General features: G+C 43.2%; 6 protein-coding genes across 12 annotated transcripts in view; 2 read left to right on the top strand and 4 right to left on the bottom strand.

The window, feature by feature from the left end:
* HOMER2 (homer scaffold protein 2) overlaps positions 1–9326 on the bottom strand; it is a 47750-nt gene extending 38424 nt beyond the window's left edge. For both annotated transcript variants that reach the window (XM_015872917.2, XM_015872916.2), the window contains exon 1: positions 9061–9326. In XM_015872917.2, coding sequence (XP_015728403.1) covers positions 9061–9152 — 92 coding nt within the window. In that variant the 5' untranslated portion in view covers positions 9153–9326. The remainder of the gene's footprint in view (positions 1–9060) is intronic.
* An 11944-nt stretch (positions 9327–21270) lies between these two features.
* Positions 21271–23566, top strand: RAMAC (RNA guanine-7 methyltransferase activating subunit). Of its 2 annotated transcripts, none has more exons than XM_032446920.1 (3): positions 21271–21327; positions 21445–21612; positions 22354–23566. In XM_032446920.1, exons 2-3 carry the CDS (start codon positions 21446–21448, stop codon positions 22532–22534), a joined length of 348 nt encoding a protein of 115 aa, XP_032302811.1. In that variant the 5' UTR covers positions 21271–21327; position 21445; the 3' UTR covers positions 22535–23566. The 2 variants fall into 2 exon arrangements, with proteins under 2 accessions (XP_032302811.1, XP_015728511.1); XM_015873025.2 differs by having other exon boundaries at positions 21273–21334.
* Positions 23567–38342: 14776 nt separating this feature from the next.
* Positions 38343–41716, bottom strand: C10H15orf40 (chromosome 10 C15orf40 homolog). Its single transcript, XM_015873000.2, has 4 exons — positions 41549–41716; positions 41348–41474; positions 40819–40946; positions 38343–39148 (listed from the first exon to the last, which is right to left on the bottom strand). The coding sequence occupies exons 1-4, from the start codon at positions 41639–41641 to the stop codon at positions 39056–39058; spliced, it is 441 nt and encodes a 146-aa protein (XP_015728486.1). The 5' UTR covers positions 41642–41716; the 3' UTR covers positions 38343–39055.
* A 193-nt stretch (positions 41717–41909) lies between these two features.
* Positions 41910–52965, bottom strand: BTBD1 (BTB domain containing 1). Its single transcript, XM_015872999.2, has 8 exons — positions 52470–52965; positions 48888–49044; positions 48209–48314; positions 47024–47221; positions 46562–46754; positions 46015–46102; positions 43664–43810; positions 41910–42820 (listed from the first exon to the last, which is right to left on the bottom strand). Exons 1-8 carry the CDS (start codon positions 52883–52885, stop codon positions 42662–42664), a joined length of 1464 nt encoding a protein of 487 aa, XP_015728485.1. The 5' UTR covers positions 52886–52965; the 3' UTR covers positions 41910–42661.
* A 7163-nt stretch (positions 52966–60128) lies between these two features.
* Positions 60129–86746, top strand: TM6SF1 (transmembrane 6 superfamily member 1). Of its 5 annotated transcripts, none has more exons than XM_032446764.1 (10): positions 60131–60314; positions 61987–62090; positions 62977–63074; positions 64025–64128; positions 65008–65090; positions 66043–66164; positions 70076–70180; positions 72284–72376; positions 73328–73447; positions 86678–86746. In XM_032446764.1, exons 1-10 carry the CDS (start codon positions 60223–60225, stop codon positions 86729–86731), a joined length of 975 nt encoding a protein of 324 aa, XP_032302655.1. In that variant the 5' UTR covers positions 60131–60222; the 3' UTR covers positions 86732–86746. The 5 variants fall into 5 exon arrangements, with proteins under 5 accessions (XP_032302656.1, XP_032302655.1, XP_015728461.1 ...); XM_015872975.2 differs by lacking the exon at positions 86678–86746 and adding an exon at positions 74545–74836; XM_015872973.2 differs by lacking the exon at positions 86678–86746 and adding an exon at positions 77374–77753 and having other exon boundaries at positions 60132–60314.
* Positions 78902–111434, bottom strand: HDGFL3 (HDGF like 3). Its single transcript, XM_015872976.2, has 6 exons — positions 111305–111434; positions 91991–92067; positions 89140–89278; positions 87699–87857; positions 85819–85965; positions 78902–80283 (listed from the first exon to the last, which is right to left on the bottom strand). Exons 1-6 carry the CDS (start codon positions 111386–111388, stop codon positions 80278–80280), a joined length of 612 nt encoding a protein of 203 aa, XP_015728462.1. The 5' UTR covers positions 111389–111434; the 3' UTR covers positions 78902–80277.
* Positions 111435–121896: the final 10462 nt, after the last annotated feature.

Genomic DNA, 121896 nt, shown 5'->3' on the forward strand with positions numbered 1-121896 from the left:
TTGCCATGAGTAAATTATAGCGGGTCGAGAGCTGGGAACTGAGCTTGAGACCCTGTGGACTAAAATTAGTCCCTAGTGTTAACATGCAGGATGGATCAACTGCTCACCCAGCTGCTGCAGACAAGGTGCCAACTGGTAAGAAGTTCTTACTACGCTTTTTGCAGGTTTGCACTTTAGCACCCTAGGAGTTAAATCGATTGGACTCGACAGGCCTCTATTACAGAAACCAACGTTCAGAGAGATCTTTTAAGATTTACTACTCTTAAACAGCAGGGTAAAAAACAAAAGCATTTCAATGGCCCACTTCTCCATAGACAAGCAGACTGACCCACTGTAATACCACAAAGCCACCAGTGAAACACAGGAGCCAGTTCCAGGGGAGAGGATGGGTGGCAGAAGACTGAGAAGACAAAAGGCAGGACAAGAAGCTGAGATCTGAGATGTTAGATGTGGACAGTCCTACCAGCCTTAGAGAAACCAGCCACTGTTGTAAGGAATAAGAAGTAACACTTTACTGTCCAAACCACCCAGGAGCCACGTGCCTGGCCTCTCCTCTGGCCAATAATTCAGAGGACATCCAATAATGGAGCTGACGAGCATAAACGCTTTCCAGTACAGCCCTGTGTCACTTGTGTGATGTAACAGTTACCTCAAAGTGCACTGTAAATCAGTGCAACGTTACATTTCCACATTTCATGGGAGAGGCCTCCCAGAGTTTGCTGCACCTCCTCACGAGGATGATGCCAATTCATAAGGTAAGAACGAAAGATTAAACTGGGATTGGATATTTTGATTCCACTCCAAATGCGAAGACTTAATTTAAAGCTTAAAATATAAGGACTTTGGCAATTCCTCCTGCACAGAATTTGGAACGCTAATTCCTAAGTCAATGGAGAGATGTTCCTGTAAATGGATCTAAACAAGTGGCACACAGGGTTACTGCTTCGAAAGCACAAAACTCAGAGCAGACTATGCAGAGGGAAAAGAGGTGGTTGTGACCAAAGGGAAGGCTCTTGCCCCAGGCACTGTGAGCTGGAGGCAGCAGCGCTCTGCAAACCCAGCCTGCTCTCTGCAGGCCAAGCCAGGTGAAACCAGTGGGAGCACTGGACTGGATATTGCAAATTAAGTCCTTCAGAGCTAAAGCATCTCCCATGGTATGCAGTTCTGGAGGCCTCAAAAGCAGATGCTCAGAACTACCTGTGCCTTGAGAATGGCTTTGAGAAGAGCAACACCAAGGGGGCTGTGAGGAAACTTTAAAGACATTATTTGTCCTTATGATCTCTCCAAAGAGAAAGCAGAGTTTAATATAATGCAGAAAGCCCATTCTCCTGCTCTGAAGCACAGAGGAAGGTAAAAGAAGCATGGAGAGTGCTCACGGAAGAAGCACAAATCCATGAAGACCTATGGAGCTCTGCAGGAAGTTGGCCTTGGGGTGGGTGGGGAGGCCACTTCCCCAGAGCAGCAGCTGGCTCCCCTACCTGAAGCCTACCCTGGCTCAAAAGCTTTAGGTTTCCCCCAGGATAAGAAAAGAGGTACAAGCTTTTAACTGAATTGCCTTGGATCTGGGTGTAGCAAAGCATCAAGTCTTTGTTCTCAGCCAAGTGAGTTTCCATTCATGTTGAAAAAGACCACAAACCAAATCAGGGTCTTTCTATGCATTTGGGTTTGTTTGTTTGTTTTTTGCATGATCACTAAAATAAAACCTTGTAAGACAGCTTCTGTAAACAAGTAACAAAAAACAGGCTCTCTCTGCAGTGGAGCACATATAAGTGACAGACAGCTGTCATACAGAAAAGATAACATCATCAGGAAGAGAGCTCTCATTCACCTCTGTGAATATAAGTCAGCTAAATCTCCTACATTGTCTCATGAAAGAACAAACTCCTCCCTCTTCCAGATGGAGGAGTGGAGATTACTGTGACAATCAATGGATCACACACATACATAGTGTCCAAAGAGGCATTGTCTCCTCCCATACACCCAGGGGCAGTCACTGCTTTACCTGTGAGCACCTGGGGCTGCCCCTCCTACACAGAAGCTTCCTGGCAGATGTGGCAGCCAGTAAGTGGCTGTTACCACCCACAGGTCCTGCAAGCAGCGCACTGACCCATGTGGCCCCAGGCTCTGGCCACTGAGATGTGCTCCAACTCGGAGCATCACTCCCCTTTACTGAAATGCTCTCATTGACAGTTTTCAATATCACAAACCAGGTCACACGCTTCCACTTAAACTACTGCAGGGAGACATTTTAGATGTGTGCAACAGCCTCATAGTGGGAAGCCTGAATACAAAAGCCCAATAAAATCAGGGAATGAAACAAAGGCAACAAGAGAGTGTTGCTGCTGCAGATCGTTGGACAACTCACCAAAGCACAGAACCTGAGTCAGTCCCTGCAATGCAATTAATATGAAGTAGAGAAAGCGAACATCTCTGTTGAAGCACTATGTCTGCAGAAGGGAGAGCCTTGCTGACTGCTCCCAGCACTGGCTCCACTACTGCCCATACTCCAAGGAAGGAACAAGCAGTGATAAATACTGAAAATAAGATGCTCAGACCTCCATGTGATAAAATTGTTTCCTTCCCAAGTTTTTCAAGATTGAAGGTTTATATTTTTTTCCTCAAAACACAGTGTTCCCTCTCTATTGAGAATCTACTGCAAAGGATTAAGCAGGGGCAAACAAGAAGTAATTACACGGGGCGCTTGTACACACCACTTCACAGTCCATAAGGAATGATCTTCAGCACAACTAGGAATAGCTCTAGGGAAAAAAATTATATTGAACAAGCTGGCTATGTAGTCCTGAATGTATTCCAGAGAGGTCTCTGCTGCCTTGCTGCATCAACGTACTAAACTGGGCTGGCAGGAATGCAGTGGCAGGGCTTCTCTTATTGTTACAAAGCAAACACCAGTAGGGAACAGTACCTTGCAGCTCCAGGGGGCTCATTCCTTGTCCCAAGGTACAGGCAAAGGAGAGCAACTCCTACAGAAAATGTTGAGTTTCTAAATCCTGTAGGCTGCAGTGAGAATTCCAGACAGAAATAAAGCAGTTCATCATTTCAGCAATCCCTACCATCTCGCATTTTGATTATCCCCATTGGATAAATAAGATCAGGCTGGCGTGTGGGGGGGGAGGATGAGCTGCCACAGAAAGGAACCAGCTCCACACAACCAGCAGCCACTTCTGCTCACACCTCCACTGCCAGGCCCTCCCTTCCCCTGTGTCAAATCTGCTCCCTCTTCCCCACCATAAAGCCACAGTTGTTTTGCAGCTAACGCTCCCAGCCTTGCCAGCCTTCAACATGAAGCCCACAAATCCTACAACACCTACACAGCAGAGCCTACTGCTCCCATATGAGTCATTAAGCAGGCTGTCCCGCTTAGTGATGTCATCCAGCAGCACCGCTTTTTTTTTTCTGTTTAAACAAATCCAAAAATGCCCAGAGCATCAATTATTTAAAATATTTCCTTCATTTGAATTCTGACCCCAGTGGCAAAATTATCATTATGAAGCATTTCCAAGCAATGCAGGAGGGCCCCATCGCCTCTAATGGTCGCTGCATCGACGGGGAGTGAGCAGCCAACCCCCCGTGCCATGCAGGAGCTAAGCTCTGAGCATCCAAGCCAGCAGCGCCGGGCAGATTTCTCCCCTACGAGCAGACAGAGAGCAGCTAGCATGTGTCATCAAAAATATAATCAAAGATCAACTGCAACACCCCATCTCATCTCCTACATTCTGCAGGAGCAGCTATTACACAAGCCCTCCTCACCGTCCCCAACCCGTGCGGAGTGATGTGTGGTTGCGGTGCAGCAGTAACCTTCCTTGATGTTAATGGTCTATTCCCTGCCTAATTGCTCTTGCCATTAAAAGTGCTCCTTTATAGCTCAAGCTTAAATGCTTCCTGTCTTTGTTTGAAGGCAGTGCCCTTGCCTTGCCACATTCTGAGATTTAATAACAGGATTGTCAGCTATTTACAGTGCAGAGCTGAATTATTGGGAGAAACTTTGCTGAAATATGTTCCCCTAAGCACATTTACATCCTAAAGAGCCACCGCCAGAGCACAGCATCAATAAGCCACACGCTGTACTTGCAGCACGCAAGGTGCACAGAGGTGATGGACGGTGCTCAAGGTGAAAGCGGGCACAGAGCTCACCGTGGGACACCCTGCAGGCCTCCCCACTCAGCAGCTGCCCTATCAAAAAGTCAACATGAAAACCAATGGCTGACTCAAAACACTTATGCTTCCTTAAATATATTTTCATGGGTGAGGCTATTTATTGTAGGCACTGCATTAATGCAGCCAAATGAGTGAATAAAAAGCAATGCAGAAAATCAAGCTGTGAAACCAGGCTTGCACCCAAGCTTTGGGTTCCCAGCAAGCTGACTGCTCCTCTCTGCCCCTTCCAGCCATACAGGAAACCCACTCGTACAGTTGCAGACACTTTGTCACATCCCAAACCAGTTAAAACTATTTTCAGTTAAAGGAGCTGAACATCAAATAACTCTTCTTAACATTTCAAATGATGCTTTTGTTACCAGGAGACCTACTAGCCCTCCTCTTTTCAGACAGAAGAGGGACATCCCAACTTCAGGGAGGATATTTTATTTATGAGCTTATCCTCAAGTGGCAATCAAATTAAGTGATTAATTAGGCAAGCAGCTGAAAGAAACTTGGCTGCAATCACTTTCTCAGCATTAAAGTTTCCTTTTTGCTCGCTGCCTTCAGCGCTGCCTGCATGAGTAACTTGGGCTTTGAGTGTGCCAGGGCACTCCCGCCAGTTGTGGATCGGTGCTGGTGTCTTTTGCTGACATTCTCTCTAGCAGACTTTATGTTGGATTTGCTCCTGAACCCCCAGACTGTCTCTCATGTCAGTCATTCATTCACTCTGTCTTCCCTCTCCTCTTCTCATAGTCTGTTCCATAATTCCTCCCAATCTCTTATTTCCCTGTGGGTTTACTTACACTGGGAATTTTTGCACTAATTTGGTTGCACACATTTAACTACAGCGTTACAAACCTCTCAAACTGCTGTGTCAGAAGGGACCAGAGCTCCCATCCAGCAGCAGTTGTGAGGGATTGCCCCAACACTGGGACAGCAGTTCACTGGCTCACCCCATCACACAGCAGTCCTGAGCACACACACATCCTTATGGCAGCCGAATGCCTCTGCCCCCACCTCCCTGAGCTCCACGCCTCTCTACCCTGATTAAAGTTGTATTAGACATGTGAAAGGAGCTACAAAGAACAGGTTTTATACATTCTGTTGAGGTCAACTGAGTTCTCCCATCCATTTCAGTGAACTCAAGATGCTGCTGCGGAACTTGAAGCTCTCTGGACCTGACTTTTCCACTGGATTGTGTGCAGACACCTCTATCTGCACACAGAGACACTGAATTCTGCAAAGTGGAACAGCAGCCATTCATCCCCACTCTGCAGAAATAGGAACAACTACATAAGGAAGCAAGGCGGTGACAAACCGAGCATCCCCCAGCCAGCTGCCTCAAGAATCACAAGAAGAGCTGCAACGTCTGTCAGATCTCAGCCTCTTGAGCTCCGACACGACCACCAGTTGGAAGCTGAGCAGTAGAACTCCCCAGCCCCAGCTGAAGGACACCAGCCCTGCAGCAGCACCACGTGAGGTGGCATGAGGCTCTGCTGATCCCAGCAGGTGCTGGGTGGAGGCCACAGGGAACATCCCCTGCACCAGGATGCTACTCCATGCTACAGAGCTTCTTCAGCAGCTTATCACTGTGGTATCTGAAGTACTGAGGGTACTGGGGAAGGACAGCTTGGACAGCATCCAAAATTAATTTTCTCCCATAACACTATTTTCATCACTTTTTGTATCCTTCACCTTTTGCTTCCCTTCTCCTCCCTTTAGTCTTTTACCTCCCAAATTGTTACAGCCATCCATCCGATGGACATTGCTACCAGCAGAAGGGAAAGTGCAAGGCAGACTTCCCTGACACTCTTAAATGTCACTGCATAATAAAAGCACTGCTCTCAGAAACACTGGCCCCCAACTGCTCATAATAAACACCACAGGAAGGGCACAGATGTGCTCAGGACCCATGTTCTGTGCAATGAGATTGCTCCAACCAGTGTCCAGCCCAAGTCTGGGGCCTCACCTTCTCTATCTCCCTGCAGAGAAGGCAGGGACTCCCACTGGGTGCCCATGGCAGCAGCACAGAGCAGCACCCCACACCAGCCAGCAGAAACATCTGCTAATTCATCATTAACCTATAAAGCACACACACATCCACGCTTGCATCGCTCTCACATTGGTAGGCAGCTTCCTGCAGTCATCTCTAACACTCAGAGGCCCAATTTTCACTTGATATGGTTTTATAAAAACAGATTTGAAACTTGAATTTATTGCCAGAGGATATTTAAATTAGTTGAATTTTAATCCAACAGATAACATAAATACCAGCTTCAGCAGCAGTGAAGTGATTTCCACATCTAATCCAAACTTGTGACATGCCTCATAACAAGAAGTATTTTGTAACTGACAGATAAGGAAATGCAAAGATACTAAAGAAATGAAAATAGGAAAAGAGCATAAGCACAAAGGATGCAGCTGGCCAATACCTCCTTAAATCACCTTGTAAGTGAAGCAGCTTCATAACTGGAAAGTTAACTTATACTGCTCAGATTGAGGTCAACTAACTTGGACGACGGCTGTTCGATCAGAGGGCAAAGCCCACAGACACTGAATCCACAGAGAAGCTGCCCATCTTCTGCACTTTGGTTGCACTTGGCTTGCAACACCAACACACAAATAAAGAGATTTGCAGGCACAAGCCTCTACAACTGGAAATTTGGTACAGTGTGTTACATTTGAGCTTAGTCCCTCGCGCTGTTGAGCTGGTGACAGCTGTCAGATAAGTTGGGTAGAAGAAAGCGATAAATTACAAGAGGGTTTTTCCCTACAAAGTAAACACGTGCATAGTGAGACCTCAAACAACAGCTTGACCCAAGGACATGGTTTGCATGGACACAACAAGCACTGTACCAGACTGCTTTTGCTCATACGCTTTGTTTCAACATCCCCTGGCTTCCACGCTTCATTGGTTTCCAGCATGTGAATGACTTCTGTAAAACCTGACACTACCTTGCTGCCTACTAAGCTGAACTAAAACAACAGTTTAAATAGCTCAGCTCACAGCTAATAAGCAATTTAAATAGCTTTGCTGAGCTCGAGTGGCTCTATCGGGTTTCATAGCGCCATCCATCACTGCCAAATCCATAGGAAGCACTTAAATGAATCATTAGCAACAGTCACCCCCAAAGGAAGAAAACAGAAATAGAAAATAAATAATAATAACATATTTTAAGTGCTAGGAGTCAAGTTATTGCCACAGTTCCCATGGGAATCTGCCCCACGTGTGACACCAAATGGAGCCCAGTAAGTAAATCCTGTGGAATCACTGGGACAAAATCTGCTCCTTTAAATAAGGCTGAGCTCTGCGCTGCCCCATGCAGCACAGCACGGGGCTGGGTGAGCACAGAGATGCCCATTTCAATGAAGGAAAGGTTGTGGCACACACAGGCAGACATGGAGCGGGGGTGGCTCCTGGCCAGGTGTGCCAAGCCCTCCCACCATGACTTGAAGTTCTCTGTGCCGGAAAGGTGCATGGCAAGGTAATGACATGAGACACCTCCAACACATTCATGCAAAAAGCACCTTGTCTGCACTCAGCACAGAGCGTACCCATGTGTGCAGCCCATGCTGCAGTCCTGAAAATGGATGGTGTCAGGAGAGCGAGCTCCCTATCAGACCAACAGAAGCTGACTGAAGCCACACACACTGAATCAGGTACCAAACCAGAGTGGCGAGTGCAGCCCAACCTGCACTCAGGGCACCACAGAGCCCTTCTTGGGGTAGCACAGCACCAAGCAGGGCTGGGAGTGCTGCCTCCACCCCCTGGCTGCACTTCCCAGCTGAGCTCACCAAGCAGCACAGAGGGCAGTTAAAAACGGCAACAGCAAACACCTGCCCTTAGAGACACACAGGTGCAGAGGCACAGGTGGGCTTCCCTGGGCCAGGTGTTGCTGCCCAGCCTGAATTCAGCAGGGCTGCAGTGCCCCAGCAGAAAGCACATTGTGATGCTGCTTTACAGGACCCCGAGGGTACTTTATTTAATTCTAGTGGTTCTTTACATTCTGAAGAAGCAGATGAGCCCCTCGTCACCCTGCACTGAAACATCAGGAGGCACCAGCTTGGATCTTATTTCTCCCCTCTGCCTCTGGATTTTTATTCAGTGTTGCCAGGTATCAAATTCAGGCACATGCACGGCATTTTAATTCATTATTTATCCATACTGTCTCAAATTATAGCACTCTGACAGCAATACACCGATACAGAGGGGGAGTTTGAACAGTTGGAAGCAGCACGAGGATGCCCGGAGCCTAGAGAGCAGCACCTGGACACGGGCGTTGAGAAGAAGGTATAAAAGAGCATAACGGCACCAAACTAAAGCAAACTGAGCGTGTGGGCTTGGAATCCCCCAAGGCGTTTTGGTCGCGAGATTCTCCAACATTTAGGCTGAAGCCTAAGGAACCACATTCACGTCCACTCCAATGTTCAGCTCGCACACCGCTCAAACGCCAGCACTCGGCTTTTGTCCTCGAGTTAAAGTTAGAGAATAGGAGAAAAGCACGAACGCTTTGGGGGAAACTCAAGATGAATTCTGCGAGAAATCGCCGTATACGAGCAGAGATTAAAAATAAAAGGACGAAGGATATCTGCAGATTCCCGAACGCCTGACACAGTTCGGGCAAGTTTCGGCCGCCGGAGCAGAGCACGAGCAGCTGCCGGCGGCTCCGGGCACACGGCGCTGCCCGGGGCTGAGCGCTGCCCGCCCGCTCCCCGCCCGTCCCGGTGGGTCCGCACCGCCGACCCCGTGGGTTTCGCTCCAGCAGCGCGGCTCGGGTGGGAGCTCCCGCCGCGGGTAAATGATTAATTGCGCTACAAAACGGCGGCTCCGGGAGCGACCGCAAAGCACCCCCTGCACTCCGGCACCTGCGGCGGGGCCGGGCCGGGGCTCGGCGGACTCACCCCATGTCTCGGCACCTCTCGGAGGCGGCGGCCCCCCCGGGCGGCTCCCCGCGTTCGGCGGCCAGCGGCGGCCGGGTTCCCACTTCGCACATGCGGCCGCCCCGCTCCCGGCCCCGGCTGGCTGCTGCTACCCGGCGGCACGGCGAGGCGTCCTGCTCCTCCTCCCGCCGCCTCCCTTCCCCCTTACATAACCTCCCTCCCGGGCGGCGGCGGCACCGAGCAGCCTCCCGCGGCACCCGCCGCCCCGCCAGGCGGCAGAGCGGGGGCGGTGGGGCGGAGCGGGGCGGAGCGGCGGGCGCGCCCCCGGGGTCCCTCCGCTCCCCGCCCCCGGCTCGGGCAGGAGCCGAGCTGCAGGGATGGGGCTGCCCGGCAGAGGTGGAAACCCCGGAGGGGGGCAGCAACCCCCAACCTCCCGGCTCCTGCCGCCCGCCTCGAGGATGCCGGGGCCAAAACTTTGGGGAAAGTTGTGCGCACCGGGAGCGCTGCCTCGACGCCGTGAGACTGAGAACGGCGTGGGGCCGCGAGCCGACCGGATCCGGCTGCGGTCCGAGAGCTCGGAGAGCCCTCCGGCCCCGACAGCAGGGATGTCCCGTGAAACAGAAGCCGGAGATTTCCTGGCTCAGAAGGGAGCCGGTTTTGTCCGTGTCTTTTCACGCTTTTAATCTGTTTTCCCAGGGAAACGACCAAATCCCCGCATCCTGCAATGGATCCCAAGGAGCTCTGGGACCACCGGGCAGCTTCAGCCCCTGGCAGGCCGAGCCCCCCTGCCCGGCCAGCCCCCCACCATCCAGCCCCAGGCACAGTCTGCATCAGAGGGACGAGCGGCACCGACTGGCTTTGAGCCCTCGCAGCAGCCCTGCAGAGCAGTGCCACACACGGTCGCCACGCGTTACTTCCCTCTAGGTTCCGTGAAAATAAAGAGGGATGTTCCCTTACTACTGAAGGCAAAATCTCTCTAACGTGGAAGGGCCGCGTTGCGCTGCCCGTGGCAGTGCCGGTGCCCTCCGATATTCACAAGACGCAGATCCATACAGAGCCATGGCCCTGCTGTCCTGCTGCTGGCTCAGCAGGCGTTCCCTGGGAGAAGGCACCCAGTCCACAGAGAGGATTTTAGCATCTCCCACACAAAGTTATAATTAATACCTTGCCAGCAAGAGTGATTATTTTCATCTTTTCTTATTATCTCGCGTCAGTTCATCTGTCCTTTCATGGAAAGTTTTGAAGTTGTTTGAGAGGCTTTATGGCTGCTTGTTTAACCCCGTGTGCAGTGACACCAGCACAGCCCCCCACTTTAGCAGACAGCTTATTCTCAACGTCTGGAGAACCAAAACGGAATTTCAATCTCATATACTAAAGAAACACAACCCCATGTTTCTTCAGAAATTCCCTCCATTGCTCCATGAGGATGAGATATTCTCCTTTATGAAGTGTGGCACACTGTGTTCTCCTGGCCAGCACCAAACAAGGTGAAGTTCTGTTCCAAGCTGAAGTCAGTGGCAAAGCTCCAGGGGTGGGGATGAGGCTGAGGTTTGTGCAAATCACTCGGTTCCCATCAGCACTGCATGAAGCCATCGCCCTATGGATGACTCCATTCCTCTGCTGCTACAAGGAGTCCTAAGTTGTGCATCACTCCCATTGATTCACACTGTTTGATACAATATGGTTTGCCGTTTCCTTGAGGTATTCTGAGATCTCTGTAAATGAGAACTATAAATACTCTTTCAAAATGAATCAGTACTTAAGCTTCTGTGTGTGACATGATAGGTCACTTCTGACCTGGCTCCAGCACAGGATGGTGGTGATTCCCTCCTCCTTTGGTATTCATGTGTGTGAATATTACAGGACTGTGATATGGAGAGACCCAAAGTACAGAGGGCACAGATGCCCTGCACAGCTCAAGCTGAGCTCTAAGCACAGCCCCCTTCTGCAAGCGGATGTAACTCCTTCAAATGAGACATTCCCCCTCTTCCCACGGGCTTCCTAAAGGCACCTTGTCTGACTGCAGGATGCAGAGAGAACAGCCCTTTCAGGAAGCTGGTCCGTGTGTGTGCAGTACAGCCTTTCTGCTCTCCCCTTCAGTCTCACTCTCACTACTGTCATCTTTTGCTGCCCTCCTTTATTTCATACATCATTGTATTTCAGAGCAGCTGCTGCTTCGTCATTTTGAACGATTACACTCCAAGGCAGTCTCCTTATTTCCCATGGCAGACAGTATTAAATAAAATACTTGATATTGTGATTCCCCCCCTTTTTTTCCCAACGAGATCAGTGAAATCTGTATTTTTCTTTACCAAAACAGAGCCGTGCCATTTTCCTTTCCTTTTTTCCTTCCTCCCCTTTGACAAATAACCATCTCAAAACGTTATCCAGAAGTTTAACCAAAAAAAAAGCTGCCAGGAATTCTTGATTTTTACATTTGAAGCAGAGAATCAGCTTTGAAAATCCCCTGACAGCTGGAAAATTCATGTAATTATAATATCACTGGATAGAAAATTTCCAAGACAAGCAGCTGTGAAGGGAAGCATTTCAAGCCAGACTGCTGACAACGCTCAGATTTATGATTTTTGTTGTTAAACTCCACCTCATCGAATATCTAACAATTTGGATAAATAATCCATTGGGTTAAAAATGAACCCTACCCAATGATCATGTCCTTCTAATTACAATGAACATGAGACCTTCAACCAGCCCTTAGCAGGGCAGAAAAGCCCCACAGCTGACACCCATCTGATTCCTAAGGCAAAAGCTGCTCTTCTCTCTGCTCTCCAGAAACGAACCAAAATGATCCCAGAGCAGTCACTGAGGGCTCTTTTCCGTGTCTTTAAACGTGACAAGGATGAGGCCACTTTTAAAACCATTTTGTCAATCATCTATACAAGAGTAGGCTGAATGTTCTCATACTATTCTTTGCAGTTGATTCTTATATGTATAATAAGCTGGTGCCAGGAAGCTTGTGTCTAAGCATAGTAATAGAGAGAGTAAAGTGGTTTATATCTAACTTTCAAAAGGTTGTGCTGTAAAATATGCAAATATCAGCTCCTGACGGTAACACAAAGCTCTCCCAGCCAATGTGTTGGATCCTGAATCACTCCCCAACACTTCCCAAATGTGTTCAGTTTTTCCCTTCCAGCACACAGCTCTTTGCACTTCATAGGTTGCATTAGAAGTTATTAGCTTTTTCCCTTGATATTTATTTGGGTTGTTTTCTTTTCAAAACCAGAAAAGAAGGGGGGAAAAAAAATCAATTTCAATTGCAAGTACAGATGAGGACTTTGGTTTCCTTTTAGACCAACCTTACAAAAGTCCATTTATTTTTAATTTATAAAATGGAAGTGAGAGAAATCAGGAACCAAATATACAGATGGGGTAAATTAATTCTCTTCTTAAACGAATTCAGATCCATATTTTTGGTCCTGGCAGGCCAATCTGTGCCAGAGATAAGAGAAGGAAAAACCTGAATGTCTTGCCTCTTAGAAAGAGGACCTTCCCAGTCATCTTGGTTGAGGGATGACCGCGACAGCCAAGGCTGCCAGTAGAGGAGCAGACAATGCAGAAAGGAAAATATATTCCTATTTTTGGTGAAATAAGCTTACGTTTCAAACATGCAGACTTGCGGGAGCATTCATCTCAGCAAGTCATTTTGCTCACATGTAAATTTCCTTGTAGCTCAGGAGTTTTTAATTCTCGGGCCCTTTTTACCATCTGTAACTCAATCTCTATTTTTTTAAAGCAATCGCAGACATCTGTTTAGATACCCATCTTTTCCATCACACGGAATTTTTGATTCAAAAACCCGAGCTCAAAAATAATACCATCGTTAGATTCCATTTCCAAGCAACCAGGGGCTGGCATTCTAAAGGCTGCCTTTTTAATTAGCCCATTCCACCACCTTGGCTGTGCTGGGCTGTGCAGAGCACGGAGCTGTGACTGCTCTTGAGGTGTGGGTGTAGGTTGGTGGGTGGGGTGAGGAGGGGGACAAGAGGCTGGGGGATGTGCTGACCAGTGTGGTTTCCCGCAGCCTGTCCTCCCCAAGGGAGCCTCCCTCTGCCCTTCATTCAAAAGGATTCACCATCTTCACTCTCTCAAAAAAACCACCATTCTCATCTCCTGTTCTGTTTCAGAAAGGACAGAGGAAGAGAGGCTGGGGCTGGACCTGACCTTTCAGAGCATTTTAATTCTTCAGAACCATTGGAGAAGTCTTAGCTGCTTGCAGGAGTTCATAGTTTGGTGCAAAATACCTCACTCTTCGTATTTTTTTAGAACTCATTCATTAAAGGATTTTGCCCCTTAATTAGCTCCTTGCTTGTCTTACCAGGAAAGCTAGACTTTTTCCATGGGAACACTGAGCATCTGATCCATTTCCACGAATGCCCCTTGATAAAGGCTGATACATTCCCTGGGGGGCAGGAGTAGATGGATCCCTCTCCTGTATGAGTTACCCAAAGGACTGAGCAGCACAAGGGCTGTGTAGAATGAAGCCACATAGGATTTCAATCTTATTTACCAAGACAGATGGTTGAGGACTGTTGGTGCACCCCTGCCTCTCCCAGAAGCTCATAAGGACACACAGTACGTTGGCACAAGAATTTCTTCCTCCAGCTGGGGAAACCATCTTGACTTCAGGGAATCCAAACCTGGTTCAGAGAGATGAAAGACATGAGATATTTGGGCATACAGCTCCCACAGACAAAGACGCCAGGCACATTTTGATGAGGAAATACCATTTAAAATAGTCCATTAGGTGGTAACCTGGGCTGCATGTACCCATTGGATAACACTAGCTCAAGGGAGATTCTGCATTCCTATTCCCAGCAGCATAATTTCATTCTGCAAAAATACCTGGATAAATACACAAACTCTACCAATTAGTTAAGCAAACACAATCCTATTTTTTCAGCTTCTTATTTGGCTTCTCAGAAAATATTTACTGTCAACATGCTTACACCCAATGTTTTGTAATGCTGGTTAACAGAAGCTGGAAAAGTGCTCACCTCTAATACACAGATTTCACTTTTCTGGTGAAATTTCACAGTGTTGGAGGTTGTGTAAAATCCCAATTTGGGGAAAAATAGCAAAAATTTTGCTCAAATGTATATATATATAAATATATGTATATAAAAGGGCATTTCAGAGAGATATTCACAGCTGGAGCACTTGAGGAAGTACTGCTCTAGATCCAGAGCACTTATCCATGTTTTGAAGAAGTACTGAAAGGATGAGGAGCAGCAGCAGTGCCTATCAGTATCACACAAAGCTTTTCAGCCGTAGTTCTGTTTGGGTTTTGGAGCCAAGGAGATGACAGCAGGCACACGGTTATGGAATTCAGCCTCACTCTACAGGGTTGGCAGAAGGTGGATCAGAAGAGCTCCAGAAAAGCTTGGAGCTGGGCACTTCAGATGTGGTGTTTTAAATTCATCCATAGCCAGTGGAGAAGTATTAATATACACACATCAGAACCTTTTCTGCATACTTGAGAAAATGAAATCTAGTCAACACCGTGAGGTCTGGATGACACACATCCTCTATTTTTTAATTTACTGTTCATTTGCAGAAGAGCATAAGAATAATGTTATGTGTGGACCAACATTTTTCTGGGTTTAATTTGATAGTTCCCCTACAGGGCAAGGCTAATTTCATCCACACCTGCTTTTAATAATATTTATTACTGTTGTTCTGCTCCTCAGTGGCTGCCTGAATATTCTCAGTGTGTCCATCCGGAGCGTATACCTCCCAAAATAGCCCATGACCACTCTTTCCTATTATCCCGTTTGCATGGAAGAGGTTAGGTGATCCTGCACCAACATTCTCGGTGATATCATTCGTCCACACTGTAAGCTGACTTATAATCTGAAATGTGACATCTGGAGTGGTATGCAATGAGAGACTGAAGCAGAAAATTCCTTGCAGTCTCTCAAAGTCTAGATGTTATTTACGTGCTCTGTTTCCTTGCCCAGAAGAATTAACATTTGGTCAGAGAGAATAAGCAGCAGCCATTGTTACTTAGTGTCAGTTTTCTTCCCATATTTGAAGTTGAATTCTTCGTGGTTTTTCAGAAAGTGGTTTCTCTGATAGGATTCCATAACATCAGCTGAACTGGGAATAGAGCAGAGCCAGCTCTGAAAGCGTAACAAAGCGTATTTTGAATGTATGGGACATGCAAAGCCACAAATGCTGGCCAAGCAACACTGTGCTTAAAGCCATACTCAACAAACTGGAATTTCCTCCTGCACAACAACGTCTGCTGCAACAAGTAACTATGCTCTTGAGGAAACAGCCTTTACAGTGCTTGCAGTCACAAGCTAAGGCAATTCTCACTGCACAGGCACTTTCAACAAGGCAATGCTTTGCATTTCTATTTGCTTTTAGGTGCAGGAATCTCAAAATCAAAACAGGCACACCTGACGCCAAAGGAGAAATACCTTTTGACTTCATGGGCATTACGAACTGGACATAATTGATTAATCCTCACTCCTTTGCTATGAGGCAAGTGAGGGATATGAAGAGAGCACTTCACACACTGCTGTAGTGAGGCTGTCTCTGGAAAATATCAGCTGTTCCAAAATAGAGGAGCCCAGTTTGGAACAGGATGCAAAGGCCAAGAGCAGATCCAACTGGAACAATACGGGAAATGCTGATAGACAGAGTGGAATCCCCCAAAATAGATTTTGGCCCAGCACACCAGGATTAAGAGCCCTGCTTTTAAAAAGGTGTGCTGGGACTTTTAATAACCATACATAGTCAGGACTTTGTTTTTTTGTCTCACTGGAAAGATGGCCCTGTTTGTGATACGGCATCCCCTCACACCATGCTTTCCCAATGCTTCGCTGTCGGATCAGCTGTGGCTTTCAACAGGACTGATGTGACTTCAAAGTTGAGCAGAGGGCTGCAGTGATGTCCCTGCCCTGCTGAGTGCAGCATGAGAGTGCTCAGAACTGGTGGGACGAGGGTTTCTGACCCAGCAAATAGCCCCTGAGATCTGGGAGCAGCATTTCCCATCAGATAGCAACCACGAGATCTCGGGTATCTTATGTAACTGCTATCCTTAAATAAAACATATATCTAGTTCATCTTTTTTTTTTTCCCCCTCTGATTTAATTAGAATCTTGCTTAGATTTTCAGGTTGGCAAAGCCTTATCTGGCAATTTGCTGCAGATGCTACTGCTTGGAGATTAACGCTTGCTTTTTAATTAAAGTTTTTACTCAGGAAGTTTGTGATATCCCCATAGCATCATTTGAGACCAAGAAAATAACAGTGTATTATTCTTAAATTGAGCAGCCATAGCACATCATGAAACAATCACATTCCAAGCATCACCAAAAAATTACTGTGTGGTTCCACATAAGTGTGAGCTCTTCTGGGCTTTTCTTTTAAATGAGCCTCTATTAGGAGCTCCATCAGAATTTTGCATTTCCCAAGATATCATCTCTATATTTTTTTAAGTTTACACTGATCAGTAGTAAGCACAGCCTTGTGCATTAGGTCCCAGCCAACACTAGAAAGCAGTGTTCAGCTGAGCACTAGCTGGGTTGCCACCACCCTATAGTACAGGGATGGGAAAGAAGTGGCAATAACACATGGGGGTGGTGAAGAGAGAGACCTGAAATTGGAAGGAGAAGAAAAGAGCTGTACTGTGGAAAGGCTCCAGGAAAGAAAACTGCCACAGGAATCCAGGGTCAAAGATGGAGAAGGAATTAATGCTACGCTGGGTGAGGTGAGGATGATGTGCTTTGCCATCTGAGGTCTTAGGGGGGCAGAGGGGAACAGGGGGTGGCAAACATGGTAGAGGCTTCTAAAAGATTAGGAACCCTTGTCTGCTGGAAAGAATGATCACCAGCACTAATTTAGAAACAGAAGGGAGTTACTGCTGCTGGTAATGCTGCTGAATGGACCCTCTGCCAGGGCTCAGCACCAGCACTGCACAGACATAAAATGAAACAATGCTCTGTGCCCAGCGAGTTTCCAGATGATGGGTGGGATGAGGGATGCAGCAGGGAGCCCACACCAGCAAGGAGCCCACGCTGTAGATCCTGCAGGTTTCTTTCTCTTCATCTCAGCCCATTCACACACACTGTGCCTTGCTCCAGCGTGGTGTGGTCTCGCAACAAATCAGTGTCACAGAGAAGCACTGCTCCACAAGGCTTTTTAATTTATTTCAGACTGAGAAGACACTCCAAACTTGAAGCAGCCTTGGCTTTCTCTAATGGCCCTTAATTCTATGAGGAACTGCAGTAAACATGCAAGAAGCCTCTTTATGTATAAAGAGAAGATGAGAAAGAAGAGAGACAAGTTTTTGCATTAACTAACAGCTTCCTGGTAACTTTGGGGGACACTGAGGGACCTGGGTATCCCCTTTGTAGGTTGAATACATGGCTTTGTATGTGAGGCAATTGATTGCCGTGCAATATGCAAACTGCACAAAGCATCCAACCCAGGAGAAACGTTAGACGTTTCCTAAAGAGGCATAACCATTTCCTTCTGCCAGGCCCTAGGTTACGCAGGGATCTGAGTCCCTGCTTTAAACACAAAGTGTTCCCAGATGTGCATGCTCAGGTTCTGACCACACCATCAGGTCTTACCCACACTGGGCAGCCCCTGGGTCTCCCCACAGCCCTGACTTGGGCCCAGCCTGGGCTCTGCTCCCTGCATGGCATCAGGTCCCATAATCTGCCCATCCCTCTGGGCTGCTGGGGTTTGTGGGATGGGCCGCTGCCCTGCCAGCTGTGCTGTCACACCTTACTCCCACTCCCAGCCCTCCTTGCTCCTGACAGCAAAAAAGGAATTCTCTGCACTCCCCTTCAGGACTCAGCGAGGTGCTGCTAATTTGTGTCAGACTTGCACATTGATGTTTCCAATGTTTCCACACTGCAGTAGATTTGAATGTATTAGACTGGAGAGGAATGCTAGAAATGAGCCCAAACTAAAATTAAATACCAAAATACATCAGAAAATTGAGCATGAATAAAGCTACATCTAGAAACTTCTGCAAGCACCTCTTTTATATCCTGCATGTATCTTCACAATAGGCAAATCCATGGCAGCACTGATTCATACATCCCCACTCACAGGATTTCTTGACATCTAAAAAGCAGCTGGGTTGGAGTTTAGACAGCTTGACGATTAGGATGAGTTTGATATCTTAACATTTGGCTACTCCATTTTCTGACTTTCAAACAGTTCCACGGAAGTATGCGTGAAATATGTGAACATTCCTCCCACTGTTTTTCAGCCATGGAAGGAACATAACCTGCGCACCAGATGTGCTGTGCAAAGCCCCTGCCTGCCCCTCAGCCGCAGCACGCGTGCCTCTGCGGGGCCTGACCCACCTCCAGCCCAAATGAGGAACAGATGGAGCACCACGAACGGCAGGAACAAGACTTTGCTTTGAACCACATTCCTCCTATCAAAGGGCCCTCTGTCTTGCCTTCCCCTCCGTTCCTCTGGGTAATCATAAGGAAAGAACCGAGCGTTTCAAAAAGCCTCCTGGGGACAAATTCACTTCTAGTGTAACTCTGCTGAAGTTAATGGTGTTGCGCCATGAATTAAAACAGCACCATAATATTAAAAAACAGACAGCACACTACTCTGTAATTACTGTCTAAGAGAGCAACAATAATAAAAATGATTCATTCTTACAGACCCCAAAGGGCACAGCTGGCTCAGGCAGTTTAAAAGGTGAAGATAAAAGGAGGCAGCTAGAATGCAGTGATTTTTAATTTGTATATACATATGGGTAAATGACAGATAACACCAGCTCTGCACTCATTTTAAGAACAATATGCCAGAAATAAAATTTAATGTGACTGTGAGTTTTAAAAGACTGATATAACAGAAATAGCTCTTAGGAAAATTAAAGGCCTTCTTTCATACTGCCTTAAATTAGAAACAAATTCATTCTAATCAAGAGTTACTCCGTTGTAAGCTTAGTGCAAAGGAATTTGCCCCCATAGCACCCAAATGGGTGTCCTTAACACAATCAAGCACCAGGAATTGTATTTTACCCCCCTCAAAAAAAAGGACACAGTTATTTTTTAGGCAGATAACATTTAAAGGTCATTGTAATGGGAAGGAAGCATCTCTTGCATTAAGTTCTGTGTAGTTGGTACAAATGGTGCAGTCTGTTCCTTTATGGACTTCCCCTTACAATAGCATATGGAGGTGCGTGGAAGGCGCGCTGAAGCTCAGTGACGTTACACAATGCAATGGCAAAGGCAGAGATCTGATGGAATTACTGCATTCAGCAGCAACTGCTGTATCTCACTCTTTCTTGTTACTTAAGTGAGATTCATCTAAGCAATAATCCTTTCCAGCCAAAGTAATAACACCCCCATGATGAGAATTGATCTTCCAAGCACAGGAGGTTCCAGTGAAAGAGCCCAGTTCCAAGTATTCCCACAGACTGGCTGAGGAGAACCTCTGCTTTCCCACCAGCGCAATGAACGATCCAGCCAATACTTCATGGTCATTAGTTACTCAGATGTCCCTGGTGGCCTTATGGCCTCTTATACACACGGCAACACAGCTTTCCTTTTGTGTGCAATCAATAACAAGGCTGCCACACGTGCCCTTTGTACCTGCCCTCAGCCAGAACACAAAGTCTCACTCTCTAGCAGTGCCAGCCATCACCATTTCCCAGAATAAATTATCTAGGGAAGCAGTGTTTTATTGCAAAAACAGTCCGGGCTTTCAGTTACACTGTAACTGGGAAAATAAACAGAGAGAAGGAAATATATAAATATATATTCTACTGCTAAAGAACAACAGCAAACAAAACAGCAGGCTCCATAACGATGTATGGAAGTTTATCTTCTTGATCAGACAGGCCTTGATTACAAGGGATGTTAGCTTCTCTGTGGATAACATCCTGGTAGATATTAACACTGAACTAAAAGGATTCCCCCTGCTTAAAGACGTACCCAGGTTCTCCTTTCTTTCCTGCTACCAAGGTACATGCTGACTTTCCATTAGAAATGCCACAGCTGTCACCCAGTACTGAGATACAGCAACAAACCCAGGCAAAAAGGGATGACAAAACGTAAAACATGTAAGACTTTGAACAAATACAACTTTAATAATGCTTTCCTATTTCCACTTAGCATGAGCTGCTTATTCTGTGCAGAAGACATATTGCTTTTCCCCAAAAGTCACCGTAATAACAAGGGCTAGAAATGCATTTGTTAAATGAAAGCTGAGTACAATGAAAACACACAGGGTCAGAAGCTGAGAGTCCATGGAAAGCATCAAACATGGAATTCCGTGATGGAACAATATGAGTTATTAAGACTAATAATCGTTAAAAGAACCCTGTGATTTTCCATCTGTTTAAGGCAGACAATACTTTGTTAGTTTTAGTGCACATTCCTTTGTTCAGGCAGAAAGATCCACACTACAAAAGCTCCTTTAATGGGCTCAAAGGAACAGCTCTCAGTCTGAAACTGACAAGGTTAAGCTTCACCTAACAGTGCGACATTTAACAGAACAAAATCCACAGAAAAATAGGAAAAAAAAATGAAACCTTTGAGGCTTTGTCACACTGCAGAGCACTTCAGAGACGCTGATTATGAGATTGTGTTTGTACTAAAACAACACATTAATCACCTGGAGAGGCTGGAAGTGAGGAGGAAGATTGCAAGAGTGGATTATCAAACCCTCAGACTTAACAACACTTGGAAAGAGACCTCTTAAGTGCTTGGCCACCTATGTAGGTGTGTGCTGTGTGAAGCTCTTAGTGGGTGTCGAGAGCCCTTCTTGGTGCCAATATCTATTTCTGAGTGTCTTATTCCTTTAAAAATCATTTTGGCTTTTTCACACGGGGCTTAAACCTCAGTAAGACATCTATAAGAGAGCTGAAGAACTGCCACACAGACTGACACTTCTTGATGTTACAGGTATGAAGACGTCATGGAAATAAAACCTAAAGCACAAAGATCTAAAGTCCATATATATATATATATATATATATATATATATATATATATATATATATGTCCATGTATATATATATGTATATATATACATATAATGTAACATATAATAAGGGCACTTCGGCTGGCTGTTGTATTAGCGATGTACGTGGTTCTGAACCTCTGTTTGCTGGTGCCTGAGAGGAAACGACTCTAGTAAAGCGCAGTTCAATCTCTATATACGCCGACCAGCATCTATATGCGGTCAGGCGGAACCGAACCCGGTACCAGCGGCTCAGCCGGCAGCGGAAGCGGCGGGGCGAGCAGCGGAAGAGGCGGGGGCTGTGCGAGCAGCGGCGGCTGGAAGTGCTGGGTGAGGGGCGGCGGGGGTGGCTGTGATGGAGGGGGAAAAGGAGGGGGTATAGGAGTCTTTATAGGTTGTTAATGCATCTTTATTGTGTTTCAAATATGTAACGCTTTCAGAATGACGTCCTTGGTTGACGTACCCCTGGATTATGAGAAGATGTTTGCTCATCGGTTCACGTCAGATGATAAAGAGTACCAGGAGTACCTGAAACGCCCTGCAGATCCCCCTCCCATAGTTGAAGAATGGAGAAACAGATCTGGTGGCAATCAGAGAAACAGAGATCGGTACTGGTGTCTTTTTTTGTATATATATATATTGTATGTATATATACATACATACATATGACAAATGTATACAAATACCTGGTCATACTATCACTTATTTATTTCAGAGTAAAGATAGGAATCTGTAACGATAGCAGAACTATCCCTGTAGTTATCTACGCTTAAGGAACAGTCTAATCACATCATTACCTGTTGCTAGCTGTCCAAAACCACTTTCCATTTGTAAGCTGAACATTTGCTGCTCTGTGTTAGACTAGTCTGCATTTCTTCTATTAGAAGCACCTGTAAAATCGATCATCTCTGCCTAGCAAAGGCAATATTACCTGCCTACAGCTAAATACTTTAAACTATATTATTAGTCTTTTCAGAATGTAATTGTAGCTTTTTACTTAATCCTGGACAGTAACATCTCATTTCCGTGAGACTGAAAAAGGGCTGTTCCAGCATATGGTATGTTTCATGCTAACATTGTCCATAACAATAGTGCTACAGCTGAAAAGCAACAGTTGAGCCTGAACAGTGACAAACTGACACTGATAATTAGCTCATTGAGCATCATCAATTTATGCTATATACTCGTACTCTTGAGTATGGGAATCCACAAAGGACTGAAGCAGTAAGTAGTATATTAGGGTACAGACTCCAAGACCATGCTGTTAGCCATGTGAAAGGAGTTCATTATTGTCAACCTTTTAAAAACTCACAGTTTATTTGAATATTTGATAATTCTTTTCTTTGCAGGTTTCAAGATGGCAGGTACTTCAGAGGGGACAGATACAACTGGCAAGGTGACCACAGATCTAATCAGAGGCCAGACAGAGGTTGGGGTAACAACTACCAGCAGCACAGACAAGGACAATCCTACTATGGACAGTATGGCTACAACTCCTACAACCCAGGGCCTCGTTACCATCCTTACTGATGGTACTGTGGTTACAAAGCCCAGTAATGCTATGTAATAAGTTAGACTTTGGATTTCATTTGTCATCAGTTTCCTTTTTTTTTGGTGGTTTAGAGATACCTAAAGAATCTATGTTGAAGTCCATTGTTGTTTATTTGTAGTGTGAATTAAACAAGAGAATACCTTTTATGAATAATAAAAGTCCATTGTATGGTTTGTTTAGTCTGTAGAAATGTAATGTAAGATCCATCTCATATTCTTTTATCTCCATCACTGAGATCTTCTCTGGTACATTCTGTAAAACATAACAGGTCTGGGGAAGGTTGCTGTGGCTTGTTTGCAGCCTGTTAACATTGGTTTAAGATAAATGTTTGTAAAAGTGACAGACTGTGGCTTTCTCCAGAGAGCATTTCTTAGTTTGGTTTTTGATAGTGAGATAAGCTTAGTTTGAATTTCTGATGCCTTAAAGAGAAGAAATGTGATATTACAGAAGCATTTTATGGGGTTGGAATTTATGGAAACTCAAAATAGGAACTTCTTTGGTGTTTGATAGAGGTATGATATCTCCATATTTGGTTTGTTGTCAATTGCAGGAGAAATAAGAACTCCCATATTATATAAACTCCTGTCCGTTGAGCCAATGGCTTAAATCTTTGTGCAGCATTCCTTCTGAAACATGGTCTAAAAATTAGTGTAAGAAATAAGTAGTTTAAATATTTAATCTTCTTACTCTAGAGCTCAGTGGTATGCTACTTTAACCTTAGATGTGGAACCAGACTTAGATTAATTTGTATCATCTTAAATTTGCTATATGCATAACATATTCTGGATTTCCATTTCAGTGAAGCTGTAAAACTGTGATGTCTACTGTAATCAGTTTGTATGAAATACTGTGTGGCTGTTATACAAGAAAGGAACGATAATCAATACTGTTCTTTGTTTCATGAGAAAATAGCATAAGCAGTGAAGAGTGGGGTATTTTGGGTTTTTTTTTTGGTTTGTGGAATTTCAATACTGTTAATTATTCACACAATAAAGGTATTTCAAGTTTAAGGATGTTTCTGAATATTTATGAAATCTACTTCTGAAACATGCAGAGTTGCACCGCTCATCTGGGCTGGCTGCTGCTCAAGAAGCAGTACTAACAGATAAGTATTAATACTGGACAGCTGCTGGTTTGAATTAGAAGAGTAGCCTACTCAGCTAAAATAAAGAGGATGAGACATTGTAATTAATTAGAAGTCTGGAGTGTTAATCCTCTACCTTATGCCTGACTGTAATAGGGTCAAAGTCCCTTATTTCACCGTTTGCATGATAAGCTAATTTGTATCGAGGGAGCTGTGCATTTCTTTGTACTTGACATTTACTTCAGCTATTGTACAAAAACAGAATAATCTCTGTTGACTGTTGTAAAAGTCATGACATTAAGGGGTAAGTAGTTCAAATTATCTTGTTTTTAAAAGTATAAATACAGAAGTCAAAAGCACAGTCTCAGCTCATAGGATGTTGCTAAAAAACTAAAGAGCCTGGTTACTGTTGATCTTACAAACATGCTGTGTGTAGCTTTTAAATAGAATCATTTAGGTTGGAAATGACCTTTAGGGTCATCAAGCCCAACCATCGCTTAGCCCCAAACCTCATCTATGTGTCTTTTGAATACCTCCAGGGATGGGGATTCCACCACCATTGTGGGCAGCCTATTCCAGTACCTAACAACCAGTTCTGTGAATAAATATTTCCTGGTATGCAATCTAAACCTTCCTCAGAGTATCTTGAAGTCATTTCCTTACTTCCCATCTCTTGACATGTGAGAAAAGAGACCAACACCCTCCTTTCTGCAACCTTATAGTTGCAGTAGTAGTTATAGAGTCGTGAGGTCTTCCTTCAGCCTCCTTTTTTTCTAGACTATACAGCCCCAGTTCCTTCACCTGCTCCTCACAAGTCTTGTGTCCTAGTCCCCTTCACCTGCCTTATTACTCTTCTATAAATGCATTCTAGCAGCTCATTATATTGTACCAAAAAGGAACTCGGTGCTCAAGGTGCGGTCTCACCACTGTCAAGTACAGAGCATGCAGTCTGTGATGCTGAAGGTCCTCACAAGTGTTTTCACCTGCCTGCTAAAAGTTCTCTTCTTTTTCCCTTTCCATATATTATTAAGAGCTTTGATGCAATATTTAATATCATACTCCCCAGAGTACTTGTCTTGAATTCAGCTATTTAACCTCGGAAAAGTAGTGAAAGATTTGTTCTTCCTTGAGGAGTTCTCCTGGATAAAATGCACCCTTTTTAATCCTTGATACTTAACCACCATTAACATGGAAGAGCTGTTACACCAGAGGATTTAAGAGATCATCCAAAATTCCTCTCTGTGCACTGAAAAAAGCCTGCAAGGTGGTTTGGTGGAATTCCTTTTTAATGCAGAATCACATGCAAGATGCCAGATAACCCAGACTCCTACCTCCTAGAAAGGAGAGCATCTCTTTCTGCAAAGAGCCCGATGCTGCCTGCTGTGCCAGGGACGCCAGGCTGTGCCAGGATATTCTTCCTCCTTACCATCTGGAGTACCATCTCAGGTTGAAATAAAACCTGGCAAAAATCATGGGTTCTGTCTTATCTATTACTTGTCCTCAAAAGCCCAATGACTGTTTTAATTTTAGTATCTTTCAGTGAGTGAATAAATAATCCACACAATTGTGAACAAGCTGTAGAAGCAGATACATATGGATGGCCTAAGTGGAAGTTAGCAGAGTCACATGCTCAGTGGTCTCTGGTGTCACATTTTGAGTGATCAGGAAAGACATCAAGACCAAGTGCAGTTTCCTGGTTTCTGTCTTTACACCCTTGAATTGTGCTATTGACCAGCCATGTCACCATTAAAACTCAGTTCAACTTTAAGAACTTGTATGATACACAAAACTTCCTTGGAATAATTACAGCAAGAATCCATTCTATTAATGTATGCAGTTCTAAATAAATGCATGCCTCGCGCTGGACAAAAAAACCATCAGAATTCAATATATATTAGCTCCAGAAGTTTCCATTTAGATGAATAATTATCTGTGATGAGGCCCAGTTTATTGCTTCTGTCAAGCTAAATAAAACCATTAAGTACTGTTGTTGTAGATGATAAAATTGAAGCAAGACAAGGTTAACACCTGCAGCTTCGAACACTACAGAAATGGTTTGCTTTAAATATGACGGAGCTCTCAAGGTAAACACTGAAGTTACACATTCAGTGCCTGGAATCTGACTTAAAAAGAATTCTTCCACCTGACATTTGCTCAGATGTCATTATTAATATGGATAAAACAAAAGAAAGATAAATGTTATGTTTTAAGAAATGACTGCCATGTTACCAGGAGTCTGAAAAGGGCCAAAGTTTGTGGACGGCTCTTGCAGCCATTTGAAATCCCCTCCTGAACACATACAGCAGTTCTGTGTAGATGGTAAATCCATACCAAGGAACTACCGTACTAGATTATAGATGCAACTATTTGCAAGAAAACTATTTGCAAGAAAACTCAGTAGCTTTCATACAGTTCCCAACTAGTACTTTAAAAAACACCAACAACTAATTCACTATGTAGCTGAAGGCAAAAGAAAGTGCATGAAAACATTCTTAGCATGATTTGTGAGAGACAATTTTACAAGCATTCACTGCAGTTCAACCTCTATTTTACCCTAACTCTGCAGCTGGGAATAGGAACGCGCAGACGTGCCTTGAAAGGTTAGCTTGAAGCTGAAACACCTTCAAGAGGCACTTTAAAAGAGATTTCAGACATTGAAGAGAATGTCTTATTTCTGGTATAGGTATCATCAACTCAGCTTCTAGAAAATGTGTACTGCATCGTCTGCACTTTCAATTTACTTGAATGTACCTAAGCTCCTACTCATCATTTGCAAGTAAATATTCTGCTTAGCCAAGAAACACCTCGTTTGCTCCTTACACTGAGGTGTTGGAAGGAAAGTTCTCTTTATATCAAATTTAAGCTAACGTTTCCCCTTTACTACCACTTCTATGGCCTATATTCTTACTCAGTACATCATGGGCTGCACTTAGTGGTTGTCAATCCTCACCTGTTTATGTGAACAGCGATGCTGAAGTGTTATCACAACTCCACTCCGCCCTTGACTTCTTAAGTGCCCTATCCTATTAAAATGCAAATTTATTACAGGAGATGGTAAAAGTTGATAACGGCTACATTTTTCTGCAAGTCTAATAAGCACAAGGCATCATTTCTATTGGTTACCTCCTTTGTTACTGGTAACAAGCAGGAATAAGAATGAAAGCTGATTTTTCTTAAAACATAAAAGCTTCTTTTTCAAATAATATTTCATACATACCCACAACATGTAAAAATCTAAGGCTAAAATTAGTACTGTTTGTATGAAGGTATGTATCAGCAGATATACAAATGTATATCAGCACACTGTAACATTTCATACAGTTTCTGGCCACCGTGTTCCAAGCACTTCTTGTGACCAGAAGGCAGATGCTCCTTGTCCAAACTCACATCTGAAGCCTGTTTCTGAAGAAATATTTGGAAGGACCTATTTTCTATTGACCCATGTACATAATAAAAATAAATTAACAGTAATAATCGCCAAACTCAACCAGCCCCGAACTATTGTTCTTTTTAAGTAATAGAATTAGATATTCCACAGCAAAGCCTTGCTTCAATGGTTTTAATTGCATGAGCACTTGAATACAAATGAAACCTCTGGAGTTCAGGTTTAGTGCAAGAGCTGCATGTGGATACATATTCTTCTCTGATCCAGCTCGTGTTACTCATCTTTATGCCACATGCTCAAAACACCCACTCTGAAATGAACTGATGCAGCACCAAGCTCGGGGTCCACATGCACTCTCATCTAAACCACAACCGCAGCTGAACTGCTGCAAGAACATAAAGAAGCTTAACCTCAAACTGCCACAGGGGCAAATCCTATTTCTGCAGCCCTGCAGCTCAGGGAACATTTCCATCAGCACAATTACGTTTTTTGTTGTTCTAAGGAAAGATAGGAGTGGGAAGGGCACATTGCACTGCCCGGGGAAAGATTAGAAGGTGTACGGATGGGCTAAAGGAGCAATTGTTTCACAGCTGCTCATACCCTTTAGGGGAAAATATGTTTTGAGATTTGATTATTGGTTCTCAGATGACTTCACTGCCACTCCACTACCTGGGGGAAAAAAAAAGAAATTCCTTCCTCCCCTGGACTGCAGGGACCTCCACAGACCACAAGAAGCACAACAGGAACCCAGGAATCTGGAAGCAGTTCAGTACACTGTCAGGATTTTCATGCCCCTAAATAAGGTGGATAGATCCAGGGAATGATAAACAAACTGCTATCGATTACATGCCCTGCAGCCTGTGCAAATCCAATTGAAGAAGGTCTCCAGACCTCACCAGCACAATTTTAGTCTTTAAGAAACAAAATGGATTTAGTGCCAGCTAATAAAAGATCAGCCTACTTCTACATCCCTTCATACTTGCATTAGACAAACTCTTAATATCGGTCTAATGGTGCTTTTTTCAGTCTCATGCTCTTTTTACTCTCTCCCTCCTATCATTACACAGGCATTATGCTATTCTATGTCAGATATTCATTTTAACAAATTCCCATATTCTTGAAGGCTCTTGAAGACTTTTTCAGAGCTACTGCATAATTCTGAAAAGACAACTTTGCTGCAGTGCCACTCATTCTGCGTGAACAAAACAGAAAGTTAAAAGGCAAGGATGTTTTCAAAGACAGAACCAGACACACGTGTTAATTCTCAGCTCAGCTACAAACCACTTTCAATGCCTTTGTGTCTCAGTTTCCCATCTGTAAAACAGTGTTAGGTCTGCCCTGCTTCCCTTCTCTGTGCTGTGCACTCCAGATCTTCCAGACAGGTTGCCTAATTTAAATGTACAGGTATGGAACATAACAACCTCAGCTGGATCGCTATGACCCAGTATGAGGTGTTAGAAACATTCTGGTGAATGAATTGATTTACTTTCCTGATGAATTTTTTCCCTTTTAAACAAAGCCAAACACATTCTAGACACTATGCAGGCTGTGATGATTTAAACACTGCCTTTATTTCACTGTGTAGTTACACAGCACAGTATTTACAAGTGCACAGCTGGGATTATGTGGCCTAGAAAGCTCTCAAAGCTAGACCTATGCTAAATAAATGATTCTAACTCCTATGGGTGCAATAGAATAAACCCTCTAAAATATAAGCTGCATAAAACCAGCCTCATCATAACAGTACAGCTTGTCCAATTCGACAGTTAATACAGAATTAAATACCAAATTAAAAAGAGGTGAACTAAAAACAAAGGGACAACACACATAAACTTGATTCCAGATCAATAAAACTGATGATGGTACTACTGAATGTGCTATTCATCTACATTTAATTAATTTCTTAAGAAGCAAGTCGGGTTTTTTTTGTATCTAAAGCAAAGGAAGAGGAAACAAAATTCAGTGGGATAAGAGGAGGAGTGGAAGAGTCAGCTGAGATGAAAGAGGGAATACACTGACGCAGGCAAAAGAAAGAAGTGACAGATTATCACTACCAATGTGTCTTATCAGAAATAAAAAGTCTTCTACAAAAGTCTACTGAAAGGTCAAAGAGAGTTTTCTTAGAAGCTGAGAAGACGAAATCATTTGACGGAAGGTAAAATACAAATCTGTTTAAAAGCCATTTGTGATTGAGGAGAACTGGAAGACAAAGATGGCATCACAATATCTTGGCAAGAAAATTCTTCCAGATGGCATTTCTTTCTCATTAATGCTCTGGGGGAGGATCCTAGACATCCCAGCAGGTCCCGTCGTGACTTTGGATTCAAATCCATCCACAAACTCAGCTGCTCTTTGGCTCAACTCCACTTTTGCTGCATACGCAAATGGCACACTGCAGGACACGAGCTGATGAATGAGTTTATCTGCTTAGTTTTTTTCTCTTTGGATCACACTTTCTAAATATGCTTTGGAAGGCACAAACCTGCCCATGAACATGTCCACCAGTACATGGCTCAGTAAACCTCAAGATATGCAGGTTTTCCATTACTAGCATTTGTAACACGCACAAAGAAACTTTAACAGCTGAATGTCAGCTTATTTTTTTTAATCCATTCCTCCCTAAGCAGACATCAAGATGGCTACAACGACCCTGAATTAAGACCAGATTTAATGTCTACATCTTGGCTTCCTTCGTCAAAATTAGAGCGAGGCCTTAAAACAGTTTCTTTATGGAAAAGCAGCTGCACAAAGAGAAACCAAACGTCAGCACTGTTTTGTTCCTTAAAGACTGGCCAAAGGCACATTGTTCAGCATAAGCTGACATAGTTGAGGTACCCATGGTATGCTTGTACACAAGGGTATGGATGTGCTGCTTTGGTTTAAATTAGACTCAGGAACTTAGGAGAGCCAAGGAACCTATTAAAATCTCTCCTAAGCTCCCATAGTGTCACTCAGCCACACACAGTTTACTGTGGCTACCTCATAGTTAACTGCACAAGAATGCTTCAGTTTCAACAGCTGACAGGAGGTTATTAACAACAGAAAATGACAGAAGGTACCAAAAAGTCATGGACGTCTCACTAAGATTTGCCTTAGAGCACAGAGGGATGGACAGTGCTACAGATCTGAAAAACAAGCAGAGGTCAAAAAGCAGAATTTATTTGAATTCCTACAGATTAAGCTGCTAAGTAAAGCACATTCCTTCCTGTGAGCATAACAGACATAAATACATAGGAGCCGACAGCACACTGCTGCATGCTGGGAAGCTAAACAAATGTTATAACACATGAAGGATCTCATGCATGTAACATCTGCATTGCAACTGCGGTGGATAACACCATGCAGGGTCTGTGCAGCTCTTGAGCCTGATGCTGCCCTGCTTGCCCCTGTGCCATGCTGGCCTGCAGGCAGAACTGCAGAGCGCACCATGTGGAACAAGGCTGATGGTCTGCAGGCAGATGATAAATAGCAGACACCCATGCAGTAATAGCAAGGACTTCTATTTTAATTGGCAAAGCAGTACAGCAGAACCACTGGTGGGTAGTTATGACTTCATTTAATTCAATAAATTATTTTGTGTCCACACCTTGCTCAGTTTCCAAGTCAACACATCATATCAGATGAAGATAAGCACGACATCCTGAATACTGATGTAGGCCAGAACGCTATTTAAATTAAAATAGTTTGTAAGTCCAGTCCACTGGCCCTTAGTCAGCAAAATTTATGATACACAAGGCAAAGGAGGTAGAGGAATAAAGCAAAAAATCAAACATAGTATGTTTTGGGAACAGTTAAAATAGATACTTTAATTAACATTTGTAACCTTGTAGGAGCTTTCAAATTCATATGGCTTTAAATGATGATTTTGACAAAAAAAAAAAAACACATTTTTTTTTACATCTGTAAAAGGCATTAGTAGGAAATTAAAAAGCTGAAGGAAAATTGGGTTTTTCACATTTGTTATGAGCCTACTCTAATAGTGCCAAATGAGAAGTATTTATCATGCACTGCTCCTTCCCTTTGGATGCTCTCTTCCTATCTGGTCTATCTCACATGGGGACCTTGGGCACCTTAAGTCCCAGCACAACTAATTCCATTACCTGGTTTCTAGATGCCTTTATCCCATTTGTGTTTACACAAAGTCAAGCATGTGAAAGGAGCTTTGCACTGTGAACACATTATGATAGAGGACAGGAGACAGATACCACACTGCACTGGCTTAAACAAATCACGATGCTGGTACTGAATAAAGCTGTGTGGGGCAAAGGGCTGGGTCACAGAACCATGTCATATAATGCTTTCACATCAGTACACTCCACAAGTCTTCAAAACGAAGTCATAACCCCGGCTGTACAATTCATAAAGCCATCAGATATCATGGTGAGAGGAATGCTGAGGCATACAGAAGACTTGCTTGCTTCATAGTTCTATTCCTACCTCTGAGCACTCAATGCAGTTTCTCTGATGCTTACACAGAGGGAGATGCAGTGCTCCAAAATCACAGAAAACTAATTTTTGTGACTGAGTTGACTCCTGCCTCGTTTCTCCCACATAAACCTGTCTTCTATATGGCATGCTTTGCCCTTAGCACAGAGGAGCTGATCTATGCTACAGCAGTTTGGAAATTATTTTAAGTTGGTATTTTGCTATAAGAGAGAAGAATGCAGTGCCTGGGGTACTGAAAAAGACAGCAACATTTTCAGCTCCTTCCACGAGTCTCATGATCTACTCTTCAATCTTTTGCCATTAGTATTTAATGATATTATAATTACTGTGAGCCTCTAGAGTTCAGAATAACTGCAAAACAAATACAACCTTGATTACGCTCTTATTATTATTTGTCTTACAGAGACAACTAGAGACTTGGAGCTTTACCCATGGAAAAGAGAAGTATGCATCTCCAAGAACCTGCAACTCATCTACAGTGAGAATACATAGATTATTACAGATAGAAAGGAATGGGGGAAAAGGACAAAACACAGATTGCTATACCCAGTTCAGATGCTCTTGTTATTTTAAGTCTGACATTCTTCTTTGGAAAACATCCTCACAAAACTGGACACAAAGATAACTGGCAGTCCTAGTCAGTGAAATTGGCTCACATCTTAATGTTTAGGACATGTTCTTCTTTAAAATACTTCAATACAGCTCGCTCTCCTCTGCTGCCAATTCTAATCTCCCAACAGTCTTGATAGTGTATTCTCCTCTGACAAATCTGGTGGCAGTCACGCTTGTTTGTTACAATTAAGAAGCCACTGATATATTTACCCTCTAAAGTCATAGGCTGTATTTATCCCCTAAAACTGAACAGGAACATAGCAGTAGAACAAAGGCTCCTTTGTGGAGAAAAGCACTTCATTTTGGAAGAGACAAAGGATGGGTGACATTTTTACTTGACACTGTTCACAGGCAGCAAGGCAAAAGAATACAAGTGTTTGATTTACCCTCTCATGTACAACACTGTTGAAAGAGTCACTTAATCAGAAGACCTAATTTTACCATTCCTAAGTGATTCCACTTAAATTTTGACATGTCATCCCCCTTTGGTATTTGCCCTCTTTCAACACTGGAAATTAATATAGCAGAGGAGCAATGATCGGTATGAATTTCTCTGAGTTCAAATTTCTCTTTTAATTAAGTCTTAATGCTTTCCTGACAAAGAAAAAGAAAGGAATGTCTCATTTGGAAACAATTTTTAATACAGTCCACGGTTATCTTCCCCCTGCAGAGCAAACCCATGTGGAGTGCACTAACCTGAATGAGTGCTTCTGGCAGCAGCCCGTCCCGCTGCGAGGGGACCACAGGGCTGCCAGGTCAGCATCATGGAAACCTGTGGGAGACCTCACAGTGCTTTGGAGGGAGCTCTGCAGATGAGGCAGGACCGTGGGAGTTGCAGCTGGATGACAGTGGTGTCAGGGGGATGTGCCGACCTCAGAGCAATTACAAAGTATTAGTCCTGACTTGCTGTGAAGGACAGAAGTTCGGTTAACAGGGAGAAAAAAAAGAATACCATCAACCTGTAGCTGCCTTAGTAGAATCAGTTCACTTGCATGAGATGAGAGGGCAGGACAGATGAGCTGAGAGTGGCACACAGATTTTTCCATCTATATTTGTATTTGAACCCACACGTCTCTAAATAACAACAGCACCAGTAGATGCTCTTTCCTTATGACACATGGGCAGCCTTTGCACGGATCTATGATTTCAGAAGATGAATCTCTTCTTCCTAAAAAAAAGAAGTCTGGCATTTAAGGACTCACAATTCACACTAAATAGGGCCATAGGCAATATAATATCCTCTTTCCACCTGGATTCACAGATTGTAAGCAAACAAATAACTGTGAAAGATGGGGGAAATTATGTTGTGGATTATTAGATTTACGGTCCTTGAAAATATACCTAAAAAATATTACTCTTGTGACAGTTTCTCCCTATTTCGACTTGAGTGCTAAACAGCAGAATAAGTGCTACAAAACATCCAGAGTTTCTTCTCTATTCTGTGCATGATTTTCTCCAGCAGAACTTAGCATATACTGTAAATACTTCCAACAAACAAAGAAAAACTGCTACTAGCCCAATAAATGACCTTTATAAAACACAAATTATTCTCTTTTTCCCCCCCTCTAAGTTTTGTCTTCATTTTCAGATATGAGAAGTTTACCTATTATGCAAACTCATGACAAGCAAATGACAACCAATGGATACTGGTGGGTCAAAGACAAGAACCCAGGACAAGGAGAAATGGTTTTAATGGCAGAACAAGGGGAAATGGTTTTAAGTTGAAGGAGGGAAGATTTAGGTTGGATGTCAGGGGGAAGTTCTTTATTGTGAGAGTGGTGAGGTGTTGGAACAGGCTGCCCAGATGTGGATGCCCCGTCCCTGGAAGTGGTGAAGACCAGGTTGGATGGGGCCCTGAGCAAACTGGTTTAGTAAATGGGGATCTTGGTGGCCCTCCTGGTAGGGGGGTTGGAGATTCATGATCCTTGAGGTCCTTTCCAACCCAGGCCACTCTGTGATTCAGTGAAGAACCCAGTCTGGAAATAGTTAAGATCTTAAAATGAACTAACAAGAAGTGTTTGTTTAAATTTATAAGCCCAGGCACGTACAACTTGGAGCACTTCACCAGATTATTCTCAGGTAAAGACTGAATTGGTCCACTGGGCTGAGCAGGAATTGCAAGCAGCTGAGAAACGGAAGCTTTTCTAAATAAAAGACTGTTAAACAACTTTCATAAAACACAGATATAAGCCAAAAAAACCCCCTCTTTCTTGTGGAGATCTATTTTACAGGAAGATAAAATAAGAACCCTTTCAAATTCCCATACAATGCCAACCTCAATGAAGCTGGCACAACACCTTTTTTCATCTTACTTCCCCGAGTGCAGCTTAATGACAGCTCTCGTCAAATCATTGTTTTCAGATGCTCTCAATTCACATTCACACCTTGCCAGAAATATCACCTGGCACTTCATTAAAAAAAGATTATTATTATTATTATTATTTTAATTCTAGCTGATAAATGACAGAAATCACAGCAAAAAGAGGGCTGAAGAACATCAGTAGAAGCCGATCATCTTTTAAAAAGACTTTACCAGAAAGCTCAGGGTCTGCTTTAATAGTTGAACCTGAACTCTGCAAGGAAGTGACTGAGCAGAATCAGACATCCTTATTAAGTGAAATTAGTCAAGTACAATTTGCCTGGCTGGTCCCCTCTCCATATGTATCAGGACTGATATTCAGACAGCAATGAGCTTTATCATGGTTTCCAAACAAAAAAAGAAATAAACAAACCCCATGAATCTATCACGTATATTAGGAAAGGGCTGCATTTTCACTGCCAAAAGGCAGCAAAGAAGCAGCTGAAATAATGAAGAAAATTCCTGTTCAGAAGTGCATCCTAGTAGCAAATAGCAATCTTCCCTCGTAGCAGGAACACGACCTCAAATATGTGCTAGCTGATTGCTGTCACATTTACTGAAGACAAAAGGAGACATTTTATTAAAGGGCAAATGCCAGGAGGCAACAAAGCTGCTGCAGGGCCCCACTAGAGGGACGGCTTGGCTCTCTGATTGCAAAGATTATCTCGCAAGGACTTTTTTCCCCTTCCAAAATGAACATGCATTCAGATTCACTCAAAGTACTGTCAAGCCCCAAGGAATCAGAAAGATAAAGTGGTATCATCTAAGGAGATAAGCACCAGCAAGAATGCTGAGGGAAGAAATACAGAGCAGAAACAGCCCCGAGCCTGGTCCTGCTAGAGGGCACTCACCTGAAACACCAGCAGCAAAGGTGAGAGGGCAGCAAGAGAGCCCAGGGACTCATGCTGGGGAGGCAGCTGCTGGAGCTGAGCACCTGCAGGGATACTGCTGCCATGGCTACTCCTCACAACTGAACATCAGAAAAGAAGAAAACTCTGCAGCACAATGTGCCCTTCCCAAGTGCACTCCACACCTACCATGTAACAGAAAAAAAAAAAAGCAGCTTCACGGCAATTACCCCAGGATGATCATTTGCGACCCCAGTTATTCTCATATGACAGACTGCTTCATCTGAGCAGCACAAAAGAGGCTTTGAACGTCTGTTGTTCATTTCAACATTCTTTTCTCCTTAAGGCCATGGTCAATTGTTACCTTTACAGCGTGTTTCTATAGTGACCGACAGCTATAGCAGTACTCGATAAGTTTCTTTTTCCACATGAACTTATAAACTCAAAATGGGATTCAAACAACTTTCTAAAAACTGAGTTGCATGCAGTAAGATGGTACGGTAGAGTACTTCACTTCAGCCTCCCCAGCTCTTGAGACAACACAAAAGCAAACAAATGAAGTATTTATAGAGGAAAACAAAGTTCTACATGGCTTACCAACAATTACTTGAAAAGTTACATGTAAAGGATCAGGAAGAATTGAATTCCCATTACCTTAGAGCAGTATCAGACTCTTCCATTTAGGCAAAGTATTTCATTTCTTCAGCAGCTTTCCGGCTGTTTATTGCGTGTTGGCTACATCATGAGGACCCAAGAAAGGCTGCTGCACTTAGGGGAGAGAGTAGTATGCAAGAGAGGGTTTACATGCAGGTAAAGCACTGCATTCCCATGAGGAGATGGCAGCACATTTTCACACTAATGTGGCAGTGAATCACCCCCCTGGGATAAAGGTGAAAAACATTAGGAGGGGAATATACTGGGCTGGAATAATAATAAAAGATGGATTCAGCTGGTCCAGCTTTTACATGTACAAATCAACAGTAGGAGAGAGGAAACAGAGAGAGAGACCTGAGGTAATGAGGAAAAGGAGCAGGTGTATCTATCTTCCTGGAGGCTGAAGGAAGGAAGATATTAAACTGCATTTTCTGGTAAATTGCCACTGCCAGTTATTGACAAAGTTGTCAATTACATGGGATTATTTAGACTGATGATACAGGAAGAAATGGGGATTTAAAACCACGTGGGACTAAAAGCAGAGATGGGGATGTGCTGCAGGTGATAAATGGAGTAGATTGAAACTGAAAGAGCAAGGAGGGCAGCCTCAGAGGATTTAGTTAAATATCCTTAATTAGCATATTAGAGTAGCGCTCCAATGAAACCATATACCTACTTTCAAAGTTTGATTTTAGAAAATAAACGTTAATTGGGTGGAAGAAAGAGCAAGAATGTTCTACGCCATAGGACTGCATAGACACTGAATGTATTCAGATAACTTCCAATTTCCATGTTCAGATAGCTCAGTTACATACAAAAATACACAGACTGCCCACAACTCGGATATGAAATCACATTAGAACTTACTGAAGTCATTCAGACAAAACATTAGGAAATAGGGGCAGAGCTTCAGTAAATAGCAGGATTTCAAACAGTCAAACAATCATGTTGCTTAAAGAAAAGGATGCTTTTAGACACATGGATAAACAGGAGACCAACAAGTAAAAGGAAGCACTGTTCTACTAAAAATACACTCTGCTGAGAAGTGATAGAATATTTGCTACCACTATTTTTTAAATAGCATTAAAGTGTTCCATTGTGCTCATGAGGAGAGTTGATGGGCTTGGACTTCAAAATATGATGTAAAGAAGCCAGGCCTAAATCACAGTTATGGCACTGACATCTTGTTGGGCGCACAAACCACTTACCTCCACTGTGCCTCTTTGCTGTGTCATGGATCAGCAATATCTTCCTGCCTCCCAGGCATGTCATCAGGACAAACACATCAATGACTCAGATATTATAGTTATAACAGGGAGACTACACGAAAACTTTGATATAAGAGGTTCTCAGACACAGCAACTCCGGGGTTATTTATATTATCCTTCAGAAGTAATTTAGATTGGTGATATTCCTCCATCTCCGCATTGTTTTTTTCCACTCACAGTAAACAAAAGCTTGAGAAATAAATAAAAACAAAACGAGCCAATCAATCAACCCCAAACATTTACTTTTTGCTTGCTTTGACTTTTCTGCAAGACATGGCACCCCTCTGCTGGGCAAGAACAGACAAAATGGTTGCAAACCAAAGCTGACAGAACCGTACAGAGAAATAGGCCCATATGGTCTGGAAAGCAAATATGAGTGAGGCAATGTATAGCTGGCCATAAGGCAGAGAAATTAAGCAGCCCAGGTGCAAAACATTAAGCAAACACCAGTCACAATTTAGACTGCGTTCCCCAAACACAGTCCAAACAAGATTTTTCATAAAATCTCCTAAAATAAGACACCTACATGAAGGTGACAAATGTTAGTTCTCAGACTCTAAAAATGATCATTGCAATATTTAGGATAATAGGAAGCAGAACATTTGAGAAAACAAATGAAAGATGGAATCTGTGAGCTAAAGTTTGCAGCAGATGAAGCTGCCTAGAGGAATTTAGCTGCAGCTTTTGCATCTGTAACATTATTGCTATTTTTTTTAACCTTAGGTATAAAATACAGATATGCGTGTGTACTTCTAGATGTATGAAGTATGACAATCATAGTAAAGATAAAACAGTTTCAGTCATCAATGGTGACTCAGATGAAAAAGCAAATTCAAAAACCAGATGCATGCGTTATCTCTCACATGTAACCCTTACTCTGACCCCTGAACCACGTTAAGAAGTAAAGTTCACTTTTCTCATTACCCTTCAGACTGGGCCACAGTTGCCCATTTTGTTTCAGATTTCTTGTTCTGTTCTACCTATGATTCCACTAGTTTTTCTACAGGGTAAGACAGCATTCATTTTTAAACCAAAGAAAAACTGCATAGTAGTTCTGTTTAGAATTAACATCTCAGTACGTGACATCTGGGAAGTAATGTATTTGTTAAGGACGTAAACACAAACAAAAGTCGGTGATATTTTTTGCCCTTTTTATTAAAAAGTCATAACACTTGAGATACATTTTGTAGAGCTGCCACAATTATAGTTCTGCGTCTCAGGTCACTCATTACAGACTACTACAAAGTGCCACTATGTATGCAGTCATTAGGTGCTGGGTCACCCTTTTTATACTGTGCAACCCTGATTTTGATTCAGTTATGCAAGTAATTCTGGTTTTAGCTTGACTGTGTGATGACCAACCACAGTATACATATTAGCTTTAAATACATTAATATGGGATTCACATATATGACAGTGTGGAACTGCACCCAACACCAGCCACCAGACATTAAAGAGAACACTCCTAGGGTCTGTAACACCCAGACTGATTGTTTTGTGTTTCACATTGTACTGATGCCTTTGAAGCCCATCACTCCAATTCTTCTGCTTTATGAACCAAATCTTGCTGCATTCAGCAACTTTGAGAGAGCAGGGAAGAGGACAAGTCTTACTGACAGAAGCAGGCACAGAACCTCGGTAAACACAATTTTCCATACCAAACCTACAGGAACAGTTCAGCTTTACAGCAGTGACATTATCAAAGGAAGGGGGAGGCAGAGGAGCACATCTTTTCCCAGTCAGTATCCAAATTCCAAGAAGAACCTATTTACATAAGAAAAAAACCCATCAGTCTGTTCACCAAGATGCAGTATATTGCTCCATTTTCCACTCCTGTTTTAGCTCAAGTAGAAGCTTCTTTTTTCAGTTTTTCTAATACTTCATCTGGTGTCACTGATGCCAAAATCTTCACCACTTTGTCCCGTGATTTACCACCCTGTGTTAGACACACAAAAAAGTCACCTTGCAGAGAATTACCACCAAACACACATTTCCAAGAAGCTCACTATGATGCCAACACATCACGTAGAAACTTAAAATAATTCCCAGTGAGTAGCTATGCACAATTAGCGGGAGTCAGAAATGGTTCATCAACATCCTTTGTTGTTATTCTAAAGGTCAAAACCAGCCTTATCTGTTCTCCTTTTAAAACCAGCTGCAGCTCCCAGAGCAAGCCCTGAACTTATGCCTTTCTTATAGACTAGAACAAAAAGCAAGGAATGGTAAGTTTCCATTATTCAACTGTATTTAATTTAGCTAGAAGCAAAATTCCAGCTGTATCTTGTTTGAGGTTTTAAAAAGCTACTGCAACCATTAGGTAGATGTGGACTTTCAGATCTTTCTTCAACACTGCCTCCCACAGAGTATTAGTTACTCTTAAGCTGAACTCTCCAGGTGATAACATCAACTAAATGATAACAAATTGCACTGTATGCAGCATATAAAACACTTGGATTCAAATAGCTGTTATTTTAAATATTATTGGCTTGTTTTTGAAGCAGCCTAGGCAGTTGATAATGAAAATCAAGCCCTTTGGATAGAAACAAGGTAAGCCTGGTATTATACCAAATCACGCCACATTGGATTGTTTTGTCAGTGTTATCACTTATCATAAAGCAAGTAGCACACAAGAGAGAGCAACCAGTACAAAACGCACTCGGTGTGTGCACTAAGCATAGCAGAATGGAAAAACACAAATAAAGCACAAACTTTAACACAGTGCTCCACCAAGAACAAACAGCGGTTTGAGGAAGACAAACACTAGCTTGTAATTATTTGGACAATGGAGGTCAGAATGACTGAGTTAAGAAGGTCAGAAAACGTTGGTCTCTTTTATGTTTAGCTCTGCTTAGCACTTGTATTAATCTAGTTAAATTTGAACAACTACTTAAGGCAGGAAAACTGTAATTTGTGAAATACTGACAGAAAAAAAGAATCTGCCCAGGAGTCAGGAAAAAGGCCAGGCTGGATGCTTCAAGGCCAGGCTGGAGGTGGCTCTGGGCAGCCTGGTCTGGTGGTTGGTGACCCTGCACATAGCTGGGGGGTTGACAATGGATGATCATTGTGGTACTTTTCAACCCAGACCACACTATGATTCTATGAAAAAAATAAGGAAAGCAGCATCTCTACCTTTCCCCAAAGCAGAGCTCAGTTCTTTGATCATATTGCCACTGACCAGCCTTTAAAAGACTTCTCCGACTAGTGCATTAAATATAGAAAAATAAGAGGTACCATTTTCCATTGAGTCCTCACCTTCACAAAGGTTACATTAGAACGGTTGGAACAACTGACATTTAAGTCCAACGAATGGATACAATTAATTATTTATTCGGTGTGATGAATAAAACAGTTTCCACCTAACACAGTCAACAAGTGTCAACACACAGCACAGCTCGTATCAAGAAACACCTTTTTACCCCAGTCTGTTTTTTTTCCTTCCTTAGTGAATCATCCCATTAAGTCAATTAAAAGCTTTTCAAATGCCTTCTGGAGTGAACTTGGGAGAGCAGCTTGTTATACTCAGTGAATAACATTCCAGAGCCTTGAATTTACAGTGCAGCTGAATAAGACTGAAAGGGGGTGGGGGGTGGGGGAGGAAAGCAGTACCTTCTCTAAAATAACGTCACTCTTCTTCACTTCCAGCACCTTAGAGAGGTACCGGCACAGCTCTGCGTTCGCCTCCCCTTCCGATGGTGGTGCAGCAATAGCCACACCGACTGCCTCGGCTGTCACATCTACAATAAAGAACGGAAGGGTTTTATGCTCCAAATATTCAGAATATTCACTGTCAGTCCCTAGAAATAAGCGTTTATGTTTTCAAAAGCATTTTAATTTTAAACCCAAGGAACTCCCGGATCAGCGGGCAACTGAGCGTCTTCCAAACCCTTCAAGCTGTTAGTGAGCACCGATACGAGGCTTCCATCAGCCCAGTGTCAGAGCGCAGCCGTGGGGCCCAGCAGTAACGCTGCAGGCACAGCGCCGCCTTACGCTGCCGCCCTGTCAGTTGTCGGCCCAACAAACGGCAGCTGAGCGGCCTAAAGCTGCAGTTTCCGACCGTGCACACAGCGTTACGTGCAGGCGGACAACAAGGAGCCGGCCTACAACACGCTGCGCTGTCCCGGCCCGGCGGCCCCACCTGTCACAGCGCTGCAGCGGGAGCCGGGCTTGGCGCGCACCGACACCCTCACCCCGCCGTCTCCCGCTGCCACCACAGGCCCCGCGGCGGCGCCGGGTTCATCGCGCTCCTTCCCGGCCGCTTTTCCCTACAAGACAGAAACGTGCGTCTAGGCCGCAGGCACGGAGCGCTGGGTGCTGTTCCCAGCCGTCCCCATCGCACCTTCCGGGGCATGGCCCCGCCGCGGTTCCGTAGCGGTACCGCCAGCCGCTGACGGAAGCCGGCCAGGCCCAGCATGGCTTCCGGGAACGGCATAGCCCCGCCTCCCGACTGCGCTAAACACCACAGAGTTGTAGGGGTTGGAAGGGAACTCTAGAGATCATCGAGTCCAACCCCCTGCCAAAGCAGGTTCCCTACACCACAGCTCCGCGTCCAGGCGGGTCTTGAGTATCTCCAGAGAAGGAGACTCCGCCACCTCCCTGGGCAGCCTGCTCCAGTGCTCCGTCACACTCACTGTAAAGAAGTTCTTGCATCCCTGGCCTGCAGCAGGGGACCACAAAGCAAGTTACACACAAATAGCCCATAGTTTATAATAATTCTTTAGTATTAGATTACCCAGACAAAATAATATCATTACAAGGCTTGTATTCCCATTTTCACATTGTATGTTTTCCTATAGGCACATTATGTATATACAGTGGCTATTTCCATAACCAAGCTCCATATTCCCAAAAACAGCCCTTCTTAATTAAAAGAGATTCTGGAAAGATCCATTCATGGAAGAATTTGTTATAGCACTTCCTCAGTGCAGCTGCAGACACTGCCTGGAGTGCTAAGTCCATCATAGCAATAGGAATCCAGCTTTGCTGATGTACTCAGGGAAAAAAAACAAATAATTAGTAGTAATTCCTGTCCACGGGGTCATTCCAAGGTTATTTGACAGAGAAGTGCAGGCTGGGAGCACAGCAGCAGAGGTATCGTCTTTGTGAGAGAAGTTGAGGAACATGTACAGATGACATTCATAACCAATACATATTTTCCAGTTCAAGAAATGAATTCAACTATATGAAAAATGAAGGGTTCAAAATACAAAGCCATTAGATCACAACATAGCATTCGAAACGATCTTCTGTATACAGAACACTTAACCCACACTTTGTTAAAAGTTAAATTAGGTTCCACCAACCACAATGCAGGTAAAAATCGCTCTCCTGGTACTTCGCAAACAAGTCAGTTCTGTTTTGACACGTTCGGGTCATTTCACAGCACTGCCAACTCACTGTGGGTGACAGTGGGAGTCCACTGATATGCTGACATGTAGATGATTGTGTGAAATTATGTATAAAATATTATTTCTGGTATCTGTCCATCTTCTATCGATGTACCATTATTGTTACCTGGCGAGCTATAAAAGACAAAGCATGTTTTGCTAGCAGTAGGAGATTCATGAATAACTTTCTTCAATCCCTTTGTTCCATAGTGGGAATCAGGACCCTGGAAAACAGCAGAGGAGATTAGCAACAGAATGGAAATGACCCAGGCAATGCTGAAGTTCAAATACTACTGACTTAGATCACTTGAACAGTAAAAAATGTCTGTATCCACATAACAGAAGTTACATACTAACTTTCAGATTAACAGAAACAGATCCTGTAAGTCTAAACTGAACAGGTTTCTCTGACAGTAGACTTAAACTGCCTGGTTTTATCCCACCAATAATGAATATTTTCTGATATTTCTCCTTGTCATACAAGTTGTCTGTATTTCCCCTTAATCACCCACCTCAGATGCTTTAATGGGCAGCATTTTTTTCCAATCCATTCAACTCTGTATTGCGTACAGGGAATTATCTTTAAAATAACATTATTCTTACAAGATTTCACAGAAAATATTGAATGAGTCAATTTCCCTAGAACAAATCGTTCTTTTCCTCTATTTTAGCACAAGTATATAAGAGTGAGAAAAGAAAGCTGCCAGTGTTCTTGACTATAGCTAGTCCTTAACAAAAGAAATCAAACAAGTTTTGATAAAGACAGCTGCCAGATTAAATATTCCAAATAGTGCTTTTGCCCACACAGAACCACACTGACTTCCATTAGGACTCGTTTTAACTCCTGTAAGTGGGAAGCCACAAAGAATCCAGTTATAAATTCTGTGCTGTGGCACAGAACAGAGAGAAAGCAGCTTTAAAAGCTTCCATATAGTTTAGCTACCTCCTCCTTTCTCACAAAGCCTAGAATAAGACCAACATGACACATTCCAATCACAGAACGGATAAAAGATAAACCTTTGCAGCATACTAATATTTTATACCTTAACGGTATTAAGCATTCTTACTTTTAATGTTGCACAGGCCGTGTAGCAAACTGTTGGCAGAATCTCTATAGGCTCTTTGAACATAACTCTGAATGTACTGGCAGTTCCATCACAGCTAAATCCAGTGTCATTTTGTCCTAGGGTTTGATTCTTCTCATAGTCAATTATCTGCAGAAAAACATGAAAATTGTGTTTTTAGATTTACAAACTTTTAAAAGGTTCTCACTGTATGCACACTGGAACATTACAACAGAACACCTGCCTGTTCCACCCAGTTTAATTGCAACAATAGTGCACTCTCAGATTAAAAGGTAGCTTTAATTTCCTAACAATAATACCACAAGAGCTGACCCGGCCTTGTGCTGAACCACAGATTCTGAGTTTCACATAGGCTGTCCCTTCTGTATGTTCAATCCAGCCCACAATGCCGCAGCAACCAGGTTAAAGCCTTTGTCTGAGAGGAGATAAATAGCTCTTAAACCTTTAGCTTTTGACCTTAATAAACTACACATGATCCTGTAACTTAGATTTGCTGATCTTTGCACACCTACACAGCCCGCATGAGGGAATCACATGAAGCTGGACCTAAATGTTTCACTGGCTGTGGCTCATTCAGTAAACAAGATTTTACAGATGAACAGTACAATGATGTATTCTTAGAAGAAAACAGAGGGAAGACAACATAATCGTTTTGTAAAAGACAGACACAGAATTCCTGTCCTTAAGTACAAAACAGAGCAGTAAGCATCAAACAGGAAACAAAAGACAAGCTGCCCTTTAAATACAATGTGAAGAAACAACCTGAAACAAAATTGCCAACAAATGCTAGAAGTCTATCAAATAAGGTGGGGATAAATAAGGAGGGGAGTGCTTGGCCCCAGCTGAAGTCACAGGCTCTCTCACAAGTTTTTCCACACACACAGTCAATCAATGTAATGCTATAGTGCCAGGCTTTGACACGCACAGCACAGAGTAACCGTGCAGCTGCAGAATGTTAAGACTTTGTTAGAGAGCTTAAAATCAAATCAAAGCTAAACTCAGTAAGAGAAATCAAATGGAATGGAAATTCCACGCTTCAAAGGGGAGGATACAGTGCTGGATTAATATTACTAGAAGGCAGTTATCAGCACAACATGCTGAGAGAGATCAGACAGGCTACAGGAGCAGGAAATACAATTTCAGTGGTATCTTCAACTAGCCTCTCAGACTGGGCAAGTGTCAAACCAGGACACGAAGCAGAGGAGACATTTTTAGATACTATCACCAATCATTTCGTGAGCTTGCCCACCACTTGCTCAGTAGGAAGAAACACAACCCCTCATTTGGTACTGAGTGATTACCAGGATCAGATTTAAAATTTCATAATGGAAACACTATGTAACAGTGTCCGTAATATACTTAGAATCAACATTCCTACACGAACAACAAAATCAAATCTACCACAGCTGTGCTGAACTTCAAAAAGGAAAATAAGGAAGCTGGCTCAAAAGAAGCTAAAATAAGAGTCTGAGCTGCATTCCCCCAACATCCAGAACTATTCCATTAGGGAAGAATTAGCGTACATCTCTCTTCTACAATCTTCTGAGGAGTTTGCTACTAATGAATGAACACGTTCAAATATGAACAGATCCAAAAGAAGGATACATTACCCACTGCTCTCCTAAGTGTGGCTCCCATCTCCCCATTACTTGCTCCCCTATGAATGCAAGGGTCATAGCTTTTCTGGTCTCTTTCATAAAGCAGTAGCTTATGAATAATTTTCATTATTCTTTTTACTACCTTCCACACTTTACAGTAAGAGACCAATACAGTACTCAAGATGTGAGCACACTCTGCTTTCATGAAATAACACAGTGTCATCTTATCTTTTTTCCAGTACCTTCACGATGACATGGTGGGCTTTTTTAGCAGACTTTTTTTTGGCACTCATTGCATATGTCAATGATTTCTGACAGCTGCTATTGACAAATACAAAATTCTTTCCTGAATTACTAGAAATCTTATTAAGAGGACAGACTTAATGCACAACTGAACAGATTATAAAGATGTGAAATTCCTTTATAGAAAACTTAGAGGAATCTGAGGTTAGACCATACAAGTATTCCGCAGCATGATTCGTTGGGAGTTACCAAACAGAAAGGCCAAACCAGCCTCAAGAAATACCTACTCTGGAAATGACTGAAGAATAGACCGAAAAGGAAGGAAAGTTTTATATTGTTCTTACATTTCCCTAGTCATCCAGTTGACTGCTGGGGATAAAACAGGTTAGATTCTGATGTATCAAGCTGCTTCTACTCTGTTCAAATATACTCCAAACCTTTTGTATTAAGCATAGTTTCTGTTTAAATAAGTGTATATAGAACATACTGTACCTGTATATTAACTTGATAGTCTGTGGGTCCATGAATAGATCCATATAATCCAAATCCCACTATGGAAATTCTTCTATTTACTGTGAACCTAGTAAAACAGAAGAAACCATGATGGGTGTATTAATTTCTTCCGAAACAAGCAAGAAAAACTTGTATTGTAGAAAGCTAAACCAGAAATAGCATTGCATTCATGTTTTCAATAGTGTTTCGCACTTAGATGTGAATAGTAAGGAAAAAAAAACACATTAAAGATACTATCAGCTTCATAGTGTCACATTTTGCTAATCCACTGAGCTTTTTAATTTTTTTAATTTTTTATTTTTTAAAAGAACCTGATTTTTTTGAGTATTGCTGAAATAAAAACAGACCAAGACTTAGTATTTTAAAACTGGATGTGCAGCCAACACCCCAGGACTCCAAACTTTCAAAGTTAGTTCTCTGATACATGTTTGTTACTGTATCTTATATCAAAAAGCAGAAGTTGAGTAATACCCTGCCTTTCTTCCCACACTTGTGTCTCTCCTTCAAATAGTTTCCAAAGCCATACCTAATGCGATCACTTGTTCCACTGTAGCCCCAGCGACTCTCCACTTGTTGGAACCTGTTAATGCTGCATTCTTTTCCTCTGAGGCAACATCTTGGTCGGTCGATATAATCTACTTTTGGCTTAGGATTGACAGTAAAATGTAGAAAAAGATTTACTACTTCCCGATCTGACAAGATTCCTGACTGAGCAGGGCCTGCAAAAAGAAAAAAACTTCTAAGGTAATTCTAAGAACTACTCCAACTGTTGTATTTAAACCACATTTATTTGCAAACCAAGGATGACGTTAATATTTTCCAGTAGTCAGGGTATATTATACAGGATGTTTTCCTCTCCTTAAGATTGCATCATGATGCTTATTAGTAAGGTATTAACAACGTAATAGAGCGTTAAGCATCTCAGCGCTCACAGGTGAGCAGTGCAGAGCTGTGGTCTAACAGTAAGAGAAAGAATCCCTAAACTCACCTGCTGCAAACTCTTCAATAGTCATTAATGGAAACCGGATTAAGGAAAGAGCTCTTCCAAGGACCTTCTGTTTGTTTCCAAATGTCACAGGCAGTTGTTGTCTTTGACATTCAGCCTCTGCCCAACGAACGACAGCTCCAAAGAGTCTGCTTTCTCGAATACTAAGGGTATCTCTTTCTAGAACTGCACACAATGTGTCTATAAAGAAAAATGTTAACAGATGTAGATCATAAGTTCTACATATTTTAAGTAATCTTAATATATAAACAAACACATATCCAAGGCTACGGCAAGATGATTACTGGCAGTAATCATGTAAAGTGGTTAACATCCACTACGAAGAAAAACAATTCATGACAGCACTGCCACACTCTCATCCAGGTACCTGCCTGCCAGTCTGAATCAACTACAAACACAAAGCAGTAGTGCACACAAAACCAGTTTAAACATAAAGGATTTTAAACATTGACACATCTGCCTCCCACAAAGCCTCAAAGTGGAACACGGTGTGAGGAAAGGTGCATGGATTTTACGGGAGCAGCTTCTCCTGTACTTCTTATTCACTGTTGCATTTTATAAACAACTTAAGCAAAACAAAAAAAACCCAAAAATCTATAGGGTATTTAACATTTAGTCTGTTCAGGTTTTCCTCTCACTTATCATTGAAGATGAATCTAAAAAGCCGTTTTCACATTCTGAACCTGTTGTCTTCTTAAGAAGTTTTAATATGCCCTGAATTTGAGCAAGACATGTTTGCAATTATAAAATACATAACAAAAATGCAGGCTGAATTAGAGATTTATCAAAAGTTGAGATCAACATTCACAGTCTGGGTGTAAGTCCACTGAACACAAGTTAACAAGATGTTGAAGCAGCTGGAATATCTTCTTTCAGCCTGAGTTTGAGACTGAATCTAGATGAACTGGAGTGAAATCTTATACGGACATACATAGAAACAATCAAATCTAAGCAAACTGATTTATAAATGTTGGCTTTTTGTAAAAGAAAAAACACAGAAACCAGAAGAATTACAAGCAGAATTTCAAACTGTTTTAGATTTTTATTTTTTTTTAAACACATTCCATACATTGTATCTGATTTGTGCAACCCTGAAAAGAGAAGTAGCAACAAAACAGTATGATTCCCTTTGGAAGTTTAATATTTAAGACATAAGAAGGAACTTACCTATATCAATATCAGTAAATCCTTCTGCACTTATTGCATCCATAGTGCTTTTGTCTATCGTATCAAGACAAAGACTAGCAAGCTGAGGTTCATCAAACAAACGAGCCTAAGAAAGTAAAATAGATCTATAGTTAATTTGCTGTTGCGAGCACCCTGTTGATAAGCTACTGATTCTAAGCAGCAAGTATTTTTTAAATCTAGTACAGGTCAAGAATATAATAGGTTGATTTCTCTAGATCTTGTGGTTTTATCTTCCAGGGCACTTAAATTCCAAAAGGAGTAAGTAATTGAAAATACACTGCAGCCAGATTTTCCTTCATGTTTGTATTTTTAGTTTGGGAAATATAATTTTAAGAACCAAATCCGTTACAGCAAACTGTCTTAACAAAAAAGCAAACAACCAATTGAGATATTCACATAAACATAATAAACTGACCCCATGTGAAGTGTCCCAGTACATCATACAATAACAACAGAGAAGTTTTTTCTCTTCTTCCTCTACATTAATATCATTAAGAGCCAAGAAAGTCTCTAAAAATGCCAACAAAGCAACAAAACTATTTTCATACAGAAATTAGATTGTATGATGGCAAATCAACCATGAAGTAAAACTATATGCTCATTTCCCCCAAAAGACTGATTTTCATAGAAAATCAAAACTAAGCTTAAATGTACCCACCTGAGTGAGGAGCATGAAGGCATTATCTGCTCGGAGGTGCTTCGTTAGAAAATCTACACAGTGTGCTTCCAGGGCTGGAACTGCATATTTCTTTGCAGTGTAAAGAGTAGTCATGACTGTTTCTGGACCAATTTGAACTTCATCTGAATAAAGAAACCTAGAAATCAATATACAAATATATATAATAAACACACATCTCAGGGCGCAGTCAAGAATGACAGTCTGTTTGTATTTAGAAAATAGGTCAGAGATTTCAACTGCCAACATGCAATAGTTCACTGTGTCGCATTTTTTGTGGATAAGTTAGTGGATTGAAGAAAAAAAATACAAAATTAACCTAAAGGCATAAATTTGTTTTAAGTATGTGTTACTCTAAGATTGATCTGGCTGTACTAGTTATACATCGCCATCCAACTGTAAACAGCTGAGCTTCCAAATTACTTACGTATTAATGCACGCTCTTTTGATTAACTACTAAGATCTGTATTCACACATATCAACACGTAACTCTCTACAGCTGTATTATGTATCTCAATCTACTGAAAATGCACATCAGCTTCCTTGCAGCTCTTGAGAAGAATGTCAACAACGTCTGATGTGATAATGTCTTATGTCATGTTCACCATTCTCTAGTGCTCAAAGAGGAAATGGGAGTAAAATTCTAAGAGATGACCTTGACTCTTCTATTCTTGCTGCAGACTGCCACAAGAAGAGCCTTGGCTTCTCTGCACTGTTTGAGGTTACGTGATTTGTTGAAATTTTAGCATAAAGCAGCAAACCAAAAGATAGAAGTTTCCATAAAAAACAGGAGCAAGCCCCTGTATCTATACTGAGCAGCTGCTACTTGAGACAAGTTTAAGGTACAGTTTTCAACATGCTTCTCTTTACTTCAAGTTTTTGACAAGACCAAAACTTCTCTGGAATTTTCACAGCCAAAAATCTTTTGCAATTACTATGAAGTATGAATTTGCTAAGTCAAAAGGTAGCTGTAAGAACTATTATATATGGCAATAAAGTGCATTATGTTGCATAATGCTGATTCCTTTTAGTACATGGATGGATAATCACAATGCATTCATCTGCTCATAAAAAAGAACTCTAGGTGTGTCTTCTCTGTAAAATCCTCTCTGCCCATGAGCAGAGAGCTCTGCCTCTGTGTTGATGCTCCTCTTCATGGCATGCCTGAACTGGCACAGCTGTGTTTATGCTGCAGTTCTTCCTCCACTCAGCTCAGTGGGGCTGAACACCACTTCTCCTGTCAGAAAAGGGAGCAACTGCTGCAGCCAACTTAAAATAGTGAATAAATATGTCCACAAGAAAAACTGAAACACTGTCAAAATAGCTTGGCAAAGGTGTTCAAATTGTTCAGTTTTTAACTACTAGTAAATTATCTCCAACAGTTTTTGCATTACTTCATTACTTTAATGTTTCTTTTATCTTGATGTTCCCTGCCATGAATATACAAAGATCCAACTCAGTCCCAAGCAATTATACTTCAAAACGGTCTCTGCAAAGATTAAAGGAGTGCCCTACAAAAAGCACTCATCACTATTTGAGCAACTTCTTTATGACAGATACAAGGTCAGCAGTGGCCAACACCAAGGAAATAACAAACAGCTTGTCTTACAGTTGTTATACACTAAGAACAGTGTATAGGGGCACAGAAGTCCCGTACTAGTTTGTGTTAAAGAAGATCTCAAGTATGTTTCTAACAAGGTGTTACAATTTATATTTACTCCAATATTAGCTTGTTGCACATGTATCAAGGCCTGAGTCTAGAGAGGGAGCACTATAAAATACTTAAGTTCATTCAAAAAAGCTGCTAAGCATTCCATAGCAAAGACAACATCAAACCGGAGCCACCCCAGCAGTTGATCAGTCTGGTGATGTTTAGACACGATACAAGTATAATCAACGTACTTACAAAAGTCCCCTGGCCATTACCAGCCCTACAAACACAAGGTGGCTTTTGTTTGCTTCTAACAGCAACTCTACGCTCACTTCTACTTCTTAGCCTTACTCATAACTCTCCTGCTTCTGTGCTTCTGTATGCAGTCAAAACAAGCACCTCTCATTATAACTTCTCACTGTCTGGTGGCTTTTACACATACACACACATACATGTCACAGTGACTTACTTTTAACTACTGAAATCATTTCTGCTTGGAAGACAACTTCCCACTACTCAGCACCAGCCCCTCACCTTAAAGTCTGCCATTCCCTCTTTGCTAAGATAGCAGAAAATACAGTTTGTTTGCTAATAAGCAACGAACTCACCACACTGTGGCTTTCCTTAAAGCAAAACCAGTTGCTGCAAACCTTGTTTCCACAATTACTAAAGCACCGTGTTATTCTTCTCACAGTTCTCACCTCAAACCAAAAAGAAAGCTACTTTTTTTCTGCAGTACTAGAAGTTTAGAGACATTACACATTTCTTTCCAGGCAATAATAGTGCTTGATTTCTAAATGTTCATTACAGAAATCTGTTTAATGCATTTTATACAAGTTTTGCCTAGCAAAAAGATATCATTGAGCAGACGAGTTGTCTGACCACAGGTCAGCAATAAACCTGACGCACAGAGAAAGTATCAGGAATTGTCTCTGTGACCATTTACCACCACACTGGGTAAAACTAAAGTGCAGACAGGTTTGTAACAAACCCTTCTGTGGTCAAATCAGAAACCAGTACCCACTTTGCACACTTCCCCATCACCGCACTCCTGCTCTCACTTATGTGACTTGTGCATCACATCAGATAACTGTGTTCTGCTGCATGTTCTCTCCAGCCAAAGCTATCTGAAACGTGTGACTGCAAAAGGGATGGTAACTATTTGGTTATGATGGTAAACACAATTTGCTCTGCCTCTGAAAGATAAAAAGCTCATTGTAAGAGGAGTGATGGTCCTGCATGGAGCCAAGAGTGGGATGTGGTGATTGTCATTTGCGTTCCTTCCAACTTGGGATATTCTATGATTCTACGAGTAAACCTTCAAAGTAAACTATCAAATGAAACGAAAAGCTCAGTACAACAGCTTCAGTTCCTTCCTGGCGCCGTTGGGTGGACGGGCAGTGCCAACAGAGATTGCCGAGCCACTAAATCCCATCGTCTTGCAGAAAACACACAACCAAACAGCCCGACAGGGCAACACAGTATCACAGAATGACCCGGGTTGGAAGGGACCTCAAGGATCATGGAGTTCCAACCCCCCTGCCTGGCAGGGCCACCAAACATACACCTTTACTAGATCAGGTTGCCCAGGGCCCNGGACGGGGCATCCACAACCTCCCTGGGCAGCCTGTTCCAGGGCCTGACCACTCTCCTAGTGAAGAACTTCCCCCTAACATCCAACCTAAATCTTCCCTCTTTTAACTTAAAACCATTTCCCCGTGTCCTGCTATTGTCAGCCCTTTCCAAGACTTTACTCCCCGAGCGGCCGTCCCGGAACGAGGCCGCTGCAGTCGCGGCAGGGCGCGCAGGCCGTAGCAGCAGCAGGACGCAGCAGGACGCCGTGCCCTTGCCCCGGCCGAGCAGCGCACACTGCCGTCCCCACCCCCGCACCGCCCCCTCGCCCCGGGCCTGACCTGAGCAGCGCCAGGAAGGCGGCGGGCTCCACGTCGGGCAGCTCGATCTCGGCCGAAGTGGTGGCCATGCCGCCGTTAAACATCGCGTCGAACACGGCGCTGCCGGCCGCCAGCACGAAGCGGTGCGCGGGGATGCGCTGCTGGCCGGGTCCCGGAGGCGCCGCCCCGGCTCCGCCGCCTCGCGGGCCGCCCTTGCCCACCACGAAGTGCACGTCGCTCAGCAGCTCGTTGGAGAACAGGAAGGCGAAGCGCTCCCGCAGCGAGCCCTTGGTGGCCTGCCAGTTGTACAGCGGCTCCCGCTGCAGCACCGCGCCGCTCTCCGCGCCGGTGGGAGCGGTCGTGGTGGCTGAAGCGGCGGCGGCACCGGCAGCAGCGGGAGGCGCCTCCACGGGCGAACCGCCACCGGCCGCCGCCATCACCGCCCTGAGGGGCCGGGCCGGGCCTCACTCAACCGGCGGCACAGGCATCTCCGCCGCGCGAAGGGACGTCAGCAGCTCAATGCGCAGGCGCGCAATGACGCCATTCCGGCCCGATGGGCGCGGCCATGTTCGGCGCGGGGGAGGCCGGGAGTAGCGGGGGGTGTAATGGGACTAGAGAATGGGGCTGGGGATGGGATGTGGAGATGGGACTTGGTGCGTTGACAGGCTGAGGGAGTTGGGTTTGTTCAGCCTGGAGAAGAGAAGGTTGCGGGGTGACCTCACTGCAGCCTTTCAATACCTGAAGGGAACTTACTCCCAGGAGGGGAGTAAACTCTTAGAAAGGGCTGACAATAGCAGGACATGGGGAAATGGTTTTAAGTTAAAAGAGGGAAGATTTAGGTTGGATGTTAGGGGGAAGTTCTTCACTAGGAGAGTGGTTAGGCCCTGGAACAGGCTGCCCAGGGAGGTTGTGGATGCCCCGTCCTTGGAGGTGTTCAAGGCCAGGTTGGACGGGGCCCTGAGCAACCTGATCTAGTAAAGGTGTATGTTTGGTGGCCCTGCCAGGAAGGGGGTTGGAACTCCATGATCCTTGAGGTCCCTTCCAACCCGGGTCACTCTGTGATTCTGTGATTCTGCGTTAGTGACCGAATAACGCTGTGCTGTGAAGGCACGTGGGACGCAAATTGGTTATAATAATACCTAATGAACCGGCAAAACGAGCATGGACGCCTGTTCTACTTATTTCTGGAATAACATCAAAATATTGTTGCCGTTTGAGTATGTGTGCTGTGCCATTTATGTACAAAAGCAATCGGCTCGAAGGGATGTGTTTATTTCCATCACAGACTTATCACCCTCGGTCCAGCAGTGCTGTCCTTTGAGACATAAGCTGGATCCTTTCGCCATCTGCTGGAGCTTTGCTGTACATACAGCAGCAATGTACAGAGCTGGAGGTATCCGGCACAGCTCCTGACTTGTCAGCGTGTGGCTAAAAGAGGAATATAGTATGTCACCTCTCCGCGTTTAGGTTTATTATTAGGACAAAACTGAGACCAGGAAAATGCGGTGTGCTTCTCAGAACGAGTTTTAGGGAACCTTAGGCGAGATGGAAGCGATTGAAATGGGATAAAGGGCACGAGAAGACATAGTATACCGACCGTACAGCAGCGAGTAGCACAGGGGCTATATTTAAAAGTAAGGTCATACTGCTGACTTGGAAGAACGAAAGCAGCACCTTTGTGTTTTCCTTGCCCCAAGGTGGACAAGGAGCAGAAAGGAGGCAAAGCCCAGTTACCCTCCAATAGCTGAGGCTCTGAGAACCCTGGAAGCTGAGATGTTCTGCAGCTTGCTGCTTCGGTGCCATATAACATTCAGAGGAACCTGAAGCGACCAGCTTGAGAGCTCTTTGTAGGGGAGGAAAGTGCCAGCTTTTATGAAATTCAATGAATCAGTTGTCATGGGAACTGGGGAAAAAAAGCACGAGGGAAATGGTGACAATGTGGATGGGTGCATTACTGTCTGGGAGTCGTTTTGTTTCAGTCAAGGGATGACCTGGGCATTAATGAGTTCTCTTCGTTGTTATCTTTCTCCTGTCTTTCAATGATCGTTCACAGGTTGGTTTGTCAAATGGGAGCCAACATTTGTGACTGCCCTGCTTACAGAGAACTTTGTGAACATACTGTCAGTAACACACTGCATGCTGCAGGAAGCTAATTGATATGGGCTGAGGAGAAAAGAGGGAAAGGTGGGCTAATGAACAAACAGGGTAGTGAACAGGATAGTGAGTGGCTGGGGCAGCCTCCTTCAGAAAAAGAGACAGCCATGCAAGAGAGAAGAACTAGGAAAGACCTGTGAGACAGCCTAAGAAAGAAAGAAAAAGGGGTGTCAGTGAAAAATGAGGGAAAAGAAACAGGAAATGAAAATAGCACAAAAGAAATCTAGAGTCTTAAAATACAAAAACAAGGGGGAAATAAACACAGGGCTTACGTATGATTGTCACTAAAATGCTGTCCTGTTCTTTTGCCTTCTTTATATGCTCAGTATTTTATCTAAGAAATATAGTAGGAATTAATACCGAGGGAAAAAACAAACATATAACAGTTCAAATTGGCCCTAGCAGAAGCTTTTGTTTGATCTCATGTAACAGAATGGCTACAAGTCAACGGCTGCAGACAAAAGTTCAACCGTATTGTATTATATAGCTATGAAGGTTGTCCTGATTGCCAGCCAGCAGAACAGAAGGTCAGGGAGTGTTCGTGCTTTTGAGCAACATAATTTCAAGGCCTGTGTAATGGCCTGAGCTAATTCATGCTGTGACTTTTTGCTATGGAAATTCATAAAAGAACTTTGTACGTTTTGAGATTCCTTTCCCCATCAGTAAGAGGACAGAGAAGCTGAATTTACTTGTTTTGAAGAAGAACTGAAGAATTTGGTGATCAAACTGCAGGGATTTCTGAGGTTCTTGTGATGCCATGGAAGTCCCAGGGACAGGAGTGCCTGCGCAGAGGCCCCGTTCTTCCCTCCCATTGAAACCCAGCCAGTTCTGTGAGATCTGTCAGCAGGGTTTGGGTTACAAATCATATTGTTTTCAATCGTTTGTTCCTGAAATCATTCAAATTCTCCTCCCTTTCCTTCTTTTCCTCTCACGAACTTAGCTTTGTGTATGTTCTAAGCAGCTGTTTGTTGTTATGATCCGAGTTTTTGAGCTGGCACGGATTTTTACAGGGACTAGCAATTGTTCTCATAAGTAGGTAGTACCTCTGCTCTGCTTCAGGAGGAAAAAGAATGCGGAGTAAATCATGGATTTGTTTCTGATTCAACTTCCTTGTTAGGAGAATTTAACAGCTTTTCATTTCCACGCTCAATTACATTCTTAAAATCTCTTACATAAGATTCACACTATTGCTGTGAATTCCCCTAACAATTGCTATTAGCATTAAAATTATCCTTGTATGTAAATTCATAGCAAAAATGCTTTCAAAATAATAACAATAAAGTTATCTCCTTCATCTTTTTACTGTTGTTATTACTGTTTTCTTTCAGGTTTCCATTAACCTGTACTGCTTCAATTGGAGAGTGCAGGTAATGTGACCTTGCAGTTTTGGAGCACTGGATCCATGCAAGCACAGAAAACAAATTCACTCTTACATTGCTGCCCTACTAAAGGGCAGGGAGTTTTTAATGCCTTTTATAATGCCTATATAATATTGATTAAAAAAATCCTAAATAAGAGCAGCTGATATCTTTTCCTCTATTAGAAAATATATTGTAAACTAAAGCTGACAATAATATGCAACTGTTGCAGATTGTTTTCAAGTGTATAATTCCTTGCCATATCATTTCTACGAGCAATTCTTGCTAATAAATACATTCCTGAGGATATTTCCAGTATCCGAAGTTAGAATACTATGTGTACGACTGGCACAAACATCATGGAAACTTTGAGTCACTCCAGCTGCAGAGGTAGCTCTTTCAGTTTTCATTGTGCACGCTTTATATGTTCCAAAGATAAACAAGAAATAACATTCTTCACATTGTTTATCTGAAAACATTTTATGAAACCAGTTAATTAGGGCTTAGAAGATTCTCTCACCATATACCTATTTTAAATAGCATTTCCAACACTGACACAGCTGGCTCTATAAAATATTACACATTGGCATGTTTTTAAACAACCACATACATTCTGTTACTGCACAGTTGGAGAAGCAACTTACTACTACTTACTACTTCCAACCAAGACATCTTTACGATTGAACAGTGAATATTTTTGCTTTTCAGTTGGTGCTGAATGTCTGCGATCTGTCAAGGCACGATATTACTTCAGACAGAGGACACATCTCCTCCACTTCTAACAAGGTGTTTAGCTGGCATTTTGATTTCCACACGATTAACAAGATTCTTACTGAGAAGCCACACTCTTGCCACTTGCAGTTTATGTCAAATAGTACAGCTGACATACGTACTCTCATTTGCTGCCTATTAATTTTGTTCTAAAATGCCTCTTTCCCTGAGATTATTCATTGCTGAGTAGAAAGTCTGTAACACAAAAAGAAGCTCCATGATTTGGGTCCCGATACTCAGTTTTGTAAGTGAAATGGACACTAATGACTACCTTCTCTTGGCTTGTTTCTTTGGTAGTGCGATTGCTGCTGGAGAATTCCCCCAGATCCTCAGCAGATCATTAGCATGTGCCCTCTTGACTCCGAGTGCATACCAGATGAACTACGCTGTGTTGCCTCTGGTAAACTGTGCAGTCTGTGAGCTACAAAACATTATTTATTAGGTCTTATACCTTCAACTAGCAAGAAATTCACAAATAGAATAGGTTGGATTTAAAGCTATCAGGGGGTCGCAGTTATAGGTGGTCTAAGCTGCCCCCCAGCAAATGAATAAATAGAACAAAAGCCCCAACCATGAAGCTTTTAATTCATTTTTTAACTCATTTTTACCTGCTCAGTTGGTTACTGACTTCTACTACCTTCAAAACTTATTTGCAAATAAAGGGAATATACTCTGAAGAGTCTACCATCTCATTTCAGTGAAACTGAGTGACACAAGTTGTTTTGTAGCTGGGATGGTATTTTGTAGCTGGCATCATAATGCAATGAAACTTTGCTGCTTGGCAGTGTTGTATGTGAACACATGAGCAATGCTTCCATGAGCTATAAATAGGGTCTCTTAATCCCTGAATTGATCTTCATGTGCTTGCTTAAGGTTCACCCTACTTGTATTTGTATAGATTCATGTCATTACTTTGATTCAAGATACAATTCGCTGTGTCTCAATATAATGTTAAGCCCTCCAGTTTGTTGCGATGTTAAAGGCAGTTATGAAATGTAAGAGCTGTTTCCCAGACTAAAAGTAGACACGAAGTCCTAGTGGTCTGTTAGTCTCCTATTTTGAAGAAGAACATTAATGAGCAGGCATATTTAAGTCCACAATATTCTTTTGCTGGCATGCTTACAAATGCCTTCTAAGTGCTGACAACAAGACTGATCTGCTGCCATTTAGTAGACAGAATGAAGAAAACCATCTTCCGTGTTATAAATGATTCTTGAGCCAGTAATGGTCTCATCAAGAAGCTGGCATTATCCTCAGCACATCACTTGTGAGTAAAGATCTGCTGGTCTGATGGCCAGACATCTGGATCTGGTTTGTTGCTGAGGACAGAGATTCCCAGTGAGGAATCCTTCCTGTAGAATGAGGTATTAGAGAAAGAGTTGAGCTACCTATCTAATAATGATCATTTAGACAAAAATCTTCTGATTTCTGACATGGGAACATTACAGTGTGGTGAGGGATCATCGTTTTTGACACTATGCAGCTTTAGAACTTGCCTTTCAAATGAAACACAAAACCAGAACCTTAGGAATTATGTTATCAAAAAATATGATTCTGGGACAATTTCTTCATGTCTCCAAATGTTCATGGTTTTGTTAATCCATTTTGCTTTCCTGTCCTTCACTGCTCTTCATGTTGCATATACTTGTTTTTCAATCTTCAACTGACATCTGATATTGCTGGATAGCTGAAAAGTTGCATGATGGCACCCATATGCCTCATGAAGACGGCACCATTTATAACATTCAAGAAAAACTAAGAAAAAAATTGCTTTCGCGACATCAATATGTGAATATAATTGATTTTAGACTCTGCTGTTGGAGGACAAGTTCAGTTTGGTGGCTTTGCTTTGCTACAGCTACAGAAACAAAAATGCTTGGGTTGTTATTTTCTTTATGAAGACTGAAATAGAAGCCAGGATATTTTGGCATAGAGAAGCAAAACTGGAATTAGAAAGATCTGTAGCTACTAGAAATTAAGATATATGTAGTGGAAAGGTTTGAATACTGGAATCCACATGTTCAGTGCAGTTAGAGATGGGTGTAGGGGTTCCTCTGTCCAAGCTGGAAAGGAATAGCAAAGCAGGAAGACTCAGTGCCTCTTTCTCCACATGGTGAGAGATGAGAATGTAAGGAAAAAAACATGTCCCTTCAAACAAGCATTTCAAACATTCCCTTTCAGTGGTCTTTTCTGCTTGCAGACGCTCATAATCTATTTTTTTTCTTCTAAAAAGTTGGTAGATCTTAACACAATAGATTCAAGCAGTGAACCCCTCTACAGGCAATTTGTTGCTAGTCTACCATGCCCAATTTGCTCTGATAGTCCTTACTCAAGCTGAAATAGGACCCGATAAGCAATCACAGGGTAAAATCAGTGCTGGAAAATGCTGGCAGAGTGCTAAGGAAGAAGTTTCCCACATAGCATTTGAGTGTACGGACACAGGAACTGAGCAAAGTTTGAGACATGAATCTTGAGACTGCACAGTGGCAGCTGCACAGGACTGGGCAGCCTATACATTTGAGAGCTTGAGAAGTAAACCGGCTGTGCATTGAAAGGTAGGCATTTGGAGGTGATAAATTTAGCCCTGACTCATCCAATGGCAATTTTGACACTGGGGTGGACTAAATTACTTTTAGGAGTTGCATCATGTTTTTACCAGATCGTTTGTTTGGTTTAACCCATTCCTATTCCTTTGGCTTGACATTAGACCTTTCTCACTTGACATAACTACACAACAGTTTGTGTTTAACGCACAGAGCACAGACACACTGTGGGCCACCAAGTTCCTTTCTCTAAGAGATGGACACGTAAAATAGTCTACTGAATGTAATCGTACTAAATGATATCTTGACTGGACTCCTGTTTCTCCTTAACTTAGTCTAGAAGAATCAGCCCCTTCACTTCTCAGAGCCAAAAAATCTCCTCCAGAAAATGACTGAAAGTTTCTTCACAGCTCTGTCCCACAAATTAAATGGCTCTTTCCTCCCCCTGGTGCTAACTCCTCAGGTATTTACTGGGAGCCTTCGTACGCCGCAGCAAATCCTCTTCCTGAGGGACAGGGGCCATCTCCTGGTCCTCCCGCTGTCCTCCTCTGCACCATTTCTGGTGGATCCCAAATCCTACAGCAGACAGCACAGTTCTAATTGTGTTTCTGACAGTGACCTGCACCGGCCGGCTCACAGCTCAGTGCCGGCGCTCGGCGTTCCCCCGCGCTCGTGCTCCGACTCCGCTCCACCGCGTTCTCCCCCGCTGTCCCTTCCGACGGGGCTCCCCCCTCCCGGCCGCCAGAGCCGGGGAACAACGGGCGGCTCCGGTTTCCGAGGCTGCGGGGCGGGAGGGGGCGGCCCGCGGCGCCGTGCGATGGGGCGGGCGGCGGGCGGCGGGCGCGTGAGCGCGGCCCTCGGCGGGGCGGGAGGCGCTGAGGGGCGGCGGCGGCGGCGGGGCGGACGATGAACGGCTCTCGTTGAGCGGCCGCCGCCTCTCGCCGCGGGATGAGCGCCTCGGCGGCCACCGGAGTCTTCGTCCTGTCCCTCACCGCCATCCCCGTCACGTACGTCTTCAACTGCCTGGCGGCCGGCGGCAGGTGAGGCGGGCGGCGGAGGGTGTGAGGGGAGCGGGAGGCTGAGGTGAGGTGAGCCGAGGCGAGGGGAAGCCCGGCGGGTATTTTTAGCGGCCGCACGGGGAGCGAGGGCAGCTGCGGCCGCGGGGCTGAGAGGCAGGGCTGGAGGAACGGGGGCACAGACGGGGCAGAGCCGCCCCGGGAGCGATGCGAACGGCCCCGCACCCGGCACCGCCTGGAGGGACGGCGGCGGAGCAGCCCTTCAGCCCTTCAACCCTTCAGCCCTTCAACCCTTCAACCCTTCAGCCCTTCAGCCCTTCAGCCCTTCAGCCCTTCAACCCTTCAGCCCTTCAGCCCTTCAGCCCTTCAACCCTTCAGCCCTTCAGCCCTTCATCTGCTGCCCGCTGAGCTCACAACCACACGTTCTGCAACTTTGCTGCCCAGATCGTTGCCCCGTGTTTGTCAGGCTTTGCTGCCTCCTTTCCTTCCTCATTTGCCTCCTTCTGGCTCATAACCTAGTATTTTGTTTTTGTTTTTTTTTTTTTCTCTTGGTTTCTCGCTGCTGGAGAAGTGCTGACTTACATGATACGGTGCCAATGTTTGTTTCAAATTGATAAACCACAGCACAAAGTTGCTACGATGGCTGTAATGGCACGAAAAAATCCATCACTGGTAGAGCGGAGCAGCAGAAGACTGGAGCCATAAAGCAGGGCAGCAGGCTGGGAGCACCCAGCACGGCTCAGAAAGCATCTGGGTGTATATTCCAAAGTGGTTCTTGCGCTTCTTTTCAGTAGTTTTAAAACGAGGCTTCACTAAGGCTGAAGTCACCACGATCAGCATTGTTTGCTTACACACTGTTTGTTTTCTGGATACACACAGTGGTACTCAGTGTATAATCACATGCCAAATATTTCTTAGCTGGTGCTCCTGGAGTTTCCCTAACTTTTCTCTCTCTTTACCTTTTTTCCCCTCTGTGCACAAGCACAAAAGTGAGGACTGAGAAGAGGGTCTTCTCAGAACCAAGTACCAATGGCACATACAGGGATTTAAACCTGAGCCCACCTGTGTTACTGCTCGAGAGCTGGTTCCTGCATCACCTCAAGCAATGCTGCCTTATAGGGCCTGAGCACCCTTCTGTAGCACTTCCCAAACTGGACATTAGATCCATCACAGGTGCTCTATGCTGCTGCTCTTAGCCCATGAAACTGATGCGCTTTACTTGCAAATATGTAGTTTCTAGGTTAGGTCAATGATTGCCGAGGTCAGGCTGAATATCCCTGATGATCCTTTTTGGCCTTGGAATCTCTACATTTGTGACTTTCACGTCTCATTGGCCTTTGCGTTTTCCATCATTTCTATTTATTTTTGCAGATAACAGTATGAAAACTGATTTTAGTCAGACAAATCTGGACTACTGGCCGTTTTGTTTATCTAGCTATTTTTGTATTTTCTTTTTTTAGATAATGACATGTAAATAGACAGACCCATAAATCATGCAAAACTACAAAATGAATCCTATGGCGGTCTACAAGATGGACTTTTCAAACAACCTTTTCAGTATTAAAAGCAATTACTTTAAGAGTATGTACACATCAGAGTGGGCCTGTCATTTGGGAACAGCTGGGAAGAAAAACTGAAGAAGCACAATTCTACCTCTTTCCCTGCGTCTCTTTTAACCCCCATTTCTCTTTTCCAGCTCCTGGTCCATCGTTGCAGTTGGGTTACTGGTTCTGGTTTTTATTGCTTTGTTGGCTCGTGTACTTGTCAAAAGAAAACCACCAAAAGATCCGCTGTTTTATGGTATGTCTTGATAATGTGGGAGCTGAATTCGGAAGGTATCGATTTTTGTAAAGGATAATATATGGTGATTGTTTCAGCTTTAAAATTTAACCATGTCCTCAGAACTCATTCAATACATTTCTATTCTTACACTTTGCCATCAAAGAATGGAGATATCAATTACTTTCTGAAAGGAAACTTTACTTGTAGATTACCTTGGAGCAATAACACTGCAGCTGGGGCTTTGGCTGGTTCAGTTTTCTCTAAGCTGGAAATGTTGCAACACTGCACCATAGGTGAAGCAGCACATGAGCTTCCTGTATTTATCTTCTGTCTTCCTCATTACAACTCGTAGGCATCTGTCCTGCAGTGTTCTGAGCGAGTTTGGGAACTCTCAATTCCCACAGATGTCAAAGGAAATGAAAAGCCTAACATAAGAAAGTTTCCTGTCTCAGATGAGTGGCTATGAATGACACTCTGCCTTGCTGGATAGGTCCCCCATGCACTGCAGGGGCTAATGCTGCTGGCATTGTTCTCCTTTCAAAATGGCAAGTTACACTTTCTTCACCTCCTCCTTTTTTAAGCATACTTATGGCCTTCTGGAAATGCTGATTTTTCCATGGAGATTAATGGGGGCTGTGCCTTCAGCTCTATGGGATTTCACATTCCTTTGAAAAGCTTTCTAAGAACTTCCCGAGTTACTGACTATTGAAAAACACGAAAAATGATGTGAAATTGTCATGTTGTATGTTAAATACCTGTGACTCAAAGTAGGTGCATATAGTTTAGTAAATCTCTGCTTGACTGTTCTTATTAGGTTGTGAGGTGACTGCATGATTTCAAGTCTATACACTTCTAAATGTTATTTTTATTTGTTTTTAATTTATTTTCTTCATTCTTCTTTCAGTTTATGCTGTATTTGCCTTTACCAGTGTAGTGAATCTAATAATTGGGCTGGAACAGGATGGAATTATTGATGGATTCATGACTCATTACTTGAGAGAGGTAAACGACTGCTTGGCTTACAAATATAAGCATAATCTTCACTATGAATAACTTGTTCCAGTATTTGCCACAGAAAAATCAGCCTCTTACATGTTCAAAGGGACCTTCTTGTATTTGGTCACTCACCTGTTTAATTGCTGTTATGGACAAAACTTTCATTGACTTGAAATCACTGACTCATTTGGAAAATTAACATCCCTTTCAACTCCAACAGTATTTATTTTAGTTGAAGTAACACTGTTCTGCATTAACTTACGTGGCCATCATATGGATAGAAAACATTCGCTGAAAACCATAGTCAACACACAGAGTGTTGCCATATCTAAATGCTTTACTAAGAAGGGAATAAAATCACTCCTTTGCTTTAATACGTGGAATTAAAGTAGAGTTAAAAAAAAATGATGGTGCCAAACACCTTGTCAGCAGAATCTGTTGGCTGCTGAGTAGCAACGTCCACCAAAAATAGCTCAGTAAGATCTTGCTTTGAAAGTCACCGAAGTCACTGAAAAGGTTCCACGAGCCTTAGTGTGGAGTGAGTCGGGATCTATAAAGCTTCCTGTTGGCATCATTAGCATGTTCTGTTGTAGATCTCTAGGCTGTCAGGTGTATCTTTGTTACTTGTTAAGTGTATCTTTATTTTGTTGCTTTTCTCATTCAAATACAGCAAAGTAATATTTCCATAGTGTAGCAGAACAATGATAATGATGATCATACACAGTAGTTATCCCTTCCATCTTGCACTCTGTTCTGTAACCACATAACTGATTTCATTATACTTATCCTTACTAAATCAGGTTTGTGCTTGGAAACATCTTTATTGACAGTCAAAAAGTGTACCTCTGAACTGAAAGATCATCAGTTAATTTTCTCAAATCGTTTCCTGCTATTCTTTATTAATTGGTTATTCTTTCTTGAATCATTGCATGATTTTTAAAGTAACTTTTCCCTAGGGTGAACCATATCTGAACACTGCGTATGGCCACGTGATCTGCTATTGGGATGGCTCCGTTCATTATCTGATGTATCTTCTGATGGTGGCAGCTATTGCTTGGGAGTAAGTCATTTTGATTTGTGTAATATTTACTTTGCTTACATTCTCATTTAATCTACAAAGGGCTTTCTTTCTATGTAGCATTTAGATTTTTCTTTCAGGACTGCTTGATGTCATAGGCTAAAGCAACACCACTAAAACACCATTACTTTCAGAACTGTACCCTCTCCGAGTTGCCTTATCTCTCAGCTTAGTAAGACCAGCAAATCTGTTGAGCTATGGTTTATCTCCTTCACCTTGAGCATAGTCCATCTGTGTGCTTTATGTTAGTAGAGAGCAAAAGACTGCGCTTAAAACCACAAGATATCTTGCCCCCATTAGCATATTTATGGCTAGAGCATGGTTTATCATTATGATGCACTCTCTCCATTTTAGAATCACCCAGCTTGGGAGGCAATAGCCCCTTCTAGCAGTTCTTTATTTCTGTTGAAGAAACTTTGAGAAGATAATCTGAACTCCAGAGGCTAATGTACACACTGGCAATAGAAGCTAATGTACACACTGGCAATAGAAGCATCACCAGAATTCAGTTAATTAATAAATAATTACTCAATCGTATTCACATTACATATTACATGCAAAATCACACAGTCAGCCTTCAGATGAATGAATCATAGTGACAAACAACTAAGTATGAGCAGATCCTGTACTATTCATGCAATAGCCTGCTCAGACAGGAGCTTATTATTCTTCTAAGTTCCCATCTCAGAACAAGAATCCAGTGCTGTCATGTGGTGCAGATCTTATAATATTTGCTTGCTATGACACAACCACAGCAATCTTATAATACTTGAAGGTGATTTGGGGTAGTGGATTTTTAGGGACAGTGCAAAAATTATGTTTTTATATTTATATCTATTTTTTATTTTTTATTTTTAACAGACAAAGCTATAGAACCATTGGCCTTTACTGGCTGGGTTCCATTTTCATGAGCATCATTGTCTTTATGCCTGGAAACATTGTGGGTAAGGATGTAATTGTATAACTACAGTTTTCCTGTGAAATGTTTTCAGAGTTTAGCTGTGAGTTATTTCTGTTTTGCTGCAGTCTAAGTCTTCCAAGTCTTCCTGTCTATTATAAAATGAAAGACGAGTTTTGGGACTATCCCTAACAGAGGCAGAATATTTCAACATTTAAATATGAAGTATAAAAATACGTTGTTTTGATTCACATTCTCAAGCAAAAATATTAGTATTGTATTTTGCTATGCCCGTAAGTCTTTCATTCACGTTAGGTTTAATTTAAGCAAGTATCCAAGTAAATAATATAAATCTTATTTTGCAGAAAATTACTAATTTAGTTAATATTCTGACTTTCAAGCAGCATAAGGGGCATCCAAATCACCTTTAACAAAATGAAGTCTGGAAATTATTCAATTTTCAAAATAAATTTAACATTTTCCATGCTTAAGGTTGCATAACTGCAGGATGTTATAACTGTAACTTAAGTATTCACATCATTTCTTTCTGGCAGGTGGCACCTTAAAGTGCCCCCACTTTCAGGACATTGGAAAATACACAACATACCAGATCTTAAGAAATAAATTTCTCTTTTTTTCTTTTCTTTTCTTTTTTTTTTTTTCCTCTCCAAAGCATAGTCTCTATTTGAAGTAGGTTTCTATAGGAGAGTTCTCAGCCTTCCAGTCCTGTAGGATTACCTAGTGCACAGTCACTGACGTGGTTTCCTGTCCCCTCCAAAAAAGTCTGATTTCTGACATGCCTTCCTGTCTGATAGGTCTTGTCTCCCCTGTGACTAGCACTGTAGAGTACATGATTTTCTAGATTTGCTTTGCTTTAACAGCAGCTTCCAGTGTTTCATGTCTACACTACCATAGCTGCTTCAGGTTCGATATTGGATATGATATGTAGGATTCAGCATATATCACAAATTCTTCTTATGATTATTTTTTCCTAACAGGAAAATATGGAACAAAAGTGTGTCCTGCTTTTTTCTTGAGCGTACCATATATTTGCCTTCCCATATGGGCTGGGTTCCGAATTTATAACCAACCTCCAGCAACTCATGATACTCCAGTCAAGGTAATATTATTGTGTTTAAGCATTGGTTACTGTTAGAAAAACTCAAATATGCTTATTGTCTCTATGGAGATTTCAAGGTCCCTCAGTGATGGAGGAATGCTTTGTAGTTGTTCACTGTTATGACAATTGCTGCCAGGCTGTGTAGACACTGCAAATATACCTGTGTTACAAGAACATATCATTATGGTGGGATAAAGGAATAGCAAAATTATCTCATGTTTAAAGCAAAAGACTCATTTCTAAAGGAAATGTTGTTACTTCCCTCTATTTATTCAATTTTTGACTGTTTCAATTCCTTCACTGATGGAAACATTAATATATACCAGTGTTATAATGTGCCACAAAATCCTTAGAGACCTACAGACTTCATGTAATTTAAACATTTCCTTCCTTTTTGCGTGTGTGCGCACGTGTGTATTCTGCAATATTAGACTTTAGAAGTAAGATATTAGCTCATTAATTGGTATAATATTGTTTCCACACTTCATGTTTCCAAAAAAGATTGTAAAAATCATCTTTACTTACAAGCTGCTTAGGCTGTTGCCATTGAATTTAATAGCTGGTCTGTAATAAAATAACTGAGCAATAAAAAAAATATGAAGTAATGGCTTATGCACTGTCTTACTAAAGAGGAGCATAGACAGATGTTCATATCTCCTAAAGTCTGAAGATAAGCTACGGGCTGTGGCTGGCTTTTGGGGCAAATCCTTCTTAAAGGTAAATCAAGAGGACTCTATGTGCCAAACTCCCTTCTACTCTCCTGCATGATCTTGTAGGAAACCATATCCCATATCATGGAAATCTGAGCTGATTTACTTAAAGTTGTCAGCAATTACCAGCCAGAAGCTTATCTGTTAGAAGAAGTTAAGTGTAATTAAATGAAGCATTGACTTTTGTTGAATGTATTAGTGAGAACATTGTTTGCATGAAGGATGGGTGAAGGTTTGTTTTCCTAGCAAAGAAAACACTGCAGAAATTGCTATAATAGACAGTATGTGACAGGTTGCTCATTTACTGAAATACAGCCATGTCTCCTGTGCTCACAAGGAGTTCAACCACCTACTTAGGTCTGATACTGGTACATAAACCAGGGAAACTTACTTTCTAAATTTTCTTTCAAGAAGAGAGTGAATAAGAAGCCGGTGAGCTGAAAGTTGAGCAGCTCATCTTTAAGTGAATCCCTTCTTGTGAAGCTGAACTTCCTTTCCTTAGAAGGCCATAAAGAAAAAAAGTCTTAATTCTTTTCACTGAGGCCACCAAGCCTTGCCCAGCCATTTCTTTTTTAGAACTTGTTTTATCTTCACAGCCATTTTATCCCCTGTACCCAATGATTAGAGCTGGGAATTTATACCTTGGTCCAATAACAGTATCATTTAAAATACCTTCAAGCCATAACAAGCCTATGCATGATTTTTTTTAAACTGTTATTGTTGTAATAAAAGTTTCTCAGCTCTAAAGTAAGTATTGTTTCCAGGAAACAATTGTGCATAATGCTACTGCTAATCAGTTTAAATTATCACTGTGAATCCTGGAAATAGTTTTCTTTCAAAAGATCAATAGCTGAAAGATTGAACGGCTTCAGCTATCATGAAGGCAGTATAGATTTAGGTAGAAGCTTTAATAATGCCTTTAAGTGTGATAGTGCAAATATAGAGAACACTTACATGGAAGCAACAGATGCAATTCTGGTGGTCAAAATATTCATTGTTGTAATGCTCGGATTAACCATTAAGTGAAATAAATAAATAAAAGCCAAACAAAAGCAAAGCAACAAAACAAACTGTCAGGGAGGAGATGATCAAATGTTGGGTGTTTTTTAATAGAAGTGGTGCGTAGGAAAGGAAAAGAGTTGTGTCCTCATTTAGAATCAAAGCAAACTGTGCCGCGCTATTTTACAAAGCCCAGCGGATTATCTTCAAGTGTATCGGCTCAGGGAACAGGTTAATGTAATTTAAAATTCATTAACAAAATTAAAGCACGTAGATTCAGATTTGTACATGAATTCTGGAGAGACTGACTTCTACAGACAGCTCAAAAGATTATTCCTGTTCCTTAAAGCTGAGCACGTGAGGAGCCCCTCACAAGTTATGGAAAATGCCTTTGCCTGGAAATGAGAGAAAATGCTCAGTGTGCCTGCACGCTTCCTTAGCACACAAAAGAAACAGCAGTGTTGGCAGGACCTGTGCAGAGGTCAGTTTTGTTTGCAGTAAGTAGGAGCCCTGTAGCAGGTTATCTCTGCCCAGCCGCTGTGCTTAGCACCTCATTCATTTCAGCATGTGCTGATGTGGCTCTTCTGTGTAAAACTTCTGTGCAGCTGAGCTCTGACAGCAAAGTGCATCTTTTTTCCTTAAGCTTTTCATTTCTATTTTGCTGAGTGTAGACATAGAGAAAATGGGTGCATTCATTTCTGCACGTTGGCCATTTCACAAATTAGTACTGCACCAAAATTTGTTGTAGTTTTGCAACCACAGTAAAAATATACATTTAGTAACGTACCTTTTGACAGGAAGGTGATGCCTGTAAATATATATAGAAATGTGTATGTGCTTCAGACTTAGGCTAAGTGGAATGTCCACGTTGTAGCTTATATCTGATAATGATTTAACTCAGCAGCCCTGGGAAGTCTTTGCCTCTCACATGAATAAATATTAGAATATGTATATATATAATTTGCATGTATTTAAGTGTAGCAACATTTATAAAGGTACTTTAAATACTGCAAAGTAACAGTTTTTTACCTGAAAAAGACTTAAAAAAAGAATAAAATAAATAGGCCATCCCTTTCTTAGAGCTTGTGTATCAAACAGCCTTATTTTTGTGAAACTACAGTGCAGATCTTACAGTTCTTGCCCAGGAACTGAGCTTGCAAATTAGTTCTCCTCCTTTAGGGCTTTTATTGTAATCTCAATTGCTTTTAACTGTGCCTCTACATCCTAATTATTGTTTTGTGCTTTTGGAGACAATTCCACAAGTGTACGACAGGAAGGAGATCAGGTTTTTCTTTTGCTGTGTGCATGCCAACACATGGCAAATAAAAAGGAAGAGGAAATGACTAACACATATAAATGGGGAAGTTCTCCCTCTGAACTACAAAGATATTCTGATGTGCTTACCATGTTGTCTGTGAATACGCAGTGCTGAAACTGTACCTAGAATGATTTCCATGAGTCTAATATATCCTACCAAGCAGGCAAAGCAGTCGCTCTGGTTCCTCCATGCCATCCTCCTTGTTAGATTTCCAAACAGCTTTTGGTACCATAAAGCGATCAGTAGGCACACATGGTGCTCTAAGGGATTCCTGCTCTGAGGCCATTCCTGCATTACATATTTGGATATATTATTTGTTCACAGATCTCAGCAGAGACCACAGAAATGTGGCTTTTTTCATCCACTTTCCTTTAATTTCAGTAGCATCACAGGCTGCTGAAAATAAGCATTCACTGTCACTGATGAGACGAGCTCTCATTTTGCTGTCCCTCCAAACAGTCCTTGGATTCGATTTCAAATGTTTGAGATAATAAACCAACTCTTCTAAAGCTTTTCTACATTTAAATTAACAATAGATGCAATGTTAAAGGAAGTCTGTAATACTGCTTTAAGGACTGAAGTGAGTTCAGGGTTAAAGTGCTATTATTTCGATTGCTTTAAAGTTAACTGATCCATATTGAAATGGATTCAGTTGGATCCATCCATTTCTAGAGTTTATTCAGACTAGTTCTGACTGCATACTATCAAGCCCAAGGTCTCCTTCTCAGATGCAGAAAACTTTTAGTCCCTGAAATCAGTGGAAAAATAAGGTAACGTAACGGTGAACTGCTTCTATTGCAATGTTTCACTGCTTGAACCTTCTTGTAGTGAACAGTCTGGAGTCAGGCAGAGTTGGGATGTATTAAATGTATTCTGTATTGCAGGTGGTTCAGGAAGTTCAGAAGAAAGGACTCTTAAGACGACCAGTAGATTTAATGTTAGCTGCCTATCTCATTCTAGCAGCGGGGTTTTGCATATTCAGAGGCATGGTAAGTTGAAGATATTTTAATATTATGGCCTTGAATTTTCAGTCAAAATTTCAAACTCATTTTTCTAAATGAGAGATTTTTGCAGCTGTGTGGAAAAAATGGGTACATTTCAGTCAAGGAAAATTCCTTGATTTTCAAGATTGGATTAGACCTTAGGTACATCAACTGATACTTAGGATAATCATTGGTTCTTTGCTTCTCCATTTTACCATATGTAAAGTATGTTTTTCAGAAGAAACTATGCACACAATTACAGGAGTAAATAGCATCCCAGGTGCAGATCAATGGGACAAAATTGTTTTGATTGATTTAGAGTTGCATTTATGTTCAAGAACACCGAGGTAAGTTAACTAAATTAAGTCTGTGTTTTTATAAAGAGATACTTCATTAGAATATACAGGAGACAAATATAGGAGACATATATATATAGGAGACAAATTTAACTTATTCTATGTCAGAGGAAAAAAACAACCAAACAGAAAAAAACCCGCAAAAAACACCCAACCCCCAAACAAAAAAACCTGCTGCTGTTTCTGCTCACTAAGCATCATTTGCTTTTGTGTTTGTTTTAAGCACACTTGACTGAACTAAAATTTCAGAGGGAATGAGTCAGTGTTGAAAGTGCTTGTTTAAGTAGATAAATTCAGTCGTAGGCCAATCCAGTTATTTGTAAAGCAAACGCCTTCTGTCTTAAGCAGAAAGGAATTTGTGTATCATCCAGTGATCAAAGTTCAGATGTTTAAGCATCTTTGACCTAGTGCCGATTGCCCTGCTGCAGTCCTGCTCCTCACATTACACTCATCTTGTGCTGTTTCTCCATATACTTGCCTCTCAAAAAAAACTCACTTTTTTTTTTCCCTTTTCTTTTTTTCTTTTTAACTTGTTGCAGATCATTTCTTACATATAACACTACTCAGGAGCACTACTCATGCCAGCTAATCTGCTGTTTCACCCGCAGTTTTTCTATGGGAAGGATTATCTCATGCTCTAGCACTTAACTTTAATCTGTAGTCCCACTTCTTCATTTCCAATGAGGAATAACCTGCTGATTTTTTTTCTTTATTGTATGTGGTCATTTCTGTATATTTTTACATAACCAAAACGGGAACAGCTCACTGTCCTTATTTCTGCAGAGATGCACTGAACATCTTCATGTAAGCTGCAGGAACCGTGATTTTAAGGAAGTGCTAAGAAAGAATAATATATTAGAACACACCCAGACCTTCTTCTTGGATGCTCGTGTTGGAAAAGAACAGGGAGGAATATCCATGTCTTGTAAATCTTTCTATTTCTTGTCAAAGTCAAACAACAACTACACATAACATTCGGTTGAGCAAAAGTCACGTTCAGCCCTGTTGGTAACTACACATTAATAACGCCTTGCTGCAAGTCTTACTGAGACAGCTCTAGATAAAGATTGCTTACTCCTTTTAGAATAGTCATTTTTTTTTTTTTTAGTAGGTGTTTTAAGGAATCCTGTGAAAAGTAACTACTTTTGGAACTGGATCTTGTTTATTTGGAACTCTACACTCTACAGGAATGTAAAATCCAGTTCTCTGCTATTCCCTTTAAAAATCATTGTTTTTAATTTACACTTGTCTTTGGAATCTGCATTGCTCTCCACTGCTGCTTTGTCACAGTGCAGCTCTTTTCTCGGACTGCATCTGTAGCTTGCTATCCTAAACTTGGGTGCTTAACCAGAAGTTTCTTCCCACTCTTTGAGCCATTTTCCATTCAAAAGCTCATTCACGGGGACTGAAGTCTGCTTATCAGACCAAATGAATAACAATAATAATAATTTTTTACTACCTCATAACCAAGTGATTGAATTCTCTTCCAGCCAAAACTTTTCAAGCACGCTGTGAGCATTTCCTCACCAACTCCCTGAGCAGCACCTGAGAGGAGACTGCATTTCAGCTTTCTTTTTTTTCCCCCCTCTATAAATTAGTGATCAAAGGAATCACCTTTGGAACAGATGCTAAGCAATTCTCCTAGGGAGCAGCATTTCAGCCCACTCCCAGATCATTAGGGCTGCTAACAGGTGTCGGATTAGCTCGTTTTAGAGGTTCTTTGTTCACGGGAAGTTTTAAAAATTCTTCTTAGATTGCTCTGGATTGCCCTGCTGAACTCTGCCGGCTATATATCCAACTTCACGAGCCTTATATAAAAGATCCTGCTGCCTATCCTAAGCTTCAGGTAAAGCATTGACTGTGAAAGCACAGAGTGTTACCAAGTGATTTGTTACCTGGCACAAAGATGACACCATGGGTTTCACAGATGACAAGATCAAGAAGGGAAGTATTTGTTTATGGCAAGATAAACAGCATTTTGTATTTCCTACTAAACTGCCTGACAGATACCAGGTCTTCACTGTGGTAACTTTAACCTTGATTCAAACCTGTTACTTAGAGTTGCACATCCTAATTACTCAGGCTTCTTTTAATATATTTCACGAGATATATCCACATGCTTTTTATAATCATTACCCTCCCTTGGATGGAGGAAGCAGACTTTCAGTCTGGCATAATGGAGCAAAAAGAGGTGCAGGAGAACTAGGTTCCTTAAGCTCATGTTGTGCTTCTGTCACCAGTGACATGCTCCTTGAAGCACGATGCCTCCTATCAGCCCTATTTACATAAATGTTTGCTTCAGTTTTGTAATATTTGCAAAGTTGCCATTCTTTTGTAACTCTGGCTGCTGCAATAAGGGCAGGTCCTGAAGTGATACAAAGACTCATTCAGACAACCACAGGTTATTTCTGGAAAAAGGGGTGGCTTCAAATACCTCACACTCCAAAACAGAAAGCACTATGGGGCTTAGGAAATGGACATTAGATAGCATCCAGTGGATGTACTGGATGGTGAGTTAGGTCAAGCCATGCTTATTGGCATGATCTCAAGATGGCAAGCAGTATGAGAAGGAAAACATGTCCTGGGATAAAGAGTTTTTGGATCAGGCTGAGACAACAGCCACTGATACTGGTTGGGGCCTTGGGGTATATGGATCCAGTCAACAGCATCCTCTTTTCTCAAAGAGGTTTTAGATACAAAGTTCTGAATAATCTCAATCTTTCAGTCAACAGCTGGCTATTTTTTAAAGCACCTCCCTCATATTGCAAAGGAACTAATATTTGTGTTTAAAATGCAGATGCTGGCATACATGTTCTACTCTGTGCCATACTACGTGATTGCTTTGTATGGCCTGCTGGTGCCTGGTTGTTCCTGGATGCCTGATTTAACCCTTATACATGCTGGAGGACTAGCTCAGGTATTTCTCCATAAAATATTCACTCTTGAATTAGTAGTTAATAAGTAGGGAACTACAGAATATGTAAGGAGAGCAGGGCTGGACCTTGCCATGGTGGTTCTATGCCACATTAACACATATCATCTTTTATATCTATGAAAAACTAACTTGAGGGAATGGAGTCTCAAGCTTATTTTATATTTGACTGCATTCTTGCCTTGGTAGACTTTTCTCTTTCTACTGAATCATTCCATTGGGAAAATGGAAACCTTATTAAGCGCCACACATTCTTTAGATGAGACTAGGAAGGAAACCTGTCCCAAAGTTCTAACAGTGGGTTTGGATTGCCAGATCAGTGGTTTGAAAAGCACAAATGGAACAAGTAGCTACCAGTCCCACCAAACGGATATTACTGGTTGAGGATGTTGATATAATTCAGTGACATTAAGACACACTCCTGTTGCCAAAGACATACCAATAATCATACTGAACTCATTCTGTTCGGGTTCTCTTAAACAGCTCTCACTGCTGGTAGTTCTAAGACTGACCAAAAGAAAAAGAAACTGACAGTAATAATAAATTACCTCTCACACCATATAGATAAACATCCACAGCTGAGACAGTGACAAATAATTGATTTGTCCTGTATGCAGGAAATGTATTCTGAGTATCCAGCCAGCACAGGAAAATATGCACACAGTGCTCTAACAATAATGAGAACACTGAGACACAGCAGTAAGGGTAAATCAAGTACTGTTGTTAGACAAACACAGACCAATACTTTGTTCCCTGTTGCAGAGATAACATTCATGGGTACAAATTGCAATCCAGCTTAACTAAGGATGGGGGGGAGCGACAGCTTACTTCCCATTTGTCAGCTGCTATCACAGAGAATGACATTTTTATCCAACAATTTATAGATAATCTCGAATCACCAAATTATATCAAAACAGAATCTGACAAACATATTATTCAAAAGACATTAAAAAAATATACAGCTATATCTGGCCCAAATCTAACCTAAAAATGCCCAAGCTAGCTAAGGTAGGCAAGGCAGTGGCAGGGCCCTTTCTCTACTGACAGGCTGCTCAAGTTTCATGCACTCCCCCATCTGGCAGGTTAGGAACTGCTTCTTCAGTGACTACTGGGCCCGTTGTGAAATAAACTAGAAGGCAAAGTATGCTGACTGTCACAACTCAGACCCTCACACTGGAGGGGATCTGGTTTTGTTGTTTTAAGAGAAATCTTTCTGAAGTGGTGTTTTTTACTCAGAATTTCCCACTTCAATCTTTGAAGCCTGTGCTATGTACGGAACTTGGTGGGTTGAAAAAATCTAATTGATTATGGGAACTGTATGTTGTTGTAAACTCCTCACATTTCCTTCTGATTCTAAAACATTTTGTAAAGCTTTGGGTTGTTTGGTTTTTTTTTGTACTTTTAACTGTAATGCACGGCACAATGATCTTCAGTCATCCCACAACAGAAAAAGATTCACTTGATTTGACTTCATGAACTCTGAGCTGCTCAGGAAGAAAGATGTGACATAATAGACCAAAGGCACCTTTCTAAAGGGCTTTTTTTGTTACTCAGAGGGACACAACACATTTTTGGGTTTTAACCATCAGGTTAAAATGGTGGCAATTGATGATCAAAATAACTGCAGCACTGAAATGGATTTTGCCTTTTGTTATGAGCAAAGATCCAAAAAAAAGGTAAACAATTAGTGATAGAAATGGGGCATTGACCCCAGGAATGAACACTGCTCCTACAGATGTGGGATGTTGGCATTTCAGTTGTTTTTATTCCTATCATTAGGAAATATTTACTTCTTGCAAAAAAACAAGTCTCAAAATGCCGTTTGATGCATCCAAATGAAGACCCTCTCAAAGTACTTACCCTTTCACACACAAAACTAAACATTCCTCTCTGTATTTATTGCTTCAGAATTAAATGTTGCTCTCAGCTTAAATGGTTGTTACTGACATTTAGACTTCAATGCCAAAAAACCAAAGTACCAGAGCTTTGATTATCAGAGTTTGAGTAGTCTCTGTGAACTTGAAAAAACTGGTGTTCACCTGCACAAGTGAGCTGCATGTGAAGCGATTTAAGAGCCATACAAACCCCTGCTACCCACAACCCACTGTCTCATCTGTCACACCAGTTTTTTGCAACTTACTTCTTAATACTGTCCAAGATACAGAAGGTCTTTCTTTACTCCTCCATAGAACTGTCCTCCTCAATTCTGCAGTTTTTGGTGGCTTCTTTCTGCAGTGCCTCTGATCTACAAGAGAACTAAACCATAGGAACATATTTTGCTAGGTTATTCTCCCTGTTCCATTAGATGACATTCTTTAGGTATGTAAGGTCTGATCCAAGCCCTCCTAACATCAGTTATAATTTTTTTTGTTTTATTTTAATCTGTATTAGAGGGAACCTTTTTCCAGACTCTTTTTTCCAGGTTGGAGGGCTTTCTTGTTTGCAGGGTAACAAAAACCAACAATTACAATAATGTTACAGACTAAAAATATTGTAAAAAAACCAACTTACTTCTTACTGAGACTGATGTGTACCAGTAAACGTAAATTACAGTTGTCACACTGAACAGTGCCAAAGCCAGCACCAGCCATCTTCCAGTGACTGGAATGGCCTCCATCAGCAGCCTGTCAAGGCTTTGAGTTTAGCAGAATGTTCAACAGAAAAGGCTACCTGAGGAGTTAACCTGCAACACATTATCTGGTTGATTTCTCAGCCAAGTTCTGATTCTCAGAATTCCCCAGTTGAAGAAAGCACCAAGGATTGGTTTATTCACAGGGAGGATCTGATCATAGCAGACTCCAGGTTAAGTGGAGGTGGTTAAAATGTCCAGAAATCCAGCTTTCTTTTCTATTTTGATGTATGTTCTCAGCCCAGCCCCTTGCCAGAGAGGTGTGTATTAAAGCACCTGCACTGTTTCACTTCCTGCTTTGCTGAGAACTGAAGCCCAGTCGAGGGTGCCATTTGGCCATTGGGTGTTCCTCTGCAGTACTGACATCCTGCTGTCCCTTTCTCTCGCTCTGCTTAAGATTAAATTGATGTTCATCTCCTCAGATCTCACTCACTACAAAGTAATTAAATAAATGATTGGACACATGATAGTTAACATGAACTTCAAGCTGTTGCTTGAAATAGCAGGTAACAGATGGAGACAAAAGACAGTAACTACTATGACACTTCTATCTTTAAGTATTTGTTTATGCTAAAAATACACTCCAGCTCAACAGTCCTGCCTTTGCATATCACCTTCCCTGTGAATGTATCCCACGCTTCAGAACCATCCCAAACCCAAGGCCAATTTTACCCCTGTATTCTGAAATCACCAGGAGTTCTGCTATTTGTATCTGTAAGGCTGAATTAAAAACAAACAAAACCAAATCCACTGGAACAAACCAACAGAACAGAAGCCAACACGGCTTTCAAGTTTTCATTTTCCATCTCAGCTCAGAACGTCTGCCTGCTGCTCACTGGTGTCCCTGGGTAGGTGGCTGCAAGTCCCACCCCCGCCTCTGGGCTGAGACCCAGCGCGGCACCAGCAGCGATGCACCAGGAAGGATTACAGAGCCCAGTGTATGAATAATCACCCATAAGCAAGGGAGAAATCCTATACACGATGTAAAGATCAGTGCCACTGCATGCATAAAATACACCTCTTAACATGTCACTGATAGCTCCCTTTCTGTCGCTTATACCAAGTTATGAATGACCTTAGTTCATAGTGAATTTCCTTTCACTGCCATGCAAACATACGAAGGATAATTCAGGAATAAAAGGGTTGGCTGGGAAAAAGTCACAGGAGACGCATACTTGCATGTAGAATTTGCTGCCTTTCCAAAATATTCATCAACTTTACCTTCTTTTTTCTTCTTTTTTCTTTTTTTCCCTCCAATACACACATTATACACACACCACAGGCTCAGTTTTCCCATATTGGTGCTTCTCTTCATGCTCGAACTCCTTACATCTACAGAGTCCCCGAAGAAGCAAAACAGTTTTTTCTGATACTGAACATAATGTATGGGATTCTCCCCCAGCTGCTGGCTTACAGGTGTGTCCACAAGCCTGAGTTTTTTATGAAGGCAAAAGAAGAAGATAAAACAGAATAGCACAACTGTTTCCAACTCCTCTTTCTGGCTGTGTATGTAACTGGGTTTGGATGTAACGGAACTGCTCAGATGGAACCTGAATGACGTGTGTCACATTGCGCAGTTGTGTGGAGATACATGGCCTGTTTTGTTCACCTGACTGAAAAAGGGAAAATAAAGATCACTGCTTTCAATATCACTTCTCAACATTTTGCCTTCGTGCTGCAGCGCTGTTGGTACTTCATACGCAGTTTGTTTTTAAAATATTGCATGGAAATAAATAATAACAATGCCGGCGTTTTGCCTCCACACCCTGAAGAATATCAGTTAGCAATCCCAATACAAAGTTAATAGAGAATGTGAAGGTCAAGGTTTTCAAGTGTCAAAAATTAACATACATAACTCTGTAACATGCACACGTTTTATTGGTCAAAAGGTAATGGCTCGTGGGTCAGCCTCATTAAAAACCCCAAGAAATCTTTCAAGAAGCAATGCACTGTGATGGTGTGACCCCATTTATGCTGTGCAAATAGTAGAGTTTTCTTAATATTTTCAAGGATTCACTTCTGCATGACTGCTCGTCTGCTTGAAGTTAAGCATGTGCTTATTTGTGAGCTGGGCATGGAGCGCTCACTGCCCTTCCACAACAGCATGCATTGCCAAGAGGAAGGTTCTACTGAAGTGTTACCCTACGCGGCTCCTTTTGCTAACGGTGTTAGGTCATAAACAAGTAGCAGCATATACAGAGACCTCGCTTGGTATGGTTTAGGTTTCCGCTTGCAATTACAACTATTTATATGATTGCTGTTGGCATTTATACTCAAAGCGGGGCTTTCAGTGCCTTTCTTGCAGACGAAATCAGCTGATACATTTAAACTGCAAACACTTTATTTTGGGGATGTTGAATTTTGGGTGTTTTGGCTTGGAGAATTTCAGTTTTCTTTTTAAACCTAATCGGTAACACGAAAGCATCAGCTCATGCGCATGCATGTTGCACTCTCCACAAGGGGACTTCCAGAGCAGCACGAAAGTCATGCGTTCACACCCTGCAGTGAAACACTGAGGCGCTCAGAAGACAGAACCCATGGTTTCATAGCTCCAAGCAGGGGGCAGGCGCCAAACCCACAGCACATCTTAGTCAGTGCTTCTTGGTAAAAGGGAACTTAAGCGACAGTTTCCTTCTAGCACCCAACCTCCCTGCTGTGGAATCCTTCCACGTGCACTTGAATTTTGGATAGATCCAACCCCATCCTCCCAAGAAAACCAGCCCCGAGCTGTTGGGCTGCAGCAGGACACGACGTCTCACAGCCATTTGCACCTCTGATGCCACTTCTAATGTTTTTAAAGAAACTCTGAATACATTCAAGGTGAATTTAATAACCTCCCGTTATCCAGAAAAGGCAAAGTACAGAAAAAATAAAGATCTCACCTGCACTTGTATCTATTATGGTCAACTCATGTTAACAGAATGTTTTGCTTTAATACTTGACTTACATTAATACCTCACATTATTACACGTATGAAGCCAAATATGACGCTAACTTAGTTGCTTACAACCTCAAACCTTACTCCCAATACACATTCCAATAAATTTATTCTGTAAAAACAATACATTTTTTTTGTTTTCTTTTTTGTTTCATTTTTTGTTTTTTTGTTGTGGTTTTTGTTGTTTTTTTTGTTTGTTTGTTTGTTTTTAAGTTTTTTACAGTAAACTCGTCAACTACAAACCTTGAATACGCAAAAGATGTTCCAAGGACAAGCATAACAAGGATTGATAAAACCAGACTAAATATGTTCTCACAAGAAAAGCTGGCATAAAAATAAATAAAAATCTCTATTATCACAATAGCAACAATAATGTACACAGAATAATGGATCTGGAATGCTTACTTACTAGTCTAGTTCTATTTCCAAAAGGAAAAAGAAAAAAAGCCAGAATGACAGCATCCTTTTTAAGCCTTTCATTAATTAAAATTGATGTTTTCTTTTGGTTTCCCATAGGGTTCTATATCACAGTAAGCTTAAAAGTGGAAAGCATCCAAATGAATGATCTCAAATCGTGTTGGCATTGGAAAAAATCCTTGTATTAATCTAAAGAAACACAAAAAGACTTTCACTAACTTCACATATAGGAACTAAGTCAGATAGTGTACATTACATCATGATTTGGAGGAGTATTAAGATATAACTAGCTAGGTACTTCTAGGAAGGAAAGGTTCTGTATTACATTATTGAACTTGGCGGTGATTTCTACGGAAAAAAAGGTTTGTTTCTTTCATGTTGTAAACTGATCAAAACCCAAGAAAGAACGAACAGGGGGGCATTGAATTAATGTCTGTGGGTGGAAAATACTGTAGCTTTGTATGGAAGGGACTCGTTGCCAAAATGCTGACATAGAATGATATAATTTGGAGTCACGCCTTTTCTGTTTAGAAAAGGGATCTAAAACATGTTCAAGTATGCGGCATCTTCATAAACCTCAGCCACTGGGGAAGGGCAACTTCATGCAACCAAATAATATGGAAATCAAAACGCAACCCTTAGAAAAAAGGGTAAAATGTCATTTCTGCAAACACAACAGATAGGAATGTGAATAATGTGCATACAAACGGGGATGCTGTTGATGATACTAATGAACAGATGTGATGACTCATATCAAATCCAAGAATATTAGACAACCAAACATGTAACCTTCTCGTGTTTTCCCTTAATATTCAGCAGTCATTGTGTTGGTTAAGTCTGAAAGAGAGAAAGAAAGAAAGAAAAAGAAAGTCACATGTCATGTACCAGAAAGCTTGTTCTAACAGATCTGATAGAGTCCATGCCTTGTTCCTGCACTTCAAGGCTGCTGGCACAAACAGCTGCTCAGTTTCTTCAAACAGAATTTTGGCTTTTTTTGGTAGTTTTTTTGGTTTTTTATTTTCCTAGAGAAAACTGCACGTGTTTCATCAACCAACCAGACCAATATAAAATATCAAAGAGCACGGCCTAAATGTTTCGGGCTTTATTCAAATGAGCCGCATATGCGAGTTGTTTTCCTTTGTCCCCGGCCGCTCAATACCGAAGCCTTGCAGGACACGCAACCAGATGCTGCATGTTTCCAGTAGCCCGGGTCACTGATGGCCTCATGCAGGAGCTGAGGGGCTGCTGTGTTCCTGAGTGCTGTGATCTGAACACTTTTTGGCTCAAACAAACCAACACTTCACAGGCACAAAGAAAGATAAACACTTCTCATAGCTAACGCGTCTGAACGCTACTTCTGAAAGGGAAAGTTTGGCTTGGAGTTCGCTGTAAAAAGACGACAGAAAAGGAAGAAACTCCCACTTCAAGACTGAGACAAGGTCAGCTCTTGCTCCCACTGACACTAACAGGAACAGGATCAGACCGTCCCCATGCCCACCTGGCAAGCATCTCCAAGTCTGTTTCTTCACATTAAGGAGAGAGCTAAGCTCACTTGCAGGCATAGGGACACACTACTTTTGCCCAACAACACAGAGACACGCAGTGCTACTTGGCTGCCTAACCCTGAGCAAGACCTTCCTTCTCCTTGTAAAGAATTCAGGACATTAGTGCTTGTCCACCCACACCCTGACAGATGGAAAAAGCCACAACACACAAGGCATTGAAGGAGGGCACTGGTAATTTCATCGATCATCCAAGAAAAAAAATCTTCACTAAGAAATAATGGAGTTTGGGTGACAGGTTAAATCCACTACGGATGGTGTAAGTTTCATTCTACAGGGGATCTGTGAGCGAATATAAGGTATTTTAACATTCCTGCACAAAGAGTTTGCTGCCCAGGCTCTCTCCCATTCTGACCAATCAGACCTGCTGTGTGTGATGCCATGGCTAGAAAAGAACACACTTTTCTGCCCTAGAGAATAAGAGCATTCCAATGCCCCCTGGGATCCCAATCCGGACACTGCTCCTCTGAACTGTGGGCTCTATTAGTTCACTGTAGTTCTTTTTTCCTACAACAAAGCGTTTGCAAACTACTGCAGAGCAAGCAGTAATGCACTTCCCATCTGTGAGGTCCTGGTATATCCTGACTAGTGACACATGATGAGGGGTTACTCCAAAACGCTCACACACATCATGATGGCACACAGGTAGCAGCCTGAGCCCTGCCTGCCCTGGAGACACGTAGTGACAAAGCTCATCCCAAGCACCACAGGTCCAGGACTTTTCTGCTCTCTAAGATTCAGTAAGACTGTGTTTACAGATGCTTTGGAAACACAACGTGGAGGGTTTCACTGCCATTTCTCTTCCCTTCAGAAGGTGGTGTGGACACCCATTAAGGCAACTCCAAATGATAAGTCAATCAGCGCCTTCAGCCAAAGTTCCTAATGACAGCTGCTGACCAGCCCTGGTAGGCTGAATGGGTGCAGAACAGTTGGTCCGTACGGCACTGCTGCCAGATCCAGCAAGGAAAGCTGTCCTTTAGCAGTATTAAAGCTTTGCACTTATTAACAACTATGCTGCACTGGGTTAATGCCAGCAGCCTGGGTAGCACCCTGCTCAGGTGGCCTGCTGTGAATATTAACAGTTCTATTTACCACTGTCTCACAGATGTTGGACCCCAGTGCAGCACAGGAGGGAGAACAAAGAGCCAGGTGTGTGAACCTCTAGGACTTCAGCAGTTTGCAGCACCTTCTCCCATCACGACACACACACTGTGCCCCATGCACACTCCCAGCTGTCCCAGGGGCCAGCAGTGCTCCTCCCCACACTCATGCAGCCCATGGGATGTGTGGGAGCACCAGGATCTCTCCTGGCTCCGTCATCCAGCAGGGCAGCATGATTGCTGCGCTCCCATGTCAGCCGCTGAACGAGCATGTGGCACAGCTGAGCTGTTTCCATGGTCTCCATGGTTTCAGTTCTCTTCAGAAACAAATCCCCTCGCATCATTGTCAGAACACATCGCTCGGCTTCCCTGTAAGGCACAATGCAAAGCGTGCTGCACTGGCCTGTGCTGCTGCATGCAGAAAAAAACAGCACAGAATCTGGATGATGCAAACAAGAGGCTTCAGCCATCAGTAAAACTGAACCTGGCTCTAATAGAAGGACTGAGCATCAAGACAGCAGAGAACAGAAAGAAGCCCCCACGTTTACTTTTTGTTTTGGCACTGAAAATTCCTTCTTTAGCAGTACATGGCAATTCAGCCATCCTATTCTCTTGCTGGATGGGCAGAAGGAAAATTATTTACTTGCTCTTCGTGATCATTGTTATTCCAGGCTGGTTGAGGTCAAAGCGATTACAAGACTCAATGCAGATAGAGACACAAAGGGCATATCTCATCTATGCTGGCTGCTTGGATCTCAGCTTGCATTCAGCCATTCATGTTCCTCCTGCGTTGCCTCACTGAGCAGTGCTGCTCTCCAGAGCTGTAGGAAGGCAGCAGTCATTGCACACCTTTACACAGCAGCTTTAAAGTGCAAAGCTTTAATACTGCCACTATTTCACTCTGCACAGAAATTGTTACTGTGCGTTTTTACCAAAGTTCTCTTCTTTTGAAGGGGGAGATTTTAACTTACCAAGGAGTTCACGTTGTGTTTTAGTTCTCTGGCAGAATGCCCACGTAATGCTTTCACACTGAATACAGCCCTAAATGCTACGTGTTTAACGCCGATAAAACCCCAAAGCTGCTGTGCAGTCTGGCCCACGTTATTCTTGGGAAGTCAAAAAAGGAAGAGCCAAAGCAAACTGCTCAAAACCACACCTGAAAGCCACGGTGAAGCCGTGTTTCTCAGCCCAGCGTGGCCATAATGCTTTTCTTTTATAACAGTAAATGGAATTGTTGCTACCCCATAAGAACATCACAACAAAAAATATGCCCCGGACACAGGCTGTTTTAAACACGTTCTCCCAGTTGCAATAGTATCAGGTGGCTGTAATTTTGGAGCAGATCTTGATCCCCTTATTTATGTTGGCAAGCAGTTGCCTCCACAAATAGATCCACCGCCTCCCATCTTAGTAACTGATTGTTGGCGTGAGTAAAAAGATCGGAGTCCTTTATGCCACTGTAATATTCCGGCAGCAGCAGAAGCAGAACCCCAAACCAAACAACACACGTATCTACTTCCCTACAAATCTAGTCCTTTTCAAAGACAGTAAAATAAATCACCTCCTGAAAAGCATCCACGGGCATCCTTACACAGCCTTACACAGGCAGGTGTGCACCAACACAGCGCCTCACTTAGCAAGACAGTACCTGGACTAGCAAAACAAACAGTAAATGCCTCGAGGAAAAACAACCCCAATGTGCTGAGCTTAACAGTCAATACTTCCCTATAGGTTAGAGACTACAGTCAGGACTCGGGCTTGTTATATAGGGATCCAGAGCAGTGGAAGTAAAAGTGATTGGGGTGGTCAGTTCTAACATCTGGGGGCACACCAGACACCAAACACACGGGTCATGAGATTCACCTGCAGAATGTCAACATGTTGCCATCAATTCACTGATTTGGGAGCTAATGCCGTATCCTATAAAGGAAGCAATACAGAGCCATGGATCCCCTTCTATGGGAATATTCTGTTTACGGGGTGTTTCGGATAAGCCAGCACCATTCAGTATTTAACAGCAAAGGACTGTTATAGGGGTCTGTGTCTTGGCTGAGCAGCAGAGGTAACCAGCAGAGGGATGCAGCTCTCTGCTCCAGACGGTACCCTGAACTCAACCTTTTCCGTCCTCTTTCCCTTACCGACCCTATTGACAAGACTGTTGCCTTCACCCCCGTCCATTTTCGCTTGCTCTTGGCGCCATCTGATGGCGGTTGATCCCCTCGGGCTCGTGCTGCTGATTGCACAGAACCTCAGGGCTTGGAACGGACCTCAAGAGATCAGAGTCCAACCCGCTGCTACAGCAGGTTCCCTACAAAAAGGTCGCAAAGGTCCGTGCCCAAATAGGGCTTGAATATCTCCATAGAAGGAGACTCCACCACCTCCCTGGGCAGCCTGATGCAGTGCTCCATCATCCTTAATGTAAAGAAGTTCTTCTGCATGTTTGTATGGAACTTCCTGTGTTCAAGTTTTAGGCCACTGCTCCTTTTCTATCACTGTGCAGCACCGAGAAGAGCCTGGCCTCTTCCATTTGCCTCCCACCTCCTCGGGGCAATGCTCTCCTCACATTCAGCCTGGATTTGTGTGGCTCCGGCTGCGAGTGTCACAAGGCAAAGAGCCACAAGGCTGATGCTCTGTACCTCAGAGAGACACGGGGACAGGAAGCCCAGGGGGGAGTCCTAAGCATGAGATGACAGCCCCCGCACAGAGGCTGTGTTTTGTGAGAAAGGGCTGAGGCTGAGCACACAGCCGGGTGCTGAGGCACCTCAGCAATGTCAGAAGAGAGCCTGAGCTGGCAGGCACCCTCCCACACCTGGGAACCCGTGTCACTCGGCAGCTCTGGTGACAGCCCAGCTCAACTGCTGGCCACGTGGCAAAGCCTTGGCAGGGGAACCAACCATGCAAGAACTGGTTCTGAGAGGAGCAGTAAGTGCTGGAGCACAGAGGCTTGTGTTGCTCCAAAGACACAGAAATAGTGCTGGTTGTTAAAGGGATGATTAACCAACCCCCATGCCAATACCCTGCACAGCAGCCTGCCTCTCTGTTGCCGTGGTCATGATAAAATACTGACACAAACACACAAGGAGAGCATCTGAAGCTGCATACAATGACATATACACCACCCATAATTATGTATATTCATACACACATTTTATACACACACACACACAAAAAGTATATATGCTATCGCATACAGTAGATTGTACACCTTCTCCTTAGAAGGCCGTATCCTAAGGCAGGGTCTGCCCTAAAATCTGCACTATACAAGGTGCTCAGGAATCCCCATGAACTCTAAAGAAGTCTGTGGGATTGAACAGCTTTTAAACAAGTGTGAAAGGATGAGCAGGCTCCCAGCATTCAGTGAGGGAAATGCATTGTGCAAACAGTCTGATCCTGCTCTCGCATCAGTTTTGCATCATTGCAACTCATGGTTTACAGGAGTTACTCTCAGCTGACTTCCATGCAAGTGCTGGAACAAAAATAGTCCTTGTAGTATCTTTTCTCATTCAGTCCTTTCTCTGGGGCAAAATTTGGATCAGTGGGGGACCGGCCCCACGCTTCTGTTCCAGACACGTTCTGACTGCTGAAACACAATGCAGAAGGATCTGCACGTGGTATGTACAGGTCACTGTGACACAATGCCTTTCACCCCAACTTCAAAGCCTTCTGGGAGCAAATTGCATGTAAAGAGAAGGATATTAATGAAAGATTACCCCTTCACTGGTTTTCTGCAAATCTGAAGAAGTGTTTCTTGTGTCATTGCCTGCGTCCCCAGCATCAGAGCTGCTCTTATTTTCTTCCTCTTTGCAGTCCTTATCATCTTCATCTCCAGGAGATTTCCGTGACTGCTTGGAGGATTTCTAAAACGATCAACAGTGAAGTTATAAAGCAAAATCTGAGCTTCAGCCTTAGAAAGACACTTTTATAATGCATCTGCAATGCAGATCTGTCTGATCATGTGGTTCGCTGTTCAAGGTATATATCGGGGAGGACAAGTGGGGTGAAAAGCAGTTGGAGTTACTGACATCAGTGAAGCAAAAAAGATACTCTGTGCTCAACACAGGCTGGCAGCACAGCTGACTGTAGGACAGACAAAGTAATAGGAGATGGGTATTAGTGTTGGGTCACCTGTAGGTTTTGTTAGTTAATGAAACAGATGGTGCCAGCTTGACAAAAGTTTTGATTAAACACAGAGATGTAAAATGAGAATAACATTAGCTGAACTGCTTTCCATACTTTTTTAGTGCTGTCAGCTTTAATAAATTAACAATAAAGCCATGTGGAACCAATATATCTTTCCTGCTCCCTTTACGTTATGCAATTCCACAGTACAAAAGGATAAATTGTGGCATTAAGCCACCATTTTCCTAATCCTCTGTTTGCCCAGAGTCTTCTGCAGAGAAGATGGTAGACCAGACCTGAATTCCTAATGTAAAACACACAAAGGGGGTGAAATTACTTAAAAGATTTTGTTCAGCAGATGAACCACAAAAGCCCCTGCTCCTCCCCAAATTAAGCCTGGATCATATTGTTTGCTTGCTTCTTTTCATTTCAATTATTTTTCACTTTCAGAAGAATAACATGAATGTGAATGAATGTGACTGCCAGACCTTCAATGATTTTTGAAGCAAAGGACAGATGTGGAGGTGGGCACAGAACTGGAGAAGTGACTGCAGCACTGCTCCCTTACACACAGATGTCAAGAGTAGAATCCACTTCAACCCGCAGTTGTCGCCTACACAGGTGATTACACTGACCAGCCATTACACGGCCCTCTGAGACACACTACCCTAAGCTTTCTCATCTGTCCTGTTACTTTGATATTCACAGAGTAGGCAAGCACTAGAATGGGAGTAATTAATTACCCTACTTCTTGCTTACAGAATTAGTCCTTAGAATCACAGAATCAAAGAACTGTTTGAGTTGGAATGGACCCTTCAAGGCCATCTGGTCCAACTCCCTGCACTGAACAGAGACACCTACAGCTGATCAGGCGCTCAGAGCCCCGTCCTGCCTGACCTGAAGTATCTCCAGGGACAGAGCACTCACCACCTCTCTGGGCAACCTGAATGGCTCTTCTTCACTCTGATTCTGTTCTTTACTGTACTGAAGTATCTTACAGACAGCACACCTGACCCGACGCTACCTTTTACCTTTTACCACAATATCTGTGGTGGTCACACATCTTCAAGGCAGGAGAAGTAATCTTGAATTCTCCTAGACAAGGACCAAACCTCAGCTGACATTTTGCAAGAGGCACAACTCTAAAAGTACTTAAATAGTTCTTTATGGGGCAATAGCTTTCCAAATGTATCCAGCTCCTCAACTCCTTGAAAAATCTGAGAAACCTCTGGCTACTCTTTCCATACTCCTTCCATATAACTTCCCAAAGCTCAAGAACAGGGTAGAGTATTTCAACTGCTATCTCACCAAGGCTGTCTCAAGCAGCAAGAACACTTTCCCTTGTCTTGGTTGAACACTACAGATATGGCAATGGAATTAAAATGCTGAAGAAGGAAGGACAGATTGCCACGAGGTGCATGATGTACTGATTAGAAATGCACCTGGGTACCAATGGAAAAACTCAGATTACCTTTGAAGTGTAAGATTTTTTTCGTTTTGAGCCTGCTTTTTCGTTCTTTCTTTTGCCTTTTCCATCCTCTTCTACCCGATCACCTTCCTCCTCACTGCTGGCATCTGCTGTATTTCCTCCTTCTCCCTCAGTTTCTGATGAGCTCTGTTGCTGAATTGCCTTTAAAGTAACAATAGTGACAAAGGATAACAATACTAATGTAGATAACACAAATATCACTACAGTCTGTTTTGTAATTGCTGTTCTGAATTAACAGAAAGCCCCAGTATTGAGAACTTACACTTTAATCGTTCTAGACAGGAAGATCTTGGGATATTCTTGCAATTAACAAGAGAAAGGGCTGTAAAGGCAGTTTTCTCAGCCACCACTTGAAAACCGTTATTAGATACAGATCCTGGGATAGCACATTCTGAAGGATTTACACAGAAACTGATCTGATAACAAAAGTGCTTGGACTGGAGAACTCAGTGGAGAGACCTGGCGAGTTCTACTTTGGGCAAAGCTATAGAAACCTCTACATTTTGGCTGAGTAGGGGAGACTTATTCTGGAGAAAAGATGGCTGTTACAGGCTCCCCAAAGGGCAAGAAAAGGTATTAGGAAAAAGCAAACACTGACCAGAAGGCTGAGAGCTCTTTGACAGCCCATCTCCCACAGCCTATTTGCTATAGTTTTTTAAATCCCCAAGTGTATGCAAAACATCTGTAGGGCTGAAAATATGAAACAGGAACAGAGAGGAGCAGCAGCTTGTCTGCAGGTGGTCCGTATCTCTGGTTTGTAGGGCTTTCTGCTAATAATGTAATAGGCGTTTGCTATCTTCTGGAGGTGATTTCTACCTTCAAAGGACCCCATTTTTTAATGAGAAAAGTTCTCTGGCTTTATGCAGCCCACTGACTGCTCTTCTCGCTCCCTCCCCAGCTGTGCTGACTTTTTCCTCCCAACATCCAACAGGGAGAGCTGTTGCACAGCAGCTACAGTCTGGGAACAGCAGCCCCAAACTGCCTTCTCACCCCTCACAACACATGCAGTGGTATCCTATGTGCTATATTTGACCAATGTAAAAATCAAAAGTGCCGTGACCTTGAGGTCTGGGTAAAATACACTAAACCTGATATAAAATAAACAACAGAAAGAAGAAGTTGTGGTTTTGGGGAGCAAACAAAACCTTCCATTTTTAATTCAGCTAAATGTGCTGCAGAATCTTCCCCTCACCACCCCAGAATTTCAGAGAAAGCAAAGGGCTCTGCAGCACCATTAAAGCTCAGTTTGTCACACAGTGCAGGACTGCAGTTGTCTTTCTATTACTCCAATCACCAGCTGTGAAACTTTCTAGCTCCAGCAAAACCAGGCCATTCCATCATCACTCATACAATGTTTACATAGATAAGAAGTCTTCAAAGAAGAAAACAAAGATAAGGAGAAATAGAAGTGAAACTCATTTACCTGATATCCAGTAAACTTTACTCCAGGGTTGTTTTCTATTTCCCACAGGCCTTCATTAAATCCTTTTCGTTTGTTCGACTTCCCAAACTTATCTTTGTATTCTTTATATGGGAAAAGGTCTTTGGGCCCCAGGAACGCACTGCATTTTAACAAAGGTAACATACATTAAAAAAAGGACTTAGACTTCTGTTCAAATTAAAAACATTAACAGAGTAAACGCTTTTCTTATTCTTCTACTCATTCTCATTTTTTTTGTTGTTTTTCATTTTATTTATTCATTCATCCGTCTACCCACTGGCTTTGGGTTACTGCTGTGAGTCTGATTTCATGGACTGGCTCACCATCCCCATGTTTGAAGTTGCAAACTCACGCTGTGTCTCTCTAGAAACAACTAAACCGAGTCTCATTTATTATATTAACTGCTGCTGGGAACTGGCACTCCAACAGTTTATGAAAGGGATTATATGACGTAATTGCCTGCAATAGCAAGAGACCAAACCTCCAATCCTATGTGTTACAATTCCAGAAAGGCCTAAAAATAATACCGTATGAAAAGATAAAGCATTTAAGGAATGCGTAGAACTCAGGGGCAAAACTGTACCCCTCTACTACCAGACAGAAAAAGCAGAGGCATTTATCAGCATCAACACTGCCAGGAAGCCTGGCAGTTTCTGCCATGGAATGAAGCCCCCCACGTGCTGGTTCTGTGCAAACACAATAAAAATGTTCTCTTCCCCAAAAATCTTACAGTTTTGTATAAGAAGAAACAATGGGTGAGTATAGGCAGATGAGTAATACAAGGAAACAATGAGACACACAGGGTGCTTGTGGCCAAATTGTTTTTTCAGACAGCACAGCAAAGGAAGAGTTTGTGCCCTGCTGCTGCGTGTCAGCTACATGCTGTACCAACTAATCTTAGGTACAGACACCACAATGCAGGTGAAAAACAAAAAGAATGGTCATTTATCCTGCTTTGCTTAATTTACAGCACAATTCAAAGCTCTTGTATAAACCTGAAGAAAGCACCATTTTCCTTCCATTGGTTCTCTGTATCTGTGCTCTGTATTGCAGTACAAGGAGAGCTATTCACAGAATTGTAGGGGCTGGAAGGGACCTTCAGAGATTATTGAGTCCAGCCCCTCTGCAAAGCAGGCCCCTAATCATAAGTTACATTAAAAACAGTGAAGTTAAAAACATAAGACAATACTTCATTCCTGCGTGGAAGACTCCATGTCACCAATGATCAGAGCCGAAGAAGTTACATCATCCTACACTATAATCACCTTCCTACTTTCCTGATGATCCCAGCAATTGCAGCTCTCCCTGTGCTGTCTGTTAGCACAGGGTCTGGGAGCCCACCCCTCACCCCTCCGTTATTCTCCTTACATCCTGGGTGCAGAAGCTGCCCATTTATGCAGGTGGGCTCCTGAGGTGCAGTGATCCACTCAACACCAACAAGAACAAGCACTTCTAACACAGATAACAAAGAGAAACCTTAGGAAGCTTTCCATAACTTACCTTAATTTCTCTCAACAGTAACGTATGGAAATATTTATACAGTCTTTTATGTGTGATTCTGTGTACAGTGAACACTGAAAATTCATCCACATCTTTGAAATGCATTCATTGCCACTGGGAGTGTGTAACAGTTTCTACTGCTCAGCTATAAAACTCACGAGCTGCAATCTACAGTTCATTATCAATAGTTGGGCTTCCTCAATTACTACGGCAATAACTACCAAACACTTTCCACTTTCAGATGCTGCAGTGAGATCACAGACTACTGAACTACAAAACAAAAGAGATCAGCAGTTTGGGGCTCACTCATTTGGAATAACAGTGGACAGATATTTGTTTTTCCCCCCCTCAAAATGACTCTCAAGAAAAATGTTTAAAATTTCATTTTGGTTTCTGATTTCGAGGCATCAGAAGTTTATTTTTTGTTTCTCCTTTTAGATAATCTCACGATAGCAGCAGTACTTTACAACATATAAAAGCATCAGATTATTTCACTACAGCAGCAGCAGGAATTAGTTTAACTAGAAGCTATTTTGATTGTGATTATGCAGAAACTATCCTTAAAGTTCTTAAAAATGAAACGTGATATAGGAGCTGGGGACCTTGTTATGTTATGGAATAGCTGCAGAACTCAGAAGAAAACAAAAACATGGAGTATAACTTCAAACCTCTACAACTGAATTTAAATGTGATCAGAATTTCATTTTTTTCATGTCTCCTTTCTTAAGAATTTCCAAAAAGCTCCTTCCTTGCAAGCAGGAAAGCTTTACAATGTAAATATTACATACCAAATAGAAACGGTGATGTTTTAAAAGCCAGCTCAGATACTGTTTAAAATAGACTGGAGGCTGGTTGGATTACAAGGCGAACCTCTGTACTTTGTAGCAATTACTATGGTACCTAACTTCCCTCTCTGTTCTGATCCTTCTCCCTCCCTACGAGGTCAGCCAGCTCTGTTCTTCCATCACTTGTGAGAGCTCCATCCCACAGTATCCCCAGCACAAATCTCAAAGGAATGCATATATTTCAAAGCTATGTGAGGATTGCGTGAGACTCCAGGGTCTGCTTCCTTTCATTTTACTGACGACTGAGTTCTCATCCAGGGCAGGAACCCAAACGTGTCTGAATACAACAGTCTGATCTCTGCTATCATGTACACCTACCTTCAGGTTTTACTCTGGTAAGTTAACACAAACGAGCTGGGCTCTTATGACCTATCTCTAGTCTTCCAATGGCTTTAGTTAGGATTTGTTCCAATAAAAACAGTGGAGGCAACTTCAGCTAAAGCAGAAGATGACAGTCTCAATGGAAAAGACCTTGTTTGTTCACTTACGTTTCATGAGTCCCAAAAAAGAAGATGGGGTATTTATTTGCTGGAGGCTTCACAGCTCCTTCAGGGAGTTCATCAATCTGCAAGACAGAAATGGACACAGCATTACTACCAAGTGTGGGGTCCTGTGGCAGAGCCCCTGCCCAGCTGCAACAAAACACTTCAGAGAGACACCAGAAGACCAGCGGGCAGGCAAAGATTTGATGATTTCATAAGCACTGCAACATGTGAAGGCAATAAAATCAAGTCTGCTCAATTGAACTGTTAAACTTGGATGCTGCCTCCTCAAAGGCTCAGAAGCCTGGAGAGTGATATGTTTGTCTCACAGGGTTCCCTAAATAACTCCTACAGCAAATGGGAACAAATGGCATCTCTGAGTCTCTGGAGCAGCATCACCAGCCCACCTCACACCAGGGGTGACACTGGCACCCAGTGCAGAACACACAACGCACATCAGGGAAGAGGCACCAGCACCCTCCTTCCCCTGGAGCCCCAACACCTGCTTTTGGCCATTCCCCTGCCCCTCCATTTTGTCCAGCTCAAAGTTTACGGTCCCCTGCAACACAACAGCAGAGCCCAGGTGCCTGTCCACACAAACAAGAAACACAGTGCAGCTTCATATAACATGGGCCCAACAGTGGGCATGGTGGTGATGGGTTGATGGTTGGACTGGATGATCTTAGTAGACTTTCCAACCTTACTGGTTCTGTGATTCAATAATCTGGGAGATCTTTTCCAACCTTGATGACTCTAAGACAGTGCCTCTCTTACCAGAAATACTGCTTCTGGGCATGTGTGAGCATCTAAAATGAAGTATCCAGAGAACTCTGGTTAAGAAGTGAGAGCCCAGTGAATCTAAAAATCTACAGGGCAACACTACAGAGCAGGTGAGTGGCTTGCTGCCTGCATCTTAAGCAATCCAGTCTGAACTTAAGCATACAGAGTCCTGCCAAATGTCACTGGAACTGAAAGGAAGGTGCTGACATAGCACTGCCATAAAAAATCTGCTCTTCAGTGCAGCCAGGAGAAGCAACCTGCCTGTTTTCACTCAGGAGACCAGGCCCACATGTGTTTTCCTTCTCTATTCCAGCTGAAGGACCCCAAATACTGAATTCTTGTTGATTAATAAACACCAGATTGTTTTCAAAGGATCTTCTCCTTCACTGCAAAGCATCTGCTGGCTATGCAACTCTCAAAGGACTCTGGGCACTGACACTAATCCAGGTCCTTTTGGTCTTGCTGAAGGAACACTGGTAGGGGACAGAGAAACCAGAGCCATGTTTGGAACATCACAGGGCTCCTCTCTGCAAAAGGAATGGGTGCTCACCTTCTAGGCCTAAGTGGAGCATTCTCTGAAATTATGCCTATATGGGGGATGGATGAGACCTCCAGAACATGTCCTGCAGCCAGGGCCATAACAGTGCAGGCTGTAGCACTGTGCTGGCACCCTTCTCTTATTTAACACAGCCAATGAATTGACAAATAGAAGGAGAATGCACTACTCATCCACACAAAAGGAAGATGCACGTTGCTGGAAGTTGGAGGCTCACATTCAGTTCTCATTCAGCTGCACGTAAGAAGGTACACAAACAACACAACAGGCTGTTGGGGGGGCTCTTCATCACCAGCAATATGCAGGAAAAAGATCGCCAAAGGTATTTTTCCAGAACTCATTATTTTCTGACATTCACTATTGTTTATAAGTAAGTGCCCATAACGTGATTATTAGCTCAATAATTCATGACTTAAATACAGTTATATGACTGTAACAGCGAGAGGAAGTACGAAGGGAAAAACACTGCAAGTCACTTTACAAACTGATAGGATGGCAGGGAGATAATATGTCTCACTCCACAACACATCATGTGCTGCTTGACACCATGCTTCGGAGCAACAAAGGCCATGCTGGCAGTTTACCAAGCTCTGGGGTAATACACCTTGACAGCACTGCAGCCATCCTCCTCTGCGTGGTGACAAGGATGATGTCCAGAGACAGACAAGAGCCCAGAAAAATGTGGGCTCCTGTGACTGAGACAAACAATGTCTGCTGGGACACGACGGGATCTTCGGTTGCTTGAAATGTGGAGCCAGCTCCAGTCTGTGTTACAGCACAGCACAGCCCAGTTACTGCCTCGGCCCTTTAAGGCTTTCTCAGAAAATAAAGCTAGCAGCTGTAAATGATCAGTAATGTGCAGGAATGAAGACATGCTTAGCAGGGAATGCTGACCAGAAGGGAACAGGGATCTTACATCATACACTGTGCTGCACTACAAGGCAGTAAGGATCCTTTCCTAAGCAGCATCCCAGGGCAGTTAAGCCCCTTGTCATAATCCCAGCAACTCACTCTGCTGGCTATGGAGTGGTACCAGACGGGATGCACACGTGTCTGTCACACACCTCTCACCTGCCCCCCACGTCACAGCATATTCCTTTGTTCATCTGAGTGCCCCTCAGACTGGGTATCACTGCAGGGAGCCGTAGGAAACTTTCCATAACTTGTAGAAGTTGGCATGCACACACACGCAGTATCAGTCTGCAGTAAACATCTCAAGGTCAGGCTGCTAATGCTCTCACTCAAATGTTTCGCTGTGTGGCTGAGGTCAGGACTTCTCCTGCCTTTGCTGCTTTTGCCTTGAGCCCCCCAGCTCTCAGGCTTCTCTCTCTTGTACTATAATGGGGCCAAATATGAAGCAGTGACGATGTCTTGCAGCCATTTACATCCATGACAAAAACACCAGGGAATTTAGGGAGGATGAGACCCTCTCTGCCATTCAGGAAGACCTCTTCCACCAGCTGTAAATGAGGGAGCAGGAGATGTGAGCTTTGTGCGCTCTCTGTTCTCAGCACCCCTCCTCAGTCCCCTGTGAACGGCGAGGCTCTAAGTGCTTATTTAGCTGCAGAACAGCCCCAGCACTCCTTGGTGATTGCTGCCGTTTTGTCGTAATGGAAAGCAAGCTGTACAAGCAACCATACTGCAGCCCCCTGCTGCTGCACTCAGTCACAAATTATTCCCATCCTACAAGATGCTTTGGTTAAATAAGCTGAAGATTTGGAGCTGATATTTTTCCCCGTATCAGCAAGATCAAAGGCAGAGAGGGAGGGAAGGAGGGAGGGAGAGAGAGAGAGCGAGCGCGGGTGCATGAGCATACGGGTGAGGGAAGCATCGCTGCTTGGAACCGGGAACAAAAGAGATGAGTGCACCCGTGCTGGGGTGCAGTGCTGTAGTCACAGAAACCTCCCTAACGACTCCATCATCGGGGAGCCAGGCTGCTGCATTTTGCTGCTGGAAGGAAGCAAACAGATTCTATAACCTGCATCCAAAGAGCAGAGCAGCAGGATGCAGCTCACTGCCACAGATGGGGGGAGAGCAGCGCATGGTGCGCAAATCTGATACGTGCAGCGACATGATGGGCAGCCGCTTCCATTATGGCTAAAATTAACACAGGTGGTTTCAGATTGCAAGTTTTATCCCCTTTCCTCCCATCACTATCATCTGCTTAATGAATCACAATCGCTTTTTTTTTTGCACAGCCTCAGCAGAGCTGCACTTCCCAACGTTTGTTTGCCAACCAAGCAGCAGAGCTTTAAAGATGTAACTGTGCTTTTTCATTTGGTAAACAAATGCCAGGCTTCCAGGGTCAGAAATGCTGAACAGAAAACGCAGCCTGGACCTCTCAACCCAGGGCAGGGCTTTATGAAATGGTGTTGCTAGGGGCTACCAGCATGGAAGCAAGAAATCTGCTTGCCTACATTGTGGTGCGCAGACCAGGATGTATAAGCAGCTTGAATATGTTGCTCTCAGTGGTGCTGAGTAATTACTGACCTCTCAGGTAGTGCTCCTGGCCTGCTCTCAGCCTGGCTTCAGCAGTCCTCCCACTGCTCATGCTGGCTCAGTGGCAGAGGGGCTCAGCTGGGGGGCACAGTCCACAGCTGCATCCCCACAGCCCCAGCACTGAGCTGCCCCCCCGGAACAGCAGAACTCCCTGTCCACAAACCATCCCCTGCAGGACAAGGCAGGAGGATCTGCTCCCTGGGAGGGCTGCTGCAGAAGCAGAGGGGGCTGCAGCCCCTCCTGGGTGTTCTGCTCTGCAGAGCTCTGCATTCCCTGTAAAATGGGAAACATGTCTGTGTGACGGAGCCGCAAGCTGTGTCTGTGTGCCTACAGAGAGCAGCTTCCTGCAGAGGCTTACATTACTGCCGCAGCCAAGGCAGAGGCAGTGCTGCCTGGCACAGCAAAGGACATCCCAGGTCCGTCCCATCACTCCAAGGGACCGCAGGGCTGCCCAAAACCCCTGTGCTGCAGATATGCTGCCAGTTAGAAGCATGAATTCCAGTCTGTCGGGGTGGCTCACGGGCCAGAACAGTTCCCAGATCCTGATCCATTATGTCCCAACACAATTCCACACTGACAAAAACCCATAAAAAAATATCTATCAGGTCCACATGAAAGAAAGCTTTACTGCGGCATTCAGAGATGCTTATGTGGGCACCGCAACCGCAAGAACGAGGCCTTTTCTTTTGCAAAAGGAGAGACCTAAAACTGCAGAGCAGCAATCACTGATTGTTTTGACATGCTGTAAATGCCTTTGATTGGCAAAAGTACACAGAAGCATTGCAGAGATCTGTATCTCCCACTGAAATCCCTGGAGTCCCTGCACAGCAGTCAAGCAAAGGCCTATAGTATTTTTGCTGGAAAGTGGTTTGAGCTGCTCACGATTGCCCAACACATGCAAGCAGCTTGATCTTCTGCAGTTAGCTTCTTAGCAAAGCTCTAAACGGATAAGAGCAATACTCTTCAGAATCCATTATTACAATGGGATATTTTGTGTTTCAACAACATGTAGCTTTTATTCACGTGGATTTAATACACTTTTCAATAGCTGACGCTACTGGGAGTCAGCAGCACAGCAATATCTTTTCTAAGCCATTGTTTAAAACATTGCTCAGTAAAAATGTAAAAAAATACATATTTTCCCCCCAAAGGACCCTAAAATTTAAATAATCACAATGATAATTAAAATACACATAATCCAACCTTCTCCAACCTAAACATTTTGTAGCATGGAACTGAACAAAAACCCAACTAGAGCTGGTTGGAGACTGCAGAATTTTGCTCTCCTTTATCAGGACTACACAGTGTTTGAAGCAGAGCACAGCTCTCTCCCTGATGCACATCACATACTAGAACTCGCACTGCGGAATGCTGGCATATGCACTTTTTCACCCATTAAAAGAGATAACTCTGTGAAGGGTGAGACTAGAAGCAGAATCCAGCTTAATTAAGGTGGAATTGCACAGCTACAAAAGTAAAAATTAAGAAAGTCTCTGGGCATGGAAGAGTGCCACCAGCAAAAACAAAAAGCAAAACAAGATTAAAAACAGCAGAGCATACTTTTGAGCACTGCTGAAAATGGCTGAAGGGGATCCTGCAGACAGCCAGAAATGACAATATAAAGACATCAATCCTTTCTTTCTGTGCATGCTCAGGACCTCAACGAGATAGAAGACAATGAAGGGTTAGTTGGAGTCCAAACAATGCTGGCAGGCAGTGTCTCGCTAGGAAAGATGAGCAGTCCTGCAGCTGAGTTCTGCCCCCTTACATCCCTAATTAGCAGCATATTTTTAAGACAGAAAGTTGAAACGCACTTTCTGCAGAGCAGCTTTCATCTTCAGTATGAAAATGGGGTCAAAGCTTAGTTCTGCATGACTAGTACCTGTACTCACAGCTTTGTAGGTAACAGATGTGTTGGTGTGATTCAAGGCCTCCATGAGCTTTCAGGGCTGGAGGACAGGGATGCTGGTGGAGGCTCAGCAGATACAAAGCCTCTGCCAACAGCCTCTGGGATGACGTTGGCCACACTGCTGCTCTCCTTCACTCATTACAAATGGGGACAATGGCACTTCCTACCAAGCACCTGAGGCCCACCGATGAGAAGCGAGGTGTCGCCAAGAGAAGACAGTTTCAGCTGGGTCAGATGAGGATTTCAGGTCACAATCCTCCCACTGCCCACACACCAAAGTTGGGCTATTGCAAAACTACTCCATTTTCTCCAAATGAAATGTTTCCCTGCCACTTATAGCAAAGTAACAGTGCTAACACTGGGAGTTTGGTTTTTTTTTTCCTCCAGTCTGTTTCCTAAGGAAGTGAAAGAATGTGATCACACAACTATCAGCCAGACTCTTACCTGTAATAACTCCAGCCAAGTTGGCCACACTGGACAGAAGAGGAAAAGTCCAAGGTCTACTAAGCATCCCCATGTTTTGTGACAAACAGGCTGTCCATCAGAGGACAGACAGACAAGCAGTGGATACACTGAGAGGCAGCTTGCTGAGCAAGCTGAGCTGCAGTGAGAGCCAGCAGGGAACCCACACAAAGGTGTGCCAGAGAAAAATCATCTTCTTAAGTTTCACGGCTCACAAAATTACTTTTTACTTGTGAAGAGGTGGTGAAAGGCTGTTCATTTCTAACAAACGCCGCCAGTCCTGAGGCACGTTGCATTTACTTCTGATTACCTTTAAGCATAAGCACAGTGATGTCTGATTCTCCTTTGTCTGAATTATCCCTGTTATCAAACTAGATTGCAACATGCATCCAGCTGAACAAACCACTGCGCTCACAAACTCCTCATTGAAGCGTATGATGATGACAACATTTGGTTATTCTACTTTATCATCTTACTACAAATATTTTTGTCTTGAAATATTAAAAGACTGCGAGAAATGCAGATATACAATAATGTGTTTGAAAGACATGCAGAAATAAAATCTAATTAAGCAGTCGAGACACAACAAATGAGAAGCTGTCAGGGCTGAACACACACAAACACCTCATTTTTCTCTTGCCACTCTCTCCTGGTAAGCCAAAGGGACACAAAAATTGCACCATTTCCCTCCCCTACATGCCCAGTGCATCCTGCCCCATCACATCAGATCTGCTGGAAGGAGCGAATGAATAATGCTTTAAGAACATGTGAAGCTGAGGACTATTTGTAGGCCTTCAATACGTATGCTAGGATGTTACTATTTCATTCATGTTTCTTGTTTGTTTGTTTGTTGTTTAAGGAAGAATGTGCTATTCATACAATTGGACATTTTGCTCAGTCAGTTTGATCAGAACCTTTCCAGCCAGATGCAGCATGCCCAGGGCACTGACATTTGCTTATATAACACTACCAAGTTTTGTACTCAAAGTCCATCGGCTCCACCTGCCCATTGTTCTGCACTTCCCCGTCCAAGTTGCTACTGGAAGAAGTGTTGCTGGTCCTTAACACTCACTTTGCTATGCTTAAAGATAAAAGGTAAGCACCTTTCTGGAGGGCTGCAATCTCCCCCCAACTCAGCTGTCTGCATTTACTATTTCTTTTCCAATGCAAAGCACTTCCCCAAAGACTCGGTTAAGAAAGACAGAATGGCACATATCTCAGGCTGAGGAGTACTGCAAGCTCAGGTGCAAGATCTGTCCCAGCTTCCCACAAGGTACACAGAGCCCTGTTGACACTACAGCTCATGTTTAGAATTGTTTTGAGTACGGAAATGTGAAGGTATGAACCCGCAGCTTACAGGGCATAGACACAAAGATCTGAGAGACAGAGAAGGAAACAGCCTGACTCACCTGCTGCAGTGAGGTGCCAGCTTGGGGACCTGGGAGGTTGCAGCCACCTGGACCTCTGGGATCAGCAAACCTTCCCCCTCCAGGACCTGTTTTGTTAGCTGTATGCGCAGCTAACAAGTACAAATAACATCAGAGGACTGCAGCAATCCTCACTGAGGTGACTCTACAGCAGTTTGAAGATCTGAGTCTGGAATTGCAATCACTAAATGCCATTGGCATCCAGGTCTAATTATTTTGTTGTGCAAATCACATGTACAACAACATGTAGTCAGTCCATGGGGAATAAGAAACCACAAACTACCTGCAAGCCAATGAGACAGAGTGGTCTGCAATCACTTCTCACTCAAAGTCAGGCTTTCCTGCTAACTGCTGACAAACTACAGATCTGTACCTGCAAAAGAGTAAAAGGACACAGCCTTGGGTCACCGTAAGCTGAGCAGTTGTCCTTTAACAGCGGTTTTCATCACTGCCCCAGCCTCTGCTATGGCACAACCTAACTGATGGAGCCAGCACACTGTTTTGCTTTAACTTCTTAATGCACTGGTGAAGGCATGTACCACGTCCAAGCCATCTTTCGCAACCACAGCTGTAGCTCTTAATGCTTGTACTTTTTATCCTACAGACCCCAGCTCCACCCCACACAATGGCAGTCCCTTCCAGCTGACCTGTCCTGCAGCCAGCTCTGACATTCCTGATATGACACCAGGTCAAGTGCATTGCCACCTCTAACAAAGGAGTAAACCAACACTCCATCCAGCAGCAAGTGTTTCAGGAGAAGGAAAAGCTTCTCATTAAAAAATTGCTCCCCTTGCTCCCACATCTGCTGAGGAAGCTGGTATTCTTCTTAACATATTGCCACTAAAATCTTTATTATTATGAGCTTCTAGAAACGTAACAGTGAGGAGCTTGATCCTGCAGCACAGCTGGGCACGCAATTTGGCAGCACAAACAAAGCCTCTGCCTTTGTGTGATCAGGTCCCATCCAGCACAATAACATGGCAATTATACACACAGGTGAATCCACTCATTTGTAAGGCAGGCGATGGCATAAAACATCTTGCAATAGACAAGGAGAAAACATTCACAGCATTTTAATGCTTTAGAGCCTTGTCTGACAACTGTGTCTTCTCTAATCGCTGTTCATCTCTTAACCTGGAACTCTCATCATTTCACCAGAAGCACCAATTCAAAAAAGCTGTGCAGAAAACTGACCTGCTCCCTTAATGGCATCAGAAAGCTGCAAAGCAGAGTATCTCAAACAAACGTGGAGAAAGCAAAATATTAACAGACAGGACAGGCTTATTACAGGTGACGTATTGCTGCAGACATTAAAATTCTAGCCACGAGGCTTAATAACTTTATGCTACCTTCCTCTAAAGGCTGCGACAGAAATACCGTGTGACAAAGAAAAATAAAGCTCACACAAGAGGGAGATCTTGAAAAATAACTCCTGATATAAAGCAGCAAAAGGGAATACCTGAGAATGCAAACACATGTGTGTCACCTGATCCAGGCTCCATACGAAAGGAATTATCTGTGGAGTTTGGTGCACTGCTAATATCTTACAAAAGCCCTGGTATTTGGAGAGGCACTGCAGTGAGGAATGTCATCTTTTATTTTTTTTCCTCTTTGAGATGAATGCCTGCCTTCCCCCCAAGGCGCTGGTGTTTCTGCAGGCAGGGCACCACACATGTAAGTGGTTTTATTGAAAACAAGGGATCTTTGTGCAGTTGAACTCTTTAGCTTGCTTTGGGACACTGTCTTTTGAGATCGCAACTAGAGGGAAAAGCATTTTCCTTCTGCTGTTATGTAGCAACCAGAGCAGTGACCCTCCAGCCCAGCAGCTGGTCCTGCATGGGGCTGCTCCTCATCAGTAGGGTGAGCTGGACTGAGAACAAGGACATGGTGCTAAGCTACAGCAACCTCCATAGTACTAACACTTCCATATGCAGCTAATCCCGAGTGAATGCTGCCTAATTGGATCCCAGACAACACTGTATCACGAAGTCCTTGCATAAATACAAATGTACACGGAGTCAGGTAGAAAGAGGGACATCTGGGATGAAAACCAGAGAGCAACCGACCAGTTTAAGCAAACAAGATGCCACGATAGTAGGGCAGATTGCCTGGCATGAGCTGCCTTGCTTGGGTTCCTTGTTGCCCGGATCTGTCTCCATGCTCTGGATGAGGCAGCACAGGGCAGCAGGCTGGGAGCTTCACAGCACCACAAAGGTAACCTCATGCTTGTGTGTGTGTATGAACATGCTGCCACTCCCCCAAAACCAGCGACAGTGAAATGGATCTGACAAATGACTCAGAGTACTGGGTCTGTGAGAAATGTGAGCTGCAACGGCAAACCAAAACTTAGACTGCAAAAGGAAAAGGCAAACACATCTGGGAAAATGGGTTGGCAACCTAAGAGAGAGAAAGATGGAAGCAGCAATACTACAGGAAGCCAATAATGGACAGCCAATGTGCTGCAAAGGTCAGGGCAGCGTGCAGAAATCCCACATGCAAACACACATCCTGCTGGAGCGGGCAGACACCCGCTGCGTGACCGCACCCAGGAAAACAGTTTCAGCAGGACGGCCAGGAGGGCTGGTAAAAGCTGAAGGGAGCGCATGATGCACACACATCCAGGTGCCAGCACATGACACAGCAGCAGCCAGCAGGGCTGAAGGGACTGATTCAGTGCTTAGCAATAACTGACACCCAGGAATAAGGCCGTGCATGGGCACCTTGCCTCCACCCCGCCACACTCAGACACCACACAGCTCAGCCTTCACAGCACCTCCTTGAAAGGAGGAAGGACACAAAGCCCAGCCTGAGGCACAGGGCTCTGCTTCCTGCTGTCACCTGACAGCAGGCCTGTCACACAGCCTAGTTTACATGCCACTTGATCAGGGCTTCCTTCCCTCCCGCCCCATGGAAGATACTGATACGTGCTGTGGAAAAGGTAAACCATTAAGTGCCCGACATCTAAAGCTCTCCCATGAAGAAGGAGCAACCAAACAGCAGGTTAGGGACATGGGGAATGGCTACGTTTGGCTGGTTGGTTCTTTCAGAGGTACCAGCCTGTCCTCCTGCATTCATAGAAGGGCTGGTTCACAGAACCCACTCATGGAGGCTCGAGCACTGCACAGCCTAAGGCTCAGGGAGACAAAGAGAAATTGGCAAAAAAAAAGAGCTGCTCGAATCTAATGACTTTCAATGCAGAATGCATAAATCAATCAGGAGATGGACTGGAAGATCAGTACTGTTCTTTGCAATGATTTGTTCCGCTATCTGCATATTCCTGCTTCTCCCACCTGGTCTGCACATCCAGACGGACGTTTCAGATCTGTTTAAAAGCAGCTCCACAAGCAGAGCTTTCCGAGCCCAAAGATTACAAAGTTACTGAGTCCCAAAGGATACGCAGTTTCCTTGATGACCTGTGTGACAAGGCAGCGATCCTGCAGGGTCCCTACACAACCTGGAACTCCTCCCCTCCTCCCCGACCCTAACCCTGCTGCATGCAGGATGCTTCGTTAACTGATAGTCTTACAGAAATTCTCTGGCATATGAAATTCCTTGCTCTGCTTTCCCTCTTTTGTTACATGATGCCTTCTATTCGAGCAGCCAAACCAGAGCTGGCAAATGGTCTCTCTAGGTTTTTTACATGTTGCTGCAAGGCAAAATAAACAGTTGTTTCCAGTTTACATTTTCAGGGCTACAGATGTACGTTAATTATCCTTTCAGCCTGCTAATGAAAAACTGAAAGGGATCTAAATGTGTTTTTCTCAGGTGGACCCCAAAGTCTGTGGATGCCTGTCCCCTCCAGCTGTGGGCTTTGTGCTACCCAGAGCAAGGTACAAGGTCTCCTCCTTTCATGTTGACTCTGAAGGCATTTACAGATTTCAGCAAGGCTTTATAAGAGGCCATGAGATGGGGATTAAATCTTGCTGAAATCCAAGAACTTCATCTGTTTTTTTTTTAGTGCAGCAAAGATACAGCATGGGCTGACCTGAGAGCATCTGAAGGACAGGGCACTTCAGAATGAGGCAACAGGAACTATATTGTAACATGGGCCATTCATTCATTCATTAAAATGCTGCAGTATTTAATCAAAATCCAACCTTCCTTTTGTTTTCTGAAACAACAGATTAATATAAAATAAAAACCACCAGGTCTCATATGCTGTTCAGACAAAAATACATATTATCAAGCCTCTCCTGTCAAACAGCCTGAGTAGAAGAAAGAAGAACTGGATACGAAACTGCAGTTTATTTCCAGTTTGGGTATCAGGTTTAGAACTGGCTGTTAAACAAAGAAACAAAACAATCTTAGAAATGCAAAGGCAGTAATACAGGGACCTTCCCCAGAGGAGGAAGTAAGGATCCATTTCCTTCTTTAAGTTTTAGAAGCTTTAATTCACGATACTCACTCGTCTGCCAAATATTTCTTGGAATCTTTAAAATAACTGTTTATTCTAGTTGTTCCTACCGTGCTTCAAGCCAAACTACTGGGCTCTCCCCTGTTGATGCTGCCTCTTTCAGAGTCCACAGTCAAGAGCAGCGCTAACATGGTGAGGTGTGACACCCATTAAGCACCTATCACTTATATGAGTTTGCATACACATACGTACAGAGTAGGTATGCACATAGACACCCATACATACCCACTGTATCTACAGGTCAGAGATACAGGCGACACAGAGGGCAGACTTCAAAAGTGCTAATGCACCTACACAAGCAGCATGACATTAGCTAATTCCCAGCACCTTCACAAAGCCAGCTCCACATCCTCTTCCTGCCCGCTCCACAAAAGCTATTTTCCAGTGTTTGTTGCTATATTTACCACTTGAATTACAGTATTACTGAGAGGCCTCAGGCAGCCTCGTTCTCCCTGATGCCTTTTGTACAATGGGAAGGTCTGCACTGCTCAGTTAGCTTGTTTGAACAGTTAGCCTGGCCAAAAGCTCTACACTGTCATCACTTTTCCAGCACTATCAGGAAATCCTTCCACCTGCCCTCAGATGACAACTATATACACTTACTGACAGCAGTCACTGGCTTGTAATATTTTTATCACCCTAAATGCAGGAAGACTATTGTCAATTAGTATTACGATGGGGAAAGCAGGAAATGAAGAGTTAAGACTGCAGACAGCCTTGTTCTGCTGCCTATGCTTCATTCCATTAGGTTCTCCTAAGAGGTTCTCCACCACAACAATGAAAAGAGGAGATGTGTCAATTAATGCATGTAATGGGAACTAACAGAAAGGACACATGCGTTGACTTGACAGTCTACTGAGTTCCCTGAAAGGACAAAGAATGTATCTATCTAGTTAATTACTCAGTAGCTTCAGCATGGGAAGGAAAAACATCTACCAAAAAGCGTGCATGGAACGAGTATGAAAATCTGTAAGTGCTTATTGCCTCTAAACTTGTGAGTCAACTGTCTTCGTTCTGGACTAGCTTCATTTCCACTTACAAAGCATAGCACTGCAAGAGAAAATTATTCATCTATTGTCATTTACACAAAAAGATCAGACTTGCACATTTGAGGATTGTTATTTAAACTAATTAAAAAGACAGAGAGAGAGATGCAAGGAAGTGAATTTTAAATAAGTTCCCCCAATATTCCTGCCTGCGCTAATATCAAACATAGAACATCTCGGCCCCAAAATGATTCGTTTGCCAAACAAGAGCAATTGGAAAGGTTTTACTTACAGCTTATGATCCAATTATATGTATAAAGACGGCTCCTTTTTAAGCTACAATCCTCAGATGAAATCTGTTTATAAGTCACACTTAAAACAGAACACAAGAGTATGGATAAACAACAGCAGTTGCTGAGGTTCCCCACCTTACAAACACTGGGAGAGTTCACACTTCACTCCTTGTTATTTTTGTTTTAGGAAATGAAGGAAACAGTGCTCTGTGCTGATGAACTCACTGAAAAGGCACTCACACCCACCCTAAATATGACCTGATATTTGCAAATATAAGTTTAAGTGTGAGTTCTCTAAGCAACAAGTGTCAACCAGGTGCATGTTTAGATGGTAAAAAAGAGCTCCACAAAGATCTCGCTGCATTAAATAACTCCTTTCAGATGCAACACAACTGAATTCAAGGGAGTGCTGTGTGAAGAAGCCAACACCTTCAGAGTCAGTTCCTTGGTCAGTCCTTAGCAGTGATCAGCAAATCCTGTCTCAGCCCAGAAAGGAGCAGAGACCTGCTGAGAAAAACTGCTTACAGCTCTTTGAGTAGTGATGTATGAGAGAGGTACATAATTAAAGAGGGACAGAGTAGGAAAGAGCCCAGAGTTGGTACAAGAAAAGTCACAGGAGACTCATATTTAGTAACACGGCAAAAGTGATGTCATAGAACAGAGCAACCAAATGGGAAAAAAGGAGAAAAGCACATGGTGAAGGACTGGACAGGTCCCAAATGGCCAAGGAGAAAAAGATTGCAGACTGTGTTTTGGCAGAAAAACACAGAGAAAGATCTGTTGTCTATTTCTGATGGACCCTTTGAAGTTTTCTGGATCTAATCTGATTTTTGCCTGTCATTCTTTGCCAAAAAAGATAAACCTTGCCAGGGAAAACCCACCTTCCCTTATCCTCAAGCTAATAAGAAAACAAACGGTCTGTTTTAAATATCAAACACTTAAAATGTGCGGTTTTTCTTCTGCGATGTGTTTGAGACTTTGATATTTCCAAGCTGCCATACTTGCAACGGACCCAGCTTGTTCCTGGCTAAGTCTCTTGTGTTTGACCAAATTCAATCAGAACACAGGCCTTGGTCCACAGCTGTCACCCCACCAGCTCCATCTGTATATATGGAGATACAGGTTTCTTTTCTGAAACATCTGTGTGTCAGTGCCCAAAATGCCTCCCCCCCACACCCAAATTCTGTACTGAAAGTCTTCTGGAATTCTGTCACTCAGTAATAGCAATTGCTTTTAATATTCTCCAATAATGTATTAAACTATAACACCGCTGTATTATAAGCCTTATCTTTTTAGCGTCCAGTCTACCAAAATCTCATAAGCATAATCTTACCTTTCAGCCCTTCCCTTGGGTTGCTTTAGCTCTTACTTTAAGGTGTCATGTCTTGCTGTGTGTGGGTCTGCTCAACAAGACTGAAGACTCATTCAGCTCAAAATTATCATGCAACCATCCCCACATTTATGATGCCGGGCCTGCCACAGATACCAATTTCTATTTACTACACACTGCTGTAAGCACTGCACTGAAAATTTTATACCTATTTGCAGCTCTAACATGTTAAAATGCCCCAAATGCCATTTTGCAATCACTGCAGGCAGATGCTTTTTAACAGTGCTATTCACATATGAGGATTATCAGATAACTCGCAAAGCTGGAGCTCAAGTAGGTGCTAATTCAAAGGAAAATAAAGGCACTGGGCAGGAGGAAGACAGGAACAGGCAGTCAGAAAACAGCACATTTGTATTCAGAAGACAGTAAATACACCTTTGAACCAGTTGCTGTGGCACTGCCACTTTAAAGCTGTGTCCTCCTCCCAGCATGGAACACTCTTCCTACCCCCTGTACACAGACACACTGCTACACACACTGCTCTCCAAACACTGGGTTACCTGCTTGGATTTCCTCTTGCCCAGATCAATGTAACCATCCCCACACAGACCATCTACCCAAATCTACTTCTTGCCTCCCCAGCTGTACGAGGCCAGATTTCCATTCAGTAATGGCACCAACCATTTACCAGGGCATGCTCTTATTTTATTGAGGTCATTCCAGATTTTTTTTTCCTCCTCTTTCTACAGCTGCATTAACAGCTTCCTTCCTATTTTTAAAGCAGTAGCTAATTTCAGCAACTAAGTGCTTATTGTTTCTTTCAGGGTCACTCATAAAACAAACACCATTATTGATCTCTCTGAATCCACCACCAATTTTTCCCTTTTATCTCATCTGAGTGTCTATTCAATGGGCAATTTCTCAATAATACAAGACATCCAGGCTAGATAAACCAGGGTATCCAAAGAAAGAGATCTTTCTGTCCACGTGTGCTAATACAACTCGTATTACAGCAGTAGCCAAGCAACTCATAAGTGTGAGTGGTTTTTGTCTCCACAGCACCCTTTCAGAGGGAAAAGAGCTATTACTTGTCCTTTAAAATAGGGAACTAAGACACAGAGTGCTGTGGTCCCTCAGATGCAAAGACAGTTCACAAGATGTAGAATGAAATGAATCCTTTTTTCCCTATATGTTAAGCAGAGCAGCATCTTCCCTGTGTTTCCACGTGTACCCTTGGCACACGGTTGCTTATTTGTTGGATTACAGGACTGATGACCTGAACAGTTGGTATTTATCGTGTATTTTCAATCAGTACCTGAACACAAATGACACTAAAGGTGAACACAAAAAAAAAAACCTGTTAGACTGAACTGCTGCAGTACTTTATCTGGTCTGACTATTAAGATTCAACATCATTCTTGGAGCCTAAGCCCTAAACCTACTCACGGTCCCACAGTTAAGCTAAAGGACATTCTGGCTTTGCTCCAAAGAACATGATACCAAAATGCAAAGCAGCCCTTCCAGATGGTAGGACCTGAGTGACATCTTCCACACACCAGCAATCTAAAAGCATCTTTGAAGACAGTGCACTTATTCACCAGTTCTACTTGAATGAGACATGCAAAGATAGAAGATTTACTGGCCATTACCACTTCAGCTAAGTGTAGCAAATTTGGTTCTTTGCAAATTAATCCCAGATTGATTCACAAAGAAACATTAAATGCAGTTTGGCTGCTATCATAACGCACCATCAATCATTAGACAAAGTTTTTTCAATGGTCCCTCTGTATATCATCACTATCTGGCCACTTTCTTTAAGACTTCTCACTCTTTTCCTACAGCAATGAAAGACAGCCTTGTTCCTGTGACCAGCATACCCTCAAAGAGAGGCTGGAGAGCTAATGGCCTTGGACCAGAGACTGCTGCCTATGGTGGATGTGTCTGTAGCGTTGTGCCACATGGGGGCTGTGCCCACAAGCATTATACCTAATAAGACAAGAGAACTGAGCTAGATCCAGGTTCAGTGCAGCTCCTGGAATCTGAGCTAGCTTTTCTGCATGACAGTACCCATGCACATGGAAACACACAGTCGATTAAGAACCAGGACAGTTGTGCCTGTGCACTTCATTATAGGGCAGGCTTTCTTGTCCTGCTTTAGCACCTCTCAGCTCTATTAAAGACAGTTTGAAAAGTATGTTCCTGCACAGGAAATTCCTGCCAAAGGCTCCGGAGATGCGAAGTGCCATGTGGTAGGGACAACAATATTGCCATTTTAATGTGTTGTGACTTAAGTTAGTATATTAGCAGCAAAATAGATTGATTTTCACACGAGAATACAAAACCCAAACATGCCAATTATGTAAAGAAGTAGGTAGCAAACACTCAAAGATTAGGAAGCAAGTAAACCCCTGGATAAAGGGCATTCAATTAATCAGAATATCTGTCTCAACTTAGACAATTCTCCTCTTCTCATACAGGTATCATAATGTTTTCTGGGAAACAAAACCAAGACCAACGTCATGACCAGGATTTCCCTTCACTTAAGGAAGAGCATATCAGGCAAAACCTGGCAACAAAAATGAGGTAAAATCCTAGTAAGGACAACACAAATTTTTAACACACATTAGCTTCAGGCAGATATCAACATAGTCTCACATGGAGTTTATATGTCACCACATTGCATGCAACAGGAGCAGCACATTCAGAGATGTTTGACATCCAGGCCAACTACATCCCAGCACCAACGCCCCCCATCCCGCCTGATGATCAACTCTGGGCTCTCTACACCTTCCACCTCAGCTTGCTAAGTCATGTTCAAATGAGAGACTGCTTTACCTTCACTTGAACTTCACATCCTGTTAGTCTGTACAAAGGAAGTGAGTTATGATGTTAACAGCACACCTATTTTTTCCAAACACTTTCTTGGATATTATTGTCATTTTCATACCTATTTAGACACCTAGTCAAAGGCTATGACCAGTTGTGTAGTGTATAATTATTCTTCTTATAGGAAAAACTCTCACTGAAACAAAAGGGCCCTTTCTGCTAATAGGTAAACAAATGGGAGTTCATCAGAGGTTCAAAAAGGAAAGGGATTAACATGCTTCCATGTGGCTATGGTCTCAACTGTTCCAATTAAAACTTTCACAGTAAATTAAACCATGACAGAGGTAAGAATGAAGTCAATTTTTTGTGGATTGTGCTATTCCACTGACATAAATTGCCATTATTAGGTAGTATATTCAGCAATCTGTATAACAACAGAGTAACATGACCACAACCCAGCGTTGATTGTTTGGCCTTTTGAATGCTAATTTTGGTCTGCTCTGCCAAAACAACTGAATGTACCACCTTATTTACACACCTCTACATAATTAGAACTCTCTCTCTATTCCTCCTTTACCGACCTTTGCTTAAGCCTGTGGTGCTGGCCTTCACTCCTTGTAGTGTTGGATGTCCAGCACCACTTGGCTGCTCCCTCAGCGGCGCTCAAAGCCTTTCCAGTCATTTTTCACTACTTACACTCATCCTCTCCAAGGACTCCCTTCTTAAGGGTAATGTTAGATGTCAGCCCATCTTGATCCTGCCCATCTCTGTTTTCCTACACGCCGCACTCAACACTTCATTGCATTCATGCTCTCATACGCTAGAACCACCAGCAACTTTCATTGACTAGAAAATGATGGTACCAACTACCACGGGATTGCCCCAGGAAGGTTGGAGAGGACAACAAATAAATGGACTCCTACTGCTCAATGCCTGCTAACAAGTTCAAACAACACATTACCCAAGGCATATACACAATAGTGACCAAAACTGGGGGAAGGGACAGCCTTGTGTGCGTGCCATGATACCAGACCCCCCTGGAGAAAGCTCTGCTCCGCATTACTGAGGCTGCACCACATACGGATGTCTCAATACAATGGGGCGCTTATCTGGCTGCCAAACACCCGCTATGCTCTCCCACCTCCGCTCCATCACAGCAGCACCAAGTAAAAGGTGACAAAGGGCTACACAAGAAAGTCAACGCGGTGCGAGACAAGGTGAAGCCGGTGGATGGGTTGGAGGCCCAGAACCCACCGACCTGCGTGCAGGGGACACGAGGGGCCGCGTGTGTGACCCCCCACGGGGCAGCCAGTCCCTCCGCGGGGCCGCAGCATCCCACGGGCTGCACCCGCCGCCCCGAGCACCTGAGCGCAGGCCTCGTCCCCATCCCCGCGGGCGTCCCCGGGCCTTCCCCCGCCCGCTCCGGGTCGCGCCGGGCCTGGGGCCCCGTGCCCCGGGGGGAGCCGGGGGGGGCCGGGGCGAGGGAGGGCGTATAATAAACAGCATCGCTGTCACGCAGGCAGGGCTGCCGGCTCCCAAAGCCGCCTCCCCGCGATAACAATCCAGGTACAGCCCGCGCTCGCCCCCCTCCCTCCCTCCCTCTTCCTCTTCCTCCACCTCCTCCTCCTCCTCCCGGGGGGCCGGGGAGAAATCCGCAGATCAAAGAAAAGATGCACAACAATAGCGGGGTGGGCGCGCACCGCCGCCCCCTTGTCCGGCGGGGCCGGGGCCGGGGCCTCCGGCGGAGCTTCAATGCGGCCCGGCCGTGCCCGCCCCGCGGGAGGGCGAAGGGAGCGGCTGCGGCCCGGGGGGCCGGGAGCCCCCGCCGCGGTACTCACCCGGGCCGGCCAGTGCGGGTACCCCTTCATTTTGGCGAACACCAGGTCTCCAGCCTTGTATTCTCGGGGCCGCGGACGAGCCATCGGGAGCCGCCGCGGGAGCCGCCGTCCCCCCCTCCCTCCCTCCCTCCCTCCCACACCCCCCGCGCCCCGCACACGCCGCCCGGGGGCAGCCGGCCGAGCCCCCGCGGGGTGCGATGCGGCGGGGCGCAGCCGGGAGCGGGGCCGGGCCGCGGGCAATCAATCCCCGAGCTCTCCGGCGGCGGCGGCGGCAGGAGGAGATGGGGTGTGTGTGTGAGTGTGAGTGTGTGTGTGTGTGTGTGTGTGTGTGTGTGTGTGAGTGTGTACGCGGGGGAGGGGGAGGCCTTGGACACAACCCCAGCAGCCCCCGGTACAGGGAGCCGGCTGGCGGCGGGGCGCCTGGCCGGGCGGGGGCGGCCGGGGAGCCCTCACCCCGAGGCGGCGGGCGGGCGCGGCGCTGCCCGCGGCCCCCCCGTACGAGCTGCTACGCCGCCCGCTCCATCCCCGCCGCAGCCGCCGCGGCCCCGGGAATATGGAGCCGTCTCCTCCGAATTACTCCTCGGGCAGCGACCGAAAACAGGATCTTCTTATCCCCCCCCCCTCCTCTCCGCCTCCCCCCCGCGCTTCGCCTTCCTGTTATTTTCTAGGTACACAGATCGGTTTCTATGAAAATAGGAGAGCAGAGAGCGGCTCCAGTCCCTCCCGGCCCTTCCTTCCCCTACTAAAGCATGACATGGTTCTTTATGCGCGCCTGACATGGAGGCTGGGCGAGGAGCAGCAGCCGCTGCGCTCTGCAGATCGCTGCAGCCGGGTCCCCGGCTCGCCCGGCCGTGCGGCCCCGTCCCCTGGCACCAAGGCCCGGCCTCATGGGGCGGCTCCGTGGGGTGCCCCCCTGCACACCCTGCACACGTTCTCCCCATACCCCGCAGACCCCTGGGGCTGCCCCCCGTCACTTCCACACGGCAGAACACGGCAGGTCCCGGTGCACAGGCCAGCACCCATGGCACATTACTGGGCTTTCCCATCTCCAACAGCCATACCAACAGCCCTTCCATGTTCCTCAACACCCTACAACTAAAAAAAAACCAACCAAAACCATCACAGCCACACCAGCAGAAAGACAGGAGCTGGATTCCACTTAAATTCACTTACATTCGCAACAAGAGCTTGGCCTTTGAGAACATTTGGGACTTGGCTCTTGCCAGATGATGCCAGTTTTTAGAAGCATGCACCTCAGTGGAAGGGAGCACCGAGATCTCACCGATTCCAAACCCAGACATCACCATTTTCACCATGATGTTACCAGTTCGATTGTAACGCTCAGAAATCAATTGTTATTGATGTTAAGCGTACTGAAATGCTGTCAAGGGAAACACCTGCAGCCTGGTTCATAAGCAGAAAGGTTTTCCCCTAGGCTTGGGTGGAACTAAAGCATGCAGGATGGCAGCCATCCCCTTTGTGTTCGGGGAGACAGCTGGGTCTGCATTCCCTGTCCCAAGAACAGCACCTGGCAGCAGGCAGATGGAGGAAGAAAGATGGGGCTGGAAGATGTATGGTCCCATTTAGGGAATGAAGCAAATGGACCACAGAACTACCAGTCTGTAAGGGCAGAGAAAGAAGGGAAGCAAATACCTCTTGTGGCACTGGGTTTGGGGTTGGAACAGGACCAAGAAGGCTCTCACTGCTTATGGTGTCCCCAGGGATAGTTGTGGTACCCAAACACTGCTGTCAACAGTGCATGAGTAAATAACGTTTGGCACTTTGGGGTTGTAAAATAGGGTATGGGCTTCTCTGCTGGGGGAAGCATTACTGTAAAATCATTAACTCAGGTATCAGTAGCAGACTAACAATGGGAAAAAGCACACAAGAAGCTGAATAAGCACTTAGGTGGTTGGCCTGCCCTCTGTCAATGCCATTATTTGCCTGAGCAATCCAGATCAGTGACAGTTGCCAACACAGCCACCTTCAGTGTAGACATGTGGCCTAACAGCTCACTTTCACTTTCACATCAGACAGGACTTTGCATTCTTTTACATTTATACCTCATTTCAGTTTGAATTCCCTTCTGAACAAATGTCATACAAAATCTCTGACCACAGCAGTTGAGGACTCTGATCTGAGTCTGTCTGAAATAATTCAGATTGCTGTGCCTTACCACCATACTTCTGCTATCATTCAAGGCAGCCTTGTTTCCATAATACTTGGGAGAAAAGCAGAGATGGTTTATTTATTTTTTCCTATTTACATGATTTGCTTTTCATTTACAGGTACTAACAGCTCTTTCTAGTAACTTATTTAATGACCTTGAATCACAAATGAGCAGGATATATTTCTTCTAAAAGAAAACTGTATGGGCTATATACCTACCCATATTTGTATGCATACGATAAATATATTGCTAGTTAGAACAGCAAATTCAAAATGACTCGATATTGAACTGAAATTTCTCAACAAAATACTCACTTTTTATTTTAAACTTTCATCCATCCCAGATCTGGTGTCTGTGAAGGATGCAGTGAATAACACTACTTCTGTTCTGCAGCATTAGAACTCTAAAGGAAACTCATCCCATGGACACACAGGGACACAGCTCTCTTTATCTCTTGCATATCAGTTGCAGCGGATATGAGTTGCCGAGGTAAGATTTCAAGGTAAGAACTCTGCTCAGCTTTGACCAGCTGAAAAGTCTTAAATATGCTTTGCAAACAGTCCCACCATCAAGCTGTAGTTAATATGCTAAGAAAGGATGGAAGAAGCTGCAAATTTCACTGCTGGTAAACGAGAAAAGAAATCAAACACTCCACACATTTACAGCATGACAAATGACCTCAGCAGAAACAAACAAAAAAAAGAGTTTCTTAGTGTGCATAACTCCATCAGCCACTGATTACAGCAGAAAAAGCATGGGACTTGCACAGGGCCCGTTCTGCCACGTTGCCTGCATTCTGTCTCCCTCTGAATAGAACGTTATCTACCCTTTCTACACAGAAATGGGAAAGAGAAATCTGCTTCCCATCCTGCTGGCCAGGTGTTATGTTTCCTGGGCAGGGTAATATGTAAAGGCAGAGGCCCTGCAGGGCCATGCAGAGAAGTGGTGGCATGGCCAGCCATGCAGTCGTCAGTCACTGCGATGAGTGGTAGCAGAGGGACCTGTCCTGAAGTTGTGTCCACACTGGTGGATTTTGCTTTCCCAGTGATTCAAGGGAACAGTATTCTTAAGCCATGGAGAAGCTTTAAGCCAGTCCTGATTATTCCCCGCTGTTTACATGAGGAGAAAAACAGCTACGTAACACATTGAACATTTTCATGGGGAACAAATTCCATTGATTGAACGGAGTGTGGATCAATCCTTAAGAAAAGTGAGCGTGGACGTAAAAGGCCTAATTTCAAAAGCACCCTCCAAAGTCATGATTAAATTTTTAAACACACGTAAGTTTTGCATGAAGTACTCAACGATCACGGTTTTACGCACCGTTATTGGACATTTGTATGCTGCCTTCTCTACAGATTTTATTCATATCGCAGTCTTACACCTGCTGCTTTGTGACATGCTGCTTATATAAATACACAAAGATTATTAGATTGCCTCTGAAATTCTGTTTCTGGTCATTTTATAGCACTCAAATCCCTTCTAAGATCAGACTATAGATGTTCTGCAGCATGGCCGTGTGTATGATGACTTTACTATGAGATACTGAAAAAAACCCATCTTTTTACTAGTGTATCGGTAGCTGATACAATTTCCTTTCCTTCTGCATCTCTTTTGTCTGCCCATAAAGATGTGTTAGCGATGATCACGATGATCAGTAATTTGCTTCTGTCCGCAGTAAGCTAGCGCTTATCTGTTAAGTATTTTAATAGGAAATTGTTCTGAGTCACAACTGAGCCATTCCCCTGTGCAACACATGTCTGAGAGCACTGTCTGCAACTGCTGCACTCCTTCAGGTCAGCAGAAAGATGCCATAATGTTGTATGTCCATCCCAACATGCACAGAAAGGCACTTACCATGCCCATTAGGATATTCTTAATTACTGGAGATAAGAAGCTCACCAGGGGATCTCAAACCTTCTCCATAATAAGATTAAAAGGGAGAAGGATGTGTATCACAGCTGGAGCTGGTTACATACACCCAGTTCCATGAATCTTCTTAGGTTATACACTGGAGCAATCTCCTAATCATATTAAATTAGACCATCTTCAAGGCAATTGCTTTACATGTGGCAGAGGTGTGAACACGTATCCCAGAGGCTGAAAAGACTGGAGTACTTCAGTGAAAATTACCTTCCTGTGAGGTTGGGAGCCTTCTGTTGTTAAATGGAAATATTTGTAAGGGATGGAAATGTTATTAGCAAGTATGCATTGCCTCCATTCCTTGTTCTCTGTACTATACTGTGGCTAAAGCTACAGCAGATAATAGATGCCTACAGTTAGAGCTGCTTAAAGATTTCCAATTCAAATCTTAGCTTTCAGTTGCTTGCATGTTTTTCATAATGTAAGCATCAGAATTGAAATTGTCCATGATCATTGTGCGGCTAATAGTAAAACTCCCACAAGGAGTTGACAATGATGGTAAAAGAAATAACTGTAAAACTGCCAAATTGCCAGGTGCCTTTTGCTGTCCTAAGAGTATCCACAGAAATGTAGCCAAGTTGCAAGACTGTGAGAAGCATTTGTATGCACCCGATAGGGGCTGATAAACAAGTCTCAGATGTTCTGTCAGGACTAAACATGCTCTAAGTTAAAGTGAATGTGATTCAGCTCAGGAGTGGAGATGACTGTGGAAGCAATGATTGTGGAAAGAAAAAATGGCTGTTTCCCTACTAGTACCCAGACAGTACACTGGGCTGGAGTGACCAGACATCTGTGCAGAGAGAACTGGGAAAAGCTGAAAGGGGAGCAGGGAACAGTTAAAGCCTGGGAAGGTCATGGGAAAAGCAGAGAGGGATCAGGTGATAGGCAAAAGCAGCCACAAGTGGAAGAACACAGAGATTTCAGAATGTCTTGGAATATATTAAAAAATCCACATATGTTCTAACAAAATTCTGTGGCCCAGTGTGTTTCATTCCTTGCCTCTAACTCCATAATAAGCTACAACTGTGCTGCCAGTAACCCATCAGCTCAAAAGTAAGTCTTAACACTGCGTTCAAGGGTGTCAGGCTCTATGACCTCTCTAGGTGAGAATCAGCCCAAGCTCTTCTATGGGGGTGAAAACAGACAAGCACAGAAAGAGATTATTAAAGATTGTGTGACAAACCGCCTAAGAAGAGAGAAGAACAGAATTTGCACCAGCAACCTGGGCCTGTGTATTTCCCAACATTTGACTACCTGACTATGCAACTTCGTTGTCTGAATTTTCTTTTGGGTCGTGTTACATACTTTGGCAGCTGTTTGTTGAGAAACACTCATCAAAATTAAGTACTTGCACTAATATTCAACAAATGTAGTTTATTCAATAAACTAACACTCAAAAAACACTGCATGAAGGTTACTGCGTTAGACAGAAGTTGCACAGTCTCCTTTCACTTTGCTGTTCCCATATTTTAAAGAGTTTGGTAGGGATGTCATTCATTACGATGAAATTAATGCGTTTTCATCTTCATTTGATATACTAATCTATAAAATGCCTTCTAGAAAGGCTGGGTGACAAGCACCATCTCTAAGGCCATAAAGCCATAATACCTAGGAAAGAAAACCTGCAACTGACATTTCTTCTCTGGAGACATATTTTAAATGTGTCATCTAAAGCCCTAGAAATTTATTGGGTGAGAAATATATTGAGAATTGGCAGGAACAATAAATTTAGCACCAGATTCATGACACTTATCCCACCATAGTTTTCCCTCATAAATACTGGAGAAAAGGATTTCTCTCACCTGCCCTTTGGTACATTCATCAAAGTGCCTTTTGGGATGTGCTTTAATGAATAATTACATTCCAACATGGACAGATGAACGTATTGACTTAAGGAGCTTTGTAACTTTACTTTTATGTCACCTGAATGACAGTTCCAGAAAGTGGGGAACAGAAGGAAATAATGTGACTTGCATGCCACCCCTTGAGACTGTCACTGTTTTGTATCAAATATTCCCTCACAGGAATAGGTTTGATGTTGGGATTTACTCTGGAATTCACTTGTGTCAAAGAACCTAAGCTCTAAATCTTATGTTGTAATGCAGTGTGATGCATAGATATTATCACAAGAAGAATCATGAATTAATTAATAATTCTGTCAGATGTTTCTTCCTGGATAGCTTGGCACTGACATAAGTTTCATAGAATCCACACTGTGCTACTAGAATGTCCTCCCAACTGTTGAAATTAGGATAAAATCTCTTAGTGATTTTCCCACGATGTTACACCTCAAACTTGTTTTAGATTTTCGTTCTCTATTCTCTTGGCCAACATCACCAACCTCTTGCTGACTCAGATCTATAAAAATGGGCCTTACCCTCAGATCTCTCCACCTCTTTTCCTCAGTTGCTTCCAAATTTTACCTTGTATTTATCTGATATTTTTTTCTTCTTCATGAGTGCATTTTTCTCCAGTTATCACTGCTCTGTGTTCTTTTTTGTTCTCTTCTGCCCTCATTCCCTATCTCTCCAATCCACATAAAGCATTGTTCTGCTCTATCTGTGTTCTACAAACTGGCCTTACTGGATTAAGCACCTTTCTGATTCTTTCTCTCCTTCCCACCCTTGTCCCTCTAGACCTGCTGCCTCATCCCCACAGGATGGTACTAGTGCTCCAGTGGGCTTAGGATTAAGGACTACAAAATTACTGGGGCGGAAGGTAGTCCACAGAAGCTGTGTGACTTGTGATGCTGAGAGTGAAGACCATGAGAGCCATCTTCAGTGATGGATGGCAGGGAATGGACATAGGGAAAGTCTTGAGCCAATTTGTGTGGATGACACTGCACCTGATGGATTGCAGGCGAGGAAAGCCATCACTGGCCAGGCAGAAAATGTGGTGGGTTACTTTTCCTCATTTTCCAATTCCCAATGAAGAAGGACTTGGTTCCTTGGGCAGACACTCCTTTTCTTCTCTGGGGAAAAGAGGGAATCTGGAAGGGAGAGACCGAAGCTGATGATCCTACCACCACACTTGGTCTGAAACATTATCACTTAAGCCTTCTGGCATACTCTGAAAGATCAGCACACCACCTTGAGCAACACAAGAACTGCTTCCAGCTGGCTCCCATGAGATCTCCTGAAAAGCACATTTCTTCACACATTCCACATCCCCGCTGCCTCCAGATCATGTTTCTTGCAGTGGCCTGCAAGGCTGCCCCTTCCTACTTACATCTTGTCATGTGGCAGCCACATGTTGATTGTTTCCCCGTTAGCCATGCCAAACCTAATATCCTGCTCACCTATTTGTCTCTCAGAGATCTCCAGCCTGTACTCCCAGCTTGTGACATGTCCTTATGCTGCTTCTTGAGAATCACAACCTCAGTCTTTTCAATTCCTTTCCCCAAACTTCATCCTTCTTGGACACTCAGGACAATTGATTAAGTTTACACACTTCTAATGAGGGAGGGTTAGTGTAGGAACGTAAAGAGCCTGGAACTGAAATGGCATATAGGATGAGAAGAAAAGGTCATGGGTAAGAAAAAAGGAAGTTTGCATGCTTAATGACAATTAAGATTCTAGCTTGTAATTGAGATGACTTTGCCCAGCATTTCAGCAATCCCTTTGTTGTATAATGTATCCCTTTCCCCATGGTCTGACTTTGTTTTCCACAATGCTGCCCTCTTCAAAGAAGGCACAGTTTTCTTCTTCTGAGTTTGGAAAGTTATGTGTTTATAAATAATAAATAGAATAATAATAAATCAGGGCTACTGCACTTGCTAGCAAACAGCCAATATGCACCAGGTCTCTTTGAAGTCAAAGGGGCTGTTTCTGCTGCTCTTTATGCCAGTTTCTCTACTTCGGATACAACAAAGTTGCTCCTGTTTCGTATCACTGAGAAATGACTTGCTAAAATGTAAAAACTCAATAATCTGCAAACACAATAGAAATACTACTACATGATAAATACACATCCTAACAGAATTACAGGGAAAATACTATCAGACAAGGAATTCACTGCTGAGAAGTGACAATGTTTATCTCTAATTGCAACATAATGACCTGATAAGGAAATGGCACGCTTCTGTATACTTGTTTGTTTTCTTCTTTAGCTCACTTTTGTTTATGTGGATGCTATCTTATTGAACAAAAACACCAGTTCAAACCTCACCACTGTAGTTCAGAGAACTACAGTGTTTCAGAATAAACAGAAAAATGATACCCATCTTCACTGAGTAGCAGCAAGGGGCTCAGTATATTGCTGGAAGACAAGCATAAAATATTTAGGCTGGTTAGTATTAAGAAAGTCAAAGAGAATATTATGAGATGAAGCAGCCAAACAGAATTGGCAATGATAGTCTTATAATGGAAAGGTATTTATAGAGTGTTGCTCCCATTGGACAGGATGCTGCTGTCTTACTCAGGCAAATCCCCCACTGAAAATTTCAAAGGGCATATTGTCTGCCTAGAGATGAGCAGGGACTTGGGGACTGAAAGTACTACACAAAACTTCTGTCCATTCATGTCATGCCTATATTAAATGATTGTATTGCATGGTGGTGCAACTGCAGTTCTCCAGCTTCTGGGCTCTGTGTGCTTGCTATATGGGGCAGAGCTGGCTCTACAAATGTTAAAGTCAGTCTCTGTTGCCCTGTCTATGCCCACAGAGAAGAAAAAGTTCAAACGTTGACTTTTTGCTATCCAGTGATCAACAGTGAATTTCTGGAGTGTGGCCAGCAGTGGAAAGGCAAGAACTGGTACATGCAGTTAGGCACCAAAGACCTTTAGTTTAAACTGTGCTGCTCTGAAAGCCCCAGGTTAAAAAGAGAGCTTAGCTCTCTGTAGGTTTAGCTCTAGACTTAAGTGACATTTTATCTATATATAGAGAGAAATATAAGTACAATGGCATTCAGTGAAATAAAAACAGATAAAGCTGGTATGAACCTTCAGACATCAAGAGTGTTACATACACATTCCTTGATGTCATTGCATATGAACTCATTCTCTCTCTGACACACACACACGATAATGAAGCTACTGATTCCTACTGATCCTGAGAATCCCTGAAGGGCTCGGCAGAGGTCCAAAGAGCTGTCTCATAGCAGGTCATTCTGCCACATATTTGTCTTTTTGACACTAACATTTGCCAGGAAATCCATCATTGTCAGTGCAGCACAATCACGCAACATGGTAATAAAAATGTTTATGTGCAGTCACTGTGAGTGCTTTGCAGAGAAGGAAGTATTAGATAGAACACAGATAACGATGTACCCTCCTTTTAACTCCCTTGCTTTTTTGGCCAAAGCTATGACACATTTTGACCCACAGTGCCTTTCTACTGACAGTAACCACTTTAGTTTAGATTCTTCCTTCCTTTTATTTTTTTCTTAGTGAAGTGTCCCACAAGCACCTTTATTTGAAAGTTGTGCTTTGAACACCTAAAACTGAGGCTTGGAACATCTGAATGCTTGGTCTCCAGATTCAAGGGTTGTTGTTCATTGCCAGTCACATCGAAGGCAGCTGCCCCACTACACAGCATGCTCAGCTCCAGTCTGCCACCAAATGGGTAGGAGTAGGGAACTGCTGCTCCAGTAAGGAGCAGAAGCCAGGTCAGAACATGTACAGTTGTTATTACTGTAATCAATGGGAATGTGGGTTATGCCATGATGCTCCTGGGGCCTGGTGCTTTATTGCAGCTGTCTACCCATTTTCTGACTGAATCACTCTGATGTCCTACAAAAAGCTCCAAAAAATAAATGGCTGAACAAAATTAATATAGTAGAGACACTTCTGTGATGACAAAATTCTACAAACTCTTACCTGAAAGTACTAAAGATGGTGTCTCTTGATGTTGTCGCTATACATTTGAATATGCCTATGCAATGTCAACAGTTGAATCTCTACTGGATTCAGTGGAGTTTTTCCTTTCTGGGCTAACAACTCTGCTGGGGATGGATTTGCTTTCAAAATGCTAATTTATTCCATCTTTAAGGCTGATTCATCACAAGGCTGGGCTTTTGTTTTTTGGTTAGTTGGAATTCTTCAACTAGGAGGAAGTGAAACTAATTTTGTCACCATATTGACACTTTTAATCTGTTAAACCTATAGAAACCTGTTCTATATAACTGTACATGTATATGTGCTCCTGACACGTGGGCTCTTGCTATTTAGATAGAATGCTTTTTTTATCTACATTTTAGTTTTGCACTAAAGTCAGGGAGGCCCAGCTGGGGGCTCCTGCACTATATGAAAGGATACCGCAGGGCTGCTTTAGTGCAAAAGTAAAACCAGATGACACCATGGAAAAAGGGCCACTTGCTTGCCAAAACTGCTCCAATTTCAAAATTCATCTACACACTTTTTCATATTTATTTTTTGCCATTATTTTTAACATAAAAATGCTTTTAAATTGGCCTTCAAAGCAGACTTTTCCAAACAATCTTTTCTTCCCATTGGACTTCTAATCATTTAATTTCTACTGTGAAAGGAAAATAATGCCTTTC

Source organism: Coturnix japonica, chromosome 10 (assembly GCF_001577835.2).
Source record: "Coturnix japonica isolate 7356 chromosome 10, Coturnix japonica 2.1, whole genome shotgun sequence".
NCBI lineage: Eukaryota > Metazoa > Chordata > Aves > Galliformes > Phasianidae > Coturnix > Coturnix japonica.

Excerpts from the sequence above, each read along its gene's own strand:
- RAMAC (XM_032446920.1), top strand. The coding sequence starts at position 21,446 with ATGACGTCCTTGGTTGACGTACCCCTGGATTATGAGAAGATGTTTGCT. Across the intron at positions 21,613-22,353 it reads AATCAGAGAAACAGAGATCG|GTTTCAAGATGGCAGGTACT; the intron begins GTACTGGTGTCT and ends TTTTCTTTGCAG.
- C10H15orf40 (XM_015873000.2), bottom strand. The coding sequence starts at position 41,641 with ATGCCGTTCCCGGAAGCCATGCTGGGCCTGGCCGGCTTCCGTCAGCGG. Across the intron at positions 40,947-41,347 it reads CCGCTGCAGCGCTGTGACAG|ATGTGACAGCCGAGGCAGTC; the intron begins GTGGGGCCGCCG and ends TCTTTATTGTAG. Across the intron at positions 39,149-40,818 it reads GTGACGTTATTTTAGAGAAG|GGTGGTAAATCACGGGACAA; the intron begins GTACTGCTTTCC and ends TGTCTAACACAG.
- BTBD1 (XM_015872999.2), bottom strand. The coding sequence starts at position 52,885 with ATGGCGGCGGCCGGTGGCGGTTCGCCCGTGGAGGCGCCTCCCGCTGCT. Across the intron at positions 49,045-52,469 it reads GCCTTCCTGGCGCTGCTCAG|GTTTCTTTATTCAGATGAAG; the intron begins GTCAGGCCCGGG and ends ATTGATTTCTAG. Across the intron at positions 46,103-46,561 it reads GGAACAAGTGATCGCATTAG|GTTCACAGTAAATAGAAGAA; the intron begins GTATGGCTTTGG and ends CTGTTTTACTAG.
- TM6SF1 (XM_015872973.2), top strand. The coding sequence starts at position 60,223 with ATGAGCGCCTCGGCGGCCACCGGAGTCTTCGTCCTGTCCCTCACCGCC. Across the intron at positions 66,165-70,075 it reads CTCATGATACTCCAGTCAAG|GTGGTTCAGGAAGTTCAGAA; the intron begins GTAATATTATTG and ends TCTGTATTGCAG. Across the intron at positions 72,377-73,327 it reads CTGCCTATCCTAAGCTTCAG|ATGCTGGCATACATGTTCTA; the intron begins GTAAAGCATTGA and ends TTTAAAATGCAG.
- HDGFL3 (XM_015872976.2), bottom strand. The coding sequence starts at position 111,388 with ATGGCTCGTCCGCGGCCCCGAGAATACAAGGCTGGAGACCTGGTGTTC. Across the intron at positions 87,858-89,139 it reads TAAAGTTTACTGGATATCAG|GCAATTCAGCAACAGAGCTC; the intron begins GTAAATGAGTTT and ends GTTACTTTAAAG. Across the intron at positions 85,966-87,698 it reads AAAAATCTTACACTTCAAAG|AAATCCTCCAAGCAGTCACG; the intron begins GTAATCTGAGTT and ends TGATCGTTTTAG.